Source organism: Oncorhynchus mykiss, chromosome 5 (assembly GCF_057628025.1).
Source record: "Oncorhynchus mykiss isolate SJ-2025 chromosome 5, ASM5762802v1, whole genome shotgun sequence".
Classification (NCBI taxonomy): Eukaryota; Metazoa; Chordata; class Actinopteri; order Salmoniformes; family Salmonidae; genus Oncorhynchus; species Oncorhynchus mykiss.
In genome coordinates, this window is record NC_143026.1 from 5,893,534 (window position 1) to 6,027,500 (window position 133,967).

Sequence of the window (133,967 nt, forward strand, 5' to 3'; positions counted from 1 at the left end):
CACCACAAACCAAATCAAATCAAATCAAATTTTATTTGTCACATACACATGGTTAGCAGATGTTAATGCGAGTGTAGCGAAATGCTTGTGCTTCTAGTTCCGACAATGCAGTAATAACCAACAAGTAATCTAACTAACAATTCCAAAACTACTTTCTTGTACACAGTGTGAGGGGATAAAGAATATGTACATAAGGATATATGAATGAGTGATGGTACAGAGCAGCATAGGCAGATACAGTAGATGGTATCGGGTACAGTATATACATATGAGATGAGTATGTAAACAAAGTGGCATAGTTAAAGTGGCTAGTGATACATGTATTACATAAGGATACAGTCGATGATATAGAGTACAGTATATACGTATGCATATGAGATGAATAATGTAGGGTAAGTAACATTATATAAGGTAGCATTGTTTAAAGTGGCTAGTGATATATTTACATCATTTCCCATCAATTCCCATTATTAAAGTGGCTGGAGTTGAGTCAGTGTCAGTGTGTTGGCAGCAGCCACTCAATGTTAGTGGTGGCTGTTTAACAGTCTGATAGCCTTGAGATAGAAGCTGTTTTTCAGTCTCTCGGTCCCAGCTTTGATGCACCTGTACTGACCTCGCCTTCTGGATGATAGCGGGGTGAACAGGCAGTGGCTCGGGTGGTTGATGTCCTTGATGATCTTTATGGCCTTCCTGTGACATCGGGTGGTGTAGGTGTCCTGGAGGGCAGGTAGTTTGCCCCCGGCGATGCTGGCACGAAGACCACACTCAACCAGCTGAATTAGGCCATAAGCAAACAAGAAAATGCTCATCCGGAAGTGGCGCCCCTAGTGGTCGGGGACTTTAATGCAGGCAAACTTGAATCAGTTTTACCAAATTTTACCAGTATGTCACATGTGCAACCAGAGGGGAAAATAAAACTATAGACCACCTTTACTTCACACACAGAGATGCATACAAAGCTCTACCAAGCCCTCCATTTGGCAAATCTGACCATAATTCTACCTTCTTGATTCCTGCTTACAAGCTAAATCTAAAGCAGGAAGTACCAGTGACTCGCTCAATACGGAAGAGGTCAGATGACAGACTGGTATATGTTCCGGGATTCATCCAAAGGCATTGAGGAGTATACCACCTCAGTCATCGGCTTCATCAATATGTGCATCAAGACGTCATCCCCACAATGTACATATCCCAACCAGAAGCCATGGATTACAGGCAACATCCACATCGAGCTAAAGGCTAGAGCTGCCGCTTTCAAGGAGCAGGACACTAATCCGGACACTTAGAAGAAATCCCTCTATTCCCTCAGACGAACCATCAAACAAGCAAAACATCAATACTGGATTCATATTGAATCCTACTACATCGGCTCTGACGCTCGTCGGACGTGGCAGGGCTTGAAAACTATTACGGACTGCAAAGGGAAACCCAGCCGAGAGCTGCCCAGTGACGCGAGCCTACCAGACGAGCTAAATGCCTTTTATGCTCGCTTCGAGGCGAGCAACACTGAAGCATGCACGAGAGCACCAGCTGTTCCGGATGACTGTGTGAGTAGCTGATGTGAGCAAGACTTTTAAACAGGTCAACATTCACAAAGCCGCGGGGCCAGACGGATTACCAGGACTGGTACTCTAAGCATGCGTGGACAAACTGGCAAGTATCTTCACTGACATTATCAACCTCTCCCTGACTGAGTCTGTAATACCTTCATGTTTCAAGCAGACCACCATGGTCCCTGTGCCCAAGGAAGCGAAGGAAACCTGCCTAAATAATTACTGACCCGTAGCACGTTGGTAGCCATGAAGAGCTTTGAAAGGCTGGTCATGGCTCACATCAACAGCATCCTCCTAGATACCCTAGACCCACTCCAATTTGCATTCCTCCGCAAGAGATCCACAGATATTGTAATCTCAATCGCACTCCACACTGCCCTTTCCCACCTGGACAAAAGGAACACCTATGTGAGAATGCTATTCATTGACTACAGCTCAGCGTTCAACACCATAGTGCCCACCAAGCTCATCACTAAGCTAAGGATCCTGGGACTAAACACCTCCCTCTGCAACTGGATCCTGGACTTTTTGACGGGCTGCTACCAGATGGTAAGGGTAAGCAACAACACATCTGCCACGCTGATCCTCAACACGGGGGGCCCCTCAGGGGTGTGTACTTTGTCTCCTCCTGTACTCCCTGTTCACCCACGACTGCGTGGCCAAACGACTACAACACCATCATTAAGTTTGCTGACGACACAACAGTGGAAGGCCTGATCACCGACAATGATGAGACAGCCTATAGGAGGTCAGAGAACTGGCGGTGTGGTGCCAAGTCAACAACCTGTGTCTCAATGTGAGCAAGACAAAGGAGCTGATCGTGGACTACAGGAAAAGGAGGACCGAGCACGGGGCTGTAGTGGAGCGGGTCGAGAGTTTCAAGTTCCTTGGTGTCCACATCAACAACGAACAATCATGGTCCAAACACACCAAGACAATCGTGAAGAGGGCATGACAAAACCTTTTCCCCCTCAGGAGACTGAAAATATTTGGCATGGGTCCTCAGATCCTCAAAAGGTTCTACAGCTGCACCATCGAGACAATCCTGATCGGTTGCATCACCGCCTGGTATGGCAACTGCTTGGCTTCCAATCGTAAGGCGCTACAGAGGGTAGTGCGTATGGCCCAGTACATCACTGGGGCCAAGCATCCTGCCATCCAGGACCTATATAATAGGCCACCGAACTATTACATTGACCCCCCACCTCCATTTGTTTTGTACACTGCTGCTACTCGCTGTTTATTATCTATGCATAGTCACTTCACCCCTACCTACATGTACAAATTACCTCAACTAACCTGTAACCCCGCACACTGACCCGGTACCGGTACCCCCCTGTATATAGCTTCCACACTGAACCGATACACCCTGTATATAGCTTCCACACTGAACCGGTACACCCTGTATATAGCTTCCACACTGAACCGGTACACCCTGTATATAGCTTCCACACTGAACCGGTACACCCTGTATATAGCTTCCACACTGAACCGGTACACCCTGTATATAGCTTCCACACTGAACCGGTACACCCTGTATATAGCTTCCACACTGACCCGGTACCGGTACCCCCCTGTATATAGCTTCCACACTGAACCGATACACCCTGTATATAGCTTCCACACTGAACCGGTACACCCTGTATATAGCTTCCACACTGAACCGGTACACCCTGTATATAGCTTCCACACTGAACCGGTACACCCTGTATATAGCTTCCACACTGACCCGGTACCGGTACCCCCCTGTATATAGCTTCCACACTGAACCGATACACCCTGTATATAGCTTCCACACTGAACCGGTACACCCTGTATATAGCTTCCACACTGAACCGGTACACCCTGTATATAGCTTCCACACTGAACCGGTACCGGTACCCCCCTGTATATAGCTTCCACACTGAACCGGTACACCCTGTATATAGCTTCCACACTGAACCGGTACACCCTGTATATAGCTTCCACACTGAACCGGTACACCCTGTATATAGCTTCCACACTGAACCGGTACACCCTGTATATAGCTTCCACACTGACCCGGTACCGGTACCCCCCTGTATATAGTTTCCACACTGAACCGGTACACCCTGTATATAGCTTCCACACTGAACCGGTACACCCTGTATATAGCTTCCACACTGAACCGGTACACCCTGTATATAGCTTCCACACTGAACCGGTACACCCTGTATATAGCTTCCACACTGACCCGGTACCGGTACCCCCCTGTATATAGCTTCCACACTGAACCGGTACACCCTGTATATAGCTTCCACACTGAACCGGTACACCCTGTATATAGCTTCCACACTGAACCGGTACACCCTGTATATAGCTTCCACACTGAACCGGTACACCCTGTATATAGCTTCCACACTGAACCGGTACACCCTGTATATAGCTTCCACACTGAACCGGTACACCCTGTATATAGCCTCATTATTGTTATGTTATTGTTTTACTTTTTATTATAATTATTTAGACTGTTTTTTTTTTATTTTTTTTATTTGGTAAATATTTCCTTAACTCTTCTTGAACTGCTCTGTTGGTTAAGGGCTTGTAAGTAAAGCATTCCACTGTAAGACCGACACTTGTTGTATTCGGCGCATGTGACTAATAAAGTTTGATTTGAATTACAAGAGCACAAAAACGTGTACATTTCTAGACATCTTTGAAAAGCCAAGAGCTTTATTTTTTGTCTTAAAGTGGCAGTGTTGTATTTTGAGGGTAGAATAATGTGGCTCATTCTCTGTAATAACGGTATGCGAATAATGCATTTTATTCTGTGAAAGTGGTTTCTTGCATCAAACAACAACATTTTCAGTTACATCCTTGTCTGAAGTGGATAAACAGGTTTAATGTGAAGCCCTGCATGTCGTTTTTCTTCAGAAGTCTGATGGAATGTAGGCCTACACTGAACACCACACAATGGCTGCTACTGTAGGCCTACACTGAACACCACACATTGGCTGCTACTGTAGGCCTACACTGAACACCACACATTGGCTGCTACTGTAGGCCTACACTGAATACCACACATTGGCTGCTACTGTAGGCCTACACTGAACACCACACAATGGCTGCTACTGTAGGCCTACACTGAACACCACACAATGGCTGCTACTGTAGGCCTACACTGAACACCACACAATGGCTGCTACTGTAGGCCTACACTGAACACCACACATTGGCTGCTACTGTAGGCCTACACTGAACACCACACATTGGCTGCTACTGTAGGCCTACACTGAGCACCACACATTGGCTGCTACTGTAGGCCTACACTGAACACCACACATTGGCTGCTACTGTAGGCCTACACTGAACACCACACATTGGCTGCTACTGTAGGCCTACACTGAACACCACACATTGGCTGCTACTGTAGGCCTACACTGAACACCACACAATGGCTGCTACTGTAGGCCTACACTGAACACCACACATTGGCTGCTACTGTAGGCCTACACTGAACACCACACATTGGCTGCTACTGTAGGCCTACACTGAACACCACACATTGGCTGCTACTGTAGGCCTACACTAAAACACCACACAATGGCTGCTACTGTAGTCTGAATGATAGAACAGCTATTTCCATGTTAAAATATTATGGGATGCATTTTCTCCATTGTTTTTGATGGTAGGCCACTCTGATAGGTCTACTACATTACGATCAAATAGTCACAGCATCCTACTTGGCCACTGTTAAAACGGTACCTTAGAGCAGGTAGAGCCTCAATGTTGACAGTAAAACTAACTTAAAGCAGGTACAGCCTCAGTGTTCACAGTAAAACTGTAACTTAAAGTGGGTACAGCCTCAGTGTTCACAGTAAAACTGTAACTTAAAGCAGGTACAGCCTCAGTGTTCACAGTAAAACTGTAACTTAAAGCAGGTGGTTTCTGTGTTCACAGTAAAACTGTAACTTAAAGCAGGTAGTTTCTGTGTTCACAGTAGACGTGCCCTGGAAGTTGTACAGAATTTTCACAACGTTCCAAGTTTGACTCAGCAGACCTGAAATTTGGTCAGTGCTGAAAATTTGAGGGAACATTGGGTGTCAGAGATCTCTTTTCCTTGTCTTTGGGTGTCGGAGATCTCTTTTCCTTGTCTTTGGGTGTCAGAGATCTCTTTTCCTTGGGTGTCAGAGATCTCTTTTCCTTGGGTGTCAGAGATCTCTTTTCCTTGGGTGTCAGAGATCTCTTTTCCTTGGGTGTCAGAGATCTCTTTTCCTTGGGTGTCAGAGATCTCTTTTCCTTGGGTGTCAGAGATCTCTTTTCCTTGGGTGTCAGAGATCTCTTTTCCTTGGGTGTCAGAGATCTCTTTTCCTTGGGTGTCAGAGATCTCTTTTCCTTGGGTATCGGAGATCTCTTTTCCTTGGGTGTCGGAGATCTCTTTTCCTTGGGTGTCGGAGATCTCTTTTCCTGGACTTTGGGTGTCGGAGATCTCTTTTCCTTGTCTTTGGGTGTCAGAGATCTCTTTTCCTTGGGTGTCAGAGATCTCTTTTCCTTGGGTGTCAGAGATCTCTTTTCCTTGGGTGTCGGAGATCTCTTTTCCTTATCTTTGGGTGTCGGAGATCTCTTCTCCTTGTCTTTAGGTGTCGGAGATCTCTTTTCCTTGTATTTGGGTGTCGGAGATCTCTTTTCCTGGTCTTTGGGTGTCGGAGATCTCTTTTCCTTGTCTTTGGGTGTCAGAGATCTCTTTTCCTTGGGTGTCAGAGATCTCTTTTCCTTGGGTGTCAGAGATCTCTTTTCCTTGGGTGTCAGAGATCTCTTTTCCTTGGGTGTCGGAGATCTCTTTTCCTTATCTTTGGGTGTCGGAGATCTCTTCTCCTTGTCTTTAGGTGTCGGAGATCTCTTTTCCTTGTATTTGGGTGTCGGAGATCTCTTTTCCTGGTCTTTGGGTGTCGGAGATCTCTTTTCCTGGTCTTTGGGTGTCGGAGATCTCTTCTCCTTGTCTTTGGGTGTCGGAGATCTCTTTTCCTTGTATTTGGGTGTCGGAGATCTCTTTTCCTTATCTTTGGGTGTTGGAGATCTCTTTTCCTTGTATTTGGGTGTCGGAGATCTCTTTTCCTTATCTTTGGGTGTTGGAGATCTCTTTTCCTGGTCTTTGGGTGTCGGAGATCTCTTTTCCTTATCTTTGGGTGTTGGAGATCTCTTTCCCTTGTCTTTGGGTGTCGGAGATCTCTTCTCCTTGTCTTTGGGTGTCGGAGATCTCTTTCCCTTGTCTTTGGGTGTCGGAGATCTCTTTCCCTGGTCTTTGGGTGTCGGAGATCTCTTTTCTTTGGGTGTCGGAGATCTCTTTTCCTTGGGTGTCGGAGATCTCTTCTCCTTGTCTTTAGGTGTCGGAGATCTCTTCTCCTTGTCTTTAGGTGTCGGAGATCTCTTTCCCTTGTCTTTGGGTGTCGGAGATCTCTTCTCCTTGTCTTTGGGTGTCGGAGATCTCTTTTCCTTGTCTTTGGGAGGTGGAGATCTCTTTCCCTGGTCTTTGGGTGTCGGAGATCTCTTTCCCTGGTCTTTGGGTGTCGGAGATCTCTTTCCCTGGTCTTTGGGTGACAGAGATCTCTTTCCCTGGTCTTTGGGTGACAGAGATCTCTTTCCCTTGTCTTTGGGTGTCGGAGATCTCTTTCCCTGGTCTTTAGGTGTCGGAGATCTCTTCTCCTGGTCTTTGGGAGGTGGTGTGGAGCAACCTTACTTTTCATTTCATTTTTTATTCAAGAGACATCAAATACCAATATATGCCTTTTTGTTTGTGTTTTTATTTACAGTGTTTGTCTGAATTACAATAAAAATGCTTGAATGAATTGTTTGAGATGCCTCATCTTGGTGATTTCACTGGCGGACATGGACGACAGCTCATAGACTTCACATCCAAAACGGCACCCTATTCCCTATATAGTGCACTACTTTAGACCTCAGACATGTCTTTGGATCCCGAATCAAAGCCCTAACTTCAGGATGGGATACCAGGTCCAAAACAAGTATTGTACTATAAAAAAAGGGTCCAAAAGCAGTGCACTATGAAAGGGAATATGTTGCCATTTGGGACACATGGTTGTTGGTCAGTGCTGTATTACAGTAGAGCTGACTCTGAGCCGGACCCAGCCAGCAGCCTTGGCAGACAGACAGCGATCACCACAGCAATATGGCCATTCTTCTCCTCTCCGCCGCCTCAGTGACTCTCTCCTTTCTTGCCCACAACCTGGTCAAATAAAAACACAAACCGTGTGGAGACAAGAAGAAAAATGCAAACAATTAAAACTAAACGTTTCCATCCAATTGTTCTAGAGATTTTAATGTAAATATATATTTTTTTTAAATTCCCACCAGTGTGTTTCCAACCAACAGACGTGTTGCAGAATAAAAGCAGTATGTGATGAGGTAGTGCCGACAAAATGAACTTTCACTGAAGTTCACACGTACCGAATAACAATGAAAAAGCAAATAAAACTGTAACGTTAAATAGCAAATGCGCCTCCTCTGGTTTTGACACGGGCCTACTCTGGTCTTGTCACGGGCCTACTCTGGTCTTGACATGGGCCTACTCTGGTTTTGACACGGGCCTACTCTGGTCTTGACACGGGCCTACTCTGGTCTTGACACGGGCCTACTCTGGTCTTGACACGGGCCTACTCTGGTCTTGACACGGGCCTACTCTGGTCTTGACACAGGCCTACTCTGGTCTTGTCACGGGCCTACTCTGGTCTTGTCACGGGCCTACTCTGGTCTTGACATGGGCCTACTCTGGTTTTGACACAGGCCTACTCTGGTCTTGTCACGGGCCTACTCTGGTCTTGACACGGGCCTACTCTGGTCTTGACACGGGCCTACTCTGGTCTTGTCACGGGCCTACTCTGGTCTTGACACGGGCCTACTCTGGTTTTGTCACGGGCCTACTCTGGTCTTGACACGGGCCTACTCTGGTCTTGACACGGGCCTACTCTGGTCTTGACACGGGCCTACTCTGGTCTTGACACGGGCCTACTCTGGTCTTGACACGGGCCTACTCTGGTCTTGACACGGGCCTACTCTGGTCTTGACACGGGCCTACTCTGGTCTTGACACGGGCCTACTCTGGTCTTGACACGGGCCTACTCTGGTCTTGACACGGGCCTACTCTGGTCTTGACACGGGCCTACTCTGGTCTTGACACGGGCCTACTCTGGTCTTGACACGGGCCTACTCTGGTCTTGACACGGGCCTACTCTGGTCTTGACACGGGCCTACTCTGGTCTTGACACGGGCCTACTCTGGTCTTGACACGAGCCTACTCTGGTCTTGACACGGGCCTACTCTGGTCTTGACACAGGCCTACTCTGGTCTTGTCACGGGCCTACATGATGACATTATGGATAAGAGAGAGAATGGTTTTATTTGTCAAAACGGCAGTCAAGCATCGATCGTCATGTCACCAGAATAAGACCCTCAATATTTATTGGAAAGGAGCATCAAGATCACTGCACTTTCACCACCCTGTGACGTTTCTAAATTATTTATTCTGTAGCCTAATAAACTGCAGTGTTTCCCCGAGTCCCCGTTTATCAAATCGGACCGAAAACTACCCGTTTTCATCACAGACATCGTGATTTTTATTCATACAGAATTACTTTACTCTCAGAAAAACACTATGCGGTTATAGTCACAGTATTTGTATTTGTGTTATATATATATATATATATATATATCATTGCAGATCTCGTACAATCTCGACAAGGACGTTGTGAACATACTGTAGTAGACAGGTTCCATCCCGATACTCTGTTGGTAGAAACGCCAGATCTTACCCGTTTGAAGTCGTTCATGTTCGTTGCTTGTACAGGGGTCCCGATAAAAGTAAGGTAATTGATTTTAGTCGTCTCTTCATCCCCTTGATTGTTCTTCACAAACATCTGTTAGAACAAAAAACCGGAAGAACCACAGATTATATCATTACAAGGGGACACAGCCAGTAGAAACGAAAGGATTTCAATTCACGCAGGTTTGGTTGGAACCTAAATTGCAAATCAAGAAGTATTGAAACTCACTATATGCAATAAGAGAGATTCTTTATATCACAGCTAGAGCGTAATAAACTGCAGTTGAACAGGAGAGTACCACGTTTTGCCACTAGATGGCAGCATTGTCCTATATTTACATAACTAATTGCTGGGCAACATCTCAATAGTTAAATGTGGCTTCCTCCTTCTCCTCCATCAAAAACAGTTAAAATGAGTTTCCTGAAAGGCTTTTATATATATATATATACACACACACACACACACAGTGCCTTGCGAAAGTATTCGGCCCCCTTGAACTTTGCGACCTTTTGCCACATTTCAGGCTTCAAACATAAAGATATAAAACTGTATTTTTTTTGTGAAGAATCAACAACAAGTGGGACACAATCATGAAGTGGAACGACATTTATTGGATATTTCAAACTTTTTTAACAAATCAAAAACTGAAAAATTGGGCGTGCAAAATTATTCAGCCCCCTTAAGTTAATACTTTGTAGCGCCACCTTTTGCTGCGATTACAGCTGTAAGTCGCTTGGGGTATGTCTCTATCAGTTTTGCACATCGAGAGACTGAATTTTTTTCCCATTCCTCCTTGCAAAACAGCTCGAGCTCAGTGAGGTTGGATGGAGAGCATTTGTGAACAGCAGTTTTCAGTTCTTTCCACAGATTCTCGATTGGATTCAGGTCTGGACTTTGACTTGGCCATTCTAACACCTGGATATGTTTATTTTTGAACCATTCCATTGTAGATTTTGCTTTATGTTTTGGATCATTGTCTTGTTGGAAGACAAATCTCCGTCCCAGTCTCAGGTCTTTTGCAGACTCCATCAGGTTTTCTTCCAGAATGGTCCTGTATTTGGCTTCATCCATTTTCCCATCAATTTTAACCATCTTCCCTGTCCCTGCTGAAGAAAAGCAGGCCCAAACCATGATGCTGCCACCACCATGTTTGACAGTGGGGATGGTGCGTTCTGGGTGACGAGCTGTGTTGCTTTTACGCCAAACATAACGTTTTGCATTGTTGCCAAAAAGTTCAATTTTGGTTTCATCTGACCAGAGCACCTTCTTCCACATGTTTGGTGTGTCTCCCAGGTGGCTTGTGGCAAACTTTAAGCAACACTTTTTATGGATATCTTTAAGAAATGGCTTTCTTCTTGCCACTCTTCCATAAAGGCCAGATTTGTGCAATATACGACTGATTGTTGTCCTATGGACAGAGTCTCCCACCTCAGCTGTAGATCTCTGCAGTTCATCCAGAGTGATCATGGGCCTATTGGCTGCATCTCTGATCAGTCTTCTCCTTGTATGAGCTGAAAGTTTAGAGGGACGGCCAGGTCTTGGTAGATTTGCAGTGGTCTGATACTCCTTCCATTTCCATATTATCGCTTGCAAAGTGCTCCTTGGGATGTTTAAAGCTTGGGAAATCTTTTTGTATCCAAATCCAGCTTTAAACTTCTTCACAACAGTATCTCGGACCTGTCTGGTGTGTTCCTTGTTCTTCATGATGCTCTCTGCGCTTTTAACGGACCTCTGAGACTATCACAGTGCAGGTGCATTTATACAGAGACTTGATTACACACAGGTGGATTGTATTTATCATCATTAGTCATTTAGGTCAACATTGGATCATTCAGAGATCCTCACTGAACTTCTGGAGAGAGTTTGCTGCACTGAAAGTAAAGCGGCTGAATAACTTTGCACGCCCAATTTTTCAGTTTTTGATTTGTTAAAAAAGTTTGAAATATCCAATAAATGTCGTTCCACTTCATGATTGTGTCCCACTTGTTGTTGATTCTTCACAAAAAAATACAGTTTTATATCTTTATGTTTGAAGCCTGAAATGTGGCAAAAGGTTGCAAAGTTCAAGGGGGCCGAATACTTTCGCAAGGCACTGTATATATATATATATAAAAAACATTTTTATTCATCTGTTATTTAAGAAGAGAACGTACATCTCTTTTTCAAGTGAGAAAGTAGAATATACACTGCTCAAAAAAAATAAAGATCTAGGATGTGTTATTTTAGTGTTCCCTTTATTTTTTTGAGCAGTGTATATGTATATTAGTTACACTGGGAGACAACATAAAACACAACAATAAATGATATCGAAGTAGTCAGTTCTCTTTATGAACGAGCAGCGCATCGACCTACTTACGGTGACGCTCTGAACGTTCTGGAACTTGACGTATCTCAGCGGAATCAACCCGTCGTCCTTGAAGTCCTCCTCGGCCAGGTCCAGGGTCTGGGTGGCCTCGCTCCGCTCGGCATCGTCAAAGTCCATGGAACGAGGAAGGTTAATGAAGATCTTCACACACTTTGGAGCCTGGGCTGTTGGGGGAGGGACAAATGGGACGTATGAGACAACAAGGCAACCCAAGCTGGCATGGGGAAACTCAACACAACACATGACTGTGATCGTTCCAATAAAACGCCAACATCTATCTACTCAATGGGCAAAGGATGATATTTCAAAGGCTTTTCCTGAATAAAATTAGACTAGTACGGGTGTTTTACTAGGGAAACGGAGAAACATTTATGAAACACCCGGGGAGAGGAAGGACTCACCGAAGTCAGAGGTCTGCAGCTTCATGGAGTACAGCTTGACAGGTTGGTTAAAGGCCATCGTAACGAGGAGCTGAAGGGGGCGAAAATATGGGTTAACTGAGGAGTGTAAACTACACACTGACACCTAAATCTACTAAGACTGTTTAGCCTGCAGGTTGGCCTGAGGTAACACCAGTCAGGAAGACTGTTTAGGCTGCAGGTTGGCCTGAGGTAACACCAGTCAGGAAGACTGTTTAGCCTGCAGGTTGGCCTGAGGTAACACCAGTCAGGAAGACTGTTTAGCCTGCAGGTTGGCCTGAGGTAACACCAGTCAGGAAGACTGTTTAGCCTGCAGGTTGGCCTGAGGTAACACCAGTCAGGAAGACGGTTTAGCCTGCAGGTTGGCCTGAGGTAACACCAGTCAGGAAGACTGTTTTTCACCAGGTGAGTGATATTTTTATCCTCGTAAATATAGAAAAAGGACAACAGGTGCAAGTTCTCACCTGTAAAGTCTACTAGAAAGTAGCCACACTGGAGGTGAACAATTTCAGCACATTCAGACCGCTCTGAACTAACGAAGGAGACGCTGACGGCGATCCATCCTCAGACTCACCTGCTCATCGCAGTCAGACTCCAGGTAGGTGGTGTCCTTGACTAAGCAGTTGTCAAAGCCGCTCTCGTCACTCTCGTTTAGGCACTCGCAGCCAGCTTTGTTCACAAACGGCATCAGGTCCATCTGAACACACAGAATCAAAATTATTCAGACACGGCAAGCCCATGTTAAGGCCACATTACAAGGCCATGTTAAGGCCACATTAAGGCCACATTACAAGCCCGTGTTAAGGCCACATTACAAGGCCATGTTAAGGCCACGTTAAGTCCACATTACAAGGCTGTGTTAAGGCCACATTACAAGGCCGTGTTAAGGCCACATTACAAGGCCGTGTTAAGGCCACATTACAAGGCCGTGTTAAGGCCACATTACAAGGCTGTGTTAAGGCCACATTACAAGGCTGTGTTAAGGCCACATTACAAGGCCATGTTAAGGCCACAAGGCCATGTTAAGGCCACATTACAAGGCCGTGTTAAGGCCATGTTAAGGCCACATTACAAGGCCATGTTAAGGCCACATTACAAGGCCATGTTAAGGCCACATTACAAGGCCGTGTTAAGGCCACAAGGCCATGTTAAGGCCACATTACAAGGCCATGTTAAGGCCACATTACAAGGCCATGTTAAGGCCACATTACAAGGCCATGTTAAGGCCATGTTAAGGCCACATTACAAGGCCATGTTAAGGCCACATTACAAGGCCATGTTAAGGCCACATTACAAGGCCATGTTAAGGCCACATTACAAGGCCGTGTTAAGGCCACATTACAAGGCCGTGTTAAGGCCACAAGGCCGTGTTAAGGCCACAAGGCCGTGTTAAGGCCACAAGGCCGTGTTAAGGCCACATTACAAGGCCGTGTTAAGGCCACATTACAAGGCCGTGTTAAGGCCACATGACAAGGCCGTGTTAAGGCCACATTACAAGGCCGTGTTAAGGCCACATTACAAGGCCGTGTTAAGTCCACATTACAAGGCCGTGTTAAGGCCACATTACAAGGCCGTGTTAAGGCCACATTACAAGGCCGTGTTAAGTCCACATTACAAGGCCGTGTTAAGGCCACATTACAAGGCCGTGTTAAGTCCACATTACAAGGCCGTGTTAAGGCCACATTACAAGGCCATGTTAAGGCCACATTACAAGGCCGTGTTAAGTCCACATTACAAGGCCGTGTTAAGGCCACATTACAAGGCCGTGTTAAGGCCACATTACAAGGCCATGTTAAGGCCACATTACAAGGCCGTGTTAAGTCCACATTACAAGGCCGTGTTAAGTCCACATTACAAGGCCGTGTTAAGGCCACATTACAAGGCCGTGTTAAGGCCACATTACAAGGCCGTGTTAAGTCCACATTACAAGGCCGTGTTAAGGCCACATTACAAGGCCATGTTAAGTCCACATTACAAGGCCGTGTTAAGTCCACATTACAAGGCCATGTTAAGGCGACATTACAAGGCCGTGTTAAGGCCACATTACAAGGCCATGTTAAGTCCACATTACAAGGCCGTGTTAAGTCCACATTACAAGGCCATGTTAAGGCGACATTACAAGGCCGTGTTAAGGCCACATTACAAACACAAGAGCAGCTTCACAGCGTGCAGCAGCACTGCCTGAAATGTTGACTTTGCTTTAGAGAAACGCAGTATCCTTTTGTAGTGGCCGGTTAGCTCTGCTTCTGTCTCTTCTGAGATGTTTAGATGAGTCCTTTAGCAGATGTTCTTATCCAGAGCGACTGACGTTTTTTTTAAGAGAATTCATCTTAAAAAGATAGACATGTGGTTGTCCCACCTAGCTAAGTCATAGCGATTAGAGTCGGGTATGATACCAGAATCTCAATGTCTTTTTTTTTTTTTACTGGCAAAAAAATGAAAACACAAAACAGACCAAACTCTTTAGTCCTTTAAAAAAACCTGCTGTACGTAAAATATTGTGCTATAGCTCGGATAAATAAATAAATAAATAAATATATATGACTCTCTCTGACAACATAGTGACGTTTGTTTCCAACACGGTATTCTCCTAAAGAAGTGAAATCTGTTTTGTACAGCGATGAGGTATAATCCCAGCTCTAATAGAAACGGCACGTTTCCTCAATGAAGTAACTATCAGCAAAATCAGAGCTAGTCATAGGCCTGTCCCGAGGCCTGTCCCAAAGTACTGCCATACTGGACCCAGAATTGGCTTGGCTTGGTCAGTCGTATTCACGAAACTTCCGCAGTACGCTCTGGTACGGTCCAGGAGCTTCTGAGTTTGGCGTCCCGTCTCGGGACAACGGGGAAAGGAACCCGCTCTGTTATGGGGCAATTCCACTGGAAACAGAATGATGCCGAAACTAATCACCAAGCCGACTGGGTGAATGGTCTGTCGATGTTCAGACACTGAAACCTCATTTCTACTGTGAGTCGCTATCGATAAGAGCGTCTGCTAAGTGAATAAATTGTAACTTATTATAGGAACATTCGGAGTCTCGGCATCATTATTTTACAGTGGAATTGCCCCCCTTATACACACCCCCTTATATACTAAGCATTAGGAACACCTCCCTGATATTGAGTTCAACCCCCCCCCCCCTTCTCCCCTCAGAACAGCCTTAATTCTGGGCAAGACAAGGTGTCAAAAGAGTTCCACAGGGATGCTGACCCATTTTGACTCCAATGCTTCCCACAGTTGTGTCGAGTTGGCTGGATGTCCTTTGGGTGGTGGACCGTTCTTGATACACACAGGAAACTATTGAGCGTGAAAAACCCAGCAGCGTTGCAGTTCTTGACACAAACCGGTGCGCCTGGGAGCCTACTACCATCACCTGCTCAAAGGGCACTTAAATATTTTATCTTGTCCATTCACCCTCTGAATGGCACATATACACAATCCATGTCTCAATTTGGTATTTTATTAGGATCCCCATTGGCTGTTGGTATGTTATTAGGATCCCCATTGGCTGTTGGTATTTTATTAGGATCCCCATTGGCTGTTGGTGTTTTATTAGGATCCCCATTGGCTGTTGGTATGTTATTAGGATCCCCATTGGCTGTTGGTATTTTATTAGGATCCCCATTGGCTGGTTGGTATTTTATTAGGATCCCCATTGGCTGGTTGGTGTTTTATTAGGATCCCCATTGGCTGTTGGTATGTTATTAGGATCCCCATTGGCTGTTGGTATGTTATTAGGATCCCCATTGGCTGTTGGTATTTTATTAGGATCCCCATTGGCTGTTGGTATTTTATTAGGATCCCCATTGGCTGTTGGTATTTTATTAGGATCCCCATTGGCTGTTGGTATGTTATTAGGATCCCCATTGGCTGTTGGTATTTTATTAGGATCCCCATTAGTTGTTGCAGTAGCAGCAGCTACTCTTCCTGGGTTCCACACAAAACAGGAAACATAATACAGAATGACATTATACAGAACATCAATAGACAGGAACAGATCAAGGACAGAACGACATGCATTTAAAGAAAGTGCACGTAGCCTACATACCAATGTTTACACACAAACTATCTAGGTCACATGGGGGAGAGGTGTTCTTTTATCTGTTTTTTGAAACCAGGTTTGCTGTTTATTTGAGCAATATGAGATGAGGGCTCTATATAATTCTATACGTTTTCTTGAATTTGTTATGGATTTGGGGACTGTGAAAAGACCCCTGGTGGGACGTCTGGTGGGAGAAGTGTGTGTGTCAAGAGCTGTGTGTAAGTTGACTATGCAAACAATTTGGGATTTTCAACACCAATGTTTCTTGTAAAGAGAAGTGATGCTGTCAGTCTCTCCTCAACTCTTAGCCAAGAGAGACTGACTGTATAGTATTTATATCAGCCCTCTGATTACAATTAAGAGCTAAATGTGCCTCTCTGTTCTGGACCAGCTGCAGCTTAACTAGGTCTATCATTGCAGCACTGGACCAATTCCCCTTCATCTGGGGAGGCGGCAGTGTAGCCTAGTGGTTAGAGTGTTGGACTAGTAACCGAAAGGTTGCATGATCGAATCCCCGAGCTGACAAGGTCTGTCAAATCTGTCGTTCTGCCCCTGCCCCTGCCCCCTAGCCCCCTAACCCACTGTTCCTAGGCTGCCATTGAAAATAAGAATTTGTTCTTAACTGACTTGCCTAGTTAAATAAAGGTAAAAAATAAATAAATCTACATTGCTTGAAGTGGATTTAACAGGGATCATAGCTTTCACCTGGCGGGTAACCTGGCGGGTAACCTGGCGGGTAGGAGCCTTGGACTAGTTGCTGGATGAAGCTGACAAGGTAAAAGAAATCTGACCCTGGTCCTCGACGGGATAATTTATTTGTAGAAGGACTGAAAAGCTCAGTTCTGGTGACTTTTTAAAAAAGTACATTCTAAAAATGAATTGAGAAAAAAAGTATATAAAATATAATTTCCACCTCCAGTAATGAGCCCAAAAACATACTGGTTTAAAAAATAAATAAAATGTTACAATAAATTTCTTAAAATATTGGATCACATAGCCTATGGTCTTGTATGATTAGATGTGCTATTAGCAATTAGCATTACTACCTGTAGCCCAACTGATGAAGCATAGTGGCCATAAAATGGGCATTGGGGTTTGTCCATCTGCATTCACCCCATTGGACACAGCATCCTGACTGTTATTAAAGCTACCAAATTCACATAGAAACGTGAGTTATAGATCTGTCACTCTCATTGAAAGCAAGTCTGAGAAGCGGTATGTATACGTGTTATATATGCACTATTTCTATGCTTTCCGGTTCTAAAGCCAGTTCGTCAAATTTCTGCCCTGCTAGAGCTGCCCTCCAACCCCCCCCCCCCCCCCCCCCGGTCAACTGTAAGTGTTATTGTGTTATTGACTGTATGTTTGTTTATGTGTAACTCTGTGTTGTTTGTTTGTGTCGCACTGCTTTGCTTTATATTGGCCAGGTCACAGTTGTAAATGAGAACTTGTTCTCAACTGGCCTACCTGGTTAAATAAAGGTGTTCTCAACTAGCCTACCTGGTTAAATAAAGGTGTTCTCAACTAGCCTACCTGGTTAAATAAAGGTGTTCTCAACTAGCCTACCTGGTTAAATAAAGGTGTTCTCAACTAGCCTACCTGGTTAAATAAAGGTGAAATAAAAAAATAAACAAAATAAAAAATAGGAGCAACAGCTCAGCCACGAAGTAGTAGGCTACAGAAGCTCACAGAACGCAACCGACGAGCTTCTTAGACTTGCTTTTCAATGAGAATGACAGATCTATAAAACACACATTTCTATGTGAATTTGGTCGGGTCAACCCCCCCCCCCCCAAACAAAAGGGGTACACATATTTCAGCTTTAATTAAAGCCTAAGACGTCAGATCATGAAACACAAGTTCAAACACATTTTTTATCTAACCAAATGATTAGATGGCCTGCAAAAATGGTTTTTCAATTTTAAAAACGCACAGAAAGAAATACTATATTGTTCCTTCACAGGAATTACCGTCTTCAGAGAATGTTTTTTGTAATTATAATCTACAGATCATCTCTGTCTGGAGCACATAAAGCAGTAGTAACAGAATGCGGATGAGGGAGCCAAATGAACGTGATTCGGGTTCCTGACGTTCACCACAAAAATAAAAAAGCCTTTAGTGCACAAATGACCAGCAATGTTGCCTCTAAGACATTCTTGAAACTCTGGTTGTCATTGTATTTTTGTAAGATGATCCCAGAATTGAAGGAGTAGAGAAATAAACGTGGTAGAAATGGAAAACTGGGATGCCCCGCCCCTCTTTTTGTTTTTAACAAACCAAAACTGATTTCAAAAGAGTTTTTCCCATAATTGCTTTAACAATTGTTGTGCATTGACTGCTGGTGAGAACACGTGTCCCCCAACGCTATGGGTCTCACAACTTGAATGTGCATGGAGAGGAATATTTAAGAGTATATTATTTACCTTGCATTGAACACAACAACAAGCCAACTAGGTAAATAAATTAACTATTTTACTACGAGGTTGTCTGATTTTGTTTTAATAACATTGTAAAAATAGTAGCACTTGCAAGTAATCCATCCACCTGACAGGTGTGGGATATCAAGAAGCTGATTAAAACAGCATACCAGATACCAATTCATCATATCCCTTGGGAATGTCCGAGTGATACCAATTCATCATATACTCACATATCCCTTGGGAATGTCCGAGTGATACCAATTCATCATATACTCACATATCCCTTGGGAATGTCTGAGTGATACCAATTCATCATATACTCACATATCCCTTGGGAATGTCTGAGTGATACCAATTCATCATATACTCACATATCCCTTGGGAATGTCCGAGTGATACCAATTCATCATATACTCACATATCCCTTGGGAATGTCCGAGTGATACCAATTCATCATATACTCACATATCCCTTGGGAATGTCTGAGTGATAACAATTCATCATATACTCACATATCCCTTGGGAATGTCCGAGTGATACCAATTCATCATATACTCACATATCCCTTGGGAATGTCTGAGTGATAACAATTCATCATATACTCACATATCCCTTGGGAATGTCTGAGTGATACCAATTCATCATATACTCACATATCCCTTGGGAATGTCCGAGTCCTCGTTGCTTCCAGGGTCGTTTTCTACATGCTGCTTGATCTTCTCCTCTAGTCCTGAGGCATCGGCACCCTGATAGAGGTCGACGCGCACTTTGTTACGGAAAAACAAAAACGTCGGCGTGGCAGAGATGTTGTTGGCGGCAGCCGTTGCCTGAGAGAGAGAAAAAAACGAGGGGAGATTGACATTGAAGTCACATGCCTAACCCCACACACTCTAGATTTCTTCATCTGTATTGCTCAATGAATGACATGAGGATGTTGACATGTTTGAGGCTAAAAATCTTTTTTTTTTTTAAATGTTTACAGCGTCTCCTACAACAACAACAACAATGTATTATTAAAACTCTTTACGCAAAAATAACCTCACCTGACAGACGTGTACATCGACTTCAAGGAAAACCACGTGTGGGTACTTGTTACTCAACATGTTGAAAGCGGGGGATATTCTGACACAGGGTCGACACCTGGGGAGAGAAGGAGTTTATTAGGAAGCTGGTATTGTCGTGACTACTGTTGTTGTTGTTATTTTTGACGTTAGCGATCATCAAAATGGGCTGTTTATGAACCAAACGAGAACTAAAAAGTTGTAAGCCATACACGTAAGTGTTCCTCACCCTGGGGTGTATTCCTTCAGGCTTTTTTAGTTGCAAAACGTTTCTTAAACGGAAACAAACAAAACGTGCCTACTTGGGGTGTATTCATTACGTTTTGTTCTATTTACGGGAAACAAACAGAACAATACGTGGAGGGGCCTACATGATTTTGTCCAATAGAAACTCTTGTTTTTTGCGTTTTCCGTTTGGAGTAAACGGTGTCTGTTGCACGTTTTGGAACAGAGGATTTTTTTTTTTTCACTGAATGTGCGTGAATGAATACACCCCTGAATTTGTCCAATATAAACTATCGTTTCAGTTTAACTGTTTTGGCGGAATGAATACACCCCGCTAGTTAAAAGATGTGTGTCCCCCTTTCACTGGGAAATTCATTGTAGATGCCTATCAAAACCAACAGATAGCTAGCATTGTTGTACCACAAATTATACAGAAAACATTTCACTCTATTGCAAAGTAATTGTCAGACTACTGGGTTGCTAAGTACCGCAGCTACTCTGTGGAGTTAGCTTAACATGCTATCTTAGCCTGTCTGATATTGCTAAGTCATAGCTGGCTAAAGCTAACCACCGTTAGCTAGTTAGCCAACGTTGGCGTAGCTAACAGCGTGGTGTTGTCCTGAGTTATTTTCTCACGTTTTTAAGTAGCTTCTTTGATAGTATTCCCGATACACTACGAAAACCCGAAACCAGTTGACCTACTAGGTAATTATACATTTGCCAATGAAATTGGATCACCCACTTCAGTTTAGATCCGGTCTAGCATGCTAGCCAAGGCCTGGGAATATATTTCGAACCTTACCCTGCCATTGTGAACTTCACTACGGCAAGTCTCGAACCGGCGGCTGTTAACTCAGGTTGAAATTCTGAATCATTCCCGATTACTTTTACCCCGACCATTTTTACAGAATACAACTGTAAATATAGTATTTTATTTACTTCCGATTATATAGAAAACAGTGTCACACTGTGTAGACACTGTCCAAAACTCAACTCCTCTCTCGAATCAAAACACTTTCCTGAGTTCCTTGACGAAAGTTGGCCAGTAACCAATGAAAACCAAGCAGGGTGTGGTCAACTTGACTCCACAGCTCAAATAAGTACTGATCCAAGGTCTGGTTTAAAACCTTAAAGGGTAGTTTAACGATGACATATTTTACATTCCATCTGAACCAGAAACACATTGAATATCGACTTAGAGAAAACATTCAGATAGAATGTCCCACACGAGACTTGTCATTCAAAAATGAACGGATTAATGGATTTTTAATTTAATTTTTTTTTATTTATTTGATATTATTTTTGTTATTTTTTTGATATTTTTTGTTATTTCCTAGTCTCTCAGTCAACACAGCCAGCTGAGCAACTGTATTTCTTCCCATAGCATAGCCAGTTAACCTAGTTAGCTTAAAAGCTAAGCTGCAACAACACATCTCTACAGTGGCTTTTGATAACTGTCCAAGATGGTGTCAAAAATACTAATTTCACTTGTATTTTTAACAAATGTTTTCGTGAATTTGAGAGCAATGGGTAAGTAGACATAGCCAACTAGCTAACTTTCTGTCATTAAAACAAAAAAAAACTGTAACGATGTCTTTGAGAGACAAGTGTTTATTTTTGCACAAATATTTATGTTTTTAACTACATTAAAAAAATGATGAAGCGCAGTCATATTCAGTTCCTGATTGGTCAACAAGTTTATTTGACGTGTGAAATAGTGTTAGTTGAGGTGAATCTTTGTTTCTATGTTTGGGTCTTTGCAAAGACAAAGCTAACATTAGCTTTCCATGTCAACGCATTCTAATTCTATTCTAACAGATCCTCCGAAAACAACCGACTCCAAAGACTCAGGTGGTAAGTTGACTTTTGACTCTGGCTAGTTAGCTATTAGTGGAGGCTGGTGGGAGGAACAATAGGAATAGCTGGAATGGAATCAATGGAACGGAGTCAAGCATTTGGTTTCTATATGTTTGATCTATTTGATACCATTCCATTCCAACCATTAATGAGCCTGTCCTCCTATAGCACCTCCCACCACCCTCCACTGATAGCTATGTATTTTGACCATCAAAGGCCCTTACTAATTTGGTCTGACCTTGAGACTTTTCGAGGTCATGATAGGGTTAAATAGTGTCTCATGTTCGTGGTATATATTTCACATACATTGAAATGAATGACCAATGAACAACAGGGAGAATTTTAAAGAGCATGCCTTCAGTCACCATCCTGCATTGTTCAAAAGTTGTTCAGTGTCATACCAAATATCCATCATGGTTTTGGTTTCACAGACTCAAGGGTCCAAGAATTGAAGAAGAGGTGGCAAGGAGAAAGACAGGAGTTTTTGAAATTCCCTTGTTTCCTTAAAAAGGATCCTGCAACTAATGTAAAAGGAAAGCAAGCCAGTGATGTAAGTTATTTGTAGAGCATCTTTGTTATGAATTAAGCTATATAAAACATGATTCTGGTTGGGGATTTCATATATTGTCATTGAGTATGGGGCATCACCATTTTAAAATGCTTCATCACTTAGAAAACACTTAGTTTTTTCCCCCTTTTTCAAATTAGGCCCAATACACACTTCATTTGTAGTCTTTGCTCACTCTGATTAGCGGCTTACTTAGCCAGGTTCACTAGATTTTACTGATACATTTATGAGAAAGAAAAAATAAGAAACCTGCACACTGCTCTTGCTACTATCACTGCTCTTTATTACGTTTAACGAAATATAACCATGTGCATTTCATAAATATTCTTATAAAGTGTGAACAAAAAAGTATTAAACACGTCTGTATAACGTGTATAGAAACGAACAGAAATACTCTATTCCAGGGGGACAGCTTCCACCACCCCGAGTCATTAAAAAGAGGACTTCCAAGAAGTCCGTTTTTCAGACTGAGCCGTATATGCCACTCCACAGAGGAGTATCTAGAAAAAGAAGCGGAGATGAGCAATAGGTTTCTAAGAAGAGGCTACTCTCCACAATGTGTGAATGAAGCTCTTCATTTGGCATTAGGGAAAACACGAGATGAACTGATACAAAAGAATACCCACTAAAGCTAAAGAACACGTGTGTATTGTTGATTTGACTTTGTTCACCACCCCATACACTTTGAACTCGCGCAAAGTGGGAGATGCTGTCAAGAAACCCTGGTATGTTTTATCATTGGACCCAGCTTTGCCAGCTGAATTTAAGAATCCACAATTTATTCTACGTATAAGTGGTCGCAATTTACGCAATAAATTGGTCCATGCCAACTGCCAGCCACAAAAGAAAACGAGCCAGGCTCTTTCATGCCCTCTTCCGAATGGTAGCTATAAATGCAGAGGTCGAGCACAGTGCAACAATATGATGAAGCGTGAATATTTCTCCCACGTACAGGAAACGATTCCAAATTATATTACATTTCTACCTTTAGATTTTGTGGCATAAAGAAAGTTACGATATCAGACAGGGGGAGGTGATATTAATAATACTCTGAGTTAAAGGGAATGTTTTTGGATTTTCACCCGCCAGACATGATTTCCTAAAGGTCTTAAGGATGAAACGCCTATGTATGTTATGTTGTAAATGTGAACATGAATTAATGCCACCATTTCAGATTACTTTGACGTTTTTCTTGCGCTGTTCCCAATGATTTATAAAAACTTGCTTGATGGGTCGATGTCCTCATTGTGGTTTTACAGATGTATTTAATACGTTTTATGTACACACTTTATTTGAATAATTAGGAAATGAACATTGTTATATTTGGTAACACTTACTTATTTTCCCTCGACTCCAACCCCCATTCGATACATTGAACGAATGTGGGTGGAGCTATGTATGCATAACGGTGCTAATAATTTTTTCAAAACTCACAAAAGCTCTGACTAAGGCCTTGAGGTCGATACATAATAAAGAGCCGTGATACTAGCCAGAGCAGTGATACTAGCCAGAGCAGTGGTACTAACCAGAGCAGTGATACTAACCAGAGCAGTGGTACTAACCAGAACAGTGGTACTAACCAGAGCAGTGATACTAGCAGTGGTACTAGCCAGAGGAGTGGTACTAACCAGAGCAGTGATACTAGCAGTGGTACTAACCAGAGCAGTGGTACTAACCAGAGCAGTGGTACTAACCAGAGCAGTGATACTAGCAGTGGTACTAGCCAGAGGAGTGGTACTAACCAGAGCAATGGTACTAACCAGTGCAGTGGTACTAGCCAGAGCAGTGGTACTAGCCAGAGCAGTGATACTAGCAGTGGTACTAACCAGAGCAGTGGTACTAACCAGAGCAGTGATACTAACCAGAGCAGTGGTACTAGCCAGAGCAGTGATACTAGCAGTGGTACTAGCCAGAGCAGTGGTACTAGCAGTGGTACAAATCAGAGCAGTGATACTAGCCAGAGCAGTGGTACTAGCAGTGGTACTAGCCAGAGCAGTGATTCTAGCCAGAGCAGCGATACTAGCAGTGATACTAGCCAGAGCAGTGATTCTAGCCAGAGCAGCGATACTAGCAGTTTTACTAGCCAGAGCAGCGATACTAGCAGTGATACTAGCCAGAGCAGTGATTCTAGCCAGAGCAGCGATACTAGCAGTGATACTAGCCAGAGCTGCAATACTAGCAGTGATACTAGCCAGAGCAGTGATACTAGCCAGAGCAGCAATACTAGCAGTGGTACTAGCCAGAGCAGTGGTACTAGCCAGAGCAGTGATTCTAGCCAGAGCAGCGATACTAGCAGTGGTACTAGCCAGAGCAGTGGTACTAACCAGAGCAGTGATTCTAGCCAGAGCAGCGATACTAGCAGTGATACTAGCCAGAGCAGCGATACTAGCAGTGATACTAGCCAGAGGAGTGATACTAGCCAGAGCAGCAATACTAGCAGTGGTACTAGCCAGAGCAGTGGTACTAACCAGAGCAGTGATTCTAGCCAGAGCAGCGATACTAGCAGTGGTACTAGCCAGAGCAGCGATACTAGCAGTGATACTAGCCAGAGCAGTGATACTAGCCTGAGGAGTGATTCTAGCCAGAGCAGCGATACTAGCAGTGATACTAGACAGAACAGTGATACTAGGACAGAGCAGTGATACTAGCCTGAGCAGTGATTCTAGCCAGAGCAGCGATACTAGCAGTGATACTAGGACAGAGCAGTGATACTAGCCTGAGCAGTGATACTAGCCAGAGCAGCGATACTAGCAGTGGTACTAGCCAGAGCAGTGGTACTAGCCAGAGCAGTGGTACTAGCCAGAGCAGTGATACTAGCTTGTACACTGTGTACAAGACAGTAGTTTTGGAATTGTTAGTTAGATTACTTGTTATTACTGCATTGTCGGAACTAGAAGCACAAGCATTTCGCTACACTCGCACTAACATCTGCTAACCATGTGTATGTGACAAATAAAATTTGATTTGATTTGATACTAGCCTGAGCAGTGATACTAGGACAGAGCAGTATGCAGGGTTTTTTTCTCATCTTTTTCAACTGTTTCCATGCACCTGCAGAAAAAGATGGCTCAGATATGTGACTGCCTTTTGAACTGATACCTTTATGAAAACCCCTGTAAGCACTTGCTAATGCATTAAAACGTTGGTTGACTTTTTTTTCAAAATTTCAGTACAAAGATGAAATGCCCCTGACATACTCCGCGCTCTTTGAAAACACCATCTACATCGAAACATTCTTATTTTGCCTCGTTGTAGTGTATGGAATACTACATTTACCCATTTGGGTCACTGTAAGTACTTATTCTTAATGTATGCAGTTTTGATATTTTATTCATGATAACAGTTGGCTCGATAAGGGGATGAAATACATACTTGATCTGATGCGTCTTCTCTACTCTTCTTTTTGTGATACAGTTGTATGAGAAACTGCACAGGGGTAAAGTTGAACCACAGCCCACTGATCACTCGACTGAAGACTTGGAAATGAACGAGACCCATACTTAAAATGTGAACTTCTCATCGTGATCCAGTGTTGTTGTATTCATCGAGTTCGGATGAATTATGAGATTCATTTATTATTCACAGCCACGGAGGCATTTTTCCATTGGAAGATTGGTTCTATAATATTTCCTGCGTTATTTAATTTTGTATTGATTAAAAATGGAAGCAACGTTTACCTTTTGTAATTGTCACATGCACAGGGTGTTAAACAGTACAGTGAAATGCTTAACTTGCGAGCTCTTTACATGATGCAATGGGTTGAATTAAATATGAAATAAGCATGAATCATATCTAGCCACATCTCTCCATCCATAAACCACAACATAATGGTACTTTCGTCATTTCAGGGTGGAACTTCAATTAACTACAGGGACTGGGAACGAATCCACGTGAAATTTACTGCAACCAGTCACCATTCACGAACTATCCGGAAATTGTATTCACCGTACGCATGCGCACAAACCCCAACGAGGGCCGATTCATTTTCGTATTATTATTATTAGCTCGCTAGTAAATCCGTTAAAATATACACATTTGATACAATTTGTACGTGGGTATGGCAGAGGAGGTAACGAAAACCACAGGCGAACTCTCAGTGGGTAAGTTGATAACATGTCTAGCTAATTTACAGCCCTTGTAGCAATGTTGAAAGCATGCGATGTGTTGCATCAGACCGGTTTTGCTAGCTAGCTTTCTTAGCACAAGTGATGTATATAAATCATTGCATAGCTCAAGCTTATCTTGACTGTCTAGTTAGCTAAAACAAGCTAGCTAAATTACTACGCATCGGTGTGAGCTCTGCTTTTGTTTTTCCCTGTACCCAAACATGTGGTAAAATGTCTGTGTCACGCTCCTGTTATCTAGCCAACGAGCATCTTGCCTAGCTAGCGTAATCACTGTCATGCATTAGTTCGCTGAACTAACATACATTCAGAATCAAGTGTTGAGTGTTTCCACTTCTTCCAGGTGAGTTGTATGTGTCTGACAAAGAAGGCAATGACCAGGATGGTGACGGAACAGAGAGGAAGCCTTTCAAGACCTCATTGAGGGTAAGAGGAATCAGTGTCGTGTGCCATGTTTTGTGTTTAATTATGACTCCATCCAACATAACTGATGTGTCTACGTATCTTTGAATCAAACACAGTTAAGTGCATTGCTATAACAACAACTATTTGATTTCAAAGGCTTTGACATTTGCTGGAAAGGAGCCATTCCCAACCATCTATGTGGACTCTCAGAAGGAAGGAGAGGTACACAGTTAGAAGCATTTGAAAAATAAGTCGTTTGGTTTCACTTTCATTTGGTTTCCCCGTTCTGATTTCATCTCCCCTATTACTCCAGCGTTGGGCAGTGATCTCCAAGACGCAGATGAAAAATGTGATCAAGTTATTTGCTAGAGAGCAGATGAAGAGCGACTCCAAAGACAAAAAGGAGGTACGTGGGAGAGGCGTCAGTGTGTGGAAATAGTCTGGGGCATGTTTATCCCAAATGGAACCCCATTCCCTATATAGGAATCCTATTCCCTATACTTCTGGTCAAAAGTAGTGCTCTATGTAGGGAATAGGATGCCTTTTGGGATGCCACTATTACAATTATTCACACAGTCTTGTATTTGGCCATAAACAGTTGTGGCTATCGGTTAAAATATTCACAGGCAGCAGTAGCCCATGTGAGCTGCTATTCATGTAAGTTATTTTCAACTTTGATTTAAAGGCAGAGGATTCTGAGAGACGAGAGAAGAACCTAGAAGAAGCTAAGAAAATCACCATTGAGAATGACTCCAGCCTTCCAGAGCCCAAAACGGTTAGATCCACTATATTCTCTTTAGTCAGTATCCTGTCTAACTCATCTTACTATGTTTTGTATTGTTTAAAAGGGTTTTAAACAAATACATGTTTGGAAATAAGAATAACATGTTTATCTTCCATTGTGTTGAAATATAGAAATGTAATCAACCTTTTCCCAACAGGTCAAAATCTATCAGCTGGAGCCTCTCCGAGGGGAGAGAGTGAAGGTGTTTGGTTGGGTGCATCGAATGAGAAAACAAGGTGAGGATTGTAGAACGTTGGTTAATGTGTGTCTAATGTCAGCACCGTAACTAGCTGATAACATGCAGGTTGTTTTTTTTAACAGTATATTCTCAGGATTGTAATGCAGGGTGTTTTGTCCAGCCGTTTATGTCCAACAATGGAAGCTCCCCCCAAAAACTACCTGGGGGGGAGCTGGATGAGAGGAGAGGGGGGCTTCATGGCTCATAGTATATTTATTATTCTCTTTATTTTCTATTTTACCCCGGTAAGTTGACTGAACACATTGTCATTCTCTTGCTAGGAAAGAACCTGCTGTTCATTGTGCTGAGAGATGGAACTGGTTTCCTGCAGTGTGTTCTCAACAATAAATTGGTAAAAAAAAAACATATTTTGTTGTCTTAAATGTTAATTTTTTTTTTTATTACAAAATGGAATAATATGCCTTCTTTTATTTGTAAAACTAGTTGTTTTTGTCTCCTATTATAGTGTCAGTGCTACAATGCCCTGGTGCTGTCCACTGAAAGCACAGTGGCTCTGTATGGGACAGTGAAGCAAGTACCTGAGGGAAAGCAGGTACAGATTCTTCACTCACTTACTTTAATTACCCAGATTAAACTGTCATATTTTCACTCAAACCTTTTTTTTTTAGACCAGGACTAGGCCCAATCTGGTTTGGGGAAAACTGTCCCTTTTAACTGTAATTAGATGGTTTGTTATTTTATTATTAGAGATATTACTGACTAGGATCTCCTCTTTGTCCATCTCCAGGCCCCTGGTGGTCATGAGCTGCATTGTGACTTCTGGGAGCTGGTGGGTCTGGCGCCGGCTGGAGGAGCTGACAACCTGCTGAATGAGGAGTCTGATGTGGACGTTCAGCTCAACAACAGACACATGATGATCCGTGGGGAGAACGTGTCCAAGATCCTCCGGGTCCGCTCCACTGTCACACAGTGCTTCAGGGATCACTTCTTCGCCCGCGGATACTATGAGGTAACAAACAATATGTTGAGAAGGATTATTACCACAGCAGGCAAGGTACTTGGAGTCAAACAGACAGGCCTGGATGAGATCTTTAAGGTCAGGACCCTCCATAAGGCTCACAAAATACTCTTGACCCCTCAGCATGAAAAACACAACTAGACAATTATCTGTGCCAGATGTGATATCCCTCCTAAATAGCTCGGGCTAATGTTCCTATCGACTCCGTAAGGCCAGCAAGCTAGTCTATATATATATATATAGATATATATATATATATATAGATATAGATATCCCTCCTAAATAGCTCGGGCTAATGTTCCTATCGACTCCGGAAGGCCAGCAAGCTAGTTTTTTTATATATATATATATTTTTTTATTGGTATGTAACTGTTATGAAAGTTGTATTGTCAATTTAGTTTTGTATTTAAACGCCATTTTAAATGTGTACATGACACTGCAACAAAATGTCCCCATGGAGACAATGAAGTCAGTAGGTAAGAGTGGGTTCACTGTACAAACGTCCTCTGATTGACCTCTTTGAAGCATAAAACCACCAAAATAAATTGAATGAAAATGTTCTAGTATTATTTTTTGTCAGTTGCGTTATGCTACTTAGTGTCAGTTGATGACAATTCTCCCGGATCCGGGATGGGTAGTTACAAGATTTAACTGCCCCGGACTAAGAAAAACATTCAAATAAGATTTTTTTTCTTCAAGGAAAAAAAATGTCCTGGACTAAAGTATTCAACATTAAAATGTAATTTGGTTGGAGGCAATGATTCTCGTTTAATGTGTCATTTATCTCATCTGTGGTAAGTTGCAGGTGCCTACAGGGTAAAAAATAGCCATTCAACCAGTTTTGAATAGAAAGACCTTTGTGCTCCATTGGACTCCATTGTAAAGGACAAGGATGCCAATATATTGGAGCACCACTGAATCGAAAAGCCTCATCACCTCCATCTTTGCTTGTTGTATTTGTTGATGACATCATTAGCTAGGTTTCCATCCAACTGGCCACAGATATTCATGCTAATGTTCTGTAATTAACATAAAATAAAATATGCCAGTGGTGTGTTTCCACCAGACTTGTTGCAGATATAATTCCGTGTGTTATGACACAATGTACTTTTTCATGTACTGAATAAGAATCAAAAGTTTCCATCTCTACCGATGGTTTTGACACAGGCCTACTCTGGTCTTGACACAGGCCTACTCTGATCTTGTCACAGGCCTACTCTGGTCTTGTCACAGGCCTACTCTGGTCTTGTCACAGGCCTACTCTGGTCTTGTCACGGGCCTACTCTGGTCTTGACACGGGCCTACTCTGGTCTTGACACGGGCCTACTCTGGTCTTGACACGGGCCTACTCTGGTCTTGACACGGGCCTACCCTGGTCTTGACACGGGCCTACCCTGGTCTTGACACGGGCCTACCCTGGTCTTGACACGGGCCTACCCTGGTCTTGACACGGGCCTACCCTGGTCTTGACACGGGCCTACCCTGGTCTTGACACGGGCCTACCCTGGTCTTGACACGGGCCTACCCTGGTCTTGACACGGGCCTACCCTGGTCTTGACACGGGCCTACTCTGGTCTTGACACGGGCCTACTCTGGTCTTGACACAGGCCTACTCTGGTCTAGACACAGGCCTACTCTGGTCTTGACAGGGGAGCTCTAGACAACAGCTGGCAGATACAGTGCAGGAAGGCTAGTCTACATGATGACATTATGGATAAGAGAGAGAATGGTTTTATTTGTCAAAACGGCAGTCAAGCATCAATCATCATGTCACCAGAATAAGACCCTCGATATTTATTGGAAAGGAGCATCAAGATCACTGCACTTTCACCACCCTGTGACGTTTCTAAGTTATTTCATCTGTAGCCTAATAAATTGCATGGTTTTCCTGAGTCCTAGTGGGAGGACCACACGCCATATCATGGTGTGACTCAAGTTTATGTTGTTTTAATGGTTAATATCAGTATTTCAGCATAAAGACGTTTCCACTTCAATTTCTCACAAAATTTAATTTTACAGACACAAAAAGATCCCACCATGTCAAACAAACAAATTATCTGTCGGATTTATAAAATTGTACTGAAACTACCTGCTTCCATCACAGCTGTTGTGCTGTTGTGTTTTATTTAATGTTTATTTAATGACTTGATTAACAAAGTGGATGGAAACGTGGTTAGTGATGAAAGCTTTGAATCTTGAATTGTATATTTTCAGTCTTGTATGTCGACACTTCTTGTCTAAATCTGTGATTTTTTTTTTTTTTGTATTTGTTCCCCCAAAGATCACCCCACCCACTCTGGTGCAGACCCAGGTGGAGGGAGGTTCCACCCTGTTCAACCTCAACTACTTTGGGGAGGAGGCGTTCCTGACCCAGTCCTCTCAGCTCTACCTGGAGACCTGCATCCCTGCTCTGGGAGACACCTTCTGTATCGCTCAGTCCTACCGCGCAGAGCAGTCCCGCACTCGCAGGCACCTGTCTGAGTGAGTACTGGAATTGTTGTTTTCCTTTTGCTGTTTCATATTGGAGTCATTCTGATAGCAAAACATGACCTTAGGAAACCCTCTATTGGGTATTGACCTTTATATTTATACAGGTTAGTTTCACTGACGAGTTATTCTTCAACAGACACTTTCTAGTGTTTAATTAATAAGGATAAAACCCTTCTTTTCAATTTTCACCTAAAATGACATGCCCAAATCTAACTGCCCGTAGCTCAGGACCTGAAGCAAGGATATGCATATTCTTGATACCATTAGAGAGGAAACACTTTGAAGTTTGTGGAAATGTGAAATTAATGTAGGATAATATAACTCATTAGATCTGATAAAAGTTCATGCAAAGATTTTTTTTTTTTTTTGTACATCTTTAAAATGCAAGAGAAAGGCCATAATGTATTATTCCAGCCCGGGTGCAATTTAGATTTTGGCCACTAGATGGCAGCAGTGTATGTGCAAAGTTTTATACTGATCCAATGAACCATTGCATATCTGTTCAAAATGTTGTATCAAGACTGCCCAACTGTGTCTAATTGGTTTATTAATACATTTTCTAGTTCATAATTGTTCACTCTCCTCAAACAATAGCATGGTATTCTTTCACTGTAATAGCTACTGTTAATTGGACAGTGTGGTTAGATTAACAATAATTTAAGCTTTCTGCCCATATCAGATATGTCTATGTCCTGGGATTTTTTTGTTTGTTGTTACTGACAACCTCATGCTAATCACATTAGCCTACGTTAGCTCAACCGTCTCACCGATCCCTTAGCGGTTAACATGGGTTATGTAGTTGTACTATGTGCCCTCCCTCTGTAGGTACACTCACATAGAGGCAGAGTGCCCCTTCATGACCTATGAGGACCTACTGTGCAGACTGGAGGATCTGGTGTGTGATGTGGTGGACAGAGTCCTGAAGTCACCTGCTGCTTCTCTACTCTACCAAGTCAACCCTGTACGTCTGAGGTTTTATAAGGAGCTATTAGTTCTCTCTCTCTCTCTCTCCCCCCCCTTTTTCTCTCTGTATGTCTGTCTGTCTCTAGCTGTACGTCTGATGTTTTATTGGCAGCTATTAGTTCTCTCTCTCCCCCCCTTTTTCTCTCTGTCTGTCTGTCTCTAGCTGTATGTCTGTCTCTAGCTGTATGTCTGTCTCTAGCTGTATGTCTGTCTCTAGCTGTATGTCTGTCTCTAGCTGTATGTCTGTCTCTAGCTGTATGTCTGTCTCTAGCTGTATGTCTGTCTCTAGCTGTATGTCTGTCTCTAGCTGTCTGTCTGTCTCTAGCTGTATGTCTGTCTGTCTGTCTCTAGCTGTACGTCTGAGGTTTTATTGGCAGCTATTAGTTCTCTCTCTCTCTCCCCCCCCCCCCCTTTTTCTCTCTGTCTGTCTCTAGCTGTCTGTCTGTCTGTCTCTAGCTGTCTGTCTGTCTCTAGCTGTCTGTCTGTCTGTCTCTAGCTGTCTGTCTGTCTGTCTCTAGCTGTCTGTCTGTCTGTCTCTAGCTGTCTGTCTGTCTGTCTGTCTCTAGCTGTCTGTCTGTCTGTCTGTCTGTCTCTAGCTGTCTGTCTGTCTGTCTGTCTGTCTCTAGCTGTCTGTCTGTCTGTCTGTCTCTAGCTGTCTGTCTGTCTGTCTGTCTCTAGCTGTCTGTCTGTCTGTCTGTCTCTAGCTGTCTGTCTGTCTGTCTGTCTCTAGCTGTCTGTCTGTCTGTCTGTCTCTAGCTGTCTGTCTGTCTGTCTGTCTCTAGCTGTCTGTCTGTCTGTCTGTCTGTCTGTCTCTAGCTGTCTCTGTCTGTCTGTATGTCTCTAGCTGTCTCTGTCTGTCTGTCTGTCTCTAGCTGTCTCTGTCTGTCTGTCTGTCTCTAGCTGTCTGTCTGTCTGTCTCTAGCTGTCTGTCTCTAGCTGTCTGTCTGTCTCTAGCTGTCTGTCTCTAGCTGTCTGTCTGTCTCTAGCTGTCTGTCTGTCTCTAGCTGTCTGTCTGTCTGTCTCTAGCTGTCTGTCTGTCTCTAGCTGTCTGTCTGTCTGTCTGTCTCTAGCTGTCTGTCTGTCTGTCTGTCTCTAGCTGTATGTCTGTCTGTCTGTCTCTAGCTGTCTGTCTGTCTGTCTCTAGCTGTCTGTCTGTCTGTCTGTCTCTAGCTGTCTGTCTGTCTCTAGCTGTCTGTCTGTCTGTCTCTAGCTGTCTGTCTGTCTGTCTGTCTGTCTCTAGCTGTCTGTCTGTCTCTAGCTGTCTGTCTGTCTCTAGCTGTCTGTCTGTCTCTAGCTGTCTGTCTGTCTGTCTCTAGCTGTCTGTCTGTCTGTCTCTAGCTGTCTGTCTGTCTGTCTCTAGCTGTCTGTCTGTCTGTCTCTAGCTGTCTGTCTGTCTGTCTCTAGCTGTCTGTCTGTCTGTCTCTAGCTGTCTGTCTGTCTGTCTCTAGCTGTCTGTCTGTCTCTAGCTGTCTGTCTGTCTGTCTCTAGCTGTATGTGTTTATCTCTGTCTCGTGGTCTTGTTCACTGAGATGGATATATTCTTAAATGTTGGTCTTGAAATAATGTTTCCTTTTTGAGATTCAGGTTTCCTTGATCTTTTAGAATCCTGGTATGGTGGTGAAAGGCTAAACATGAGGATAGCACAGTGCTAATGTGGCCTGTCTTTTTCCTTTCCATCCTCCCCAGGACTTCAAGCCCCCCAAGAGGCCCTTCAAGAGGATGAACTACTCTGAAGCCATCATCTGGCTGAAGGAGCACGACATCAAAAAAGATGATGGGACATACTATGAGTTTGGAGAGGTACATTTGACTAGGAATAAATTCCATTTGATAAATGGTTTTATGGTCGACAAGTACCACAGTCAATTATAATCACTCCTAATTACTATCTCCCTCAGAAATAATATTTGGACCGTGTCGATCTGTGGTTGTTTTGAAGACATTTTTAGGGCTGGTATCCAGGACAGATTTAGCCAAGTCCTGGACTACATATGACTTTCAATGGAGAATCTGTTGAACCAGCTTTTGAGTCCATAACTTAGTCTGGGTCCAGGAAACTGACGTGAAGAGAGACACGGAATGTCCGCTCAGTGTTTAGCTACTCCACCAGTGTATTGATCAGTGGATGTTCTCTTTGTCCAGCTCCTGTTATGGTGATGTTATAAAACCCTCTCCCTCCTTGGTTTCAGGACATCCCAGAGGCCCCAGAGAGGCTGATGACTGATGCCATCGGTGAGACCATCCTGCTGTGCCGCTTCCCGGCTGAGATCAAGTCCTTCTACATGCAGCGCTGTCCTGAGGACCGACGCCTCACCGAGTCGGTGAGTCCCTGACCAGCAGAGATCTTACGTCACCGAAAACCATGACCTGAAAAACCACATTTCAGAGAAGCCATCATGAACCTTATCCAGGGCCTGATTCAAACATGTCTCTGGGTTCTGATCCAAGATCAGTTTTGTCCTGTTAGATAATAATGAATAAGAATATGGACAGGGGGGAGCTGATTCTAGATCAGGACTCCTTCTCTGAGAGGCTTTTTGAATATGGGCCCTGAAAGACATCCTCATTGTTGTCCCTGCTGTTCCTCTCCCCAGGTGGATGTGCTGATGCCTAATGTTGGAGAGATAGTTGGAGGGTCTATGAGGATCTGGGATGCTGAGGAACTGCTGGAGGGATACAAGAGGGAGGGCATTGACCCAACCCCTTACTACTGGTACACTGACCAGGTACGTACATCTACCCCTTACTACTGGTACACTGACCAGGTACGTACATCTACCCCTTACTACTGGTACACTGACCAGGTATGTACATCTACCCCTTACTACTGGTACACTGACCAGGTATGTACATCTACCCCTTACTACTGGTACACTGACCAGGTATGTACATCTACCCCTTACTACTGGTACACTGACCAGGTATGTACATCTACCCCTTACTACTGGTACACTGACCAGGTATCTACATCTACCCCTTACTACTGGTACACTGACCAGGTATGTACATCTACCCAACCCTCTAATACTGGTACACTGACCAGGTATGTACATCTACCCCTTACTACTGGTACACTGACCAGGTATGTACTCAGCCAGGAAGAGAAAATCAGACCTGTAGATCTTATTAATTTAAGCAATAAAACACAAGGGGGCGTGCTTCATTGCGATTTTAATATGGCTGCTGGGGTCATAGGTTAGACACCCTAGTGTTTCCCGGAACTAACTGTTTTATGAACAGAGAATCTGTTAGACTATTTTGAAGGTGTGTTGCCTTAATAACGTCAACATTGTGTCTTCTAGAGGAAGTATGGTACCTGTCCCCACGGTGGCTACGGGCTCGGCCTAGAGAGGTTTCTAACCTGGCTGCTGAACAGACACCACATCAGAGACGTGTGTCTCTACCCCCGCTTCATCCAGCGCTGTCGACCCTAAACTACCAACTACCCTGCCCCCTGCTGGAGATGGATCACACTGCGCTTCAAGAGACCAAGATGTACATCCCAAATGGCAATCTATTCCCTATATAGTGCTATTTTTTTTTTTACCAGCGCGCTATCCCTGTATAGGGCCCTTATTTTTTACCAGGACCAAAGGTAGTGCACTATATAGAGAATAGAGCTCCGTTTGGGACGAAGCCCCATTTTACTGCATTGCAAAAGGCCAACATACAAGGCTCGAGATCTAAGACAAGAACAATTAATTACACTAACAAATCCCTGCAAATGTAAGATTTGAAATGTGTTTTCAAACAAGAAATTCATGCTGTCTAGCGAATACTATTTGTCTGCCAATAAATGTGTACTGCATACGCTACAATATCTTTCTGGAATGTTCTGTGGAGACATGCATTCTGTTTCATCTCTTGTGTGTTGTGGCAAATGACTGGTCCACTGCTGTTGCAATAATCCTGTTAAACATAAAGTCAAAAACAAGGGTTAGAATTTGGCAGATATTTTCTTGAGTAACTTCCTTCTAGACGTAAAACCACCAAAAACACATACACGGTGAGTTTTGGATACATATATATATATATATTTTGTACATATATCTGTACAAAAAAATATATATATATATATATATATTGTACATGTACAAAAATATATATATGTATCCAAAACTCACTGTGTATGTGTTTTTGGTGGTTTTATGGAACAGAACAGCACCTAAAGTTACTAGGACACCATGGGTTACTTCCTGGATGACCAGGCTAGGGGAGTGCACAGCTTCCTACATCAGAGCACAGGCATGGCTTGTAAACACACGTGACAAGTGCCGTTAGTGTGCGTTCTGTCAGTGTCACTCCTCGGGTGTTAGAGGCTGGGGGGAATTTAGCTGGTCGACCACGCTATTTGTTATAAAGACAGATAGGATCCGCCGACTGGACCAAATCACTCCTAGAAGTATAGAAATCCTCCGTTGAAACATGATGTCTGTATTGGGAAGGGCGACTCGGCTCATTCAATGTAAGTGGATGGGTAGCTACTTTGTGCTAATGTTAGCGAGCTAGCTGTACAGATAGCTGGTTAGTTAGCAAGTTAGCAGCAGCACAAGAACATGAACACAAGTTAACTGTATCTTTGACATGTATTTGCTGGATGGCTAGTTAGCTAATAGCCAAATGCTAGTTTATATTGCCCACCAGCAAGCCTTTTACCACACTCGCTAGCTAGTTAGCATTGGCTTTTTAACCTTCAGGTTGTGAATAAGGTATTTCGTGAGAGACCGGACTTCACCGATGCCTCAATATTATAGCATTATATTCTCGTAAATATTTCAGTTTGAATTATAATCGCAATAATATGCCAAAAGCTAAACTAGCAAGTATTTCTTCTAGCTGGTTTGTTCGAAGGACTAACCACACACATACTAATGTTTACTAAACCTTTTGTCAAACTGCTCTATGTCATATTATTGAGCTCTTCCAGGAGTTAAATGAAACTGTGGAGAGAAAAAAAAATAGCTACTTAGGCTAAAATTGAGGCAATGAAACGTTTTATTTAGCTAATGCAACTCAAAGTTACACAACTGACATTTTGTTCAACTTGCATAATAATCCTGCGCCGCTTAGTGTTCACTGATTGCTACTGCAGCCAATTAGAGAGATATATATATATATATATATTTATTTATTTATTTATTTGTGTGTATATATATATATATATATATATATATATATATATATATATATATATATATATATATATTTATTTGTGTGTATATATATTTGTGTGTTTGGCAACTACTACTAAAATACTAAAGTTGCCACTCCCAAGCTTGACTGATAATACATGTTGGTAATGCCTTGAAATAATAATTGAAGTTTTGCTTTCAGAATGATTATAAAATATATATTTTTCCCCTATGTGTTTTAGTCATCGGCTTAGAAGGAAGTATATCAATTTAAATGTCTGATTTTGACTTTAATCTTATCTCTCTCTCTCTCTCTGTCTCCCTTCAGTTGCCAGGTGCAGTAACGCCGTAAGCCTGAGTGTTTCGACACCTCTCAGAAGACAGTCTAGTAGTGCGACCGTTGCAGCCTTCGCCCAGCCAGCCTCCACAGCGACCCCAGAAGCGGTAGAAAACAGGTCCGGTACAATAGACTAGAGAGAGGGAATAAATATCCCTTTGATTCAAGTTCTCTTTTACCCTGTCGTCATTCATACCGAAATGTGTTGAGTGAGAAACTGCGTGTGGACACTACCCTGTACTTCTATGTTGATGAAAAGGACTAAATTGAGGTCCAAGTGAAACAAATGTAGATACATGAAGCTGTGTAATGTGAGCTGTGTTGCTTACACACCCCCCCCAAAAAAAGTATTGCAGACTGAAGTTCAATAAAGAGATGGGGTCTCTAAAAAAGGCCGCGGCCAAAATGTAGGACCATGCCGAGGTTCAGTGGGTTCATTACATGTAAGACTGAGCAAGCAACAAACTATTTTTTTGTGTGGCATCACTTCCTTCAATACAGGGCCTGGATAAATACCTACTGTCCACAGTATAGTACAGTAGTATAGGCCTAATTTGAGGGGGGGGGGGGGGGCGGATGCGTGCCAGTTGGTTATGTAGTTGGTAGAGCCCTCGTACGACCTCACTCCATGTGTTTCAATGGCAGCTCTTTCTGGATACATGTCTAGACAAGGGATATCTGCTTGGCTGTTTCAGTTCTGAATAGCACAGTACTACTGTGCATATCCACACAGAAACCTAAATACTTGGATACTTGCTTTAGACGTCTTGAGTTACAATTGTAAATAATGATACAGTATTAATGTAGCACTGTACTTATCCTTGCAGAAAGCCCAAAACGGGGATCCTAATGATGAACATGGGAGGACCTGAGAAACTGGACGATGTTCACGATTTCCTGCTGCGCCTCTTCTCCGACACCGATCTGATGAAGCTTCCTGTTCAGAAGTAAGTGTTCTCGCGCTCACACTGTGATGGCTCGGGAGTTATTTCCAGTGTTTTAAGGGTTTATGAAAAGAGTATTTACATATTGACTTTTACATGAGTCCTTTGTATTGGTGTCGACTTGACTGACCAGATGGGACTCGTTCCCTCCCAAACAAAAAAGGGAAAAATCAATATTTTCAACCTACCTGACACCCCTACAAACAATAACCTCAAGTCAAAACCGTTACAACACAGACAAGGACAAGGTACATTTATGTTTGCCAGGCCCAAGATCGGTTCGTGCCATCTTGCCATAAGTAGATTTCACTGAACAGCAATATGTAAAGTTTTGGTTTCATGAGCTGAAATAAAAGATCCCAGAAATGTTCCATACGCACAAAAAAAGCTTATTTCTCTCAAATGATGTGGACAAATTTGTTTACATCCCTGTTTTTTTTTTCATATCCTGGACATTAAACTCTGTTTTAAAGTCACCAGTGGCCTGGTGGTTAAATCCCTGAACAGTTTCCTTCCTCTCCAGCAACTGAGCTGGGAAGGACGCCTGTATCTTTGCAGTGACTGGGTGTATTGATACACCATCCAAAGCCTAATTAATAACTTTACCATGCTCAAAGGGATATTCAGCGTCTGTTCTGTTTAAAAAAAATAATAATAATTACGAATAGGTGCCCTTAAATTCATTACTTGATTATTGAGGGACCTTGCAAATAATTGTATCTGTGGGGTACAGAGAAAAGATAAGACAACTGTTTCGGGCTTTGGTATTATGTGTAGATTGGATGAAGAGGGAAAATTTATTTAATCCATTTTAAAATAAGGCTGTAATGTAAGAAAACATTTTGGGGGGTGAAAGGTCATGGCGTCTGAATACTGTTAGTTTTATTACTCCGGAAGTTGACATGATTTAGGACGCTGTGAATCTCTCTTCCTCCTCAGTCGACTTGGGCCCTTCATAGCGAAGCGGCGCACCCCTAAGATCCAGGAGCAGTACAGCCGGATCGGAGGAGGCTCTCCTATCAAGGCCTGGACCACCATGCAGGGGGAGGGCATGGTCAAACTGCTGGATGAGATGTGTCCGGAAACAGGTCAGACCGTAACACTTCATAGCCCAGACATAACACTCAATAGCCCAGGACATAACACTTCATAGCCCAGGACATAACACTTCATAGCCCAGACATAACACTTCATAGCCCAGGACATAACACTTCATAGCCCAGGACATAACACTTCATAGCCCAGACATAACACTTCATAGCCCAGGACATAACACTTCATAGCCCAGGACATAACACTTCATAGCCCAGGACATAACACTTCATAGCCCAGGACATAACACTTCATAGCCCAGGACATAACACTTCATAGCCCAGACATAACACTTCATAGCCCAGACATAACACTTCATAGCCCAGACATAACACTTCATAGCCCAGACATAACACTTCATAGCCCAGGACATAACACTTCATAGCCCAGGACATAACACTTCATAGCCCAGGACATAACACTTCATAGCCCAGGACATAACACTTCATAGCCCAGGACATAACACTTCATAGCCCATACATTACCTGGGTTCTGCACTAACTTTTTCCCCTGATGGTACTGGTGATAGTAACTTTTTCCCCTGATGGTACTGGTGATAGTAACTTTTTCCCCTGATGGTACTGGTGATAGTAACTTTTTCCCCTGATGGTACTGGTGATAGTAACTTTTTCCCCTGATGGTACTGGTGATAGTAACTTTTTCCCCTGATGGTACTGGTGATAGTAACTTTTTCCCCTGATGGTACTGGTGATAGTAACTTTTTCCCCTGATGGTACTGGTGATAGTAACTTTTTCCCCTGATGGTACTGGTGATAGTAACTTTTTCCCCTGATGGTACTGGTGATAGTAACTTTTTCCCCTGATGGTACTGGTGCCAGTAACTTTTTCCCCTGATGGTACTGGTGCCAGTAACTTTTTCCCCTGATGGTACTGGTGATAGTAACTTTTTCCCCTGATGGTACTGGTGATAGTAACTTTTTCCCCTGATGGTACTGGTGATAGTAACTTTTTCCCCTGATGGTACTGGTGATAGTAACTTTTTCCCCTGATGGTACTGGTGCCAGTAACCTTTTCCCCTGATGGTACTGGTGCCAGTAACTTTTTCCCCTGATGGTACTGGTGATAGTAACCTTTTCCCCTGATGGTACTGGTGCCAGTAACCTTTTCAGTTGGTGGCACCAGCACATGATTTGGTCCAGACTATGTGAGTGGAGTTCTGCATTTGGAAATCCCACTAATTTCTCACGGATGGGTTTGTGTCACGGATGGGTTTGTGTCACGGATGGGTTTGTGTCACGGATGGGTCCGTGTCACGGATGGGTTTGTGTCACGGATGGGTTTGTGTGCATCACTCCGACGGTCAATGTCTTTTCCTTTGCTCTTCACAGGAAAACAAACTGCCTCTCCAAATTTAGCTCCATACATTGTTTTGTTTAAATATATATAGAATTTATTAAAACAACCCCATTTTTCTTTAGTGACTATGTACCATTTTTGTTTCTTTTGAAGTGAAGCTATCGTAAGAGGCTTTAACAAGGAACCAACCAATGTCATGGGCCAGGAATCATCAACGAGATTCAGCCGCGGGCCAATTGTCTCTCCTTGAGGGGATGGTCGTAGGGCCCGGAACACATTTACATAGAATTTACAGACTGCAAATTGACCCGCAAGAAGCACAAATAGATATAACGTTTGACTAAAACGTAAATCTTTTCATACCTTGTTTATCATTTGTATTACGTGTGAGAATACTTTTTTAACAGATTTACAACATTTTAAATCACTTGGAGATGATTTCCTGGTGTTTTATATCCAACAATAAAATAAATAAATATAAAATTATAATTGATGGTTTAAATAAATAAATAAAAAAATTGGGAAAAAAAAAGAACTTGGCCAAATAACCCCCCCCCCGGGACGGCAGTTGGAGGAACAAGGACCTGCCTGATAATATGTGGCTAAAAGCTGCTTCTTTTTCTCTCTCTCTCTCTAATCTATTGATGACCAGATACTTTGGTTGTAACTGGCTCTGTTACACTCACATGTTACAGTTGATCGACAACATTAGCACTGTTAAAATACTTATAGACTCCTTCTTGTTTTTGTTTTTTTCAACAATAGCCTTTATATAAAAAACAGAATGTCTCTGTTGCTGCTGCATGGGTTTATGGGTTGTCTTGCTTTGAATCAAACAAGCTATCACCTATTTTTATTTTTATAACCTTTTATTTAACTAGGCACATCAGTTAAGAACTAAATCTTATTTATAATGACGGCCTAGGAACAGTCCTCCTGCCGGGATGTGGGTCTGGGATTAAAAATATAGGGCAAAACACACATCACGACAAGAGACGATACGTACATAAAGAGAGACCTAAGACCTATTTCCTGGTTGACTCCTATCAACATCTCGGCTCTTTAGTGGTTTGTTAAGGCTGAATAAATACCACAGAATATGCCTAATTTTAAAAGCACAGTGATGAAGGAAATAAATAAAAAATGCTTGGCAGAGCCATATACCCTGGCTGATTGGTCGCACCCTTTAAAAAATATGTATTGTATAATTAAACATATATATTTTCATAATTGATGATGACCTGGCCTGTTCCATAATGTGCCTGCAGATGGGTGTGAGTGGAAGGAGAGCGTGTCACACACTGGTTACCTAGCCTATATGCTTTAGGCAGCAGCACGAACACTGGGGCCACACACGATGCCACAGTCGCCAAAACAAACAGGCTGAATGTTTCACCGCTGTCGTGTTGTAACGGTCGTTGACACTGGCTGGGTGTGGTGTGGAGATAGTCGAGGAGTGTTTTGTTCCCACACCCCTACACCACACTTTACTGATAACGGGGGGGGGGGGGGGTGTTTTAGCTAAATATGGGCCCGTCTTACATAAGACCACTCTGTGTTTGGCCTAACTTGGAGAGCTTGTAGATGGCCTAATTCAATTATATTCCCTAAGTATATACTTTTTAATATCTATTTACTAATGCTTAGATAGATGTGAAGTGAGATATCATTTTATTACTCAGCTTTACAGTTCTCACATTTCTGTTTTACGTCTTACAGCGCCTCATAAATTCTACATCGGGTTCCGCTACGTGCATCCTCTGACGGAGGAGGCTATTGAGGAGATGGAGAAGGATGGAGTAGAGAGAGCAGTGGCTTTCACACAGTACCCACAATACAGCTGTTCTACAACAGGTAGGCCCAGTACCCACAATACAGCTGCTCTACAACAGGTAGGCCCAGTACCCACAATACAGCTGTTCTACCACAGGTAGGCCCAGTACCCACAATACAGGTGCTCTACAACAGGTAGGCCCAGTACCCACAATACAGCTGTTCTACCACAGGTAGGCCCAGTACCCACAATACAGCTGTTCTACCACAGGTAGGCCCAGTACCCACAATACAGCTGTTCTACCACAGGTAGGCCCAGTACCCACAATACAGCTGCTCTACAACAGGTAGACCCAGTACAGTACAGCTGCTCTACAACAGGTAGACCCAGTACAGTACAGCTGCTCTACAACAGGTAGACCCAGTACAGTACAGCTGCTCTACAACAGGTAGACCCAGTACAGTACAGCTGTTCTACAACAGGTAGACCCAGTACAGCACAGCTGTTCTACAACAGGTAGACCCAGTACAGTACAGCTGTTCTACAACAGGTAGACCCAGTACAGTACAGCTGCTCTACAACAGGTAGACCCAGTACAGTACAGCTGCTCTACAACAGGTAGACCCAGTACAGTACAGCTGCTCTACGACAGGTAGACCCAGTACAGCACAGCTGCTCTACAACAGGTAGACCCAGTACCCACAATACAGCTGCTCTACAATAGGTAGACCCAGTACCCACAATACAGCTGCTCTACAACAGGTAGACCCAGTACAGCACAGCTGCTCTACAACAGGTATACCCAGTACAGTACAGCTGCTCTACAACAGGTAGGCCCAGTACCCACTACAGTACAGCTGCTCTACAACAGGTAGACCCAGTACCCAGTACAGTACAGCTGCTCTACAACAGGTAGACCCAGTACAGTACAGCTGCTCTACAACAGGTAGACCCAGTACCCAGTACAGCACAGCTGCTCTACAACAGGTAGACCCAGTACAGTACAGCTGCTCTACAACAGGTAGGCCCAGTACCCACTACAGTACAGCTGTTCTACAACAGGTAGACCCACTACAGTACAGCTGTTCTACAACAGGTAGACAGACCCACTACAGTACAGCTGTTCTACAACAGGTAGACCCAGTACAGTACAGCTGCTCTACAACAGGTAGAACTGGGGTCGAGCTGCACTACAACAGGTAGAACTGGGGTCGAGCTGACAAGGGAAAAAATCTTAGGTATCCCCCCTTTTTTCTTTCCCACGTTCCCTAATAAAAGGTTGATGTACATTTTCCAATGTCCTCATAGTGCTTCACATTGTAACTCCCCTCGTCCACTACTGCCCCTGTCGCCCACTCACATCTTGTGTCTTTAAAAATAAATAAAAAGTTATAATGAGTAGAGTTAGTCTTGGCCTGGGAGTTACTGATAAGCGGACTTAATCTTGCTCTTATCGACACAGGGAGACTGAATACACCACACCCTACATCCCATCCTCTTACTAGTGCTTTTGTAAAGAACTGTGTAAAACTGTTGAAGGGCTATGTAAACACATTACTGTTCAAAAGGTTTTTTTGGCGGGGGGGGGGACTTAGAAATGTCCTTGTTATTTTTTTTGTTTTGTTGTCAATTTAAAAATAACATCAACAAAATTAATCAGAAATACAATGTAGATGTATTACTATTTATTTTCTTAATGGAATATCTACATAATATCTACATAGGCGTACAGAGGCCCATTTATCAGCAACCATCACTCCTGTGTTGCAATGGCACGTTGTGTTAGCTAATCCAAGTTTATCACTTTAAAAAGGCTAATTGTTAGAACCCTGATTTGATATCCCATTAAAAAATCTGCCGTTTTCCAGCTACAATAGTCATTAACAACATTGACAATGTCTACACTGTATTTCTGATCAATTTGATGTTTATCTTAATGGCCAAATTGTTTTTGCTTTTCTTCCAAAAACAAGGACATTTCTAAGTGACCCCCCACCCAGGAGGTCCGTGGGGCGACGCACAATTGGCCCAGCGTCGCCCGGGTTAGGGAGGGATGAGACAAGCTAGTAGCTACTAAAAACAATTGGATACCAGGAAATTGGGGAGAAAAAGGGGTAAAATAAACATAAATAAATGGTCACAGTTGAAAAGATGTCATGTTGATGTTATTTTAATGGTGTCGTTTTGTTGTTGAAAACAAGGCAGCAGTCTGAACGCTATCTACCGATACTACAGCAGCAGAGGAGACAGGCCTAAGATGAGGTGGAGTGTCATCGACCGCTGGCCCACACACCCCCTATTGGTCGAGGTGAGACTACCTTACTGTCTACAGTCAAAATGATTCAGCACGTAAGTTACGGGGGGTCTCAATTCCCTCTGATAACCTCAATGTTTTTTTCACCTGGATGGCAAATCCACTCACATTATCAGATTGTTATAGTCTGTTGAGGTTAAGAAAGGACAATAACTGACTTTAGTCGGGGGTTAACCCCAAAAAGGGAATACCCATTGCTATTCTGGAGTCACCCATGACCCTCATTTGAAGAGGAGGTGATGTTACTCTTGGTTAAAAATTGAACTGTAGTCATGGTTAAAGAACAGAACATGATGTCATGGATATATCTGGGCTGTCATTGGCTGTGTCTGAAAAGGAGCCCTATTCTATTACGTAGTGCACTCCTTTTCACTCACTCCATTTCTGTTCCAGGGGGGGGGGGGTTTAGCCCCTTTCTCTCCCTAATTTCGTGGTATCCAGTTGGTAGTAGTTACTGTCTTGTCTCATCGCTGCAATTCCTGTACGGACTCGGGAGAGACGAAGGTCGAGAGCCATGCGTCCTCCGAAACACGACCCAACCGAGCCAATCTGCTTCTTGCCAAACCCTCCCCTAACCTGGGAGACGCTGGACCAAATGTGCGTCGCCCCACGGAGCTCCCGGTCGAGGGCCCGGCTGCGACAGAGCCTGGGTTCGAACCCAGAACAGCACAGCCACAGACCACTGAGCCACCCGGGAGGCCCCTGTTCATTGTTTCTTCAGTCCTAGGAGTTGTTCGTTGTGGAGTTGTTCGTTGTGGAGTTGTTCGTTGTGGAGTTGTTCGTTGTGGAGTCGTTCGTGGTGGAGTCGTTCGTGGTGGAGTCGTTCGTGGTGGAGTCGTTCGTGGTGGAGTCGTTCGTGGTGGAGTCGTTCGTGGTGGATTCGTTCGTGGTGGAGTCGTTCGTGGTGGAGTCGTTCGTGGTGGAGTCGTTCGTGGTGGAGTCGTTCGTGGTGGAGTCGTTCGTGGTGGAGTCGTTCGTGGGGGAGTCGTTCGTGGGGGAGTCGTTCGTGGGGGAGTCGTTCGTGGGGGAGTCGTTCGTGGGGGAGTCGTTCGTGGGGGAGTCGTTCGTGGGGGAGTCGTTCGTGGGGGAGTCGTTCGTGGGGGAGTCGTTCGTGGTGGAGTCGTTCGTGGTGGAGTCGTTCGTGGTGGAGTCGTTCGTGGTGGAGTCGTTCGTGGTGGAGTCGTTCGTGGTGGAGTCGTTCGTGGTGGAGTCGTTCGTGGTGGAGTCGTTCGTGGTGGAGTCGTTCGTGGGGGAGTCGTTCGTGGGGGAGTCGTTCGTGGGGGAGTCGTTCGTGGGGGAGTCGTTCGTGGGGGAGTCGTTCGTGGGGGAGTCGTTCGTGGGGGAGTCGTTCGTGGGGGAGTCGTTCGTGGGGGAGTCGTTCGTGGGGGAGTCGTTTGTTGTGGAGTCGTTTGTTGTGGAGTCGTTCGTTGTGGAGTTCCCAGAGTGACTTTGTTTACCTTTTCCATCCCCTGTTCCAGTGGGAAATTTAAAGTGAAAACTGAGTACGAATTAACAAGCAAGGTTAAAGAGAACATCTCTAGGACATGTCGTCCTACGTCAGTGTTGTGTTCATTAGGGCACCAAATGGAAGAAAATAGACTAAACCAAGGAGGGGACTACTAGAAAAGCTCTTTTTGTTGTTGTCGTTGTTGGTGGTTCTCCCTTTGCAAAATGTTTTGGTACGGTGTGCACTAATAAAAACCGACACAGACAATCCCTCCGCGCAAAGAGCAGACTGATCGTTGAGTCATGGTGTAAATGTCTGCCTAATAATATCTGTGTTGTCTCTGCAGTGAGTCATGGTGTAGGTCACCATCAATAAAACGTGAAAGGGGGGGGGGGGTTTGGGAGAGAGGAGACCCGCAGCTCCTCTATAATCATTGACTTGGATTGGTAAATAAATGTGTTAGCTATTTGGTTGTTATGTCATCACCTCTTCAAGAGCAGAGTCACAACTAAGTCGAAGTTTACATACACTTGGAGTTGCCATCACAAAGCCCTGACCTCAATCCCATAGAAAATCTGTGGGCAGAACTGAACATTTTTGTGCGAGCAAGGAGGCCTACAAACCTGACTCCGTTACAACAGCTGTCAGGAGGAATGGGCCAAAATTCACCCAACTTATTGTGGGAAGCTTGTGGAAGGCTTCCCGAAACGTTTGACCCAAGTTAAGCAATTTAAAGGCAATGCCACCAAATACTAATCGAGTGTATGTAAACTTCTGACCCACTGGGAATGTGATGAAAGAAATAAAAGCTGAAATAAATCATTCTCTCTACTATTATTCTGACATTTCACATTCTTAAAATAAAGTGGTTGATCCTAACTGACCCAAGACAGGAAATTTTTACTAGGATTAAATGTCAGGAATTGTGTGAAAAACTGAGTTTTTAAATGTATTTGGCTAAAGTGTATGTAAACTTGCGACTTCAGCTGTAGTTTTCAATGGTTTAGCGGAGCTGGGGGTCTCCTTGCCCCCCCCCCCCCCACTTTTTTTTATTGATTATGACATGTCCTTATAATATATCTGTATTTTCTCTGTAGTGTTTCTCCCAGCATGTCCTCAACGAGCTGCAGAAGTTTCCCTCAGAGAAGAGGGACGATGTGGTTATCCTGTTCTCAGCTCACTCGCTACCCTTGTCTGTGAGTACAGGACTGTTGCTAAGGACACGCATTCTAATCGTCATGACAACACGGTATGTGTTGTACGCTAGACCTACAGTGGTGAGGGGGGAGGAGCTACTTACGTGCCAGACATTATCAGTGGACATGAAACATGGATACTTTTTCTAGTAGGGATGTGTGACGGTTCAGTGTTGTACACTATGGATCTGTGAGTATAGTCTTCAATGAAATCCTCAATTAGTAACGTCCTGATAACGTCTTAGAGGGATATGTATTCTATGAAGACTCATGATACATGTTTTACCAAAAATAAACGTTGGTAACTAAAGCACTTTTGTGTTTTCGTGAAAAGGGCTATATAAATCTATTTGATTTTTTTATTACATTTTGCTAGGGAAAAAGTTTAATGAGAAAGAAGGGGTAAGTGTTGTCTGTCAAGATGGGTAACCAGGCGAGTTTCCAGTGTTGTCTGTGTTGTCTCATTGTCGTCTCTCTGCAGGTGGTGAACAGGGGAGATCCGTACCCTCAGGAGGTTGGGGCCACTGTGCAGAGAGTCATGGAGAGACTAGGGCACTGTAATCCTTACCGCCTGGTCTGGCAGTCCAGGGTAAGGACCACACACACACACACACACACACACTATGTTGTCTTTCATCTGTGGTGCAGAGAGAATTACAGCCTCAACTTAGATGACTTCTACACTCATGGTTACCTCTCCACGTTTCTAGTTCAGGGTCAACGCCCAGAGCCGCTGGTTAAATAGTATTTTTCAGGACTGTGTTGTTGTTCTGTAGTGGTCTTGTGGTGAAAGGGTTTCTCCATCAGGGCTGATGCAATACGGTGAAGGCGGTCCACTCTACCCCAGAATGAGTGTGAACGCGCTTTGGTGATGAAATCGCACTTCCTTTTGTTATAAAATACTTTTTTTTTTACCAAGATAAATGTTAGATTTTGTAGTTGTAGTCTTCAAAAGTTGTTTTCCGATGAGTCGAAAATAAAAGCTAAATTAGCCACAAGCTGCATTAAATGTAAAAGGCTTTGAAAATAAAAGATTAGTGTACGTTCAGCACTCCGTTGACATTTTCACAGAGATACGCTTGTTTTTGTGTGTGAAATCATCGTTAAAAAAAGATCAGGAGTTTTTAATTCGTATGAAAATCGTCTACAAAAAAAAAATATGACAAATGTTGTCTCAAAATCAAGTATCCCTCAGACTCTGCAGTGTCCGGGTTCGTTCCCAGGGCTGTCACAGCCGGCCGTGATCGGGAGATCCATGAGGCGGCGCACAATTGGCCCAGCGTCGTCCGGGTTACGGGGAGGGTTTGGCCCGGCGTCGTCCGGGTTACGGGGAGGGTTTGGCCCAGCATCGTCCGGGTTACGGGGAGTGTTTGGCCCAGCGTCGTCCGGGTTACGGGGAGTGTTTGGCCCAGCGTCGTCCGGGTTACTGGGAGGGTTTGGCCCAGCGTCGTCCGGGTTACGGGGAGTGTTTGTCCCAGCGTCGTCCGGGTTACGGGGAGTGTTTGTCCCAGCGTCGTCCGGGTTACGGGGAGTGTTTGTCCCAGCGTCGTCCGGGTTACGGGGAGTGTTTGGCCCAGCGTCGTCCGGGTTACGGGGAGTGTTTGGCCCAGCGTCGTCCGGGTTACGGGGAGTGTTTGGCCCAGCTTCGTCCGGGTTACGGGGAGGGTTTGGCCCAGCGTCGTCCGGGTTACGGGGAGGGTTTGGCCCAGCGTCGTCCGGGTTACGGGGAGGGTTTGGCCGGCCGGGATTTCCTTTTCCCATTGCGCTCTAGCGACTCCTTGTGGCGAGCCGGGCGGCTGCAAGCTGACTTCGGTCGCCAGCTGTACGGTGTTTCCTCTGACACCTTGGTGCGGCTGGCTTCCCGGGTTAAACAAGCAGTGTGTCAAGAAGCAGAGCGGCTTGGCAGTGTCGTGTTTCAGAGGAAGCACGGCTCTCGACCTTCGCCTCTCCCGAGTCCGTACGGGAGTTGCAGCGATGGGACAATTCTGTAACTACCAATTGGATGTCACGAAAAAGGGGCCAAAACAAAATGAATGACCTCCGACCTCCTATATTGTTTTATGTCCTGCGGATTTGAGAAGAAATGTGGCGAGTTCAACGGGAAAGTGAGCCTGTCAGGTATTCAGGAGCCATAACACAGCATCCAGCCGAGCTGACACAACAAGAATAAAATCTAGATTGACCACTTTATTCCTCTGGCCATTTGAATTATTCACCTTAGTTCTGGTCACTCTACAAGGGTGTAAACTGGAGGAACTTTACGGGGGTGTAAACTGGAGGCACTTTACGAGGGTGTAAACTGGAGGCACTTTACGAGGGTGTAAACTGGAGGCACTTTACGAGGGTGTAAACTGGAGGCACTTTACGAGGGTGTAAACTGGAGGCACTTTACGAGGGTGTAAACTGGAGGCACTTTACGAGGGTGTAAACTGGAGGCACTTTACGGGGGTGTAAACTGGGCCACTCTACGAGGGTGTAAACTGGGCCACTCTACGAGGGTGTAAACTGGGCCACTCTACGAGGGTGTAAACTGGGCCACTCTACAAGGGTGTAAACTGGGCCACTCTACAAGGGTGGTCATTGGTCTTATTGAGGTCAAACACAGGGCTGAGGTCATTGGTCTTATTGAGGTAGAAACTCAGGGCTGAGGTCATTGGTCTTATTGAGGTAGAAACACAGAGCTGAGGTCAAACACAGGGCTGAGGTCATTGGTCTTATTGAGGTAGAAACTCAGGGCTGAGACTGAGAGTAGACAGCATCTGATATGATACATGTTGACCAACCCTGTGGTGATCAGTATGTAATGCCAGTCTATATGTGGTGACCCTGACCCTTGTGACCCTTGACTGACACATCACATAATAATTAGTTCAGCCACAGCATATTTTATTTAACCTTTTTATTTAACTAGGCAAGTCAGTTAATTTACAATGACGGCCTACACCGGCCAAACCTCGAACGACGCTGCGCCGCCCTGTGGTACTCCCAATCACGGCCGGATGTGATACAGCCTGGATTCGAACCAGGGACTGCAGTTTAACACCCATGGATCTTCTAAATACAATATCGTCGTATCAATTTGGTTAGAACTCTTAATGTATTCACATAGTTAATGCTCTGTCTTAATTTGAAAAGCCTGAATCACTTTTTAATGATGTAGAGTCTATTATGACTCATGTGAAATGAACTTGAAAGTTGTATATTTTTTTGGCCTTGCCATTTCAGAGAATGTCCATGGTATATCTGCGTTAATAGTGGGAATGATGGTGTTTCACAGTATTACAAACCTGCCAGTGCTGTGATTGGCTGTGATGTTCGCCTATTGATTTCTCCTGCAGGAGCGGCATCTGTGTTTTTTGTCTAGTAGAAATCGAGTCAAGTGGCCAATGTAGAAATCGCTCTGTCATTTCCTAGTTGCAAAATGTGTTTTTACTTCTCTCAATTTGTGTTTATGTGAGAAAACAAACACCGAATAGTATAGAGGGGATTCATTGTACCATCTAAATCGCTGTGAAATATATTTTCGATAACAAAAAATATTTTTTTTCCCAGCTTGTGGGCCAAAACCAGAAGACCAAGGCTAAAGCATCAGTCTCCCATGTTTTACATTTTTATTTTATTTTGTTCGACCTTTATTTAACCTTTTTTTTCAACCCTTTATTTAACCTTTTTTTTTTTTAAACTAGGCAAGTCGGTTAAGAACGGCCTACACCGGCCAATCCCGGACGACGATGGGACAATTGTATGCCGCCCTTGCGGGACTCCCAATCACGTCCGGTCGGTAGTGACGCCACTTAGCACTGAGATGCAGTGCCCTTAGACCGCTGCCCCGGGGCCCGAGTGGCGGAGGAATGGGATGTGGGGGAGATTTTGTCACCTCGTTTCCACATATGAAATTCAGAGAATTTCTTGGTGCGGCAGCTTTTCAAAATAAATCGGACTTCATTGTCCTCTCAGACAGATGATTGTGTCTCTGTCCTCTCTAGGTTGGTCCTATGCCGTGGCTGGGCCCTTAGACAGATGATTGTGTCTCTGTCCTCTCTAAGTTGGTCCTATGCCGTGGCTGGGCCCTCAGACAGATGATTGTGTCTCTGTCCTCTCTAGGTCGGTCCTATGCCGTGGCTGGGCCCTCAGACAGATGATTGTGTCTCTGTCCTCTCTAGGTCGGTCCTATGCCGTGGCTGGGCCCTCAGACAGATGATTGTGTCTCTGTCCTCTCTAGGTCGGTCCTATGCCGTGGCTGGGCCCTCAGACAGATGATTGTGTCTCTGTCCTCTCTAGGTCGGTCCTATGCCGTGGCTGGGCCCTCAGACAGATGATTGTGTCTCTGTCCTCTCTAGGTCTGTCCTATGCCGTGGCTGGGCCCTCAGACAGATGATTGTGTCTCTGTCCTCTCTAGGTCGGTCCTATGCCGTGGCTGGGCCCTCAGACAGCTGATTGTGTCTCTGTCCTCTCTAGGTTGGTCCTATGCCGTGGCTGGGCCCTCAGACAAATGATTGTGTCTCTGTCCTCTCTAGGTCGGTCCTATGCCGTGGCTGGGCCCTCAGACAGATGATGTCATCAAAGGTCTGTGTGAACGGGGGAAGAAAAACCTGCTGCTGGTCCCCATCGCCTTCACCAGCGACCACATCGAAACGCTGCATGAACTGGACATCGAGTACTCTCAGGTGCTGGGAGAGGAGGTACGTGTCTGAGCTAGACATCGAGTACTCTTGATGGGAGAGGAGGTACGTGTCTGTGTGAGCTGGACATCGAGTACTCTCAGGTGCTGGGAGAGGAGGTACGTGTTTGTGTGAGCTGGACATCGAGTACTCTTGATGGGAGAGGAGGTACGTGTCTGTGTGAGCTGGACATCAAGTAATCTCAGGTGCTGGGAGAGGAGGTACGTGTCTGTGTGAGCTGGACATCGAGTACTCTTGATGGGAGAGGAGGTAGGTGTCTGTGTGAGCTGGACATCGAGTACTCTTGATGGGAGAGGAGGTACGTGTCTGTGTGAGCTGGACATCGAGTACTCTTGATGGGAGAGGAGGTAGGTGTCTGTGTGAGCTGGACATCGAGTACTCTTGATGGGAGAGGAGGTACGTGTCTGTGAGCTGGACATCGAGTACTCTTGATGGGAGAGGAGGTAGGTGTCTGTGTGAGCTGGACATCGAGTACTCTTGATAGGAGAGGAGGTACGTGTCTGTGTGGAGCTGGACATCGAGTACTCTTGATGGGAGAGGAGGTACGTGTCTGTGTGAGCTGGACATTGAGTACTCTTGATGGGAGAAGAGGTACGTGTCTGTGTGGAGCTGGACATCGAGTACTCTTGATGGGAGAGGAGGTACGTGTCTGTGTGGAGCTGGACATCGAGTACTCTTGATGGGAGAGGAGGTACGTGTCTGTGTGGAGCTGGACATCGAGTACTCTTGATGGGAGAGGAGGTACGTGTCTGTGTGAGCTGGACATCGAGTACTCTTGATGGGAGAGGAGGTACGTGTCTGTGTGAGCTGGACATCGAGTACTCTTGATGGGAGAGGAGGTACGTGTCTGTGTGGAGCTGGACATCGAGTACTCTCAGGTGCTGGGAGAGGAGGTACGTGGCTGTGTGAGCTGGACATCGAGTACTCTCAGGTGCTGGGAGAGGAGGTACGTGTCTGTGTGGAGCTGGACATCGAGTACTCTCAGGTGATGGGAGAGGAGGTACGTGTCTGTGTGAGCTGGACATCGAGTACTCTCAGGTGATGGGAGAGGAGGTACGTGTCTGTGTGAGCTGGACATCGAGTACTCTTGATGGGAGAGGAGGTACGTGTCTGTGTGAGCTGGACTTCGAGTACTCTTGATGGGAGAGGAGGTACGTGTCTGTGTGAGCTGGACATCGAGTACTCTTGATGGGAGAGGAGGTACGTGTCTGTGTGAGCTGGACATCGAGTACTCTCAGGTGCTGGGAGAGGAGGTACGTGTCTGTGTGAGCTAGACATCGAGTACTCTTGATGGGAGAGGAGGTACGTGTCTGTGTGAGCTGGACATCGAGTACTCTTGATGGGAGATGGGAGAGGAGGTACGTGTCTGTGTGAGCTGGACATCGAGTACTCTTGATGGGAGAGGAGGTACGTCTGTGTGAGCTGGACATCAAGTACTCTTGATGGGAGAGGAGGTACGTGTCTGTGTGAGCTGGACATCAAGTACTCTTGATGGGAGAGGAGGTACGTGTCTGTGTGAGCTGGACATCGAGTACTCTCAGGTGCTGGGAGAGGAGGTACGTGTCTGTGTGAGCTAGACATCGAGTACTCTTGATGGGAGAGGAGGTACGTGTCTGTGTGAGCTGGACATCGAGTACTCTTGATGGGAGAGGAGGTACGTGTCTGTGTGAGCTGGACATCGAGTACTCTTGATGGGAGAGGAGGTACGTGTCTGTGTGGAGCTGGACATCGAGTACTCTTGATGGGAGAGGAGGTACGTGTCTGTGTGGAGCTGGACATCGAGTACTCTTGATGGGAGAGGAGGTACGTGTCTGTGTGGAGCTGGACATCGAGTACTCTTGATGGGAGAGGAGGTACGTGTCTGTGTGAGCTGGACATCGAGTACTCTCAGGTGCTGGGAGAGGAGGTACGTGTCTGTGTGAGCTAGACATCGAGTACTCTTGATGGGAGAGGAGGTACGTGTCTGTGTGAGCTGGACATCGAGTACTCTTGATGGGAGAGGAGGTACGTGTCTGTGTGAGCTGGACATCGAGTACTCTTGATGGGAGAGGAGGTACGTGTCTGTGTGGAGCTGGACATCGAGTACTCTTGATGGGAGAGGAGGTACGTGTCTGTGTGGAGCTGGACATCGAGTACTCTTGATGGGAGAGGAGGTACGTGTCTGTGTGGAGCTGGACATCGAGTACTCTTGTTGGGAGAGGAGGTACGTGTCTGTGTGGAGCTGGACATCGAGTACTCTTGATGGGAGAGGAGGTAGGTGTCTGTGTGGAGCTGGACATCGAGTACTCTTGATGGGAGAGGAGGTACGTGTCTGTGTGGAGCTGGACATCGAGTACTCTTGATGGGAGAGGAGGTACGTGTCTGTGTGGAGCTGGACATCGAGTACTCTTGATGGGAGAGGAGGTACGTGTCTGTGTGGAGCTGGACATCGAGTACTCTTGATGGGAGAGGAGGTACGTGTCTGTGTGGAGCTGGACATCGAGTACTCTTGATGGGAGAGGAGGTATGTGTCTGTGTGGAGCTGGACATCGAGTACTCTCAGGTGCTGGGAGAGGAGGTACGTGGCTGTGTGAGCTGGACATCGAGTACTCTCAGGTGCTGGGAGAGGAGGTACGTGTCTGTGTGGAGCTGGACATCGAGTACTCTCAGGTGATGGGAGAGGAGGTACGTGTCTGTGTGAGCTGGACATCGAGTACTCTCAGGTGATGGGAGAGGAGGTACGTGTCTGTGTGAGCTGGACATCGAGTACTCTTGATGGGAGAGGAGGTACGTGTCTGTGTGAGCTGGACATCGAGTACTCTTGATGGGAGAGGAGGTACGTGTCTGTGTGAGCTGGACATCGAGTACTCTTGATGGGAGAGGAGGTACGTGTCTGTGTGAGCTGGACATTGAGTACTCTCAGGTGCTGGGAGAGGAGGTACGTGTCTGTGTGAGCTAGACATCGAGTACTCTTGATGGGAGAGGAGGTACGTGTCTGTGTGAGCTGGACATCGAGTACTCTTGATGGGAGAGGAGGTACGTGTCTGTGTGAGCTGGACATCAAGTACTCTTGATGGGAGAGGAGGTACGTGTCTGTGTGAGCTGGACATCAAGTACTCTTGATGGGAGAGGAGGTACGTGTCTGTGTGAGCTGGACATCAAGTACTCTTGATGGGAGAGGAGGTACGTGTCTGTGTGAGCTGGACATCGAGTACTCTTGATGGGAGAGGAGGTACGTGTCTGTGTGAGCTGGACATCGAGTACTCTCAGGTGCTGGGAGAGGAGGTACGTGTCTGTGTGAGCTAGACATCGAGTACTCTTGATGGGAGAGGAGGTACGTGTCTGTGTGAGCTGGACATCGAGTACTCTTGATGGGAGAGGAGGTACGTGTCTGTGTGGAGCTGGACATCAAGTACTCTTGATGGGAGAGGAGGTACGTGTCTGTGTGGAGCTGGACATCGAGTACTCTTGATGGGAGAGGAGGTACGTGTCTGTGTGGAGCTGGACATCGAGTACTCTTGATGGGAGAGGAGGTACGTGTCTGTGTGGAGCTGGACATCGAGTACTCTTGATGGGAGAGGAGGTACGTGTCTGTGTGGAGCTGGACATCGAGTACTCTTGATGGGAGAGGAGGTACGTGTCTGTGTGGAGCTGGACATCGAGTACTCTTGATGGGAGAGGAGGTACGTGTCTGTGTGGAGCTGGACATCGAGTACTCTTGATGGGAGAGGAGGTACGTGTCTGTGTGAGCTTGACATCGAGTACTCTTGATGGGAGAGGAGGTACGTGTCTGTGTGGAGCTGGACATCGAGTACTCTTGATGGGAGAGGAGGTACGTGTCTGTGTGAGCTGGACATCGAGTACTCTTGATGGGAGAGGAGGTACGTGTCTGTGTGGAGCTGGACATCGAGTACTCTTGATGGGAGAGGAGGTACGTGTCTGTGTGGAGCTGGACATCGAGTACTCTTGATGGGAGAGGAGGTACGTGTCTGTGTGGAGCTGGACATCGAGTACTCTTGATGGGAGAGGAGGTACGTGTCTGTGTGGAGCTGGACATCGAGTACTCTTGATGGGAGAGGAGGTACGTGTCTGTGTGGAGCTGGACATCGAGTACTCTTGATGGGAGAGGAGGTAGGTGTCTGTGAGCTGGACATCGAGTACTCTTGATGGGAGAGGAGGTACGTGTCTGTGTGGAGCTGGACATCGAGTACTCTTGATGGGAGAGGAGGTACGTGTCTGTGTGGAGCTGGACATCGAGTACTCTTGATGGGAGAGGAGGTACGTGTCTGTGTGGAGCTGGACATCGAGTACTCTTGATGGGAGAGGAGGTACGTGTCTGTGTGGAGCTGGACATCGAGTACTCTTGATGGGAGAGGAGGTACGTGTCTGTGTGGAGCTGGACATCGAGTACTCTTGATGGGAGAGGTCAGTGACTGTTCCTTACTCTTGATGGGAGAGGTCAGTGACTGTTCCTTACTCTTGATGGGAGAGGTCAGTGACTGTTCCTTACTCTTGATGGGAGAGGTCAGTGACTGTTCCTTACTCTTGATGGGAGAGGTCAGTGACTGTTCCTTACACAACTATTTACCTAACGAGACACTTTCATAACTTATTATGACGTGGAAAACTGGGAAGTGGAGATTATACACGACACATGTTTTATAGAAAAGGAGTGTCCTTCCATCAAAAGATTCTGGCGGAGAAGTAGAGTAGTAGAGCGTGTGTGGGAGACAGGTCTATAGCCACCATACTAATCACAGATCAGTTAGGGGTCTCTGTCTCTCTCTCCGTCTCTCTCTCTCACTCCCCGTCTCTCTCTCTCTCACCCCGTCTCTCTCTCTCTCACTCCCCGTCTCTCTCTCTCTCACTCTCCGTCTCTCTCTCTCTCACTCCCCGTCTCTCTCTCTCTCACTCCCCGTCTCTCTCTCTCTCACTCCCCGTCTCTCTCTCTCTCACTCCCCGTCTCTCTCTCTCTCACTCCCCGTCTCTCTCTCTCTCTCTCCTCGTCTCTCTCTCTCACTCCCCGTCTCTCTCTCTCACTCCCCTCAGTCTACCACTATTGAAGTTTTAAAGTACACTGTCCCGTCCACCAGTCTAACGTCTCCAGAATATTACTGACCGTACAGGAGAATTTGATGTTTTGCTGTTGTTTTACCTTCCTGCTTGTTGTGGTGCACAGTTAACCAAGTCCTATGTTCTCTCTCAGTGTGGCGTAGAAAACATCAGAAGGGCTGAATCTCTGAATGGAAACCCAATATTTTTCCAGGTACGAGAGGCAACTGACAAATATATTTGAACTGTTTTCTTCACTTTATACATACGGGGGTCATATGTCGTCCAACTTACATTTTGTGTACTTGCTCTGCCTTGTTTTACACACGTAAATCTTGTTCCGTGGAAACTATTCCCAGGCGTTTTAAAAGTCTCCGATTATTTATTCATTGTAAACGCTGCTGCCTTCAGATTAGAAACCGTTGAAGTGTTTTGTAGCATCGTTAGCTAACGTGTGTTAGTGACTGTAAGAGTTTCTCCTCTGTAAAGCCTAAATTGTGTCTCTACTTATAGGTGTCTTCCATCAGCTCAATCCAGCTGTTAGTTAATGATGCCATCTTTACCCATAATCCTTCATTCTCTGTTCTTACAGGGAAACCGTAGGTTTCCAATCAATCAAATCAAATTTGTTTATATAGCCCTTCGTACATCAGCTGATATCTCAAAGTGCTGTACAGAAACCCAGCCTAAAACCCTCAAAACAGCAAGCAATGCAGGTGTAGAAGCACGGTGGCTAGGAAAAACTCCCTAGAAAGGCCAAAACCTAGGAAGAAACCTAGAGAGGAACCAGGCTATGTGGGGTGGCCAGTCCTCTTCTGACTGTGCCGGGTGGAGATTATAACAGAACATGGCCAAGATGTTCAAATGTTCATAGATGACCAGCAGGGTCAAATAATAAAACCAGGAAGACAGGAAGATCACGTCTGTGACTCACTCAAGTGACGCACCCTTCCTAGGGACGGCGTGGACCACTGGCTATGCAGACCATTTCATTAAAATGGAGGTCTGTGTCTCTCACATGGCTAGCCAGACCATTCCATAAAGATGGAGGTCTGTGTGTCTCACATGGCTAGGCAGACCATTCCATAAAGATGGAGGTCTGTGTGTCTCACATGGCTAGGCCTCTCACATGGCTAGCCAGACCATTCCATAAAGGAAACACCAAGTGTCACAATAGCATCAAGAAAAGGCTACTCATTTACATATTTAACATAATGAAGTTTACATACATTCCTCTCGCAATAATAATCATGTTTTCTACATTTTCTATGCGTCTCATAAATCAGCCAAAAGTGTCCATACATTTTCTTTCTGACCATCAAAAATGACTTTAGCAATGTGTGTTACATGGATGTGTAGACAGCCCGAGCGTTGGATAAAGCACCCTGTCACTGTTAATCATTCAATATCCCCAGTACCAAGCAAATACTGGGCACATACGGCTTCTCGCTCTGACTCCGAGAGATGGCGAGACTTTAAACAGTAGTGCTGGAATCAAAGATGTTCAGAGAGCCGTTATGAAACAGCAGCCCCTCCATGACCTCTTATCTGTGAGGGGTTCGTTTGAAGAGGGAGGGAGAGAGGCACCGTGGGTAGTGCTACTCAGACCGAGCAGACCCCCAGCTAGCTAGCTGAGCTGGGAAGAAAGCCCTAGGGAACAGCTGGTCAACAAAGGGATTGGTCTATCCCTCTTCTCCGTCCCTCCCTCCCTCCCTCCGGCCAAGCTCAGCCCTCCTAAAAGGCAGTCTCTCTCTCACTTTCTGGCACACTACCCCCTCACTCGGCCCCCTCACCTTCACTCGGCCCCCTCACTCGGGCTCCTCTGCGTACTATGTATTTATTTTTTGAGGTGTTCATTTTGTTTATGGTGAGGTTGCTTATGGGTAAGCATTTATTTTTATATATATGTATATATATGACAACTGAACTTTGACCCTTGACCCTCCTCTCTCAGGCTCTGGCAGACCTGGTCCAAACCCACCTGAGGTCAGGCGAGTCCTGCTCCCGTCAGCTCACCCTGCGCTGCCCACTGTGTACCAACCCCACCTGCGGAGAAACCAAGGCCTTCTTCGCTAATCAGAAATGACCCTCCTCTTCCTCCTCAACCGTTTTCTAGTGTTGCAAACTGCAGATAACTATCCCCCCCCCCACCCTCAAAAAAAAGTCCTGATTTCCCTGAAATCCTATTTGAAGGATTCCGGACTTCCTACTTATTTCTTCCTGATTCCTGGATACTTCCAATCGGGATTTCTAGAACAGCTGGGAATTCTGAGAGTCACCTACCTTCTACCCATCTGTTACTACGGGACAGAGCACACGTTTCCAAGTAACTACCAGAAGAAGAAGAAGCAGACAAACTAGGAAAGAAGCTGTCTATACGCATCGCATTAAAGCTATAAGACAAGTAGAGTTGCACTTATTTTGTCCCGTCCCCTCCCCCGTCCCCCTCCCCCGTCCCCGTCCCCTGTCCCCTCCCCTGTCCCCTCCCCCGTCCTGTCCCCTACCCTGTCCCCTCCCCCGCCCCCCCCCCCCCCCCGTCCTGTCCCCTCCCCTGTCCCCTCCCCCGTCCCCACCACTCACATTCCATCTGTTGAATCCCTGGAAAACTATGTCCATTCATCCCTCCATCCTCTTTCCAGGAAGATAAACTGGACTGTATCCTTTCTGACCTGGTGCTTGTCCAGTTGGTTTGTACGTCATGCTCAGGGACAGTGGTGAAGCGTGTCTCCCCCCCCCCCCCCCCCCCCCACCCCATTCTGGTATGTCATCCACAGTGTCTCTTTGAGAACCTCTCTGAAGCCTGTTGGACTGTCCCCTGCTTTGAGACCCTCTATCTCCTCTCGGCCTCTAGAGAATCCCTGCTTCCATCTTTGTAGAGGCACTGCTCATCCAGAGTCGATGCTCTTAACTTTCCCACCCAGCAGCCTCCTCTGACCTCTCACCTCTCCGCTGACCTCTAATCTGTTATAGGGAACCATAATCCCTGGTTAAACTTCCACAAAGTGCTGATGCACATCTTGCCCCTGCATGAGTCCCTGTCTCTCCCCGGCTGACCTCTCACCTCCCTGCTGCAGTGTCCCCCATCCCTGTCTCTCCCTGGCTGACCTCTCCCCTCCCCATCCGTCTCTCCCCGGTCAACCTCTCACCTCCCCCATCCCTGTCTCTCCCCGGCTGACCTCTCACCTCCCTGCTGCAGTGTCCCCCATCCCTGTCTCTCCCTGGCTGACCTCTCCCCTCCCCATCCGTCTCTCCCCGGTCAACCTCTCACCTCCCCCATCCCTGTCTCTCCCCGGCTGACCTCTCACCTCCCTTCTGCAGTGTCCCCCATCCCTGTCTCTCCCCGGCTGACCTCTCACCTCCCTTCTGCAGTGTCCCCCATCCCGGTCTCTCCCTGGCTGACCTCTCACCTCCCTTCTGCAGTGTCCCCCATCCCTCTCTCTCCCTGGCTGACCTCTCACCTCCCTTCTGCAGTGTCCCCCATCCCTGTCTCTCCCCGCTTGACCTCTCACCTCCCTGCTGCAGTGTCTCCCATCCCTGTCTCTCCCCGGCTGGCCTCTCACCTCCCCCATCCCTCTCTCTCCCTGGCTGACCTCTCACCTCCCTTCTGCAGTGTCCCCCATCCCTGTCTCTCCCCGACTGACCTCTCACCTCCCCCATCCCTGTCTCTCCCGGCTGACCTCTCACCTCCCCCATCCCTGTCTCTCCCCGGCTAACCTCTCACCTCCCCCATCCCTGTCTCTCTCCCCGGCTGACCTCTCACCTCCCTGCTTCAGTGTCCCCCATCCCTGCCTCTCTCCCCGGCTGGCCTCTCACCTCCCCCATCCCTGTCTCTCTCCCTGGCTGACCTCTCACCTCCCTGCTTCAGTGTCCCCCATCCCTGTCTCTCTCCCCGGCTGGCCTCTCACCTCCCCCATCCCTGTCTCTCCCGGCTGGCCTCTCACCTCCCTGCTTCAGTGTCCCCCATCCCTGTCTATCCCGGCTGACCTCTCACCTCCCCCGTCCCTGTCTCTCTCCCCGGCTGACCTCTCACCTCCCTCAGCTCTGAACCTGTTACCGGTCTAACTATGGGCTCCATGGCCTCATCCATCTAACCTGAGCTGTGTTGTAGCTGCTGCTGTTTAGACAGACAGACACATTCTTAGCGACGAGCAGCGTTGACGTGCTTCTCCCGTTGTCCTCGGTCGGTCGGAGTAACATGACATAACGTGCCTTTTTTTACACTTGCTCTTCGAACATTGATTCAACTCTGTGCTTTTATTTAATTATTTTTACATGTAATATACTCATGTGAAAATTTACCCGGGTCGTGTTCATCTGGGCACACCGTAACTAAACGTTTTAAATCATTTCGTAAACCCCCCCCCCCCCCCCCCCCCCCAACAAAAAAAAAGTAAATGAGGGTCTCTTATTGGACAAGTTGGAGACTCTCTGTTTTCAGCCGTTTTCTTCTGTTACCTGCCTGCTGAACACAATCCCCATTTTCTAATGTATTTAAAGAAGTCATCTGTAAGTCATGTTGAAGAATCTTGGATGTGTGGATACTATAGTTTAAATAAGACATACCATCTCCATTGTTGAATAGTCGTTTCTGATTGGGTTTGAAGAGAATTCTAGAGCGTGCATTACTTCCCTATAACGCACGGTATATCAGCACGGTTGAATTCAATGACTTTCGTTCACTCTTACATGTTTGGTTTTAAGGTGCTTTTGAAATCAAAAGTCAAATTGAGAACAGTATTGGCAGTGTTGAATTCAATTTTCATCCTAGCAAACTAGAACTGATAGTTTGGTTCGCTAAACTAAGCAAGTCTGTTTTGGTTACCACAGCAACTACTGTAGCTATCCGGTCAACTTGCTAGCTTCTTCAGTGGACGTTGAACACAATATCTACCCGCAAATGTGTTCAATTACAGCCAATGGTATCGAAGGGATAAATCAACTCGGGGGAGGCTATATGCGTCCTCTGGAAATTAACCTCCCACGGAATTGCATTAAGTCCACTCTGCTAGCACGTCGTGGGAACGCACTTTTTCACCTCGTTAATTATTTTCCATAGAACACACAGCCCCTCATTGATTATCCCTTACATATATGATTTGTGTGTGTGTGTGAATGTATAGTGAAGAGATGCGGCTTCATGTTACATCGTTGTCATTTTTTTTTTTTTTAGGTATATTTATTTCTGTCTGTCATAAAACACCACCTGCTCTGCTGTTCAAAATGTGTTATATAATTTTTACTGGAATACAACATTAACAACAAGTCTTCCACGACATCTAATAAAAATGGACAACATTAAAAACATTTTGCATCATTTCATCAGATCTTCAACAACCCAGTCCTATATCTAGGGGGGTTGGGGCTATTGGAGGAGGGAGGGGCTATTGGAGGAGGGAGGGGCTATGAGAGGAGAGGGAGGGGCAACTCCGGTTGGCACAGCAGCAGGAACCTCCTGGTAATTGAAAAGCTGGAGCTTTTCTCCATTGATTTCTTGAAGGAGGGGGATGAAGAGAGGAGGGTGTACAGTTTGGCTGGCGGGGGAGGGGGACAGGTGGATGAGGAGGAAGTGTGTTCAGCAGCAGGGTACTGAGAGGTGAGGAGGAATGAAATGAGAGAATGAGTGTGTCCAGGCCAGAGTGAATTGACTGAAGGTGAGATTGTAGAAAACGGGTTGGTGGGCCCGGCCGAGTAGGGGAGGGAGAGGGAGATTTAAGGAGTTAAAACAGGGAGAAGATGTGCCAGACATGCATTTCATGGTTCTCCGTTTCACCCATTAATATGTGATGTTTGATTCTTCGTGACAGATCGAATGTATGTAATAACATCAGATACCTTTTATGCAACAAGGGTCTAGCTCTGGTCCAGGGCTTTCCGATGCTGAGCTGCACATCAACCACCTGGACCAGAGTTAAAAGATGACGCTGTCCTCTGTACTATTTGAAGTGGTTCGTCACCACTGAACTCACCATCACTCTTGACGCTGAGGAGACACAAGCGTCCGAGCGGTGTATGTATATTGTACCAGTATTCAGTAGGACTTCCATAGTCTTCAACAGATGCTAGTATCGCTGTTGACCTGTCCAGATTTAGTAGCTGGTGTATCCTTGGAAAACCGTAAGGGATTGGTCCATATAGAGACTCCATTGTTAACAGAGAACTGCTTCTCTAATTGTTCCAACGTTCTCATGGGAGGTTTTTTTTAATTTTCCGACGGTGAAATAGCGGGAGGAGGGACGTTGCCAGATCGGAGACTGTTGGATCCTTCTCTGTGTACAGACTGCGCCAACGTGGAGGAAGCAGGCAGGGCTAACATTTTGTTCAGTTACTGTGATGGATGTATCGGTCCGTATGTAGACATTCATTGAATATGTTATTTGAAAAATAAATGTTGGATGCATTTGTCAAATGTTTCTAGTTTTTGTCACGTGCGTTTAGTATAGTGTAATGCCTTTTTTTGATTGTTATTAATTACTGCATTGTTGGGAAAGAGCAAAGTCAAGTAGAACAACACAATACATTGAATTCAGAAGAACACGAAAAAGTAGGTAAGCAATACATGGGGTCAGTTCCAGTACCATATTAACAATGTGCAGGGATACTGGAGTGATGGAAGAACGGAGTTGTTTAAATGAGAAAGAGTAGACCACAGTGATCGACCAATAAGGTAGGCTGTTCCATTTGAACGGACTTGTTTAAATGAGAAAGAGTAGACCACAGTGATCGACCAATAAGGTAGGCTGTTCCATTTGAACGGACTTGTTTAAATGAGAAAGAGTAGACCACAGTGATCGACCAATAAGGTAGGCTGTTCCATATGAACGGACTTGTTTAAATGAGAAAGAGTAGACCACAGTGATCGACCAATAAGGTAGGCTGTTCCATATGAACGGACTTGTTTAAATGAGAAAGAGTTGACCACAGTGATCGACCAATAAGGTAGGCTGTTCCATTTGAACGGAGTTGTTGTGGACAAGTACAGCAACAACAAAAAATAGCCTCAATTATCTTGCTACTTTAGCTAGCTAGCTTCTAGCAATACCAGATGGTATAACAGATAACCTAGGACAGCAACAAGTTGGTCTTAACTAGTTCTGAGTCGGTTTGTATAGGGGTAAGGTGACTAGACATCAGGATATATGTTAAACAGAGTAGCAGTATGATGATTGTATGTAAGTGGGTGTAGAGTCAGTACTGTGTACTGACTGTGGGTGTGGAGTCAGTATGACTGTGTGGGTGTGGAGTCAGTATGACTGTGTGGGTGTTTGCATGTTGTGAGTGTGCGTAGAGAAAAATAAAATAGCACGGTTTAATGCAGATCAATCAGTCAAATGTATTTATAAATCCCTTTTTACGTAGTCTTCTGTTGGTAGAGCTGAATCAGGTTAGTTACAACTGGGGTTGGAGTTAAAACCAACAGGACGGTGTCTCTCTCTCTCTCTCTCTCTGGCTTTGCAACACCATGACAGTGGGTTTGATTCCCAGGACTACCCCTACATACAATCTATGCTCATAAAAGTGTCTGCTAAATAGAATATATTATTATATTACATCAACACATGACACCAAGTGCTTATACAGAAACCCAGCCTAAAACCCCAAACAGCAAGCAATGCAGGTGTAGAAGCACGGTGGCTAGGAAAATACTCCCTAGAATGGCAGGAACCTAGGAAGAAACCTAGAGAGGAACCAGGCTCTGGGGGGTGGCCAGTCCTTTTCTGGCTGTGCCAGGTGGAGATTATAAGAATTACATGGCCATTTAAGGCCAGATCTTTCTTCAAGATGTTAAAATGTTCATAGATGACCAACAGGGTCATATAATAATCAGTGGTTGTAGAGGGTGCAACAGGTCAGTACCTCAGGAGTAAATGTCAGTTGGCTTTTCATAGCCGAGCATTCAGAGGTCTAGAAAGCAGGTGCGGTACAGAGAGAGGGGAGAGAGAGATAGGGAGAAGGTTTGATTCGCAGGACCACCCATTTATAAAATCTATGCACACGACTGACTGTAAGTCGCTTTTAACGCCAACCCTGTTCCTGGAGAGAAACCCTCCTGTAGGTTTTAACTCCAACCCTGTTCCTGGAGAGATACCCTCCTGTAGGTTTTAACTCCAGCCCTGTTCCTGGAGAGAAACCCTCCTGTAGGTTTTAACTCCAACCCTGTTCCTGGAGAGAAACCCTCCTGTAGGTTTTAACTCCAACCATGTTCCTGGAGAGAAACCCTCCTGTAGGTTTTAACTCCAACCCTGTTCCTGGAGATCCACCCTCCTGTAGGTTTTAACTCCAACTCTGATCCTGGAGAGAAACCCTCCTGTAGGTTTTAACTCCAACCCTGTTCCTGGAGAGATACCCTCCTGTAGGTTTTAACTCCAACCCTGTTCCTGGAGATCCACCCTCCTGTAGGTTTTAACTCCAACCCTGTTCCTGGAGAGAAACCCTCCTGTAGGTTTTAACTCCAACCCTGTTCCTGGAGAGAAACCCTCCTGTAGGTTTTAACTCCAACCCTGTTCCTGGAGAGAAACCCTCCTGTAAGTTTTTAACTCCAACCCTGTTCCTGGAGATCCACCCTCCTGTAGGTTTTAACTCCAACCCTGTTCCTGGAGATCCACCCTCCTGTAGGTTTTAACTCCAACCCCAGTTGTAACTAACCTGATTCAGTTTATCAACTAATTATTAGCATCAGGTGTTCTAGACTAGGGTTGGAGTTAAAACCTACAGGAGGGTTTCTCTCTCTGTATATGTGGGTTAATGTGTATCTGTGGGTTAATGTGTATCTGTGGGTTAATGTGTATCTGTGGGTTAATGTGTATCTGTGGGTTAATGTATATCTGTGGGTTAATGTGTATCTGTGGGTTAATGTGACGAAAGCTGTACTGTTACCTTCCAGCCTGGTTCCATATGAATTTTAAAAAAAACATTTTTTATTGAACCTTTATTTAACTAGGCAAGTCAGTTAAGAACAAAATCTTATTTTCAATGACGGCCTACCGGGGAACAGTGGGTTAACTGCCTTGTTCAGGGGGGCAGAAGGACAGATTTGTGACTTGTCAGCTCAGGGGATTTAGCCATAATGTATGTCAGTGTCGTCGTCGTTGTTGTTGTTGTTGTTGTTGTTGTTGTTGGTATTCATCACATTGACTCATCCCAGTCTTACCTGGTAAAATAAAGGTTTATGTATAAAACAAAAAATATTACCCCGTCAATGCACATTTAGGCTACACATTAGTTGTTGCTTTTACATTGGGACATACTGTTTCAAAGGTTCAAAGGTCATGGATTTGAGATCACGGACTCCAGTCTTTATTTCCCACTTCAGAAATCACTTCTAGCAAAATATTAGGCAGTAGGACACTCACTACCCAGCAATCTGTCAGTATCACGACCCCAGATTATTATAAATGCTGTGGTCTCATTGACACGGGTAAAGTGAGAGATGATGTGTTTTAAAAGCCGTTTAATTGTTCTACGGTAGTCGGGGTGATTCAGGCCCCGATAGATACATTGTTACTATCTCTTTGTTCAAAATGCTTCGATTCAAAGGAAATAAACTTTAAATGCATTATTTTAAATGGTGTTATTTCCCCCCTCCTTGTTTTAAGAAATAAAATGCAGAAGTGCAACATTTCAGTCTATTTGAGACATGGTACAAAGAAAGAGCTATACAATCATTTTCATCTGAAAATAAATGAATTTTTTGAGGGGTTTTCAAGTCATGAGGACAAATGTATTGTCTTTACACAGACAGGGTTTATTTTGTCTTTACACAGACAGGGTAAGCGAAACAACATTAACTCTGAATATTTCCTTCATTTGGATCATAATTGAATTGCTTTATCAATAGGTTTATCCATACGATTCCAATACAACACCACACTTTAATACCAGCTTCCATTTGTGTTCCAACTAATGAAAATAAAGAAAAATCATGTTTTTCTTTTACAAAAAATAAAAAACATCAACAGAAACAAATCCGTAGAAATCTACAGATAATGGTAAATGTATTAATTGTACTTTGGGATAGACAGCATATTGGCTTTGTTTTCGTCTTTGGAATGAAGCTTTTGCTCAGAATATTCACACAGTCTAACCTGATCCCAGATCTGTTTTGTGCTGTGCATCTAACTCCTATGGTGGTCGTCACAAACAGATCTGGGACCAGGTTTCTAAACCACCTCCCGGGAGGTCATCCTTTCCGGGTGTAATTTACTGATGTCATCAGATCGTAACACCATTTTTGCCTTTGGTTTCAACACACTCCTCTCTAAAGTAGCCCTTTCACACTGTCATGCCGACCTGAACAAACCGGGTCAGTACAGCTCGGCTCAGTTCGGTTCGGCTCAGTTGTGTGAAAAGGCTTATATATAAGACCCTTACTGAGCCAATGTAGGGTATGTTTACGTCACCATCAAGCATAGATACATAAAGATAATCCAAACTGTGGAGAGTGAGATTGATGGATGCAAAGTTCAGTTATTATTCAATATCCTCATGTTCTACTAAATGAATGAATGAGTGATTTGATTCATCAAGTTTATTTTTGGTTATCATCACACTGACCTCTGACCTCTTACCCCCCCTGTGGTCGTCAGACTGTCTGACGCTTCACCTCCGACCCCCTGAGGTAGGCTAGTGGCCTGGCTGTAGATCTCTTTGTGTTGTTTTAAAAAAAAAATGTTTAACGTTTTAATTATTATTAACCGAGTAAGGACCAGAGTACAGTACAATCACTTCATCCTAAACTCATTTGTTGTGTTTTCATCAGACACTGATTGGGTGCTGTTGTCTAATAATAGGGGTTTATTTTGTCGGCTAGCTAAGTGGAAGATAAAAGAGAGGCATAGATTGTCAGGCACAGTACCTTCTGTGACGTCGTTAGGTTGAGGCTTTTTCAGTAATAGTCTTTGAAAGATTATTTATTCTACTGTGTTTTCAGGTCTATTGTGGTTAATTAAAATACTACGTGGTTTGTCCATCGATGTCAAATTCGGCGCTGTGTAAGTTACTATACGAAGGCTATATCAAAGTTGTGGACTACTGTCTCAAATAGGCCTCGGGAACATTTTTTGTATTTTTTTTTACTCATTCTATAAATATCTCATCTGTCACTCTTTTACAGTATGTTAACAGTTAGCCTTGTGCTAGCCTTGTGCAGTATGTTAACAGTTAGCCCTGTGTTCATAACCTTCTACTCGGAATATGGACACTTCGGCTAATTCACTTATTACCCAGAGGGTGCACTATGACAGTGGAGGGCCAATATATACACAACTGAGCCACACTCTCAGCGACCACATGCAGTCCATAGAGTGGTACGGATTCTGAACTTATAAAGTAATGAAGTCACAATGCATTACACTGCTAGCTAATTGTAAATATACTCATGCATAAAGTCTGGGCAATAGCACTGTTGTTTGGCAGTTGCTAAACATAATGCTACACTTCAACACAGAAGAATAGGCCATAAGACAAAGAAGGAAACCATTACAAAATGGTGGTCAGAAACTAGGTCATAAGACAAAGAAGGAAACCATTACAAAATGGTGGTCAGAAACTAGGTCATAAGACAAAGAAGGAAACATTTACAAAATGGTGGTCAGAAACTAGGTCATAAGACAAAAGAAGGAAACATTTACAAAATGGTGGTCAGAAACTAGGTCATAAGACAAAGAAGGAAACCATTACAAAATGGTGGTCAGAAACTAGGTCATAAGACAAAGAAGGAAACCATTACAAAATGGTGGTCAGAAACTAGGTCATAAGACAAAAGAAGGAAACCATTACAAAATGGTGGTCAGAAACTAGAACAGAAGAACAGGGGAGGTTTTGTCCATTTTTTTTGTATTTTTTTCTTTTCTTCATTGTAACATGTAAACTGTGGGCTTAATCTGCAACTATCCTCATTCCAGAAAGCTGAGTGAATAACCAGAGCCCCTCCAACAACAACAAAATAAAAGCAGAAACAATAATTAAAAACCCAAACCACAAAAAGACAAGCATTTGTTTTTGGTAAGCGCACCTCTTCAACTATTACAGAAATCACAACTTAAAATGTATAAAGATTTTTTTTTTGTTTGTTTTTGTTTTCGTAAAGTCACAGTTACCAAAATAATAATTTATTACATACGCTAGAATAACATTACCCTAACCACTAGTATCTCTGAGGTATATCTGAGAACATTAAGGAGAGCACGGTCTGCGCTGTTAACATGCCACAGCTTTTTCATTTATTTATTTTTTTTAAATTGTAAAGCTTTGCAACCATTTGGTAGAACAAGAAGAGGGAAGGAAACATAGATGTGGAAATCCTTTGGTAATCATTTCTCTTAGTTGTTTGCTTAGTGATTGCATTGCAAAGCACCACAGAGCCAGACTAATACATTGTCGTCACCGTGACGACGGGCTAGAAGCTGAGGTAAGTACAGAGAGGTCTCCACTTTGCTTTGGTTCAAGCAAGGCACTCGTCCCATGGTTATCTCATACTTTGCAACAAAAGAGCTGTTTACGTCTTTGTTAAAGCCGCCCCAGTGGAAAAGTAATATAGCTGGCTGAATATAGGCCTTTAACCCCATTAGTGATATAGGCCTTTAACCCTATTAGTGATATAGGCCTTTAACCCTATTAGTAATATAGGCCTCTAACCCTATTAGTAATATAGGCCTCTAACCCTATTAGTGATATAGGCCTCTAACCCTATTAGTAATATAGGCCTCTAACCCTATTAGTGATATAGGCCTCTAACCCTATTAGTGATATAGGCCTCTAACCCTATTAGTGATATAGGCCTCTAACCCTATTAGTAATATAGGCCTCTAACCCTATTAGTAATATAGGTCTCTAACCCTATTAGTGATTTAGGCCTTTATATTAGTAATATAGGCCTTTAACCCTATTAGTGATATAGGCCTTTAACCCTATTAGTGATATAGGCCTTTAACCCTATTAGTGATATAGGCCTTTATATTAGTAATATAGGCCTCTAACCCTATTAGTAATATAGGCCTAAAAGCCTATCATATCAGCTCTAGAGAGAGAATCCATTGGAGTCAGTATTGTCATATGGTTCCAGGAGTCTCACATCAACTGTTGCCACTCCCATATCTTAAGTATATTTGCATAATGTGTTATATGCTAATTTGTATAGGCATAGATGAAGGTGGCAACACGTGATGAAATCCCGTACTTTCATAAATGACAATGGTCCCAAGTTCCCACTAGATTCAACATTATTTCTCTCTCTCTCATTTCAACTCCATATTACCTTTCCAAACAGGAGCTAGAGAATGATTAGTATAATGATGTGTTCGTAACCAAGTGGGAAGTGGGAATTTCTCACATGTAACTGTGGAAAAAATCCCATTGAAGGCCCCTCCAACTGGTAATTACTTGTGGGAAACTCGTCCCTCCCACTTCTCCCACATGCTGACCTTTGACATCACCTACTTTAAAAAAAAAAAATTGTATTTAACTAGGCAAGTCAGTTAAGAACAAATTCTTATTTACAATGACGGCCTACACCGGGCAAACCCGGACGACGATGGGCCAATTGTACGCCGCCCTTATGGGACTCCCAATCACAGCCGGTTGTGATACAGCCTGGATTTGAACTAGATGCAGTGCAGTGCCTTAGACCGCTGCGCCACTCGGGAGCCCCAGTGGCTCCCTACTAAGAGAATGGCCTCTATAACAAAATTTCCAGCAGTTAAATACAACAACAAAACATTACTTATAAAAAGCAATCTATTCATGTGGTTTTGTAAACACTATAATTTGTGAACGAGCATGTTTGTTGTACTTTTAGTCCGTGGTTAAGTAGCTTGTTGACCTTTTTAGCCAATCTGTGTTTCTCAACGAGTTCAAAGCACGTGAAAGCATCCAAACTGGTATTTACGACTTCACAACTGGTAAATTCCCACCTCCCACTTGGTTACGAACACAGCAATTAGTCCCAAGGAGTACACTACTGCTATTATAGTGTTTACAAGCTGTTCTGTTTGGTCCGAACCAGAATATATCAGGGTTACATTCTGATATGTGTCTTTCAGAGAGGCCTTTTCACCAGTGCCTTTGGTTTCTTTGTGTCAAGGTTTTCTTTGGTTTGGTTTAAATCACAACGTTGCACTGGAACAATAGGCAGGGAGGATGACTGTGGCTTTCTAAGTCCATTTACAGTATATTGTCCGTTGTTTTTATTTCCATTAAGTCTGATTGTTTAGAGTGATACCAGGGGGGGGGGGGGGGGGGGGGGGGGTTGACGGAAGCATTTTCTAATGTATTGACTGTGGCCTTTGCACAGGCACGAGTAAAAAGACAGCTACTATAATGGCAGTTTGATAAAAATGGACACTGGGTTTTTTTCGGGGGCTAATCATTCTCCTGTGTTTGTAGATTTCCAAAACTCGACACTGCTTGTTTGGTCATTACGTTGGAAAAAAAATAAAAATAAAAGTTTTTTTTTTTTTTTAAATCAAGGAGAAAAGTTAATCGCTAGATGTCTGGGAATTATATTAGTGTGTATATATATATGTACGTTCTTTATATAGAGTATGTGGATGTATTTTATCCAGCCTCGAGGTTGTCTCAATGCTTCAGTGCAAAAACGGCGTTGACTTGGGGATTTGTCACAACAACTCAAAGTGTGGTTTAGACACAATGTGTACTGTGATCTGGTGAAGGGCTTTCTGAAATCCAGCATATATCCCTAACACACACCCTCACCTTCCCTAACCCCAAAACACACACCCTCACCTTCCCTAACCCCAAAACACACACCCTCACCTTCCCAAACCCCAAAACACACACCCTCACCCTCACCTTCCCTAACCCCAAAACACACACCCTCATCTTCACTAACCCTAACCCTAACCCTTCCCCCTTCGTCCCTATTATTTTAGGGGAGGAGAAGGCATGTGTTCGAGAGAGAAAGGAGAAAGGAGAAAGAGAGATCATATCAAAATGAAAGCGTGGGCCAAGCGCAGACCGTACTAGAGAAATCAAATCTTTGGTATCTTTGGTTTCATCAACACGATTCAAATGACAAATGGGAAAGTCAGTGAGGTAGCCTTTTTGGTTCTCACTTTAGAAATAGTTTTTTTTTTGTGTTTTTTTTACGTTTTTTTTTTGTTGTTGTTGTTTTTTTTACAAGCCAGTCTCGGAAGCAGCTAGTTTTCCTTCTTCTATCAAGTGAAACAACGACCAACCTCTCAAGTGTTCCAGTTATCTTTGGTGAGTCTGACTTGTCTCAATCAACGTGTTACCCTCCTCTATCAGTGGCACAAACATCAGTCTGAAATTCATTGCTTGTCCGTCACTGGTAAACAAAATTAACGCAAAAGGACTCGCAAATGAAAAACAAATAAATGAATTAATCATAAATCACAGGAAGGATTTTAAAAAAAACAATGCAGTGCTCATTCGTTATCTTTTAAATCAATAGATTGTTTTCATCAGGAAGAATAAAGTTAATGGAGAAAAAAAATCTATATTAGGAAAAAGATTGAGCTAAATGTGTTTTATAATAATATAATGGTGACATTCATCATTACAACTACCCTGACATTACTACATTTTTTTAAACATTGTTCTGTCATTATTCACTAAACAATTGAACACCCTCTGTTGCTTTTTAAAGTAAACTCACTAATAGTAAATTAACGTGGGTAGGACATAAGCACTGCATCTTTGATTCTCTAACTCTCTTAAATACCCATAAATATTCATCCCCCCCCCAAAAAAATTTACATCTAATTAAATAACATTAAATAATTAAGTAAAAAACTATCACTAACACACCTCATAAATAGTTTGACAGTGTCAGCAAAAGAAAACAGGACAAACAATGTAAACCTTGGCAAACTTATCAGGGTAAAGGGTTCCAAGTGAGATTTGGCAATTTTAAATGAATTCTCAATTAATTAAAAACAAATATAAATTACATAAATAAAATCATATATTACATAAACCTAGGAGAGACAACATAATTGTACATTAGGCATTGGCAAATGAACGTAAGCACTAAAGACAAGCAATGAAAACCTCTTTGGATTTTAGTTTCATACCCATGGTTGGTACATGTTCCTCAAGACCAGACTGAGTATGAAAGTGGACTCCGCCAGGCTCCGAGCCTCAGGGCCAGGACCAGGACCAGGAGAGCTAGGGCCGTGGCGGAGCATCTTTGTACCAGAAGCCTCACAGAGAGACAACTAGGAAAGGATAAAGCTATTTGACCGATATTTGAGCAGTTTCTCTCAAAAGGTTGAACTACTAGTCTGTTTTGTATTTTTGGTTTTGCTTATTGTGAACGTGTGGAGTAGTAGAGTTTGTTTTCCCCAAAAATAACTGAAGTCATACAGGATGTGCCTATGAGCACCCAACCCCTCTGTCCCCTACTGTACCCTCCTTCACTAACACGGACGCTGTGATTCAGCAGTGGACTGGAGAGTGAGGTGAATAGATGAGAGAGAGGGAGAGGGAGAGGGAGGGAGAGAGAGAGGGAGGGAGGGAGAGAGAGGGAGAGGGAGGGAGAGAGAGAGGGAGGGAGAGAGAGAGGGAGGGAGGAGAGAGAGGAGTGTGTAGTCTACCACATGTGAGTCTGAGTACAACAGCACGGTAGTTAGTGGAACTGGAAGGATTGTGGTGTGCTGTACACGAGTTATCTTTGGTGTGTACTGTAGTTTCACATAGTTTCACAGAATCATGTTTCTCTACAGACTGCAGTGACAGATACACCTGAATCCTCCGGGCATGATGTTCCCTAGTGGACTGGACAGACGGAGAAACCGAGGTAGTCAGTGTCCAGTGAAAGGGAGTGATGGAGAGGATGTATCATATCTACTGAATCACACAGTGTCATGTTGAAGAAGGAGCGTACCCTTAAAATCACACATACATGTACTAATATGCATGCATGTACTGGGTAGCGCTAGCTATACAGTGTGCATGCATGTATATGTATGTGGCTGTATGTGTGGTCGACATTGTCAGGAAAATAAACTTTGGGGGAAAACCTCTGTAGAATAATTATGAATCTTTGGTTTTGTAGCTGATGAGGTTTTCGTTGTTCTTTTCCATTTTTCTTGAAAACTGCATAGGCACACGTTAAAGACAACCTTCCAACTTTCAGAGACGCGTCATTCTGCCTTAGGAAACAGCTGCCGCAGCGGCGTGGTTTCCCCCCGCGTGTTTTAAACCCTTTCAGTCTCATCCTGCTTCCCCTTAAAATGTCCTGACCAATCAGAACAGAACAAAGCTACTTCTCCGTTCCCCCTGATGTCGGTCCTCATCCTATTCCTCTTCTTCATCATCATCATCATCATCGCTGCTCACATTTATAATTATCTTCCTCTTTAGAACAGTTTTGTTGTAGAACAGTTAGGTGCAGAAAAAGTTTCTTTGGTTTTGATTTGTCAATAAATAGAAAAAAAGTCTCAAGTGTCCATTTCTGGTCCGTCAAGCCTTTGGCTCACTTTATATATCACGAAAAACCTGTGTTCTACTGGACAAGGGGCTGCTTACCGGACTCTTTGCTTTGGTTGTTTCATCAATGGCTGATAGAAGGATAGACGAGTTTGACATGATTGAACTCTAAAGATATTATGTGTGGGTTGACTAGAAAAGTAGGAGGTTGTATATATTTACAGAATGTGTAATATAATGAATGATTGCTACTGTGTTAAGTGGACAATAATCATTGGTGTATCATACAGGTGGAGTATCAGCACAGCAGTTAAGAAGCAGACTCTTGGGTCGGTGTCCCAAATGGCACCCTATTCCCTACATAGTGCACGAAAAGTAATACACTATATAGGGAATAGGGTGCCATTTGGGGCACAGACACACACTCTTCCCGGTTTGTTTCTTGGTCTGTTTCTTTCTTAGCCTGGCGCCCAGGGTGTTGCCTCTACAAGACTAGTTGAGTCCAGTGGAGACTAGTGGAGTCCAGTAAAGTCCAGTGGAGACTAGTGGAGGTTAGTGGAGACTAGTGGAGACTAGTGGAGGTTAGTGGAGACTAGTGGAGACTAGTGGAGACTAGTGGAGACTAGTGGAGTCCAGTGGAGACAGGTAGAGGTTAGTGGAGACTAGTGGAGACTAGTAGAGGTTAGTGGAGACTAGTGGAGACTAGTGGAGGTTAGTGGAGACTAGTGTAGACTAGTAGAGTCCAGTGGAGACTAGTAGAGGTTAGTGGAGACTAGTGGAGACTAGTAGAGTCCAGTGGAGACTAGTGGAGACTAGTAGAGGTTAGTGTAGACTAGTGGAGACTAGTAGAGTCCAGTGGAGACTAGTAGAGGTTAGTGGAGACTAGTGGAGGCAAGTAGAGGTTTGTGGAGACTAGTGGAGGTTAGTGGAGACTAGTGGATGTTAGTGGAGACTAGTGGAGGTTAGTGGAGACTAGTGGAGACTAGTGGAGGTTAGTGGAGATTAGTGGAGACTAGTAGAGACTAGTAGAGGCTAGTAGAGACCAGTGGAGACTAGTGGAGACTAGTGGAGGTTAGTGGAGACTAGTGGAGATTAGTGGAGACTAGTGGAGACTAGTGGAGGTTAGTGGACTCTAGTAGAGGCTAGTAGAGGTTAGTGGAGACTAGTGGATGTTAGTGAAGACTAGTGGAGACTAGTGGAGGTTAGTGGAGACTAGTGGAGACTAGTGGAGGTTAGTGGAGACTAGTGGAGACTAGTGGAGGTTAGTGGAGACTAGTGGAGACTAGTGGAGGTTAGTGGAGACTAGTGGAGGTTAGAGCAGTTGATTGATATTGTCATTAAAATAGAATTGATGGTTACTATGTTGAGATAAACCATGTTATTCCAGGGTAGAATAATAACTTTAGTCTTACCAGAAAGCTTCTATAATACAAAGTTAGGAAACAGGGGAAATGGCTCCTCAGGGTTGTGGCCTACTCTCCTACTTAGTGTTTATTTGGACATGTGTGGTTTGTTGTGATTATACTATAGAGAGTATAGTAATATACTGTGTGTGTGCAAGAGTGGGTCGTATGGCAGTAGTTGTAGTAGTTGTAGTATTAGTAGTAATTGTTGTAGTATTAGTTGTAGTATTAGTAGTCGTTGTAGTATAGTAGTAGTTGTAGTATTAGTAGTATTAGTAGTAGTTGTAGTATTAGTAGTCAGTGTTCTTCAGCCGCTGTTTAGAAATGGCATCCTGAGTTTTCTAATATGTGAAGAACATTCTACATTGAGCTGCAGCTCCAGTTCTATTGCAAATAAAATGTGCTTCAAGATTGTGCTCACATACGTCACAGACCACTACATATGTTGAGGGAGAGCTACTTGTAGTATTTGCTTTACAGTGTAAAGAGTCAATGGTGTGTGTGTGTGTGTGTGTGTGTGTGTGTGTGTGTGTGTGTGTGTGTGTGTGTGTGTGTGTGTGTGTGTGTGTGTGTGTGTGTGTGTGTGTGTGTGTGTGTGTGTCGGTCGGTCGTGTGTGTGTTGGTCGGTCGTGTGTGTGTTGGTCATGTCTTGTGCTTGCATACTTGCCAGTAGCTGGCTGTGGAAATGTCTCTAAGTCCTAAACTTCCCTCTCCCCTCAGAAGATTCTCTGATGATGTTGATGACGTCTCAGCCATCCTCTCTAACATCATGCCTCTCTCTACTTGCTGTCTATTGGTCTGTTCTCAAGTTCTGAAATCACACTAGGGCTACTTTCTCAAAATTATCAGGTTTTCCCAGAAATCATGGCTAGAGGATTTCGGATTTCCTGCTTAATTCCCTCCTGACTCCGGGAACTTCCAACCGGGTTTTCTGGGGGGGGGGGGGGGAAAAACCCAGGGAAATAGCAGGCTAACTAGAGGTAGACCACATCTATACAGGATTTCTCTGCCCTCTGTTCACAGTTCCTGGGGAAAGGATTGTACAACTAAATTGTAAAGCTGGCTAAACATGGATATTAAACAAATTATTATTTAATTGACATGGGTAAGATCAATACCTGTATATAGTCAGTCTTTTCTGCTTTTGGCATTTTGTTTACCTTGACTTGTGTCAACAACATTCATCCAAAACATATCAGAACTTGTCTCCATCATTGGAGATAATACTAGGTATTTGGTGGCAATTGTTATGATTTTTTTCTTAATATAAGTATTCTATATGACGATCTCAAAGAAGTCCTTTACCGGAAGATGGCTAGGACATTCTGTCTTTGGTGGGTTAGCTAACCCTGTGGTTTCAATCCAATATTACATATAGATAATGTACATAATACATATGTTAGCATATTATACTTGGTCTTTGGTTTTTATGGGCTAATGTTTTGAGTGACATAAAAAAAAAAACTAGAATAGGGCAGATTAACTGTGTTTCATTATAATAAAGCTATAGATAGACATTAGTCAGGAATAGCCTTGGACTGGTGGTATCATTCAGGCAGTGTGCAAGGGGGGGTGTGGGATTACTCTATATTACTCTATGGTGCTTCATCGATGTTTTATAAATGGATCTGATTTATTTTTTGCTAAATCAGCCAGTAAACAACCCCTTTCCTTTTTTTAACTCGTCCTCAAAAATCAAAATGTAAAACGTTTTGGTTTTCCCAGCGGTGCCCCCTCCCCCTCAGCCCCTCACCCCACCCATCAACCCCAACCCTCACCTAACCGTCCCCGAACCCCAACCCTAACCCCCCCCCCCCCCCCCCCCCCCCCCCTATCCATCACACTTTGGTACAAGAGCTGGAGGCTGTGGAGGCTCCTCCCGGACTCCCCTCGTCCATCCATTTGTCCAGGCTGCGCCTGCGGGCGTTCATGAAGAAGTTGCTGACGGTGGTGAGTTCCAGTCCCAGCTGCTGAGAGATGGTCATCTGCATCTCTTTGGACGGACGCTTGTTCTCCTTGAAGATGGCCAGCAGGGTGCGACGTTGCAGGTCAGTAAAAACCAGCCGGGATTTCTTTGGTGTATTGTTCCTTTCCTTGCTTGGGTCTTGTTCTTTTCTTTTGCACGCTTTAGGAGGGAAGGGGAGGGAAGGGAAGACAAAACACAGGGTGGGGTGTGAGGAAGAAGAGAGAGAATATGTTAGTAGTCATACGTAGGAATGATCCTACAGAGAGAGAGAGAGATGAAGATGTGATCTTGGGTGAGGTAGAACAGACAAGTGTACATGTCTTAGGTAAGTCTCAATAAACTTATAACATTCTTATAAACTTATAACAGACCCTGTATGACTAGTGTGTGTGTGCGTGTGCGCGTGTGTGTGTGTGTGTGCGTGTGTGTGTGTGTGTGTGTGCGTGTGTGTGTGCGTGTGTTAACGTTTTCTGCATGTTTATATAATTTGCTTCATGCAAGTCAAGCATTTCTACAGTTCATTCGAAAAGTATTCAGACCCTTTGAATTTTTCCACAATTTGTTACATTACAGCCTTATGCATTTTTATTCATATCAATCTACATAAACAATACCCCATGATGACATCACAATACCCCATGATGACATCACAATACCCCATGATGACATCACAATACCCCATGATGACATCACAATACCCCATGATGACATCACAATACCCCATGATGACATCACAATACCCCATAATGACATCACAATACCCCATAATGACATCACAATACCCCATAATGACATCACAATACCCCATAATGACAGAGAGAAAACTGGTTTTTAGAATTTTTGCAAATGTATTTAAAAAACAGAAACACCTTATTTAGATAAGTATTCAGACCTTTTGCTATGAGACTCGAAATTGAGCTCAGGTGCATCCTGTTTCCATTGATCATCCTTGAGATGTTTCTACAACTTGATTGGAGTCCACCTGTGCTAAATTCAATTGACTGGACATGATTTGGAAAGCCATACACCTGTCTATATAAGGTCCCACAATTGACAGTGCATGTCAGAGGAAAAACCAAGCCATGAGGTCGAAGGAATTATCCGTAGAGCTCTGAGACAGGATTGTGTTGAGGCACAGATCTGGGGAAGGGTAACAAAATATATCTGCAGCATTGAAGGTCTCCAAGAACACAGTGGCCTCCATCATTCTTAAATGGAAGAAGTTTGAGAGCACCAAGAGTCTTCCTAGAGCTGTCCGCCCGGTCCAAACTGAGCAATCGGGGAAGAAGGGCCTTGGTCAGGGATGTGACCAAGAACCGATGGTCACTCTGACAGAGCTCCAGAGTTCCTCTGTGGAGACTGGAGAACCTTCCAGAAGGACAACCATCTCTGCAGCACTCCACCAATCAGGCCTTTATGGTAGAGTGGCCAGATGGAAGCCCCTCCTCAGTAAAAGGCACATGACAGCCCGCTTGGAATTTGCCAAAAGGCACCTAAAGGACTTTCAGACCATGAGAAACAAGAACTCTTTGTCCTGAATGCCAAGCGTCACGTCTGGAGAAAACCTGGCACCATCTCTACGGTGAAGCATGGTGGTTGCAGCATCATGCTGTGGGGAAGTTTTTCAGCGACAGGGACTGGGAGACTAGTCAGGATCGAGGGAAAGATCTACAGAGCAAAGTACAGAGAGATCCTTGATTAAAACCTGCTTCAGTGCACTCAGGACCTCTGGGGTGAAGGTTCACCTTCCAACAGGACAACAACCCTAAGCACACAGCCATGACAACGCAGGAGTGGCTTCAGGACAAGTCTATGAATGTCCTTGAGTGGCCCAGCCAAAGCCCAGACTTGAATCTGATCGAACATCTCTGGAGAGACCTCAAAATAGCTGTGCAGTGACGCTCCCCATCCAATCTGACAGAGCATGAGAGGATCTGCAGAGAAGAATGGGAGAAACTCCCCAAATACAGGTGTGCCAAGCTTGTAGCTTCATACCCAAGAAGACTGGAGGCTGTAATCGCTGCCAAAGGTGCTTCAACAAAGTACTGAGTAAAGGGCCTGAATACTGATGTAAATGTTTTTTATTTGCTTTGTCATTATGGGGTGTTGTGGGGGAAAAAAACAATTTAATCCATTTTAGAATAAGGTTGTAACGTAATAAAATGTGGGAAAATTCAAGGGGTCTGAATACTTTCTGAATGAACTGTATGTGCTATAAAGAGCAACATGATTATTGACGTAAAACCTGCAGAGTCAAAATAAATGGTAGATTTCTATCATTATTAAATCTGAAGTCAAAATCCCCTTTAAATGTAGTACACACCAACAACAACATATTTTACCTCATTCTACCATGTGTCCAGACAATTTCAGAGCAACCATTTGTTTGGGTTGCAAGATGTATTGTGGAAAAGCCACTCACACTACCCCTACAGTAGTCTTCAGTCAGCAGGCTACAACCCAATACTACCCATGCAGTAGTCTTCAGTCAGCAGGCTACAACCCAACACTACCCCTACAGTAGTCTTCAGTCTGTGGGCTACAACCCAACACTACCCCTACAGTAGTCTTCAGTCAGCAGGCTACAACCCAACACTACCCCTACAGTAGTCTTCAGTCTGTGGGCTACAACCCAATACTACCCATGCAGTAGTCTTCAGTCAGCAGGCTACAACCCAACACTACCCATACATTAGTCTTCAGTCTGTGGGTTTATAACCCAATACTACCCCTACAGTAGTCTTCAGTCAGCAGGCTACAACCCAATACTATCCCTACAGTAGTCTTCAGTCAGCAGGCTACAACCCAATACTACCCATGCAGTAGTCTTCAGTCAGCAGGCTACAACCCAACACTACCCCTACAGTAGTCTTCAGTCTGTGGGCTACAACCCAACACTACCCCTACAGTAGTCTTCAGTCAGCAGGCTACAACCCAACACTACCCCTACAGTAGTCTTCAGTCTGTGGGCTACAACCCAATACTACCCATGCAGTAGTCTTCAGTCAGCAGGCTACAACCCAACACTACCCATACATTAGTCTTCAGTCTGTGGGTTTATAACCCAATACTACCCCTACAGTAGTCTTCAGTCAGCAGGCTACAACCCAATACTATCCCTACAGTAGTCTTCAGTCAGCAGGCTACAACCCAGTACTACCCATGCAGTAGTCTTCAGTCAGCAGGCTACAACCCAACACTACCCATATAGTAGTCTTCAGTCAGCAGGCTACAACCCAACACTACCCATGCAGTAGTCTTCAGTCAGCAGGCTACAACCCAACACTACCCATGCAGTAGTCTTCAGTCTGTGGGCTACAACCCAACACTACCCATACAGTAGTCTTCAGTCAGCAGGCTACAACCCAATACTATCCCTACAGTAGTCTTCAGTCAGCAGGCTACAACCCAGTACTACCCATGCAGTAGTCTTCAGTCAGCAGGCTACAACCCAACACTACCCATATAGTAGTCTTCAGTCAGCAGGCTACAACCCAACACTACCCATATAGTAGTCTTCAGTCAGCAGGCTACAACCCAACACTACCCATGCAGTAGTCTTCAGTCTGTGGGCTACAACCCAACACTACCCATACAGTAGTCTTCAGTCTGTGGGCTACAACCCAACACTACCCCTACAGTAGTCTTCAGTCAGCAGGCTACAACCCAACACTACCCATACAGTAGTCTTCAGTCAGCAGGCTACAACCCAACACTACCCATATAGCAGTCTTCAGTCTGTGGGTTACAACCCAACACTACCCATACAGTAGTCTTCAGTCTGTGGGCTACAACCCAACACTACCCATACAGTAGTCTTCAGTCTGTGGGCTACAACCCAACACTACCCCTACAGTAGTCTTCAGTCAGCAGGCTACAACCCAACACTACCCCTACAGTAGTCTTCAGTCAGCAGGCTACAACCCAACACTACCCCTACAGTAGTCTTCAGTCAGCAGGCTACAACCCAACACTACCCATACAGTAGTCTTCAGTCTGTGGGCTACAACCCAACACTACCCATACAGTAGTCTTCAGTCAGCAGGCTACAACTCAACACTACCCCTACAGTAGTCTTCAGTCAGCAGGCTACAACCCAACACTACCCATGCAGTAGTCTTCAGTCTGTGGGTTTACAACCCAATACTACCCACACAGTAGTCTTCAGTCAGCAGGCTACAACCCAACACTACCCATACAGTAGTCTTCAGTCTGTGGGTTTACAACCCAATACTACCCACACAGTAGTCTTCAGTCAGCAGGCTACAACCCAACACTACCCATACAGTAGTCTTCAGTCAGCAGGCTACAACCCAACACTACCCATACAGTAGTCTTCAGTCAGCAGGCTACAACCCAACACTACCCCTACAGTAGTCTTCAGTCAGCAGGCTACAACCCAACACTACCCATGCAGTAGTCTTCAGTCAGCAGGCTACAACCCAACACTACCCATCAGTAGTCTTCAGTCTGTGGGCTACAACCCAACACTACCCCTACAGTGGTCTTCAGTCAGCAGGCTACAACCCAACACTACCCCTACAGTAGTCTTCAGTCAGCAGGCTACAACCCAGTACTACCCATGCAGTAGTCTTCAGTCAGCAGGCTACAACCCAACACTACCCATATAGTAGTCTTCAGTCAGCAGGCTACAACCCAGTACTACCCATGCAGTAGTCTTCAGTCAGCAGGCTACAACCCAACACTACCCATATAGTAGTCTTCAGTCAGCAGGCTACAACCCAACACTACCCATATAGTAGTCTTCAGTCAGCAGGCTACAACCCAACACTACCCATGCAGTAGTCTTCAGTCTGTGGGCTACAACCCAACACTACCCATACAGTAGTCTTCAGTCTGTGGGCTACAACCCAACACTACCCCTACAGTAGTCTTCAGTCAGCAGGCTACAACCCAACACTACCCCTACAGTAGTCTTCAGTCAGCAGGCTACAACCCAACACTACCCATATAGCAGTCTTCAGTCTGTGGGCTACAACCCAAAACTACCCCTACAGTAGTCTTCAGTCTGTGGGCTACAACCCAAAACTACCCATACAGTAGTCTTCAGTCAGCAGGCTACAACCCAACACTACCCATATTGCAGTCTTCAGTCTGTGGGCTACAACCCAACACTACCCATACAGTAGTCTTCAGTCTGTGGGCTACAACCCAACACTACCCATACAGTAGTCTTCAGTCTGTGGGCTACAACCCAACACTACCCCTACAGTAGTCTTCAGTCAGCAGGCTACAACCCAACACTACCCCTACAGTAGTCTTCAGTCAGCAGGCTACAACCCAACACTACCCCTACAGTAGTCTTCAGTCAGCAGGCTACAACCCAACACTACCCATACAGTAGTCTTCAGTCTGTGGGCTACAACCCAACACTACCCATACAGTAGTCTTCAGTCAGCAGGCTACAACCCAACACTACCCCTACAGTAGTCTTCAGTCAGCAGGCTACAACCCAACACTACCCCTACAGTAGTCTTCAGTCAGCAGGCTACAACCCAACACTACCCATGCAGTAGTCTTCAGTCTGTGGGTTTACAACCCAATACTACCCACACAGTAGTCTTCAGTCAGCAGGCTACAACCCAACACTACCCATACAGTAGTCTTCAGTCTGTGGGTTTACAACCCAATACTACCCACACAGTAGTCTTCAGTCAGCAGGCTACAACCCAACACTACCCATGCAGTAGTCTTCAGTCTGTGGGTTTACAACCCAATACTACCCACACAGTAGTCTTCAGTCAGCAGGCTACAACCCAACACTACCCATACAGTAGTCTTCAGTCTGTGGGTTTACAACCCAATACTACCCACACAGTAGTCTTCAGTCAGCAGGCTACAACCCAACACTACCCATACAGTAGTCTTCAGTCTGTGGGTTTACAACCCAATACTACCCACACAGTAGTCTTCAGTCTGTGGGTTTACAACCCAATACTACCCACACAGTAGTCTTCAGTCAGCAGGCTACAACCCAACACTACCCATACAGTAGTCTTCAGTCAGCAGGCTACAACCCAACACTACCCATACAGTAGTCTTCAGTCAGCAGGCTACAACCCAACACTACCCCTACAGTAGTCTTCAGTCAGCAGGCTACAACCCAACACTACCCATGCAGTAGTCTTCAGTCAGCAGGCTACAACCCAACACTACCCATACAGTAGTCTTCAGTCAGCAGGCTACAACCCAACACTACCCCTACAGTAGTCTTCAGTCTGTGGGCTAGGAATGCGGTTGAAGATAAAGGATAAAGAAATAGCTTCTCTTTGTTGACAGAGGAAGTATGTCATCAAATGTCAACATTCCGTTGCGAGATGGTTGCCATGCCTCCCACACAAAAGTACACACACAGACTAGCAAACAAGCCGACGGACTGACACAAGAAAAAAAACACACTTAGCATTACTCATAATGTGCCGTGAACAAAACACAATGAAATATACTGCCTGAAATCACAACCCTTCATATGGAATAAATCATTTAAATGTAGTATTTTCTATTTTTGATTAATATACCGGCTGACATGAATGAATCATATCTTTTATCCGTCCTTTTAGCCCTTCTATCAATCCTTGGTTTTCCAAATGATTATTCTGTGTATAACCATCGTTCAAAATCAAATTGTATTTGTCACATGCCCCAAATACAACAGGTGTAGGTAGACCTTACAGTGAAATGCTTACTTACAAGCCCGTAACCAACAAAGCAGTTTTAAGAAAAAGTAAGATAAGAATAACAAATAATTAAATAGCAGCAGTAAATAAAGTAAATAACAGGGCTATATACAGGGTGTTACGGTACAGAGTCAATGTGGAGGCTATATACAGGGTGTTACGGTACAGAGTCAATGTGGAGGCTATATACAGGGTGTTACGGTACAGAGTCAATGTGGAGGCTATATACAGGGTGTTACGGTACAGAGTCAATGTGGAGGCTGTATACAGGGTGTTACGGTACAGAGTCAATGTGGAGACTATATACAGGGTGTTACGGTACAGAGTCAATGTGGAGGCTATATACAGATGGTACTGGTACAGAGTCAATGTGGAGGCTATATACAGGGTGTTACGGTACAGAGTCAATGTGGAGGCTATATACAGGGTGTTACGGTACAGAGTCAATGTGGAGGCTATATACAGATGGTACTGGTACAGAGTCAATGTGGAGACTATATACAGGGTGTTACGGTACAGAGTCAATGTGGAGGCTATATACAGGGTGTTACGGTACAGAGTCAATGTGGAGGCTATATACAGGGTGTTACGGTACAGAGTCAATGTGGAGGCTGTATACAGGGTGTTACGGTACAGAGTCAATGTGGAGGCTATATACAGATGGTACTGGTACAGAGTCAATGTGGAGACTATATACAGGGTGTTACGGTACAGAGTCAATGTGGAGGCTATATACAGGGGGTACCGGTACAGAGTCAGTGTGGAGGCTATATACAGGGTGTTACGGTACAGAGTCAATGTGGAGGCTATATACAGGGGGTACCGGTACAGAGTCAATGTGGAGGCTATATACAGGGTGTTACAGTACAGAGTCAATGTGGAGGCTATATACAGGGTGTTACAGTACAGAGTCAATGTGGAGGCTATATACAGGGGGTACTGGTACAGAGTCAATGTGGAGGCTATATACAGGGTGTACCGGTACAGAGTCAATGTGGAGGCTATATACAGGGGGTACCGGTACAGAGTCAATGTGGAGGCTATATACAGGGTGTTATGGTACAGAGTCAATGTGGAGGCTATATACAGGGGTACCGGTGTCGAGGTAATTGTACATGTAGGTAGAGTTGTTACAGTGACTATGGATAGATAATAACAGCAGCGTGGGGGGGTTGATGTAAGTAGTCTGGGTGGCCATTTGATTAGCTGTTCAGGAGTCTTATGGCTTGGGGGTAGAAGCTGTTTAGAAGCCTCTTGGACCTAGACTTTGTGCTCTGGTACCGCTTGCCTTGCGGTGGCAGATAGAACAGTCTATGACTAGGGTGACCGGAGTCTTTGATAATTTTTAGGGCCTTCCTCTGACACCGCCTGGTATAGAGGTCCTGGATGGAAGGAAGCTTGGCCACGGTGATGTACTGGGCCGTACGCACTACCCTCTGTATGCCTTGCGGTCGGAGGCTGAGTAGTTGCCATAACAGGCAGTGATGCAACCGGTCAGGATGCTCTCGATGGCGCAGCTGTAAAAACCTTTTGAGGATCTGAGGATCCATGACAAATCTTTTCAGTGTCCTGAGGGGGAAGAGGTTTTGTCAGCGTGCCCTCTTCACAAATATCTTGGTGTGCTTGGACCATGTAAGTTTGGTGGTGATGTGGACGCCAAGGAATTTGAAGCGCTCAACCTGCTCCACTACAGCCCCGTCGATGAGAATGGTGGCGTGTTCGGTCCTCCTTTTCCTGTAGTCCACAATCATTTCCTTTGTCTTGATCACGTTGAGGGAGAGGTTGTTGTCCTGGCACCACACTGCCAGGTCTCTGACCTCCCCCTATAGGCTGTCTCATCGTTGTCAGTGATCAGGCTGACACTGTTGTGTCATCAGCAAACTGAATGATGGTTTTGGAGTCGTGCCTGGCCATGCAGTCATGAGTGAACAGGGAATACAGGAGGGAACTGGGCACGCACCCCTGAGGGGCACCTGTGTTGAGGATCAGCTTGGAGGATGTGTTGTTAACTACCCTTACCACCTGGGGGCGGCCTGTCAGGAAGTCCAGGATCCAGTTGCAGAGGGAGGTGTTTAGTTCCAGGGTCCTTAGCTTAGTGATGAGCTTTGAGGGCACTAAGGTGTTGATCGCTGAGCTGTAGTCAATGAATAGCATTCTCACATAGGTGAAAGGGCAGCGTGGAATGCAATAGAGATTGCATCATCTGTGGATCTGTTTGGGCGGTATGCAAATTAGAGTGTGTCTAGGGTTTCTGGGATAATGGTGTTGATGTGAGCACTGACCAGCCTTTCAAAGCACTGCATGGCTACAGATGTGAGTGCTACGGGTCGGTAGTTATTTAGGCAGGTTACCTTAGTGTTCTTGGGCACAGGGACTATGGTTGTCTGCTTGAAACATATTGGTATTACAGACTCAGACAGCGAGAGGTTGAAAATGTCAGTGAAGACACTTTCCAGTTGTTCAGCTCATGCCCGGAGCACACGTCCTGGTAACCCGTCTGGCCCTGTGGCCTTGTGAATGTTGATCTGTTTAAAGGTCTTACGTCGACTACGGAGAGCATGATCACACAGTCGTCCGGAACAGCTGATGCTCTCATGCATGTTTCAGTGTTACTTGCCTCGAAGCGAGTATAGAAGTAATTTAGCTCGTCTGGTAGTCTCGTGTCACTGGGCAGCTCTCAGCTGTAATGGTTTGCAAGCCCTGCCACATCCGATGAGCATCGGAGCCGGTGTAGTATGATTCAATCTTAGCCCTGGATTGACACTTTGCCTGTTTGATGGTTCGTCAGAGGGTATAGCGGGATTTCTTATAAACTTCCGGATTAGAGTCCAGCTCCTTGAAAGCGGCAGCTCTACCCTTTTCCTCAGGTTGAATGTTGCCTGTAATCCATGGCTTCTGGTTGGAGTATGTACGTACATTCACTGTGGGTACGATGTCATCGATGCATTTATTGATGAAGCCAGTGACTAATGTGGTGTACTCCTCGATGCCATTGGAATAATCCCAGAACATATTCCAGTCTGTGCTAACAAAACAGTCCTGTAGTTTAGCATCTGCTTCATATGACCACTTGTTTTTGCTAGCAGAAGGCAAGGGCAGATTAGCCACTCGTCGTCTGATCCTGATCTCTTTCCGCAAAACCTATGATTCCACTTCCAGTGAATCCCGGGGATCTGGGCCTGGTCGGGTGTTCTTAGTATATCCCTCGCGTCCGACTCATTGAAGAAAAACTCCTCTCCAATTTGAGGTGGGTAATCCCACTTCTGATGTCCAGAAGCTCTTTTCGGAAGCAGCAACATTATGTACAAAACAAGTTACGAACAACGCGGAATAACAAACAAAATAGCATGTTTGGTTAAGAGCCGATAAGACGGCAGCCCTCCCTCCGGCACCATCTTACTTGACCAATATTATATGACCAATATTATGCATATTATTTTCTATATAACCATTATTCTGTATATAACCATCGCTGTATCCCTGGTACTGTATCCCTGTATCTGTATCCCTGTATCTGTATCCCTGTCACTGTATCCTTGGCACTGTATCCCTGTCAATGTATCCCTGCCAATGTATCCCTGCCACTGTATCCCTGTATCTGTATCCTTGGCACTGTATCCCTGTCACTGTATCCCTGCCAATGTATCCCTGGCACTGTATCCCTGGTACTGTATCCCTGGCACTGTATCCTTGGCACTGTATCACTGTCACTGTATCCCTGTCACTGTATCCCTGTCACTGTATCCCTGTATATGTATCCCTGTTACTGTATCCTTGGCACTGTATCCCTGTTACTGTATCCTTGGCACTGTATCCCTGTCACTGTATCCCTGTACCTGTATCCCTGTCACTGTATCCCTGGCACTTTATCCCTGGCACTGTATCCCTGGCACTTTATCCCTGTCACTTTATCCCTGTCACTGTATCCCTGTCAGTGTATCCCTGGCACTGTATCCCTGGCACTTTATCCCTGGCACTTTATCCCTGTTACTGTATCCCTGTTACTGTATCCTTGTCACTGTATCCCTCGAACTGTATCCTTGGCACTGTATCACTGTCACTGTATCCCTGTCACTGTATCCATGTCACTGTATCCCTGTACTGTATCCCTGTCACTGTATCCCTGTCACTGTATCCCTGTCACTGTATCCCTGTATCTGTATCCCTGTATCTGTATCCCTGTTACTGTATCCCTGGCACTGTATCCCTGTATCTGTATCCCTGTCACTTTATCCCTGTCACTTTATCCCTGTCACTGTATCCCTGTCAGTGTATCCCTGGCACTGTATCCCTGGCACTTTATCCCTGGCACTTTATCCCTGTTACTGTATCCCTGTTACTGTATCCTTGGCACTGTATCCCTGGCACTGTATCCTTGTCACTGTATCCCTGTCACTGTATCCCTGTACTGTATCCCTGTCACTGTATCCATGTCACTGTATCCCTGTACTGTATCCCTGTATCTGTATCCCTGTTACTGTATCCCTGGCACTGTATCCCTGTATCTGTATCCCTGGCACTGTATCCCTGTATCTGTATCCCTGTCACTGCATCCCTGTATATGTATCCCTGGCACTGTATCCCTGTATCTGTATCCCTGTATCTGTATCCCTGTATATGTATCCTGGCACTGTATCCCTGGTACTGTATCCCTGGCACTGTATTCCTGTCACTCATCACCGCCGGCCTGGGTTGATTTGATTACCTCCCTGAATTAAGTATGCACAATTGAGACCGAGAGAGATCAATATGAATCAGGTTTAAGAACTCAATTGAGTACAAAACTATTTTGAAAAGGTGGAAACTATCCAAGAGAGTTGGTTGTAAATAAACACAAGGTCTATCCAGGCATCTCCTATCCTCTGATCCTTATCGCCAACACATAGGGAGACTGCCCAAGATCCTTATAGAATAGAAACAGGATCATTTTTCTACCTCTTTCTCTCTTGTTAAATTCTCAAATTTTCTCTGTCACCACCGAGCTCTCCCATCACTCTTGCTGTGAAATGTGAAACAAAAAAAACAAAAAACAGAACTTACAAGATTCTACCAGAAGGTGGCAGTATTCACTGACAATATTCTCTCAGAGTGACACCACTGATATGCTTGTAATGGCAATAGTGAGTGTCTTCTTGCTAACTGGGTCTTTTACCTAAAGGGCTTCATTAAAACAGATTCAAAAACAACGCCCCATTCCATCTGGATATGATAGATTATTTCACAATCATTAGACAGCGTTCATGTTTCACAATAACACAACAGTAGGTAGCCTAGGCCAGTTATTAGGGGGAAAAAAAGGCAATAATAATGATCATGTTCAGACAATATATATTATCAGAATATAGAAACTGACATACAGTGCATAAAAATTAAGCTTGTTACAGTGTTAAGCTTGTCACAGAGTTAAGCTTGTTTCAGTGTTAAGCTTGTCACAGTGTTAAGCTTGTTTCAGTGTTAAGCTTGTTGCAGTGTTAAGCTTGTTGCAGTGTTAAGCTTGTTTCAGTGTTAAGCTTGTTACAGTGTTAAGCTTGTTGCAGTGTTAAGCTTGTTACAGTGTTAAGCTTGTTACAGTGTTAAGCTTGTTGCAGTGTTAAGCTTGTTTCAGTGTTAAGCTTGTTGCAGTGTTAAGCTTGTTGCAGTGTTAAGCTTGTTTCAGTGTTAAGCTTGTTACAGTGTTAAGCTTGTTGCAGTGTTAAGCTTGTTACAGTGTTAAGCTTGTTACAGTGTTAAGCTTGTTGCAGTGTTAAGCTTGTTTCAGTGTTAAGCTTGTTGCAGTGTTAAGCTTGTTGCAGTGTTAAGCTTGTTTCAGTGTTAAGCTTGTTACAGTGTTAAGCTTGTTGCAGTGTTAAGCTTGTTACAGTGTTAAGCTTGCTTCAGTGTTAAGCTTGTTGCAGTGTTAAGCTTGTTGCAGTGTTAAGCTTGTTACAGTGTTAAGCTTGTTACAGTGTTAAGCTTGTTTCAGTGTTAAGCTTGTTGCAGTGTTAAGCTTGTCACAGTGTTAAGCTCGTTGCAGTGTTAAGCTTGTTACAGTGTTAAGCTTGTTACAGTGTTAAGGTTGTTGCAGTGTTAAGCTTGTTGCAGTGTTAAGCTTGTTACAGTGTTAAGCTTGTTGCATCTACTAAGCTTGTTTCAGTGTTAAGCTTGATACAGTGTTAAGCTTGTTACAGTGTTAAGCTTGTTACAGTGTTAAGCTTGTTACATCTACTAAGCTTGTTTCAGTGTTAAGCTTGATACAGTGTTAAGCTTGTTACAGTGTTAAGCTTGTTACAGTGTTAAGCTTGTTGCAGTGTTAAGCTTGTTACATCTACTAAGCTTGTTGCAGTGTTAAGCTTGTCACAGTGTTAAGCTTGTCACAGAGTTAAGCTTTTTTCAGTGTTAAGCTTGTTACAGTGTTAAGCTTGTTTCAGTGTTAAGCTTGTTACATCTATTGAGCTTGTTGCAGTGTTAAGCTTGTCACATTGTTAAGCTTGTTGCAGTGTTAAGCTTGTCACAGTGTTAAGCTTGTTGCAGTGTTAAGCTTGATGCAGTGTTAAGCTTGTCACAGTGTTAAGCTTGTTGCAGTGTTGAGCTTGTTACAGTGTTAAGCTTGTTGCAGTGTTAAGCTTGTCACAGTGTTAAGCTTGTTGCAGTGTTAAGCTTGTTACAGTGTTAAGCTTGTCACAGTGTTAAGCTTGTTACAGTGTTAAGCTTGTTGCAGTGTTAAGCTTGTTGCAGTGTTAAGCTTGTCACAGTGTTAAGCTTGTTGCAGTGTTAAGCTTGTCACAGTGTTAAGCTCGTTGCAGTGTTAAGCTTGTTACAGTGTTAAGCTTGTTACAGTGTTAAGGTTGTTGCAGTGTTAAGCTTGTTGCAGTGTTAAGCTTGTTACAGTGTTAAGCTTGTTACAGTGTTAAGCTTGTTACATCTACTAAGCTTGTTTCAGTGTTAAGCTTGATACAGTGTTAAGCTTGTTACAGTGTTAAGCTTGTTACAGTGTTAAGCTTGTTGCAGTGTTAAGCTTGTTACATCTACTAAGCTTGTTGCAGTGTTAAGCTTGTCACAGTGTTAAGCTTGTCACAGAGTTAAGCTTTTTTCAGTGTTAAGCTTGTTACAGTGTTAAGCTTGTTTCAGTGTTAAGCTTGTTACATCTATTGAGCTTGTTGCAGTGTTAAGCTTGTCACATTGTTAAGCTTGTTGCAGTGTTAAGCTTGTCACAGTGTTAAGCTTGTTGCAGTGTTAAGCTTGATGCAGTGTTAAGCTTGTCACAGTGTTAAGCTTGTTGCAGTGTTGAGCTTGTTACAGTGTTAAGCTTGTTGCAGTGTTAAGCTTGTCACAGTGTTAAGCTTGTTGCAGTGTTAAGCTTGTTACAGTGTTAAGCTTGTCACAGTGTTAAGCTTGTTACAGTGTTAAGCTTGTTGCAGTGTTAAGCTTGTTGCAGTGTTAAGCTTGTCACAGTGTTAAGCTTGTTGCAGTGTTAAGCTTGTTACAGTGTTAAGCTTGTTGCAGTGTTAAGCTTGTTACAGTGTTAAGCTTGTTTCATTGTTAAGCTTGCTGCAGTGTTAAGCTTGTTTCAGTGATTGTTGTCTATAATTGTTGTGTTCAATCTACATCCTTTTGTATATATTTGTATAAAGCGCCACATAACATGACAACAGTAGCGGTGCGTGGGTACCCCCCCCCCAGAAAAAATATTAAATAAAAAAATAAGACATATTACAGTCTACAGTACCAGTGAAAAGTTTGGACACACCTTCTCATTCCAGGGTTTTTCTTTATTTTTTAAAAACAATTTTCTACATTGTAGAATAATAGTGAAAACATCAAAACTATGAAATAACACAATATGGAGTCATGTAGTAACCAAAAAAAGTGTTAAATAAATAAAAAATATATTTTATATTGGAGATTCTTCAAAGTATCCACCCTTTGCCTTGACGACAGCTTTGCACCCTCTTTGCATTCTGTATCTGTTGTGATAATTGCATGGTTTTCTCTTTAACCTACTAATTCATTTGCCTTTCGACAGTGATATATATATATATATATATATATATATATATATATATATATATATATGTACTATAGGACTAAAGGCCGAGACAATAGGAAAACAGAGTGGCAGAATGAATTCAACCGCACCTTTTGTTTTCTGACAAAACCGGATAGCAACCTCTGTCCAGCGAAGTCCACAAGGCATATTGCATGTACAGTAAGAGACAGTAACATGATCTACAGCGTGGTCAAACAAGTTACTGGTTCAGACATTTTCGGACCACTAAACAACTATTGATTTCGAACCGCAGAGAGTTACTGCAAGTCGCAAAGAAAACATCACTTATTCCAGCAACATTTCGACATCATCAAATCACCTGTGCTTAGTCTAATACAGTGACCATTAAAAATACACTCAAAACGATTTAGTCCAATCAACGTAAGCTAAATATGATGTGGCTGTCCGTGGTTCTGATTTCTGTGTGTGTGTGTGTGTGTGTGTGTGTGTGTGTGTGTGTCTGTGCAAGTTCGGGCAAGTAAAAAACATGTAGAAAAACGCCAATTCCATCTCTTTCATGTTGAGGAAACAGTCTATCCCTCTGTCATACAGTACATGCTTTTATTTGTTGTTGTCCTAGGCCACTTGGCTAAAATGCTTGATCGCTAGCCTAACTTCCTTTTATGGGCAACGTTAGCTAGTTAACATTAGCCTTTTACATCTAGTTACATATTGAACTTCCATCCTCTCAGGTCAGGGGCACAACAATGTATGAATTAATGGTTGGATCAGAATCTCCGTTATAATCATTGGCCAGTGTGGAGAATTAAGTAAAACCCAAGTCCAAATCCCTATCTCCAGCCATGGCTAATTCAGGAAAGGGACAGTTTTAGCTAGCTCAATGCTGATTGGCAAATGTTTTATACTTTTTTGCCAAGGGAGGCCAGATGCTCGCTGGCTTTCCTTGCCTTCAATGCTAAGGGCGGCAACAATGTCATTCTCTTTTGGACCAGACAGCATCAGATAGATGTCCTACACATACTGAGACAGAGGGGGGCGCTGTTTCGCTCGCTCAGATGCTTTCTCCGGTAGAGATACATTCAGCCACTTGGAAATTGATCAAACACAGACAGGTCGAAAGAGAAATTATTTTATGTATTTAAAAAATTTTCTTGGGCAATTTTTTTGGAACGCAACTGCCTCACGAGTGTCAAGGCTTTCAATTCCTTTTTACTAAGGCTATTCACACTGTGGATGCAAACTTTCGTCTTTGTGATTCATCTTGAGTACTAGAAATGGGAGCCTGGCCTATTTGTTATTGCTATTCTAACTATCGCATCAAAACAAATCTCAATTTACATGTCATGGCCGAAAATGATGTCACAATAGGCTACTGTTGTCTAGGTTTCCTTCAGATTACTGATCAACAAGGATTCCCGATATAACCACAACACCAAGGCCAACACCTTTGTGTGATGATGAAATTATCTCTCATAATTTTCTATTATGCTTAGGCTACAGTCGCTGAACCACCCCCCCCCCCCCCCCCCCCCCCCCCTCAACTCTGACAATGAAAGTCCACACTCCAGTGATTCAACCAAGGTTTTTTTCCACGGAGGACAGGTTACAGTAGGATCAAAAAACGTAATTATATTATTCAGGGAGAAGGGTTTACCGTTTCCAGAGGAGAGGGGAAATTAGGCGTTAACTTAGGGGTTTTCTTTATAAGGTTCAATCAATAGCCTATGATCGATAAGGTAGTGTTCCCCTTCTCTTTTATCGAAGGGATAACGGCCCTTCTTACTCATGGTTAGGAACACCTTCCTAATATTGAGTTGCACCCCCCCCCCCCCCCCATACCCCTCCCTTTGCCCTCAGAACAGCCTCAATTCGTCAGGGCATGGGATTCTATTTGTATTTTTATTTAACCTTTAAGAACAAATTCATATTTACAATGACCTCGACAAGGTGTTGAAAGCGTTCCACAGGGACGCTGGCCCATGTTGACTCCAATTCTTCCCACAGTTGTGGTCAAGTTGGCTGGATGTTCTTTGGGTGGTGGCCCCTGCTTGATACACACGGGAAACTGTTGTGGTTTAAAAATCCTTCTTTAACCTTTAACCTTTTAGTCTCCTCTCTTTCACCTACGTGGATTGAAGTGGTTTTAACACGTGACATCAATTAAGGGATCATAGCTTTAACCTGGATTCACCTGGTCTGTCTATAACATGGACAGAGCAGGTGTTGCTAAGGTTTCGTACACCCAGTGTATATCAGGATGTGATGCATTTCTACTGGCACACTGCCAAGCGCATAGGGAGATCCACCGGCTGAAGTTGGAACGGCATTATTAGTCAGGATTAGACGGCTGCCTACAGTGGCAGAGTGACGAGGGCGACATTTTCTGAGCTGAACTGAACCAAGACACACCTCCAAAAAAACACATATAACCTATTAACTATAATAATTTATCGCAACCATATGGGCTTTTTAGGTGAGCACTAATGCCGCCCTGTGGTAAGCAGTGCCCACTTTGTCAAAGGGACCCAAAATAATAATTTATCTCAACCATATGGGCTTTAGGTGAGCACTAATGCCGCCCTGTGGTAAGCAGTGCCCACTTTGTCAAAGGCAAAGGGACACAAAATACGTATCTTGTCCATTCCCAGCATGCCTCTGTGCTATTGGAGGGATACATCGCTGCTGCGCTCCACTAACAGTCTGTCAAAATAATATCATCTAACATCAATCATGTAGCAGATACAGGATGTGGTAGAAAGACTAGGTGGCCTTTTCTGTAGCCTTCAGGGTGGAGATAAAATGGATGACAATGGTGGCCAATCAAATAGCCTAACCTGGATGGTGGCCAATCAAATAGCCTAACCTGAATGGTGGCCAATCATATAGCCTAACCTGAATGGTGGCCAATCATATAGCCTAACCTGAATGGTGGCCAATCATATAGCCTAACCTGAATGGTGGCCAATCATATAGCCTAACCTGAATGGTGGCCAATCATATAGCCTAACCTGGATGGTGGCCAATCAAATAGCCTAACCTGGATGGTGGCCAATCAAATAGCCTAACCTGGATGGTGGCCAATCATATAGCCTAACCTGAATGGTGGCCAATCAAATAGCCTAACCTGGATGGTGGCCAATCAAATAGCCTAACCTGAATGGTGGCCAATCATATAGCCTAACCTGAATGGTGGCCAATCATATAGCCTAACCTGGATGGTGGCCAATCAAATAGCCTGACCTGAATGGTGGCCAATCAAATAGCCTAACCTGAATGGTGGCCAATCAAATAACCTAACCTGAATGGTGACCAATCAAATAGCCTGACCTGAATGGTGGCCAATCATATAGCCTAACCTGGATGGTGGCCAATCAAATAGCCTAACCTGAATGGTGGCCAATCAAATAGCCTAACCTGGATGGTGGCCAATCAAATAGCCTAACCTGGATGGTGGCCAATCATATAGCCTAACCTGAATGGTGGCCAATCATATAGCCTAACCTGAATGGTGACCAATCAAATAGCCTAACCTGAATGGTGGCCAATCATATAGCCGAACCTGGATGGTGGCCAATCAAATAGCCTAACCTGAATGGTGGCCAATCATATAGCCTAACCTGAATGGTGGCCAATCAAATAGCCTAACCTGAATGGTGGCCAATCATATAGCCGAACCTGAATGGTGGCCAATCATATAGCCTAACCTGAATGGTGGCCAATCATATAGCCTAACCTGAATGGTGACCAATCAAATAGCCTAACCTGAATGGTGGCCAATCATATAGCCTAACCTGAATGGTGGCCAATCATATAGCCAGCCATGTTAACAAACAACAAGTCCTAAAAACACAACAGGTGAAATGGACAATATGGAATCAGTCTACTAGTGGTTTTAATATGGAATCAGTCTACTAGTGGTTTTAATATGGAATCAGTCTACTAGTGGTTTTAATATGGAATCAGTCTACTAGTGGTTTTAATATGGAATCAATCTACTAGTGGTTTTAATATGGAATCAATCTACTAGTGGTTTTAATATGGAATCAGTCTACTAGTGGTTTTAATATGGAATCAGTCTACTAGTGGTTTTAATATGGAATCAGTCTACTAGTGGTTTTAATATGGAATCAGTCTACTAGTGGTTTTAATATGGAATCAGTCTACTAGTGGTTTTAATATGGAATCAGTCTACTAGTGGTTTTAATATGGAATCAGTCTACTAGTGGTTTTAATATGGAATCAGTCTACTAGTGGTTTTATTATGGCATCAGTCTACTAGTGGTTTTAATATGGAATCAGTCTACTAGTGGTTTTAATATGGAATCAGTCTACTAGTGGTTTTAATATGGAATCAGTCTACTAGTGGTTTTAATATGGAATCAGTCTACTAGTGGTTTTAATATGGAATCAGTCTACTAGTGGTTTTAATATGGAATCAGTCTACTAGTGGTTTTAATATGGAATCAGTCTACTAGTGGTTTTAATATGGAATCAGTCTACTAGTGGTTTTAATATGGAATCAGTCTACTAGTGGTTTTAATATGGAATCAGTCTACTAGTGGTTTTAATATGGAATGGGACAATCAGTCTACTAGTGGTTTTAATATGGAATGGGACAATCAGTCTACTAGTGGTTTTAATATGGAATCAGTCTACTAGTGGTTTTAATATGGAATGGGACAATCAGTCTACTAGTGGTTTTAATATGGAATCAGTCTACTCACAACTGCTGTCCAGGAAATTCATCCCGTGCGCTAAATGGTTATGATCAGTGGTTTCAAGTGTGTATCCTATACATTTTTTTGACAAAGCTGATCACAGGAACAACAAATAAAAAAAACTTCTACATTTCCCGCTGTGTAAACAAACACATTACAATTAGAGTCACGATACCTCCTGATAAAGTTGGTTAGCTGGTATTCAGAGTTTAAATAGACACAATGATTAGTCACGGGAATCAGGACTGATGATAAAGTCAATACAATGGCCTGTTTTACAAATACGAGGCCCACCACGTAGACTGGGGCATTCATACAGTGAAAAGTTAGGCAACACGGTAGGCTACACCTCATTAAGCACGGACCGACGCCTACGCCTTTCGGACGTCTATTTTTGGTCTGGTCCGAACCATCCTTGATTTCCATGTCCACGGACATTGATTTTTGGTCTGGTCCGAACCATCTTTGATTTCCATGTCCACGGACATTGATTTTTGGTCTGGTCCGAACCATCCTTGATTTCCATGTCCACGGACATTGATTTTTGGTCTGGTCCGAACCATCTTTGATTTCCATGTCCACGGACATTGATTTTTGGTCTGGTCCGAACCAACCTTGATTTCCATGTCCACGGACATTGATTTTTGGTCTGGTCCGAACCAACCTTGATTTCCATGTCCACGGACATTGATTTTTGGTCTGGTCCGAACATGATTTAGAGCCTGACATTACATACTGTAGTGTAAACCACATGTTTTAGAGCCTGACATTACATACTGTAGTATAAACCACATGTTTTAGAGCCTGACATTACATACTGTAGTGTAAACCACATGATTTAGAGCCTGTAATGACATACTGTAGTGTAAACCACATGTTTTAGAGCCTGACATTACATACTGTAGTGTAAACCACATGTTTTAGAGCCTGACATTACATACTGTAGTATAAACCACATGTTTTAGAGCCTGACATTACATACTGTAGTGTAAACCACATGATTTAGAGCCTGACATTACATACTGTAGTGTAAACCACATGTTTTAGAGCCTGACATTACATACTGTAGTATAAACCACATGTTTTAGAGCCTGACGTTACATACTGTAGTGTAAACCACATGATTTAGAGCCTGTAATTACATACTGTAGTGTAAACCACATGATTTAGAGCCTGACATTACATACTGTAGTGTAAACCACATGTTTTAGAGCCTGACATTACATACTGTAGTATAAACCACATGTTTTAGACTGTGTAATGACATACTGTAGTGTAAACCACATGTTTTAGAGCCTGACATTACATACTGTAGTGTAAACCACATGTTTTAGACTGTGTAATGACATACTGTAGTGTAAACCACATGTTTTAGAGCCTGACATTACATACTGTAGTGTAAACCACATGTTTTAGAGCCTGACATTACATACTGTAGTGTAAACCACATGTTTTAGAGTGTGTAATGACATACTGTAGTGTAAACCACATGATTTAGAGCCTGTAATTACATACTGTAGTGTAAACCACATGATTTAGAGCCTGACATTACATACTGTAGTGTAAACCACATGTTTTAGAGCCTGACATTACATACTGTAGTGTAAACCACATGTTTTAGAGCCTGACATTACATACTGTAGTGTAAATCACATGTTTTAGAGCCTGTAATGACATACTGTAGTGTAAATCACATGTTTTAGAGTGTGTAATGACATACTGTAGTGTAAATCACATGTTTTAGAGCCTGTAATGACATTATGTAGTGTAAACCACATGTTTAGAGTGTGTAATGACATACTGTAGTGTAAACCACATGTTTTAGAGTGTGTAATGACATACTGTAGTGTAAACCACATGTTTTAGACTGTGTAATGACATACTGTAGTGTAAACCACATGTTTTAGAGCCTGACATTACATACTGTAGTGTAAACCACATGTTTTAGAGCCTGACATTACATACTGTAGTGTAAACCACATGTTTTAGAGCCTGACATTACATACTGTAGTGTAAACCACATGTTTTAGAGCCTGCCATTACATACTGTAGTGTAAACCACATGATTTAGAGCCTGTAATGACATACTGTAGTGTAAACCACATGATTTAGAGCCTCTAATTACATACTGTAGTGTAAACCACATGTTTTAGAGCCTGACATTACATATTGTAGTATAAACCACATGTTTTAGAGCCTGTAATTTCATACTGTAGTGTAAATCACATGTTTTAGAGCCTGTAATGACATACTGTAGTGTAAACCACATGTTTAGAGTGTGTAATGACATACTGTAGTGTAAACCACATGTTTAGAGTGTGTAATGACATACTGTAGTGTAAACCACATGTTTTAGAGAGTGTAATGACATACTGTAGTGTAAATCACATGTTTTAGAGCCTGTAATGACATACTGTAGTGTAAATCACATGTTTTAGAGTGTGTAATGACATACTGTAGTGTAAATCACATGTTTTAGAGCCTGTAATGACATTACGTAGTGTAAACCACATGTTTAGAGTGTGTAATGACATACTGTAGTGTAAACCACATGTTTTAGAGTGTGTAATGACATACTGTAGTGTAAACCACATGTTTTAGAGTGTGTAATGACATACTGTAGTGTAAACCACATGTTTTAGACTGTGTAATGACATACTGTAGTGTAAACCACATGTTTTAGAGCCTGACATTACATACTGTAGTGTAAACCACATGTTTTAGAGCCTGACATTACATACTGTAGTGTAAACCACATGTTTTAGAGTGTGTAATGACATACTATAGTGTAAACCACATGTTTTAGAGTGTGTAATGACATACTGTAGTGTAAACCACATGTTTAGAGTGTGTAATGACATACTGTAGTGTAAACCACATGTTTTAGAGTGTGTAATGACATACTGTAGTGTAAATCACATGTTTTAGAGCCTGTAATGACATACTGTAGTGTAAATCACATGTTTTAGAGTGTGTAATGACATACTGTAGTGTAAATCACATGTTTTAGAGCCTGTAATGACATTATGTAGTGTAAACCACATGTTTAGAGTGTGTAATGACATACTGTAGTGTAAACCACATGTTTTAGAGTGTGTAATGACATACTGTAGTGTAAACCACATGTTTTAGACTGTGTAATGACATACTGTAGTGTAAACCACATGTTTTAGAGCCTGACATTACATACTGTAGTGTAAACCACATGTTTTAGAGCCTGACATTACATACTGTAGTGTAAACCACATGTTTTAGAGCCTGACATTACATACTGTAGTGTAAACCACATGTTTTAGAGCCTGCCATTACATACTGTAGTGTAAACCACATGATTTAGAGCCTGTAATGACATACTGTAGTGTAAACCACATGATTTAGAGCCTCTAATTACATACTGTAGTGTAAACCACATGTTTTAGAGCCTGACATTACATATTGTAGTATAAACCACATGTTTTAGAGCCTGTAATTTCATACTGTAGTGTAAATCACATGTTTTAGAGCCTGTAATGACATACTGTAGTGTAAACCACATGTTTAGAGTGTGTAATGACATACTGTAGTGTAAACCACATGTTTAGAGTGTGTAATGACATACTGTAGTGTAAACCACATGTTTTAGAGAGTGTAATGACATACTGTAGTGTAAATCACATGTTTTAGAGCCTGTAATGACATACTGTAGTGTAAATCACATGTTTTAGAGTGTGTAATGACATACTGTAGTGTAAATCACATGTTTTAGAGCCTGTAATGACATTACGTAGTGTAAACCACATGTTTAGAGTGTGTAATGACATACTGTAGTGTAAACCACATGTTTTAGAGTGTGTAATGACATACTGTAGTGTAAACCACATGTTTTAGAGTGTGTAATGACATACTGTAGTGTAAACCACATGTTTTAGACTGTGTAATGACATACTGTAGTGTAAACCACATGTTTTAGAGCCTGACATTACATACTGTAGTGTAAACCACATGTTTTAGAGCCTGACATTACATACTGTAGTGTAAACCACATGTTTTAGAGTGTGTAATGACATACTATAGTGTAAACCACATGTTTTAGAGTGTGTAATGACATACTGTAGTGTAAACCACATGTTTAGAGTGTGTAATGACATACTGTAGTGTAAACCACATGTTTTAGAGTGTGTAATGACATACTGTAGTGTAAATCACATGTTTTAGAGCCTGTAATGACATACTGTAGTGTAAATCACATGTTTTAGAGTGTGTAATGACATACTGTAGTGTAAATCACATGTTTTAGAGCCTGTAATGACATTATGTAGTGTAAACCACATGTTTAGAGTGTGTAATGACATACTGTAGTGTAAACCACATGTTTTAGAGTGTGTAATGACATACTGTAGTGTAAACCACATGTTTTAGACTGTGTAATGACATACTGTAGTGTAAACCACATGTTTTAGAGCCTGACATTACATACTGTAGTGTAAACCACATGTTTTAGAGCCTGACATTACATACTGTAGTGTAAACCACATGTTTTAGAGCCTGACATTACATACTGTAGTGTAAACCACATGTTTTAGAGCCTGCCATTACATACTGTAGTGTAAACCACATGATTTAGAGCCTGTAATGACATACTGTAGTGTAAACCACATGATTTAGAGCCTCTAATTACATACTGTAGTGTAAACCACATGTTTTAGAGCCTGACATTACATACTGTAGTATAAACCACATGTTTTAGAGCCTGTAATTTCATACTGTAGTGTAAATCACATGTTTTAGAGCCTGTAATGACATACTGTAGTGTAAACCACATGTTTAGAGTGTGTAATGACATACTGTAGTGTAAACCACATGTTTAGAGTGTGTAATGACATACTGTAGTGTAAACCACATGTTTTAGAGAGTGTAATGACATACTGTAGTGTAAATCACATGTTTTAGAGCCTGTAATGACATACTGTAGTGTAAATCACATGTTTTAGAGTGTGTAATGACATACTGTAGTGTAAATCACATGTTTTAGAGCCTGTAATGACATTACGTAGTGTAAACCACATGTTTAGAGTGTGTAATGACATACTGTAGTGTAAACCACATGTTTTAGAGTGTGTAATGACATACTGTAGTGTAAACCACATGTTTTAGACTGTGTAATGACATACTGTAGTGTAAACCACATGTTTTAGAGTGTGTAATGACATACTGTAGTGTAAACCACATGTTTTAGACTGTGTAATGACATACTGTAGTGTAAACCACATGTTTTAGAGCCTGACATTACATACTGTAGTGTAAACCACATGTTTTAGAGCCTGACATTACATACTGTAGTGTAAACCACATGTTTTAGAGTGTGTAATGACATACTGTAGTGTAAACCACATGTTTTAGAGTGTGTAATGACATACTGTAGTGTAAACCACATGTTTTAGAGCCTGACATTACATACTGTAGTGTAAACCACATGTTTTAGAGCCTGACATTACATACTGTAGTGTAAACCACATGATTTAGAGCCTGTAATTACATACTGTAGTGTAAATCACATGTTTTAGAGCCTGTAATCACATACTGTAGTGTAAACCACATGTTTAGAGTGTGTAATGACATACTGTAGTGTAAACCACATGTTTAGAGTGTGTAATGACATACTGTAGTGTAAACCACATGTTTTAGAGTGTGTAATGACATACTGTAGTGTAAATCACATGTTTTAGAGTGTGTAATGACATACTGTAGTGTAAACCACATGTTTTAGAGTGTGTAATGACATACTGTAGTGTAAACCACATGTTTTAGAGTGTGTAATGACATACTGTAGTGTAAACCACATGTTTTAGAGCCTGACATTACATACTGTAGTGTAAACCACATGTTTTAGGGCCTGACATGACATACTGTAGTGTAAACCACATGTTTTAGGGCCTGACATGACATACTGTAGTGTAAACCACATGCTTTAGGGCCTGACATGACATACTGTAGTGTAAACCACATGTTTTAGGGCCTGACATGACATACTGTAGTGTAAACCACATGTTTTAGGGCCTGACATGACATACATATTATTATATGTCAAGTAAGAGTGTTTATGTATAAAAGAGAACAGAAAGGACTGTTTGTTTGGCTCACCACATTAAATGGTTGAATTTTTTCCCCAGCATTAACATTGCCCTGGTCATCAAAGTTATTATATGAGATCTTAATCTGACAATTCATCTTGATGGTTGTACAGTCGTCTCAAATAAAACTGTGAAGGACCTCGGCGTTACTCTGGACCCTGATCTCTCTTTTGACGAACATATCAAGACTGTTTCAAGGACAGCTTTTTTCCATCTACGTAACATTGCAAAAATCTGAAACTTCCTGTCCAAAAATGATGCAGAAAAATGAATCCATGCTTTTGTTACTTCTAGGTTAGACTACTGCAATGCTCTACTTTCCGGCTACCCGGATAAAGCACTAAATAAACTTCAGTTAGTGCTAAATACGGCTGCTAGAATCCTGACGAGAACCAAAAAATGTGATTATATTACTCCAGTGCTAGCCTCCCTACACTGGCTTCCTGTTAAGGCAAGGGCTGATTTCAAGGTTTTACTGCTAACCTACAAAGCATTACATGGGCTTGCTCCTACCTATCTCTCTGATTTGGTCCTGCCGTACATACCTACACGTACAAGACGCAGGCCTCCTAATTGTCCCTAGAATTTATAAGCAAACAGCTGGAGGCAGGGCTTTCTCCTATAGAGCTCAATTTTTATGGAATGGTCTGTCTACCCATGTGAGAGACGCAGACTTGGTCTCAACCTTTAAGTCTTTACTGAAGACTCATCTCTTCAGTGGGTCATATGATTGAGTGTAGTCTGGCCCAGGAGTGTGAAGGTGAACGGAAAGGCTCTGAAGACTTTGCTGTCTCTGCCTGGCCGGTTCCCCTCTCTCCACTTGGATTCTCTGCCTCTAACCCTATTACAGGGGCTGAGTCACTGGCTTATTGGTGCACTTTCATGCCGTCCCTGGGAGGGGTGCGTCACCTGAGTGGGTTTAGTCACCGACGTGATCTTCCTGTCTGGGTTGCCCCCCCCCCACCCCCACCCCCCTTGGGTTGTGCCGTGGCGGAGATCTTTGTGGGCAGGATGGTAAGTTGGTGGTTGAAGATATCCCTCTAGTGGTGTGGGGGCTGTGCTTTGGCAAAGTGGGTGGGGTTATATCCTTCCTGTTTGGCCCTGTCCAGGGGTATCATCGGATGGGGCCACAGTGTCTCCTGACCCCTCCTGTCTCAACCTCCAGTATTTATGCTGCAGTAGTTTGTGTCAGGGGGCTAGGGTCAGTTTGTTATATCTGGAGTACTTCTCCTGTCTTATCCGGTGTCCTGTGTGAATTTAAGTATGCTCTCTCTAATTCTCACTTTCTCTCTTTCTTTCTCTCACTCGGAGGACCTGAGCCCTAGGACCATGCCTCAGGACTACCTGGCATGATGACTCCTTGCTGTCCCCAGTCCACCTGGCCGTGCTGCTGCTCCAGTTTCAACTGTTCTGCCTGCGGCTATGGAATCCTGACCTGTTCACCGGACATGCTACCTGTCCCAGGCCTGCTGTTTTCAACTCTCTAGAGACAGCAGGAGTGGTAGAGATACTCTTAATGATCGGCTATGAAAAGCCAACTGACATTTACTCCTGAGGTGCTGACTTGCTGCACCCTCGACAACTACTGTGATTATTATTATTTGACCATGCTGGTCATTTATGAACATTTGAACATCTTGGCCATGTTCTGTTATAATCTCCACCCGGCACAGCCAGAAGAGGACTGGCCACCCCACATAGCCTGGTTCCTCTCTAGGTTTATTCCTAGGTTTTGGCCTTTCTAGGGAGTTTTTCCTAGCCACCGTGCTTCTACACCTGCATTGCTTGCTGTTTGGGGTTTTAGGCTGGGTTTCTGTACAGCACTTTGAGATATCAGCTGATGTACGAAGGGCTATATAAATAAATGTGATTTGATTTGAATTGACATGCTATCCTATCATAAGGTCTCTCTTACTACCAAGCTACAAGAGAGAGAATCCCTCTATTGTTCTCAGACCATCAACAAGACACTGCATTTTCAGAATGACTCCCAAATTAACATAATGCTTAGATTCAACATGGACCATTAAAACTATATACAGTAAGATGAACAGAACAATAAAAACATGTTATCAGTACAGCGTGTCAGAGTTACTTCACATTACATTCCAATTAAGATTCAGCAATGTAAAGTCAGCTAATAGGCCTGAGATCAGCTGTATGGTTGCTTCCCAAGTGGCACCCTTTTACCTAGGTCTTATACGGTGCACTAATTTTGACCAAAGCCCCTAAGCCCTATTGGCCCTGGTCAAAATAAGCGTACTAAATAGGGAATAGGGTGCCATTAGAGGACGCAATCAATAAGTTCATAAAGGAGAGGATGGCTAGAGTAGTGACATGGAGGATGGAGGGTGTCCTGGAGATAGATCAATATTCTACCACGAAACATAAGCGGTAATGATGTCTGCTCTTGTTCACAGACACACGGACACACAGAGAGACACAAAACCGACCAGGCGTAGTTACACAACACAGCAGGGTCACGTTTATCAGCTTTTATACAAGCATCAGGAAAGCTTTAAGAAGACAAAACGTAGCCTATCTAGAAAAAAAAACTTCTGGCTAGCACTCGCTTTTTCTCTCTGATTTTAAAGCATCACTTTATATTCCTTAAAAAGGCCGTTTCTGTAAATTCCAGAGGAAGAATAAAATGTGTCTCTAAAAGCCACTGGCTTGGCCACGCCTCTGATTTCAAAACATCTGTATACTGTATATCGCTTAAAGGCTGTTTACTGTACTGTAAATTCCAGAAATATATTTGAGTGAAAGAATAGTCAACAAACATAGCACTTATAAAAATGACTGATGATTGGCTGAGGAGAAATCGATGATCAAATGACTGTGGGGGCTGTCTTGTTAGACTTCAGTGCAGCTTTTGACATTATCGATCATAGTCTGTTTCTGGAAAAACATACGTGTTATGGCTTTACACCCCCTGCTATAATGTGGATAAAGAGTTACTTGTCTAACAGAACACAGAGGGGGTTCTTTAATGGAAGCCTATCAAATATAACCCAGTTAGAATCAGGAATTCCCCAGGGCAGCTGTTTAGGCCCCTGGGGTTTTTTCAACTTTTACTAACGACATGCCACTGACTTTGAGTAAAGCCTGAGTGTCTATGTATGCGGATGACTCAACACTATTACACGTCAGCTACTACAGCGACTGAAATGACTGCAACACTCAACAAAGAGCTGCAGCTAGTTTCAAAGTTGGTGGCAAGGAATAAGTTAGCCCTACATATTTCTAAAACTAAAAGCATTATATATGGAACAAAACATTCACTAAACCCTAAACCTCAACTACATCTTAACAACACTATCAACAAGGCAGCTCCTACAGGCCCTAGTTTTGTCGCACCTTGACTACTGTCCAGTCGTGTGGTCAGGTGCCACAAAAAAAGGACTTTGAAAAATTGCAATTGGCTCAGAACAGGGCAGCGCGGCTGGCCCTTGGATGTACGCAGAGAGCTAATATTAATAATATGCATGTCAGTCTCTCCTGGCTGAAAGTGAAGGAGAGATTGACTTCATCACTACTTTTATTTATGAGAGGTATTGACAAGTTGAATGCACCGAGCTGTCTAAACTACTGGCACACAGCTCAGACACCCATGCATACCGCACAAGACATGCCACAAGAGGTCTCTTCACAGTCCCCAAGTCCAGAACAGACTATGGAAGGCACACAGTACTACATAGAGCCATGACAACATGGAACTCTATTCCACATCAAGTAACTGATGCAGCAGTAAAATTTGATTTAAAAAACAGATTAAAAAACACCTTATGGAACAGCGGGGACTGTGAAGCAACACAAACATTGGCAAAGACACATACACACACACACACACACACACACACACACACACACACACACACACACACACACACACACATACGATAGCATACGCACTATACATACACATGGATTTAGTATTGTAGATAATGTGGTAGTGGTGGAGTAGGTGCCTGAGGGCACACAGTGTGTTGTAAAACCTGTGAATGTATTGTAATGTTTTAAAATGGTATAAAATTCATTAGTTTTGCTGGACCTCATGAAGAGTAGCTGCTGCTTTGGCAAATGCTAATGGGGATCCCATAATAAACACAAATATATGTAGTTTTACACATTCCTTCAGAGAAATAGTTCGACATTGCTGTACTCTGTACTGAATGCCAATAACACAGTCAGTGCATAATGTTGCTGCTCTTAGCTCTCCGGCCTAGCTAACTAGCAGATGTCCTTAATGTACTGTAGCTCTTAGCTCTCCGGCCTAGCTAGCTAGCAGATGTCCTTAATGTGCTGTAGCTCTTAGCTCTCCGGCCTAGCTAGCTAGCAGATGTCCTTAATGTACTGTAGCTCTTAGCTCTCCGGCCTAGCTAGCTAGCAGATGTCCTTAATGTACTGTAGCTCTTAGTTCTCCAGCCTAGCTAGCTAGCAGATGTCCTTAATGAACTGTAGCTCTTAGCTCTTCAGCCTAGCTAGCTAGCAGACGTCCTTAATGAACTGTAGCTCTTAGCTCTCCAGCCTAGCTAGCTAGCAGATATCCTTAATGTGCTGTAGCTCTTAGCTCACCAGCCTAGCTAGCTAGCAGATGTCCTTAATGTACTGCAGTTCCTAGCTCTTAGATGAGATTGACTGACCAACACTTCCTGCAAACAACAGACAGGAAGACACTTCCTGCTAATAACAGACAGGCAGACACTTCCTGCTAACAGCAGACAGGCAGACACTTCCTGCTAACAACAGACAGGCAGACACTTCCTGTTAACAACAGACAGGCAGACACTTCCTGCTAACAAAAGACAGGCAGACACTTCCTGCTAACAGACAGGCAGACACTTCCTGCTAATAACAGACAGGCAGACACTTCCTGCTAACAGCAGACAGGCAGACACTTCCTGCTAACAACAGACAGGCAGACACTTCCTGTTAACAACAGACAGGCAGACACTTCCTGCTAACAAAAGACAGGCAGACACTTCCTGCTAACAGACAGGCAGACACTTCCTGCTAACAACAGACAGGCAGACACTTCCTGCTAACAGATAGGCAGACACTTCCTGCTAACAACAGATAGGAACACACTTGCTGTTAACAGACAGGAAGACACTTCCTGCTAACAACAGACAGGTAGACACTTCCTGCTAACAACAGATAGGAACACACTTGCTGCTAACAGACAGGAAGACACTTCCTGCTAACAACAGACAGGTAGACACTTCCTGCTAACAACAGACAGGCAGACAGTTCCTGCTAACAACAGACAGGTAGACCCTTCCTGCTAATAACAGACAGGTAGACACTTCCTGCTAACAACAGACAGGTAGACACTTCCTGCTAACAACAGACAGGTGGACCCTTCCTGCTAACAACAGACAGGTAGACACTTCCTGCTAACAACAGACAGGTGGACACTTCCTGCTAACAACAGACAGGCAGACAGTTCCTGCTAACAGACAGGCAGACACTTCCTGCTAACAACAGACAGGTAGACCCTTCCTGCTAACAACAGACAGGCAGACAGTTCCTGCTAACAGACAGGCAGACACTTCCTGCTAACAACAGACAGGTAGACCCTTCCTGCTAACAACAGACAGGTAGACACTTCCTGCTAACAACAGATAGGTAGACACTTCCTGCTAACAACAGACAGGCAGACAGTTCCTGCTAACAAAAGACAGGTAGACACTTCCTGCTAACAACAGACAGGCAGACACTTCCTGCTAACAACAGATAGGAACACACTTGCTGCTAACAGACAGGAAAACACTTCCTGCTAACAACAGACAGGTAGACACTTCCTGCTAACAACAGACAGGCAGACAGTTCCTGCTAACAAAAGACAGGAAGACACTTCCTGCTAACAACAGACAGGCAGACACTTCCTGCTAACAACAGATAGGAACACACTTGCTGCTAACAGACAGGAAGACACTTCCTGCTAACAACAGATAGGAACACACTTGCTGCTAACAGACAGGAAGACACTTCCTGCTAACAACAGACAGGCAGACAGTTCCTGCTAACAACAGACAGGTAGACCCTTCCTGATAACAACAGACAGGCAGACAGTTCCTGCTAACAACAGACAGGTAGACCCTTCCTGCTAACAACAGACAGGCAGACAGTTCCTGCTAACAGACAGGCAGACACTTCCTGCTAACAACAGACAGGTAGACCCTTCCTGCTAACAACAGACAGGTAGACACTTCCTGATAACAACAGACAGGTAGACACTTCCTGCTAACAACAGACAGGTAGACACTTCCTGCTAACAACAGACAGGTAGACACTTCCTGCTAACAACAGACAGGCAGACAGTTCCTGCTAACAGACATGCAGACACGTCCTGCTAACAACAGACAGGCGGACACTTCCTGCTAACAACAGACAGGCAGACACTTCCTGCTAACAACAGACAGGCAGACAGTTCCTACTCAGTGTTTACATTTGCATTGAGAGTCTAACTGACATCATTTCACTGCATTCAACCATATCAAAGACTGAGGATGGATAGTGAGGTTGTTTACCTCACACGCAAGCACGCAGGCACACACACACACACACACACACACACACAAATACACACACAGTGTCTCCCTCTTTCTCTAATCAACAGGATGATGGTTGGAGCCCGGCAGCCTATCAAGGAATCACAGTGTTCACACAGCCAACAGTCCAAAGGTTCGTAACCAGACTTATTTATTAGCTCTGTGAAACAACCAATCACAGCGCCCTCTCATTGACTTTTAGTGATGTCACTGTACTGATAAGGAAATAGTCTCAGAGGGATTTGGAGGAATAAAATCCTGTTCCATTTATCTACCGTCAGGGTTTTTACACGCGCACACACACACACGTACGCAAGCACGCACACACATCACATACACACACACACACACACACACACACACACCAAACACGCACGCACACACATCACATACACACACACACACACACACACATCAGGATAAACTCAGACCCAAAAGATGCAGTGTTTTGTGCTTTTCTATGACAAATACTCCTCATAATACTAATTATAACACCCCTTATAACACTCCTCATAATACTAATTATAACACTCCTCATAATACTAATTATAATACTCCTCATAATACTAATTATAATACTCCTCATAATACTAATTATAACACTCCTTATAACACTCCTTATAACACCCCTTATAACACTTATCATAATACTCCTTATAACACCCCTTATATCACCCCTTATAACACCCCTTATAACACTTATCATAATACTCCTTATAACACCCCTTATAACACTTCCTACAATACTCCTTATAACACTCCTTATAATATTACTTATTATAATCCTTAAAATAATGCTCCTAATACTCCTTATAATACTCTGTATATTGCTCAATATTATACTCCTTATAATACTCTGTATATTACTCATTATAATACTCTGTATAATACTCCTTATATTACTAATTATAATGCTAATTATAGTACTCCATGTAATACCAATTATAATACTCCTTATAATACTGCCTAAAATACTATGTATATTACTCATTGTACTACTCATTATAATACTCTGTATGTTACTCATTGTAATACTCTGTATATTACTCATTATAATAGTCTGTATGTTACTCATTGTAATACTCTGTATATTACTCATTATAATACTCTGTATGTTACTCATTGTAATACTCTGTATATTACTCATTATAATACTCTGTATGTTACTCATTATAATACTCTGTATATTAATCATTATAATACTCTGTATGTTACTCATTGTAATACTCCTTATAATACAGAAATAACTGATACTTCAGACACATTAAAGACCTGTATCGACCACATATAAGTGTCCAGCATTTCGGTTGCTTCAAAGTTCGAATATGACCGACAGATGTATCCTAATAAATAAAAAATCACAAAGCCAGTAAGATTCTGAAAAGCATCATTTGTTTGATGACTACATAATTCACATATCCAAGCATGGTTTTGGTTCAGTGCTTTTGTCTATAGACAGACAGGGGTTGCACGTGACCAAGAGTGAGTGAGTCAGTGTACTTTTGGTTTTAGAAGAGAGCAGGGGTGGGGTGGGGGGGGGGATCAACTTTGCCCTTTTTACACAAGCTGTGTGTTGACAGCAGGAAGATGACAAGGCGATACAGAGGGTCACTGTTGGACTGTGTGGCCAGGCTAGCAGATTATCTCATAGCTACTGCTTTAACTGGAGAGGAGAAATACTGCTACTCAGCCTTCTGTTATCTTAGACTGGGGTTGGAAAACACACTGTGATAGAGAGAACACATGTTGCTCAGTAAAAACTAATCTTTATGTTGTAGTTTATCAAATTGGCTAATGTCAAAGCAACGTGAACTCGTCAACTCATTGGATAATTTAGCACTGTCAAAGAACCCATGCACCTACTGACAAAAAAAAATATATATATATAAATAAATCTTTACTTTTCTAAACAACCCTCTCGTCATTTTTTATCTGATAAATGTCTGGGTTAATAACGGTTGTGTTTTCATCATAAGTAGGTCTAGTTTACCTTAAAATGGCCTTAAACCACAGATTAAAGATTATTATCCACAATTGGATCTTTCCAATACAACATAACATTTATTTAAATACCAGATATATTCTTTATAAAATGAATCCAATAATCCCATTCAATCAATTCAAGTGGGATTTCATACTAAACACACAACTACTAACTACACATAATACTAGGTATATAACACTAGGTATATAATACTAGGTATATAATAATAGGTATATGTGTATCTGTTGAGCATTACTACATATTTACTTTATTGTTTTTTGACATACCATAGTTTTGAGTCCCTGTGCACAATGTTGTCAGTGTCTGACAATGCATCCCATTTGACCCAATCATGGCGTGCTCTCTACTGGTACCTGTAAGGGAGGAGGCACACAGGGAAAAGGCTTGGTGTGGTGATCTGTTCTCTGGCCGCTGTTTGTTTAGCCGACTACAACATTAGGAATAAATACACACTAATTTATTATTACTCTGCATTTGTAATGTCATTATTAAGGATTTCCCGCTTCAGTGTACATGAGATAGAAACGACACACACACACACACATATATATATATATATATAGTGTACTTCACTATTCAATGTAGATTTTAAAATATCAAAAATCAATAAAACAGGAGAACATGTTGAATATTAATTGATTAATAATGTCCCCATTTCTGGATGAGAGCACCTTATACGAATATATGCAAACATCGAGCCTAACTAACAGGCCCGAGTTGGAACCCCCCCCCCCCCCCCCCCACACACACACACACACACACTGTCACTCTTAATTTATGCATTAAATACAAGGAAAATGACATTTAAAACATGTTATTTTAGGCTGCAATAATACTCTTTACACACACGTTTAAATTCAGTCTTTCTCAAAGTGCACTGTCAATCCAACAAGACATTCTTCGCTCTGAGGATAGGTTGATGTGGGTGTTAGGAGAGGAGACGCTGCAGAGATAGCCCCAGTGATGGGAAGAGGGTATCACCCCGCCTGATTCGTCAGCATTACTGGAACGGCTTCGGATCAGGTTCTGTAGATCAATGCGATCTGGGTCCACACGTTTATGTTATTGTTGTCAGCATTAATGCCCTTTTAATCTTGTGGGGATTATCGCCATTGATCCACTGCCTAGCAGATTTGTTTGAAAAAGTGACATAACCGCATGTCTTAACTGAAAGACAGGAGTGACAGTAAACAAGAATGTGTGTTGTCTTAATTCTGAGCTTGGTCTTGTGTTTCTGTTCGTTAATCATGTTTCCATTTGTTTTCTGTGTCCATATATATATATAACATTAACATAATTTTACTTCAGTGAAGATGTAACTATGTCATTTAATGTTACATGTGATTTTGAATAACTATTTTTAGTTTGTGTCTAATTTAACAATGATGCCAGAGGAATATTGTGAAACATTATGAAACGTGGCCTATTGGCGCTTTTGATGTTTTCACGACATTTGGTAAGTTATTAACCTACTGATCATGTTTCTATTGTAAGAATTGTTCTAGGGTTATGACATAGCTAATGTTCACTAAATCTCAATAAATCTGACATTTTATTTAAACACCTAAATAAAAGCCTTGGCCTAGAGTATACATAAATATAAACAAGGAAATGTTCGATAGTCTAGTGGTGCATTATTATAAAACGTTGGTTTTCTTATGTCTCTATAGGCCTATTAATTTGTTTATTGTGCCTATATATATCCACTCGTTTCTTCATTCTTAAGGAGGCTATAAGGTCCACATGGTCGATCTCAACCGTCCATAATTCAATCATGACGACTATCCCGTGTGATTCTTTATTTGGCAAAGTTAGTTCAGCTGAACTTGTGAGTTGCATGTCAATGATGTAGGCTAGGCTAACTGTAACAGGGAATGTTGTCGGGTCCGTGGCAGGCACCTCAAGGTGTCAGGCAGGACCAGGACAGCCTGATTGCATGCGGCAATGAGAGTGCGCGCGGAATAAGCTTGAGTCAAGTGTCACGTTTGATTTGACCAGACTAATAAATTGGCGAAGGGTCCATTTTCCCTGTGCTGAGACCCTGCAGTGAAAAGGACACCTGGAGATTTTCTATTTCCTCCAGTAGAAACTGTTGTATCAAATAATTAGTATACGACCAACAGCTACTGTAATGGTTGTTAATGGTTATATCCCTATTAATACGCCTGTAAGCATACTATATACATTTATTTTATATAAGGTGATTCACTGGACAGTAAAAACATGCCGCATTTCCAATTGTATTACAACCACATCTTTCACATAATTTTTATTTTCAATCAGTGATATTTATTTACGTCATTACACCTGCAGAACAACGAACAAAAGCCTGGGCGCCCTGTCTCCACATTTTGCCTAGCTGGTTAACCCGCGACAAGCTGACGTTTTTTTGTGCTCAAGCTGTTGGTCACGCAGAGATTTCTATCAATAATTCATTGAGCCCCGTGCGCTGCAGCTTCTGTTCTTCTATTCAATTCCCTGGCTGCTGCCTCGCGAGCCGATCACATAATACCTTCCCCCAAAGCCCCGAGCTGCATGGCCGCAGAGTTACGGCCCATCTGTAAACTATAGTATTCTGCTGCGGGGAAGAAGGGAAGGCATTTCCTCTGTCAAATAGCCTACCAGTGATAGGCTATATTTGGTGATAATTTAATGGTGCCAATTATTTTTACAATCGTTCCATAACTAATACGAATATATGTATTTGTTTTAAAACGGCCTGATTCAATATTCACCGGATTCCGGTCCAGGCAATTTACTGATCATAGAAGGGACATATATATATATATATATATATGACAGAGAGCATGTGGAGCAACCTAATATCTTTCAATTTTAACAGTATGTTTTCCCGTGTGGCTGGGTTGGTAGAGCATGGCTTTTAGGACGCCTGGCTTATGGGTTCGATTCCCATCGGGGACAAGCACGAATGAAAATATATATATATACTCAGTAGTGTAATTCGCTCTGGATAAGAGCATCTGTTAAATTACTCAAATGTGCTCAGTTACTGCATTATAGCCTCGTCAAATGTCATTATCTCCAATACATTAAGAATGTATATATAAATGAAATCTAATGTTGTAGTTGTTTGGGTCTTACAGTATAGCAGGCTGGATTTTTTTGATAATGCCTTGTTAGAAAATGCGCACAATTTTGAAATATTGATCCACTATTCGCCGCTGGTCTGTCTTCCTCTCTAAATCTCATCTCAATTAGGCAGTATCCCCTTCGGTTTTAGTCAAAACAGCCAACTTTCCACACTATACTTGTAAACATCAATATACAGCCTATACGCCAGTAATAGTTTACATTTAGGATTACGTAGCTATATTAAGTTATTAATCAGTGAAGAATAAATAAATAGCATTTACTGAAATAATAGCAAATGTTTGTCTACTACATATTTAAACAATATTTTTTTTGAGGATCGTGAGAATAGTGAACTAAAATAAAACGAGAAACCTTAGGAAAAACAATCCACAATCAATTCTGAAAGGAAACCAACGGTTCATTTTTTCGCATTGCCCGAACAAAAGAAAGCCGTTCTAGTCGTTCTACGCGTTCTCGCTAGAGGGGGCGCCAGCCTTACTATAGACCAGCCTTAGATGTATTTGGCCTGTTTTCAACGCATTCTCTGGCTTTGATTGGAAAAAAGCTCCTCACACTCAACAGCATTTTGGCATTCTCTGTCTGAAACGGTCCCCTGTCTCTTTTTCTCTCTCTCTCTTTCTCTCCCTCTCCTTGACCGAACAGCCACAGAAAAAGTCCAAGCAATATATTTACACAATAGTCCTTAAACTGCTTTACTCCAGGTGTAAATATGTCTATTCAATAAATAAACAAATACAATACAATTTAAAATAAATTCATTAATATGCCTCCCCCATAAAATCCAACATCAACATACAATTTTGACGGGTATTTCAAATTAAGGGACTGGTGCTGTTTTCAGCGTTGCACATGTTGAAAAGCGGTGGTATCTATCTATGCTTATAATAATATCATATAAAAATGAAAATAGTACCACAAGTAATATTTCATCAGAAGAACTTGCTCGTCACTAAAAGAGAATTCCCCCCCAAAAGGTTTAGGCTACAATTAACACAGAATATTAATAACATAAATAGCTCATTATTAAATAGAGAAATAATTTTAGACAGATAAATTGACCTTGTCATTGATATCGATTGTTATTATGAATCAGTGATAACAATACTACTACTGTAATTTGGACGAAATTCATTCATCTAAGCTTGTCAGCAGTGAGATAGATAGATAGATAGATAGATAGATAGATAGATAGATAGATAGATAGATAGATAGATAGATAGATAGATACTGAACTGTATTTTAGTGCAGGGCTATAGCCTGACTACTAGCAGAGAGGCAGGCAGGCAGACAGACAACAAACATCAGCAGAGAGGGTTATATTTTATTGAGGATACCTTGTCTTACCTGCAAGCCGTAGGGCTGACATCCTCTGAAACTCGGGTTCCTGCAGCCACTTCCACATCCTTCGAAAGGTCTCCCTTCCAGATTTAAGTTTACTCCAAGGTTTGGGGTTCCTTAAGAGGTCTGAAAGGGTGCCTTGCGAGCGACACAGCACCCTCTGAGCGAATATAGCCTGGGGGATGCTATACCGCTTCAGTTCAGCTGTGATCCTTTGTGCCACTTCTTTGGTGTTGATCTCTTCAAGCTGCCCCGAGTTGTTACCTTGTTGTGCCGAGGAGGAGGGCGGTCTGTCCCGGTTGGAAGCCAACACAGGCCCGTGGGATTGAGGGTGGCCCGGGTGCCCACTGTGGTGCATCCCGTTCAAATGCGGCATCATACCTGCCGTGGGGCCACCGAGGCCTCGTGAGAGGTGTTGATCACCCCTGGACAGCATGGCAGTGTGGGCATCGAAGTTGGAGCTTAGCATCTTGTCGTGCCCATGAGTGCCATAGTTATGGAGGTTTTGCTGTGTATTATGAAGAGAACCCAAGCCATTGCCAAGAGGGCTGCTGGCCAGGGGGGATAAACTCTGACCCATCCCGGTCATGTCCTTATGATAGGGACTGTAGAGGTTGTTCATTGCTGGTAAACACCTCTCGTCCCGCATCAGCGTGAAACTCCCGCTTACGTTCCCAGAGAGACGCTGGTGGTGATGGTGATGGTGATGCGGATGGTGGAATTTGTCCGAAACGGTTGAAATTGGGGGTAAAGGTTGAAGTGGAGTTAACGTGGTGTATGTGCCGTTCATACCCATCCCCGGTGGGGATGTATCACACGGCATGCTCATAGCGTGATGGAGCGGGAGAGACAATTCTGGTCGGTACTCTCCGGCTCCGTCCAGAATCGTTGCCATGCTGGACACCATGGCGGACCGCGACGATGCAGCAGCCAGATCCTGATGTAACCGCAAAGAAGCCCCCGCGTTCCGGGTGTGATGGGGGCTGTGGCTGTTCATCAAGTCCTGGTCGTGGCTCAGTCCGCCATGCAGATTGCCAATGCTGTCCATTGTCATCTCTGGGTTCATGGCGTAGGCATCCAGATCCTTGGACAGGCATCGATAGGCGTTATAGGCAGTCTTCATTCAGCCCTCATTCAGTCCATTGATCAATTTAATATTTTGTGCCGGGATGGGTTTTGCTAATTCCTTCGGTTTCTTTTCTCTAAGGCCTCTCGGTTTTTTTTTATTTTAAATATAAATCTTTTTTTTTTTTTTTTACCGATCTCTATCAGACGGGCCAGTGCTGAGTCTTCCTAGATCCATGTCCGAGCCCTCTCCTCCTCCTACGTATTCTGTTTAGGACACTGGAGCTGTCCAGGATGGGCTTGCTGAACGGACAGCCTAACGCGCTGGCAGGGGAGGGCTCTTTGTTAAGGACGGCTGATCTAACCACCCACAGTCGCTCTTTGGTTTAAACAAAGGCATTTCATTGGCTGCCTCTCCCATATCCATGTTTACTGGGTAGAGTGCCCGTCAGATATAAGGGTTGGTAGAGATTTAGACGCATCTCTTGCATTTGGAGTGTAATGTCAGAATGTCTAAATGTCTTCTCCTCTCTGTATCTCCTCTCTGTATCTCCTCTCTGTGTCTCATCTCTGTGTCTCCTCTCTGTAACTCCTCTCTGTATCTCCTCTCTGTATCTCCTCTCTGTATCTCCTCTCTATATCTCCTCTCTGTGACCACTTCCTCTCTGTATCTCCTCTCTGTATCTCCTCTCTGTAACTCCTCTCTGTGACCACTTCCTCTCTGTATCTCCTCTCTGTGACCACTTCCTCTCTGTATCTCCTCTCTGTGACCACTTCCTCTCTGTAGCTCCTCTCTATATCTCTTCTCTGTATATCCTCTCTGTATCTCCTCTCTGTATCTCCTCTCTGTATCTCCTCTCTGTGACCACTTCCTCTCTGTATCTCATCTCTGTATCTCCTCTCTGTGACCACCTCCTCTCTGTATCTCCTCTCTCTATGTGACCACTTCCTCTCTGTATCTCCTCTCTGTATCTCCTCTCTGTGACCACTTCCTCTCTGTATCTCCTCTCTGTATCTCCTCTCGGTATCTCCTCTCTGTATCTCCTCTCTGTATCTCCTCTCTGTGACCCCTTCCTCCCTGTATCTCCTCTCTGTATCTCCTCTCTGTGACCCCTTCCTCTCTGTATCTCCTCTCTGTATTCCCTCTCCGTGACCCCTTCCTCTCTGTATCTCCTCTCTGTATCTCCTCTCTGTGACCACTTCCCCTCTATATCTCCTCTCTGTATCTCCTCTCTGTATCTCCTCTCTATATCTCCTCTCTGTGACCACTTCCTGTCTGTATCTCCTCTCTGTATCTCCTCTCTGTGACCACTTCCTCTCTGTATCTCCTCTCTGTAACTCCTCTCTGTGACCACTTCCTCTCGGTATCTCCTCTCTGTATCTCCTCTCTGTATCTCCTCTCTATATCTCCTCTCTGTATCTCCTCTCTGTGACCACTTCCTCTCTGTATCTCCTCTCTGTAACTCCTCTCTGTGACCACTTCCTCTCTGTATCTCCTCTCTGTATCTCCTCTCTGTGACCACTTCCTCTCTGTATCTCCTCTCTGTATCTCCTCTCGGTATCTCCTCTCTGTATCTCCTCTCTGTATCTCCTCTCTGTGACCCCTTCCTCCCTGTATCTCCTCTCTGTATCTTCTCTCTGTGACCCCTTCCTCTCTGTATCTCCTCTCTGTATTCCCTCTCCGTGACCCCTTCCTCTCTGTATCTCCTCTCTGTATCTCCTCTCTGTATCTCCTCTCTGTGACCACTTCCCCTCTATATCTCCTCTCTGTATCTCCTCTCTGTATCTCCTCTCTATATCTCCTCTCTGTGACCACTTCCTGTCTGTATATCCTCTCTGTATCTCCTCTCTGTGACCACTTCCTCTCTGTATCTCCTCTCTGTAACTCCTCTCTGTGACCACTTCCTCTCGGTATCTCCTCTCTGTATCTCCTCTCTGTATCTCCTCTCTATATCTCCTCTCTGTATCTCCTCTCTATATCTCCTCTCTGTATCTCCTCTCTGTGACCACTTCCTCTCTGTATCTCCTCTCTGTAACTCCTCTCTGTGACCACTTCCTCTCTGTATCTCCTCTCTGTATCTCCTCTCTGTATCTCCTCTCTGTGACCACTTTCTCTCTGTATCTCCTCTCTGTATCTCCTCTCTGTGACCACTTCCTCTCTGTATCTCCTCTCTGTATCTCTTCTCTGTATCTCCTCTCTGTGACCACTTCCTCTCTGTATCTCCTCTCTGTGACCACTTCCTCTCTGTATCTCCACTCTGTATCTCCTCTCGGTATCTCCTCTCTGTATCTCCTCTCTGTATCTCCTCTCTGTATCTCCTCTCTGTGACCCCTTCCTCTCTGTATCTCCTCTCTGTATCTCCTCTCTGTGACCACTTCCTCTCTGTATCTCCTCTCTGTATCTCCTCTCTGTGACCACTTCCCATCTGTATCTCCTCTCTGTATCTCCTCTCTGTATCTCCTCTCTGTAACTCCTCTCTGTATCTCCTCTCTGTATCTCCTCTCTGTATCTCCGCTCTGTATCTCCTCTTTGTATCTCCTCTCTGTATATCCTCTCTGTATCTCCTCTCTGTATCTCCTCTCTGTATGTCCTCTCTGTGACCACTTCCTCTCTGTATCTCCTCTCTGTATCTCCTCTCTGTATCTCTTCTCTGTTTCTCCTCTCTGTATCTCCTCTCTGTATCTCCTCTCTGTGTCTCCTCTCTGTATCTCCTCTCTGTATCTCCTCTCTGTATCTCCTCTCTGTGACCACTTCCTCTCTGTATCTCCTCTCTGTATCTCCTCTCTGTATCTCCTCTCTGTTTCTCCTCTCTGTAACTCCTCTCTGTATCTCCTCTCTGTGTCTCCTCTCTGTATCTCCTCTCTGTATCTCCTCTCTGTAACTCCTCTCTGTATCTCCTCTCTGTATCTCCTCTCTGTATCTCCGCTCTGTATCTCCTCTCTGTATCTCCTCTCTGTATCTCCTCTTTGTATCTCCTCTCTGTAAATCCTCTCTGTATCTCCTCTCTGTATCTCCTCTCTGTATGTCCTCTCTGTGACCACTTCCTCTCTGTATCTCCTCTCTGTATCTCCTCTCTGTATCTCTTCTCTGTTTCTCCTCTCTGTATCTCCTCTCTGTATCTCCTCTCTGTGTCTCCTCTCTGTATCTCCTCTCTGTATCTCCTCTCTGTATCTCCTCTCTGTGACCACTTCCTCTCTGTATCTCCTCTCTGTATCTCCTCTCTGTTTCTCCTCTCTGTAACTCCTCTCTGTATCTCCTCTCTGTGTCTCCTCCCTGTATCTCCTCTCTGTAACTGGGGAGGCAGGAAGCCTATTGGTTAGAGCATTGGACTACTAACCGAAAGGTTGCAAAATCGAATCCCCGAGCTGTCGTTCTGCCCCTGAACAGGCAGTTAACCCACTGTTCCTAGGCCATCATTGAAAATAAGAATTTGTTCTTAGCTGACTTGCCTAGTAAAATAAAGGTAAAATAAAAAAATAAATAGATATATTTGAAATCATTTTGCGTATAGGCCTACAATAACAAACATAATTTAGAAGCGGCTTCTCAGGATAACCAGTGGGTGCATAATTAGATTAATAAATTGCTCTTTCATTATTCATGTTATGGTTTATGTTGTAATTATAAACCAGTTCTAGCCTACAGTGGGGCTTTAGTTAGGTTATGTTAAGAAAGTCATAACCTTATAGAGCTAGAGTCATGATGTACACATTTCTACTTCTTTTTGGTAATTTGACAAAAGATATAGAGAAATACAACATGGAATCATGAGCTGTCACAGCAATGGTCATGTTATGACGTAATAAAGAGTAGCATCCGAAGGCCAGTGGGGGGGGGGGGGAGTACTAAATTGTCATACTTGAGTAAAAGTAAAGATACCTTATTCACAGAAAATGACTCGAGTAAAAGTGGAAGATAACCAGTAAAATACTACTTGAGTAAAAAGTCTAAAAGTATCTGGTTTTAAATGTACTTAAGTACAGTGGTAGAAAAAGTAGTAAAAGTAAATGCCATACATTAAATTCCTTATATTAAGCGAACGAGAAGGCACTATTTTCGTATATTAATTTTAATTACAGACAGACAGGGGCCACACTCCAACACTCTGACATAATTTACAGACACAGTATTTGTGTTTAGTGAGTCTGCCAGAATCAGAGACACACTCCAACACTCAGACATCATTTACAGACACAGGATTTTTTGTTTGGTGAGTCTGCCAGATCAGAGACAGTATTTGTGTTTTGTGAGTCTGCCAGATCAGAGGCAGTATTTGTGTTTTGTGAGTCTGCCAGATCAGAGGCAGTATTTGTGTTTTGTGAGTCTGCCAGATCAGAGGCAGTATTTGTGTTTTGTGAGTCTGCCAGATCAGAGGCAGTAGGGATGACAAAGTGTTATATTGACAGGTGCCATAATTCTGTCCTGCTTGAGCATTCTAAATGTAACGAGTACTTTTAGGTATTCAAGGAAAATGTAAGTAGTTAAAAAGTACATTATTTTCTTTAGGAACGTAGTGGAGTAAAAGTAAAAGTTGTCAAAAAATATAAATAGTAAAGTACAGATACCCACAAAAAATACTTAAGTTGTACTTAAAAGTATTTGTACTTGAAGTACTTTACACCACTGGATAAAACAAAGTGCACATAGCCTTCTGTTCACTTTTCATCACATTTTCAAGGTCAGGTTCTGAAAACTAGAACAAACTCTCTCAATTCAATTCAAACTCGAGGGCTTTATTGGCATGAGAAACATATGTTAACGTTGCCAAAGCAAGTGAAGTAGATAATAAACCTATGTGAATAAAACATTATTTTTTTTTTTACAGTAAACATTTCTCTCTCTCTCTCTTTCTGTCTCTCTCTCTCTCTCTCTCTCTCTTTCTCTCTCTTTGTTTTTCTCCACTCTCACACATCAACACTCACACACAAATACAACTTGAAACTTGAAACACATACACCCTATCATGTGATAGTTTACCCTATGTCACCTTTATACGTTCTCTCTTTCTCCGTCTTACCCAGGCCTATTCAAGATTACCCTTATACATTATCCACATCTTTGTTTCTTTGGTCTTTCAAGGCAGGCAGGCAAGTTGTACACTCGGTATGATGTCGAAATTCACCATTATAATTGGGTGACACAAAAACGTATTTTGAGAGCACTGAGAGGCGGCACAAAGAAACAGCATTGGTCACATTTGGTTTGAACAGAACAGCTTTAAAAGTAACAGATTTCTCGGAAGCCGCCGGTTGCTTTGGTTCGGGAAGCTGGCTATTTTGTTTGGAAATCGCGCAGATGTTGCTTTGGTTTGAAGACACTGTAATTAAGGAAGAAGGACAGAAGTCTGAAAAAGCGTGTCCTATTTTTCTTTTGATCAGCTGTCAAAGGAGGAGCAGGGGGTCCCTTCGAGCACGGGCCTATTCTAAAACTTCCAGCTAGCAGCAGACGAGACCGCAAATTGGGGGGGGGGGGGGGGGGGGACAACAACAGTATTGTACCTGTGGGGCTTTTCTCCCTTTGTTGGTCGTTTGGACAACGCGTGGTGCACTGCACCGACACAATTACCTTCCGCGGATATTATGATTGAATGATCAACAAACGTTTAGGCTCCTTTTGCTTTCACATCTTTTGAGAGTGGGTTTTGTATTATTTCCGTGTTGGGACTCCAACCTAGACAGACTATGCGTCAAAATACGTACTGCTGGAAATTGTTTACCAGCAGTCAACAAATCAATGTAGGCTATTCTAAAATGAGTCCGAATCAACATGGTTTCTAAGCTACTCTATATATGGGCCTTAAGTCTATTTTATTTGGCCGAGTAGCCTACATTTCCCCCAATGTAAGACAAAAAAAAAATGGGTTGTAATGCTGACTACTCTGTACAGTAATTTATAACTAATATACAAATCACAATACTGAACTAATTGTACATGTCTTGTAACATTGTCTGTGAAAACGATACTTTTTCTTCTAATTTGTAGTCTGAGTCTATATCAATTTAAGAAGCGAAAGATTACATTTTTAGCAATCTGTAAAGCCACAAGTTTCCAAACACATGAATAAAATGAAATACGATTAGCCTATAGAGTAGTCTAATATTAGATGCCTATGCAGAGACACACTAAAATCTGTCTGAAAACAAGATAGGTGCAAATATCGTCGGCCACAAATTAAAATCCAATCCCCCTCACAAATTAACCTTAACATCTAAAAATAAAACATAATGTACAAGTCTCTCTGAGTCTGGTACTTTCTTAACCAAAACGCAACGATAAAGTATATATAATTCCGGGTTGAGATTGCGACATGTTTTATTTTATTTTCTTCTTTCATGTTCGTCCTGGTCTCTCCTGCCATCTGCTCAGCAAATGCAGTAGTCTAGTATTGATTAGAATCATTGTGCTGCAGAGCCCATGCTAATCTATACCGTTACTGGCAATCAGTTGGTGCTTTTCATCTGTCCCTACGCTGCTATAGCTAGCCGCGATGTGAGTCCATTACCCAGCGTCCTACATGCCTTGTTCCCTGTTTCAGAAGGCGTTAGGTAAGTGGCCCACATTCCTTTGTTACCAGCCTGGGTTGTTGCTTATGATTATTGCCGTCTTTGGATTCGTGGACTAAACATTTAATGAGCGGCTCTTAAATAAAGGGTTCAGAAAAAGGACTAGTGACGGGAGAGAGAAGGGGAGAGAGGGCGATAGGTAGGCCGGGAATCTTTCTACAGACGGTGCTGACTGACTGACTGACTGACTGACTGGCCGACGAGACACACACTCCGTGGGCTATGCAGAAACACGTGCTGTATCCTCATGTGTGTGAAGAAACCAAGTTGATACTCGAAATATATTTGTTTCAATTTAAAGTCGTTGGTAAAATGGTATACCAAAGAAAATGAGAGAATCATTAGAATGGCTTGGTTGAACTGTAGTAGTCCGTAGTTATTTCCATTCAATCACAAATAGGCTACTCTTAAAGTGTGTGTCCAACGAATCCTAGCTTGAACCATGAAACAATATGCATTAATGCTACTCTATGATTTATGCAACATGAAGTCTCAAAATAGACGATAAATATTTGATTTACGTCTTAATGTTATTATTACCAATATAATTGTAATTCAGGATAATAATATTATCATTACGGTGCCTGTTATTATGCATTTATTGGTACTATTATTATTAGGCAAAACGATTTACATTGCGTTAATCAACCAGACATGTTAGTGTATGCATAGGCTACTAATAATATCTGGTAGGCCTACAGCCGGTTAGTGAAATTATTGAATTGTCTTTATTACTGCAAATAAAAAATAAAATAAAAACGCAAATAACCTATTTTCAACAGGATACACGTGGGCCTCATCCTTCACCCATCTTATATATATATATATATATATATATTGTAGCATACACCTCGGCATACAGCTCTACCATTTTAGATAGTTAGACATTAACAACAACTTTCTGACACTTTATTCGTTTCTAGGTACTGAAAGGAAATGCCGCCCCATTCTTCTTCTTCTTCTCTTTCTCTCTGTCCAAACTTTGACATGCGGCCTCATTGTTCGTGCTTCTTCTTCTTCTCTTTCTCTCTGTCCAAACTTTGACATGCGGCCTCATTGTTCGTGCTATGTTATGCGTGAAAGCTGTTTTAATAAGGGGACAACAGAAGATGTTTTACTCGTCAATAAGGAGAGATGAACACAACTCATGTTTTGACCGCAGAGCGTGGCCACATGCCATCTCCATTCACATCCCTGTTCTCAAGGAGGAGATACATTGTTGCTTGGACTATAGGCTAACTATCAGGGTTTCAGACTATCTTACACTGATATCTTTCTGACCGTTTTAATTTTCGAACATGGTATAGTTAATTAATTATAGCTTGTCACTCTTGTTTCTGTAATATATTTTTTTTACATGTTGCATATATTTATTTATTGACAATACACACATTACAAATTAATTTACTCCAATATTTAAAAGTAGAATGTGACTGCTAAGGCAGGGAAGGTAATACATAGGATGCGGAGTAATTAGTTGTTAGTTGCAGAAATACTTTCATTGGTCATTTACAGTCAGTCAGATTGAAAACATTAACGATTCAGAAATGTCCATAATTGTGGTATTTTGTTGTTGACCCTTTCGTGTAATATTAACGATGATTTTAATTAACATCCCGGTATGGTGATTGTGAATAATTGAATTACAGGAAAGCCCGGCACTTGAAACGCAACAGATAGACACAGATAGACACCGATAGACACAGACACACACAGATAGACACAGATACACACAGATACATACAGAGACACACAGCTACACACAGATACACACAGATACATACAGGAGTCGTCATTTATAGGAGAGGAAAGATGGAGTCTTCTATCTCAACGCCATGATTATTTAATGTCCTCAGGCGCGCGCGGTCTTTTAATCACAACATTTGATTGAATTATTGATTGACGTGTTGTAAGACAGCAACAATTAGAACAAAATATGTACACTTCATCCCTTTGGAGCTTATTATGCATGTAATATTATACATTATACATTTAACCTTCACATTCAGGTATGTGACTGTCCTAAACGTGTGCAGCATGACGCCTATACAATTAGGTTATAATGACAACTGATATGAAACGAATAGAACACTATAGCCTATACGTAGTTGCGACAGTAGAATAACGTTAGGGGAAAAAAAGTATACGTTTTTAAAAATGCACCTTGTTTGTTATACTTTGTAGTCAACTTCAATAATGATCAACTATTATTTTTCATACAAGTCTGACTAATAACGTTAACGTTTAAATATATGCGTCTTGGTTATACTAGTTTGCCGCCAACAGGTCACGTGTAAAGTATAATATAAATGCTGGCTTTACAAAATCTTCTTCTCAACATTTAGAATTTCCATCCTCAATGACAGGTTGTTTTCAGCATGATGCTTTTGAAGGGCATTCTGTCTTAGGGCCTCTTTACGAGCACGGGACATTAGGAGACAAGAATGAGCGGTCATCAGAGATCAGAGGTCAGGCCCTCAGCTCGAGCCATCTGACCCCTCTCATTTGCATATTATATCCTGTTGGGATGACTCGCTTTTTCGACGGAAGAATTTTTATTTTTTATATAGCAACAAAACATTCGAAGTGAATTACTATTCTAATTGTAAATATTTAGATCAAGTCGACATTTCTACTAGAATAAAGTAATACATTATTGGATTTAATATATAAAGAAACTAGCAAATAACAAATTATTGTAATACTTTATAAAGACTAGAAATTTAAAAAATGATTTACATTAACGTATGAATTATTATTTATTGCAGAAATCAAGAAACACTTTGGGAAGTAAAACAAATATTGTCTTTATTATTATTATTATTATTATTATTATTATTATATGATAGAGATGTTATCCATTCACCAGCTTTTACAGACAACTGTGTATCTATCCACATTAGTTTAAAGCTACAATTTTGAGTCAAACCATTTTGAGTGGAGAAGCCTTTGTTCAGAAGTTTGGCTAAACTATTACCAATGCTAGTTATCACCTGATGTATATGTATGTGTCTCTTCTGAATATAGTGTATTCTGACAATCTTCTCTCACTCCATTTTTTTTTTTTTTTTTTTGCCTTGCATATAAATATTTATAATTGTGTTAGCTAGCCTTTTCAACACCCAGTCGACGTGTTCTCATTGCGATACAAGTATAATACCGAAGTTCTGTTTAATTCTGTGTTGTTTCTTCTCCAACGCTGTACATGGTTTTAGCTTCCCTTGTATAGAAACATCTATAATTTTGTTATAGATTCAACTACTCTATTCATCAATGTTTTCTATCTTTTTCAGTTTTAAACTAACTGTGTGCAAAGGGCCTCTCACTCTGTAGGTTCACAGTGTTGTACCTAACCTCTCCCAGGGTTGTTGTACCTAGTCTCAGCAGGCAAATATAAACACTCTCCTCGTGACTCCTGACCTTTGATATTTAACCCCCTCTATCACACAGACCACCAAGCTGCCTCCTGACCTGGCACAGCCACACAACAGGACAGGACAGGACAGGACAGGACAGGACAGGACAGGACAAGACAAGACGACCACTCAGGCCTCTTATTTAACACATAGAACATAGAAGACATAGAACATAGAAGACATAGAACATAGAATACATAGAACATAGAAGACATAGAACATAGAATACATAGAAGACATAGTACATAGAAGACAGAACATAGAAGACATAGAATACATAGAACATAGAACACATAGAATGCATAGAACATAGAATACACAATACATAGAATGTAGAAGACATAGAACATAGAAAACATATAACATAGAATACATAGAACACATAGAATATAGAACATAGGATACAGAAGACATAGAACATAGAATATAGAACATATAATACATAGAACATAGAATACATAGAATTCATAGAACATAGAATACATAGAAGACATAACATAGAAGACATAGAATACATAGAACATAGAAGACAAAGAACACATATGCATAGAACATAAAACACAGAAGACATAGAATACATAGAACATAGAATACATAGAACAGAGAACATAGAAAACATAGAACAGATAGAAGACATAGAATGTATATAACATAGAAGTCATAAAATACATAGAATATAGGACATAGAAGACATAGAACATAGAGCACATATAATTCATAGAACATAGAAGACATAGAGCAAAGAACATAGAACACAGAAGACACGGGACATGAAACACAGAAGACAGAATACATTAGAACATAGAACATGGAAGACACAGAACATAGAACACAGAAGACATAACACATACAAAACATAGAACATAGAAGACATAGTACATCCACCTCAACAGTTATGTTTATTAAACTGCATACCATTTATATGTACTAAACCTACCTATATAAATGGGAATTGTTATTGTAGTCATATTATTTTTCAGTAAGATATCATTATCATTATTGTACTCATTTACTCTTATTGGGCTTCTCATTGATGACAATTACAGAATAAATTATAGACAATATCATGTGTTCTACAAATAGCCTACAGATATCAAGTTACATTTGAAACCAGATCCTATTGGAATTGGTATATGAACTCGCAATAAAAATAAATAGAAATAATGGCAAATCTTCAGGCTTGAAATTAAATAAGTACGTGTGCTAATTTCAGTATGGGTTCAATGTCCTTCGGTATGGGTTCAATGTCCTTCAGTATGGGTTCAATGTCCTTCAGTATGGGTTCAATGTTATTCGGTATGGGTTCAATGTCCTTCGGTATGGGTTCAATGTCCTTCAGTATGAGATCAATGTTTTTCGGTATGGGTTCAATGTCCTTCAGTATGGGTTCAATGTCCTTCAGTATGGGTTCAATGTTATTCGGTATCGGTTCAATGTCCTTCGGTATGGGTTCAATGTCCTTTAATATGAGATCAATGTTTTTCGGTATGGGTTCAATGATCTTCAGTATGGGTTCAATGTCCTTCAGTATGGGTTCAATGCCCTTCATTATGGGTTCAATGTCCTTCAGTATGGGTTCAATGTTTTTCAGTATGGGTTCAATGTTATTCAGTATGGGTTCAATGTCCTTCAGTATAGGTTCAATGTTATTCAGAATGGGTTCAATGTCCTTCAGTATAGGTTCAATGTTATTCAGTATGGGTTCAATGTTCTTCAGTATGGGTTCAACGTTCTTCAGTATGGGTTCAATGTTCTTCAGTATGGGTTCAATGTCATTCAGTATGGGTTCAATGTTCTTCAGTATGGGTACAATGTTCTTCAGTATTGGTTCAATGTCATTCAGTATGGGTTTAATGTAATTCAGTATGGGTTCAATGCCCTTCAGTATGCATTCAATGCCCTGCAGTATGGGTTCAATGTCCTTCAGTATGGGTTCAAATTCCTTCATTATGGGTTCAATGTCCTTCAGTATGGGTTCAATGTTCTTCAGTATGGGTTCAATGTGCATCAGCATGGTTTGAATGTGCTTCATTATGAGTTCAATGTACTTCAGTATGGGTTCAATATCCTTCAGTATGGGTTCAGTGCCCTTCAGTATGGGTTCAACGTCCTTCAGTATGGGTTCAATGTCCTTCAGTATGGGTGCAATGCCCTTCAGTATGGATTCATTGTCCTTCAGTATGGGTTAATTGTCCTTCAGTATGGGTTCAATGCCCTTCAGTATGGGTTCAATGTTCTTCAGTATGGGTTCAATGTTCTTCAGTATGATTTCAATGTCCTTTAGTATGGGTGCAATGTTATTCAGTATGGGTTCAATGCCATTCATTATGGGTTCAATGTCCTTCAGTATGGGTTCAATGTCCTTCAGTATGGGTGCAATGCCCTTCAGTATGGGTTCATTGTCCTTCAGTATGGGTTCAATGCCCTTCAGTATGGGTTCAATGTTCTTCAGTATGGGTTCATTGTCCTTCAATATGGGTTCAATGCCCTTCAGTATGGGTTCATTGCTCTTCAGTATGGGTTCATTGTCCTTCAGTATGGGTTCAATGCCCTTCAGTATGGGTTCAATGTCCTTCAGTATGGGTTCAATGTGATTCAGTATGGGTTCAATGCCCTTCAGTATGGGTTCAATGTCCTTCAGTATGGGTTCAATGTGATTCAGTATGGGTTCAATGCCCTTCAGTATGGGTTCAATGTCCTTCAGTATGGGTTCAATGTCCTTCAGTGTGGGTTCAATGTCCTTCAGTATGGGTTCAATGTCCTTCAGTATGGGTTCAATGTCCTTCAGTATGGGTTCAATGTGAGTCAGTATGGCTTCAATGTTCTTCAGTATGGGTTCAATGTACTTCAGTATGGGTTCATTGTACTTCAGTATGGGTTTAATATCCTTCAATATGGGTTCAATGCCCTTCAGTATGGGTTCAGGGTCTGACCTGCTCCAACAGTGACTGTTTCACCAGGGTCTGACCTGCTCCAACAGTGACTGGATCAGCAGGGTCTGACCTGCCCCAGCAGTGACTGGATCATCAGGGTCTGACCTGCTCCAACAGTGACTGGATGATCAGGGTCTGACCTGCTCCAACAGTGACTGGATCAGCAGGGTCTGACCTGCTCCAACAGTGACTGGATCATCAGGGTCTGACCTGCTCCAACAGTGACTGTTTCATCATGGTCTGACCTTCTCCAACAGTGACTGGGTCATCAGGGTCTGACCTGCTCCAACAGTGACTGGATCAGCAGGGTCTGACCTGCCCCAGCAGTGACTGGATCATCAGGGTCTGACCTGCTCCAACAGTGACTGGATGATCAGGGTCTGACCTGCTCCAACAGTGACTGGATCAGCAGGGTCTGACCTGCTCCAACAGTGACTGGATCAGCAGGGTCTGACCTGCTCCAACAGTGACTGGATCATCAGGGTCTGACCTGCTCCAACAGTGACTGTTTCATCAGGGTCTGACCTGCTCCAACAGTGACTGGGTCATCAGGGTCTGACCTGCTCCAACAGTGACTGGGTCATCAGGGTCTGACCTGCTCCAACAGTGACTGTTATCTAATAGAAACAAACTGTGTCCATTCTGTGAGTTAAATGTGGTCCTAACACATCCAGCCTTGTTGTCATCTTTATTTTACAACAGTGAGTTTGATGTTAACAATTGACAATCAAAGACAGTGACTGAGGTGCACGCACGCACGCACACACACACACACACACACAAACACACAAACACACACACTCTGTGTCTTCTTCTATAACACAGAGGGAGGGTACTTCCTGCCCGATTGGTGATGGAAGTTAGTCATCATACGGTCGATCCTCTAGATTGTGTAGTTCCAGAATGTATTAGGTAAGGGGAAAAAGGTAAGGAAAACTAACACCTAAAGAATAGCAACATTGACTCTTTTAGTAAATGGATGACTTGAGGAAACAAAAACAGTTCAAATGATCATCGAGATAGCGTCATGGCGAATGAGATAGCGTCATGGCGAATGAGATAGCGTCATGGCGAATGAGATAGCGTCATGGCGAATGAGATAGCGTCATGGCGAATGAGATAGCGTCATGGCGAATGAGATAGCGTCATGGCGAATGAGATAGCGTCATGGCGAATGAGATAGCGAAAGCTCAGGTTGCCCAGCCCGGCGGAGATAGAGTGTGGCAAAAAATGATTTAGTCAGACACCAAATGTGCAAGTTCTCCCACTTAAAAAAAATTAGAGAGGCCTGTAATTTTCATCATAGGTACCACTTCAACTATGACAGGCAAAATGAGAAAAAAAAATCCAGAAAATCACATTGTAGGATTTTTAATGAATTTATTTGCAAATTATGGTGGAAAATAATTGGTGGCTGACTAAATACTTTTTTGCCCCACTGTACACTCTTCGGCAAAATCATTCGCAAGGAGATTCCTGCAAAAATTTTTTATTTGAAGATGAAGATTTATATTGTGTTGTTCCAGAATGTCTGATGGGTGAATTTATGTCATTTATTATAAACAGAGTGCTGACAAAACCTTATATGAATGTGAAATAACCTTTAAAATAAGCCAGACATAATTTGCTTAGTGTTCTTGTAGGCACTCTGGTACTTGTCTTACTAAGACTGACTGTCCTGACAGCTGCTATTGTGTTGACTATGACTGTAATGTGGTTGTCTGAGCCGTCTGACTGTAATGTGGTTGTCTGAGCCATCTGACTGTGATGTGGTTGTCTGAGCCGTCTTGAGATGGTTGTCTGAGCCGTCTGACTGTGATGTGGTTGTCTGAGCCATCTGACTGTGATGTGGTTGTCTGAGCCGTCTGACTGTAATGTGGTTGTCTGAGCCGTCTGACTGTGATGTGGTTGTCTGAGCCGTCTGACTGTGATGTGGTTGTCTGAGCCGTCTGACTGTAATGTGGTTGTCTGAGCCGTCTGACTGTAATGTGGTTGTCTGAGCCATCTGACTGTAATGTGGTTGTCTGAGCCGTCTGACTGTAATGTGGTTGTCTGAGCCATCTGACTGTGATGTGGTTGTCTGAGCCGTCTTGAGATGAATGTCCTGACTGTAAGTTGCTCTGGATAATAACTGGATAATAACTGGATAATAACTGGATAATAACTGGCAAATAACTTAAATATACATATACAATGTAATTCTGATCCAGTGTAAAAGTAGAATATTGTGGTATGTAATATGTTTGATTGTGTGACATATATACACAATGTATAATAAAAGCAATGATGGATCATGTTTTCCATCAAACAGCAACAGATACCCACCGTGTTTTCTCCTGCCTATGAGTATAAACTGAGGTTCTGGTTTGTAGCTTTTGTTATGAGACTTGAGTCCTAATCGACTCAAGCTCAAGACTTTTGCTGGGGAGGGCCTGACTCAAGCAGACTCCTGCTGGGGAGGGCCTGACTCAAGCAGACTTCTGCTGGGGAGGGCCTGACTCAAGCAGACTTCTGCTGGGGAGGACCTGACTCAAGCAGACTTCTGCTGGGGAAGAGCCTGACTCAAGCAGACTTCTGGCCTAGAAGGCCTGACTCAAGCAGACTTCTGGCCTAGAAGGCCTGACTCAAGCTGGGGAGGGCCTGACTCAAGCAGACTTCTGCTGGGGAGGGCCTGACTCAAGCTGGGGAGGGCCTGACTCAAGCAGACTTCTGCTGGGGAGGGCCTGACTCAAGCAGACTTCTGCTGAGGAGGGCCTGACTCAAGCAGACTCCTGCTGGGGAGGGCCTGACTCAAGCAGACTTCTGCTGGGGAGGGCCTGACTCAAGCAGACTTCTGCTGGGGAGGACCTGACTCAAGCAGACTTCTGCTGGGGAAGAGCCTGACTCAAGCAGACTTCTGGCCTAGAAGGCCTGACTCAAGCAGACTTCTGGCCTAGAAGGCCTGACTCAAGCTGGGGAGGGCCTGACTCAAGCAGACTTCTGCTGGGGAGGGCCTGACTCAAGCAGACTTCTGCTGGGGAGGGCCTGACTCAAGCAGACTCCTGCTGGGGAGGGCCTGACTCAAGCAGACTTCTGCTGGGGAGGGCCTGACTCAAGCAGATTCCTGCTGGGGAGGGCCTGACTCAAGCAGA

General features: G+C 43.3%; 5 protein-coding genes and 1 long non-coding RNA gene across 11 annotated transcripts; 2 read left to right on the forward strand and 4 right to left on the reverse strand.

The window, feature by feature from the left end:
• Positions 1-5,582: 5,582 nt before the first annotated feature.
• On the reverse strand, positions 5,583-7,399 carry LOC149983152 (uncharacterized). Its single transcript, XM_090236581.1, has 2 exons — positions 7,390-7,399; positions 5,583-7,243 (listed from the first exon to the last, which is right to left on the reverse strand). The coding sequence occupies exons 1-2, from the start codon at positions 7,397-7,399 to the stop codon at positions 5,583-5,585; spliced, it is 1,671 nt and encodes a 556-aa protein (XP_090092707.1).
• On the reverse strand, positions 7,293-20,976 carry LOC110523121 (thioredoxin-like protein 1). The gene is made up of 8 exons (XM_036976633.2): positions 20,685-20,976; positions 19,640-19,736; positions 19,250-19,423; positions 12,708-12,830; positions 12,116-12,185; positions 11,706-11,878; positions 9,338-9,442; positions 7,293-7,755 (listed from the first exon to the last, which is right to left on the reverse strand). Exons 1-8 carry the CDS (start codon positions 20,780-20,782, stop codon positions 7,726-7,728), a joined length of 870 nt encoding a protein of 289 aa, XP_036832528.1. The 5' UTR covers positions 20,783-20,976; the 3' UTR covers positions 7,293-7,725.
• Positions 20,977-20,994: 18 nt separating this feature from the next.
• Positions 20,995-36,105, forward strand: LOC110523119 (asparaginyl-tRNA synthetase 1). Its single transcript, XM_021601530.3, has 19 exons — positions 20,995-21,412; positions 21,701-21,736; positions 22,171-22,289; positions 25,478-25,597; positions 25,722-26,407; positions 26,775-26,857; positions 26,993-27,058; positions 27,150-27,242; positions 27,522-27,611; positions 27,778-27,856; positions 28,140-28,210; positions 28,325-28,411; positions 28,607-28,828; positions 31,119-31,318; positions 32,153-32,288; positions 33,977-34,090; positions 34,480-34,611; positions 34,885-35,016; positions 35,593-36,105. The coding sequence occupies exons 5-19, from the start codon at positions 26,365-26,367 to the stop codon at positions 35,722-35,724; spliced, it is 1,680 nt and encodes a 559-aa protein (XP_021457205.3). The 5' UTR covers positions 20,995-21,412; positions 21,701-21,736; positions 22,171-22,289; positions 25,478-25,597; positions 25,722-26,364; the 3' UTR covers positions 35,725-36,105.
• A 383-nt stretch (positions 36,106-36,488) lies between these two features.
• On the forward strand, positions 36,489-62,858 carry fech (ferrochelatase). 3 transcript variants are annotated; one of them, XM_036976629.2, is made up of 11 exons: positions 36,489-36,755; positions 37,751-37,877; positions 38,587-38,706; positions 39,643-39,791; positions 42,832-42,966; positions 45,088-45,194; positions 47,745-47,843; positions 48,325-48,432; positions 52,361-52,525; positions 57,711-57,770; positions 59,511-62,858. In XM_036976629.2, the coding sequence occupies exons 1-11, from the start codon at positions 36,716-36,718 to the stop codon at positions 59,640-59,642; spliced, it is 1,242 nt and encodes a 413-aa protein (XP_036832524.1). In that variant the 5' UTR covers positions 36,489-36,715; the 3' UTR covers positions 59,643-62,858. The 3 variants fall into 3 exon arrangements, with proteins under 3 accessions (XP_036832524.1, XP_090089754.1, XP_036832527.2); XM_090233628.1 differs by lacking the exons at positions 52,361-52,525; positions 57,711-57,770; positions 59,511-62,858 and adding an exon at positions 51,948-52,252 and having other exon boundaries at positions 36,494-36,755; XM_036976632.2 differs by lacking the exons at positions 52,361-52,525; positions 57,711-57,770; positions 59,511-62,858 and adding an exon at positions 51,830-51,874 and having other exon boundaries at positions 36,494-36,755.
• On the reverse strand, positions 60,711-64,609 carry LOC149983153 (uncharacterized). The gene is made up of 2 exons (XR_016495844.1): positions 60,855-64,609; positions 60,711-60,783 (listed from the first exon to the last, which is right to left on the reverse strand). It is a non-coding gene; the product is annotated as an uncharacterized LOC149983153 (long non-coding RNA).
• Positions 64,610-67,277: 2,668 nt separating this feature from the next.
• On the reverse strand, positions 67,278-118,981 carry LOC110523122 (one cut domain family member 2). 4 transcript variants are annotated; one of them, XR_016495843.1, is made up of 3 exons: positions 116,855-118,981; positions 112,673-112,759; positions 67,278-78,490 (listed from the first exon to the last, which is right to left on the reverse strand). XR_016495843.1 is itself a non-coding variant. In XM_036976623.2 (3 exons), exons 1-3 carry the CDS (start codon positions 117,979-117,981, stop codon positions 78,204-78,206), a joined length of 1,491 nt encoding a protein of 496 aa, XP_036832518.1. In that variant the 5' UTR covers positions 117,982-118,981; the 3' UTR covers positions 67,278-78,203. The 4 variants fall into 4 exon arrangements, 3 of the variants coding, with proteins under 3 accessions (XP_036832518.1, XP_036832519.1, XP_036832521.1); XM_036976623.2 differs by having other exon boundaries at positions 116,865-118,981; XM_036976624.2 differs by lacking the exon at positions 112,673-112,759 and having other exon boundaries at positions 116,865-118,981.
• Positions 118,982-133,967: the final 14,986 nt, after the last annotated feature.

Coding starts and splice junctions, on each gene's coding strand:
- LOC110523121 (XM_036976633.2), bottom strand. CDS start 20,782: ATGGTCGGGGTAAAAGTAATCGGGAATGATTCAGAATTTCAACCTGAG. Junction 19,737..20,684: donor GTGAAGTTCACAATGGCAGG/GTAAGGTTCGAA, acceptor TTCTCTCCCCAG/GTGTCGACCCTGTGTCAGAA. Junction 12,831..19,249: donor CGGACATTCCCAAGGGATAT/GTGAGTATATGA, acceptor CTGTGTGTTCAG/ATGGACCTGATGCCGTTTGT.
- fech (XM_036976629.2), top strand. CDS start 36,716: ATGATGTCTGTATTGGGAAGGGCGACTCGGCTCATTCAAT. Junction 42,967..45,087: donor ATACAGCTGTTCTACAACAG/GTAGGCCCAGTA, acceptor GTTGAAAACAAG/GCAGCAGTCTGAACGCTATC. Junction 47,844..48,324: donor CTCACTCGCTACCCTTGTCT/GTGAGTACAGGA, acceptor GTCTCTCTGCAG/GTGGTGAACAGGGGAGATCC.
- LOC110523119 (XM_021601530.3), top strand. CDS start 26,365: ATGGCAGAGGAGGTAACGAAAACCACAGGCGAACTCTCAGTGG. Junction 27,857..28,139: donor GCATCGAATGAGAAAACAAG/GTGAGGATTGTA, acceptor TTCTCTTGCTAG/GAAAGAACCTGCTGTTCATT. Junction 34,612..34,884: donor ACCGACGCCTCACCGAGTCG/GTGAGTCCCTGA, acceptor TCCTCTCCCCAG/GTGGATGTGCTGATGCCTAA.
- LOC110523122 (XM_036976623.2), bottom strand. CDS start 117,981: ATGAAGACTGCCTATAACGCCTATCGATGCCTGTCCAAGGATCTGGAT. Junction 112,760..116,864: donor GTCAGCCCTACGGCTTGCAG/GTAAGACAAGGT, acceptor CCTCCCTTACAG/GTACCAGTAGAGAGCACGCC. Junction 78,491..112,672: donor CACAGGGACTCAAAACTATG/GTATGTCAAAAA, acceptor TCCCTCCTAAAG/CGTGCAAAAGAAAAGAACAA.